This window comes from Mugil cephalus, chromosome 1 (genome assembly GCF_022458985.1).
Source record: "Mugil cephalus isolate CIBA_MC_2020 chromosome 1, CIBA_Mcephalus_1.1, whole genome shotgun sequence".
In the NCBI taxonomy this organism is placed as follows: domain Eukaryota; kingdom Metazoa; phylum Chordata; class Actinopteri; order Mugiliformes; family Mugilidae; genus Mugil; species Mugil cephalus.
In genome coordinates this window covers 12821617-12939841 of record NC_061770.1, presented here as the reverse complement: position 1 = coordinate 12939841, position 118225 = coordinate 12821617, and the positions used below count along the sequence as shown (strand labels likewise).

The 118225-nt window shown below is 44.1% G+C and overlaps 2 protein-coding genes and 1 long non-coding RNA gene across 5 annotated transcripts; 1 reads left to right on the top strand and 2 right to left on the bottom strand.

Annotated features, from left to right (window-relative positions):
- Positions 1-32423: 32423 nt before the first annotated feature.
- Positions 32424-93248, top strand: LOC125018835 (metabotropic glutamate receptor 7-like). 2 transcript variants are annotated; one of them, XM_047603226.1, is made up of 10 exons: positions 32424-33689; positions 58572-58788; positions 64309-64444; positions 65055-65209; positions 68277-68414; positions 70110-70310; positions 76100-76239; positions 81295-82230; positions 88750-89002; positions 92231-93248. In XM_047603226.1, the coding sequence occupies exons 1-10, from the start codon at positions 33186-33188 to the stop codon at positions 92365-92367; spliced, it is 2817 nt and encodes a 938-aa protein (XP_047459182.1). In that variant the 5' UTR covers positions 32424-33185; the 3' UTR covers positions 92368-93248. The 2 variants fall into 2 exon arrangements, with proteins under 2 accessions (XP_047459182.1, XP_047459190.1); XM_047603234.1 differs by having other exon boundaries at positions 32427-33689; positions 92133-93248.
- A 1772-nt stretch (positions 93249-95020) lies between these two features.
- On the bottom strand, positions 95021-99962 carry LOC125019371. The gene is made up of 2 exons (XR_007114062.1): positions 99047-99962; positions 95021-97351 (listed from the first exon to the last, which is right to left on the bottom strand). It is a non-coding gene; the product is annotated as an uncharacterized LOC125019371 (long non-coding RNA).
- A 2895-nt stretch (positions 99963-102857) lies between these two features.
- LOC125017343 (dystroglycan 1-like) lies at positions 102858-115884 on the bottom strand. 2 transcript variants are annotated; one of them, XM_047600362.1, is made up of 3 exons: positions 115600-115884; positions 109844-110410; positions 102858-106772 (listed from the first exon to the last, which is right to left on the bottom strand). In XM_047600362.1, exons 2-3 carry the CDS (start codon positions 110264-110266, stop codon positions 104463-104465), a joined length of 2733 nt encoding a protein of 910 aa, XP_047456318.1. In that variant the 5' UTR covers positions 110267-110410; positions 115600-115884; the 3' UTR covers positions 102858-104462. The 2 variants fall into 2 exon arrangements, with proteins under 2 accessions (XP_047456318.1, XP_047456326.1); XM_047600370.1 differs by having other exon boundaries at positions 115733-115884.
- Between the last annotated feature and the right edge of the window lie 2341 nt (positions 115885-118225).

Here is a 118225-nt window from a genome sequence, read left to right as displayed (position 1 = left end):
CAGAGTAATTTGCCGTTTTTTTTTTCGCCTGCAAATTGAACTGTCCGACTGTGAAGAGAGCCTTTTAATGTGGAAAGCTTTTTAAATATTCATGTTTCATTGATTGTTTTAAGGTGTTATATAACAGCGCTGTTTGTTGAATGTGATTCTGCGATTGTGCATGTAGTCCCTAAGCCCCCAATTGTAAATGGATCACATACGACCTATAAACCAGAGCGTTCATCTGCATAAGCTGTGATTCATGATTCATGGTTTGCATAGGAAGCTTTTAAATGAGGCGCATTATCTCGCTGGCGTGATGTCACGGGCTGCGTTTGTTTTTAGCTACGGTGTAATTGTGCAGGGAACATGCTCTTCTTTTCTCAGGCAGCCCCTTGTTTTTCTGTGTGTTGACACAACACTTCGCCCGTGCCTTATTATTTCCAGCATCGACTTCCATTCGGCGAAGGGGCCGTAATTCTCGCGTGCAAACGTTCGCCATTGTCCTCGGAGATCAATTCAGTCAAAGCAAAAGAGGTAAACACGTCAAGTTTCTGTGCAGCTCACTCATTTAAATTGGAAGACAATTATTTTTGCCCTTTCCGGCTGATTGCCGCTCATCGTACAGTAACACTCTGCATAGGTTGAGCCGAATGAGGTCCTCTGTAATGTCAATATTAACACCTTTTCCCTCGCTCTGAGTGCACCGCAGATCTTTTTCTCTCTTTTTTTTCCCCCACTTCGTTTCTGGATGTTCCTGTATGTGTAAGTCTGGAGTATGCGGCTCTAGCGTGCTGTTCAGTAAAATCCCTAATCTAATCAGTATCTTTGTATCAAGCTGCTACGCAAATCCTGCCTTTCTCTTTTCCGGTTTATTTGATTAGACTCAGGCTACGCAAAACAGTGCTGTCAAATCAGCCAGGTTCAGAGTGGACCTCGAAGCTTAAACCCTGACCCTGGCGCATCGTGCCCCCAGCAGAAAAGTGATTTTCTCTTTACCATCTGCTGCAGAGGAGAAAGAAAAAAGAAAAAAGAAACACACTCCAGCAGAGGGAAATGTCTGCTCTTATCTCGCCCTTGAGAAGCAGAGAGAGGCTCTCCAATAGGCGATGATATAAAAGCTTCACAGTCTCAAATGCAGAAAATGCAGGAAATGCAGAAATGTATCTGGGGCGTCTTCTGGTATCGTTATTCATCTTTACTTAAAATAATGCCTTAGTTTGTTCGGTGCTGGTGTTGAAGTTTTTTTTTTTTTTTTTTTTTTCTTTCCTTTACGGTGTCAGCCTTTACTCACCCGGGAAAACATCCCTCTTTGAGATAGGCGTCAGCGATGATGAATGGAGCCATACAGAATAAAACAAATAGCCCCAAAATACATGTCTCGAAAATATCAGTGAGAAAAATATGGTATCACGGAGCAGAAACTGTAATGTGATTTGAAAGATACATTGAGCCAAAACAGAAGACGGGGAAATAAACAACGTCAGGCTCAGTGCTAATTACTGAATAAATGTTTAACAAAGTGACAGAGAGGGGTGAGACTTGACACCAGGCCTGATTGCCACATTAATGCACTGAAATATCCAGCAGCAGCTCTGCAAACCCCTCACATGAAGGTCCTCCGTAGCCTCTGTCTGCCAATTATGAAGCCTTGAACCTGAACATGAACACGCTTGTTCTGTATTTAATCTGTAATTCAACGGCTTTTTGTCAGCAAGGCTTGCGGCAAGTTTTTTTTTTTTTTTTATATGTGTATAAATATGAATGAGTCGGTGTCTGGGTAAAGATTTGGAACATTGAGTTTTATTTCTTTTCTCTCCCCGGGTGCATTTGCAGTCTGGATGAGCTCTTTGTTGAGGGGGACTTTCAAACGGTGCGAAACTGTTTGCTTGTCAGCTCAGCTGCTCCATATGCTCCTTTTTCATAGCGACTGCAGCGCATTATTTGAGAGCATCTTACTCAAAGCACGGTCAGCCTGTGTGTGCGTGTGTGTGTGTTTTTTTTTTATGTGGCTTAATCTGAGTCACACACACAGTATTCTTTAAAACAATATGACTCTCTCCTTCTCTCCCGCTCAACCCATCACTTGCCTCTGCTCGTCAGTAAGTGTGAAGAGACAAGCACACCATCTAGTGGTTCTAGTGGAACGATGAAGCAGCCAATCGACTCTTTTCTTTCACCTAAGAGTGTCAGTCCAACAACAACAACAACAACAACAAAAAAAAAAACAATATAGACGATAAATCTAAGACAACTAAATGAAAATGAAATGAGCTACAAGGTACATCATACTGTTGTCAGAGTAACACAGTTACCATCAACAGATGGTGTAGTGGTGATTAACACCTACAAAGCTATTTGGTCCACTTTAAATGGACCAGAGTTCGTTTTCTCGGATAGTCCGCTTCATTTGGGCAGGTGTGAAAGCTCAGCCGAACTCTGGTGTGGACCAAACAAGTGAACTAAGAAGAAGATCGTCTCACGGCTGCACGAACCGATGCAGAAGGTGGACTCTGTGGTAAGGACAGAGCTGGAGTCCCTGATGTCGGTGGCAGAGGCTAGGACCTTAAACAAACTCCGGTTCACAATGAACAATATCCACCACCTTCTGCACGACACCATAGTCAGACAGAGAAGCTCGTTTACTGACAGGCTGTTGTCTCTGCCCTGGTTTATGGACAGGTTGAGGGACAGGTCGTTTGTCCCTCAGGCAATAAAACTGTACAATGCCTCCCTGTGAGGAAACAACTCGACTGTGTTCATTGCTACTACTGTATATGTGTGTGTGTGGTGTGTGTGTGTTTGTGTGTGTGTGTGTGTGTATATATATATATATATATATACATATATATATACATACACACACACACACACATATATATTACACAGTATTATACACTCACGGCCACTTTATTAGGTACACCTTGCTGTTACACCTTCAGAACTGCCTTAATTCTTTGTGGCATACGTTCAACAAGGTGTTGGAAACATTCCTCAGAGATGTTGGCCCATACTGACATGATAGCATCACACAGTTGCTGCAGATTTGTCGGCTGCACATCTATGATGCAAATCTCCCGTTCCATCACATCCCAAAGGTTCCTCTATTGGATTGAGATCTGGTGACTGTGGAGGCCGTTGGAGTACAGTGAACTCATTGTCATGTCCCAGAAACCAGTTTGAGATGATATGAGCTTTGTGACATGGTGCATTATCCTGCTGGAGGTAGCCGTCAGTAGATGGATACACTGTGGTCATAAAGGGATGGACATGGTCAGTAACAACACTCAGGTAGGCTGTGGCATTTACACCATGCTCAGTTTGTACTAAGGGGCCCAAAGTGTGCCACCACCAGCTGTTGATACAAGGCAGGATGGATCCATGCTTTCATGTTGTTTACGCCAAATTCTGACCCTGCCATCCGAATGTCGCAGCTGAAATCGAGACTCGTCAGACCAGGCAATGTTTTTCCAGTCTTCTATTGTCCAATTTTGTTGAGCCTGTGTGAACTGTAGTCTCAGTTTGTTCTTAGCTGACAGGAGTAGCACCCGGTGGGGTCTTCTGCTGCTGTAGCCCATCATCATCTCCAACCAGTCTGCCCATTCTCCTCTGACCTCTCACATCAACGAGGCATTTTCGTCCGCACAACTGCCACTCACTGGATGTTTTCTCTTTTTCGGACCATTCTCTGTAAACCCTGGAGATGGTCAAAGTCACTTAAATCCCCTTTCTTCCCCATTCTGATGCTCGGTTTGAACTTCATTAAGTTGTCTTTGATCACCTCTACATGCTTAAATGCATTGAATTGCAGCCATGTGGTTGGCTGATTAGCTATTTGTGTTAATAGGCAATTGAACAGTTAATAGGTACCAAATAAAGTGGCAAGTGAGTATATATAACTGTTATAAACTTATATAACTGAAATATCTTTCATATCTGTCCGATGAACATGTACTGTTCCTCAGTGGTCCAATGTCCTCTTTTCAGATTAGAGTAAATTTTGCATGTCATTTGAGAATCACGATCTCAGAGTCTGGGGGAAGAGTGGAGAGGCACAGAATCCACGTTGCTTTAAGTCCAGTGTGAGGTTTCCACAGTCAGTGATGATTGGGTTCATTCTGCTGACGAGCTTCACAGAGATGCCAAATTCATTTTCCGGCAGGACTTGGCGCCTGCCCACGTTACCAAAGGTACCGAAAGCTGACTCACTGGCCGTGGTGTTCCTGTGCTTGACTGGCCAGCAAACTCGTCTGACCCGAACCCCACAGAGAATCTGTGGGCTATTGTCAAGAGGAAGGTGAGAGACAGATGACCCCGAAGGCTGTTATCAAAGCAACCTTGGCTCTCACCTCCATGCCACGCCACTTTGATGGGGTAATTCATGCAAAAGGAGGCGCAACCAAGTATCGAGTGCATAGAAATGAACATGTTTCAGATGCCTGACATTTGTGTTTAAATTATCATTTTTCTTTATTGATCTCATGTAATATTCATTTTAGTTTTTGAAATTGTGTTTTCATATCCTAACGTAGTCATACAAATACCAAAATATTAAAAGAAAAAATTGCACTTGGGTTCTTGATTGATCCATTCGTCCACTGGATCAGGGACTTCCTCACAGAATGCTTAAAGCATTTGCTTTTTTTTGTTCTTTTCATTTTCTTTTCCTATACCGCTTTCTTCTTGGATGATCTCATTTCCTGAGGTGGCGTGTGTGCTTTGGTGCTACAAATGAGATGTGTTGTATTTTTAAATTTATTTTTTTATTATTCTTTTTTTTTTTTTTGCTCCAGGCGTTTAAACAACACATTAACGGCTGTTTCCCGTATTTGCAGGACACTTTGAAAGCTCAGAGGAAACGGATCAGGGGAGCAGTGCCATGTGATTAATATGGTACAAGCATGCGGATATTAATCTTCGAAACACATCGGGTTGTTCAGAAATGTGCTCTTAAGCCCTGTCATATAAAGAGATTTGTTCGTCACCCATCACTTTGCAGCTGACAGTTTTTCTCTGGTGGACTTTCCAGGCTCTGGTTGCCTGGGTAACACCGTTGTATATTTCCAACCCGAAAATGTTTCTTCAGCACAACACAAAAAATACTGCTTGCTGTCGCTGTTCCATCTGGGTTCACCTGAATCACGCGTTCCCATTGGTTTTTCCTTCAAAGTTGACATTATTTCAACTTGGCATTCGGCCCACTTTGAATTGCCAAAGTTTTTTTTTTCTCCTCTCATCATCACCATCATTACAACTGTGTGAATTCCATTAACATTTCACAGACTCTGCTTCTCTCTTCATCTACTGTATGTCCACCGTCCGCCCGCTTGTTTCGTCATCGTGCACCTGCAGTTACTCTCGGTTACCTTTACACAGAACCAGGGTAGAGCTGTCCTTCGCTGCTTCTAGTCTGTGCGATGGTAATTAACTGGCTTCTATGGCAGCTTTATATTAAACAGACCAATATGACAGTGATATTGATCCGCTCTTCTCAACTTAGGTCGTTTTGTTTATTGGATATTGACGGTTCTTGGAAAAAAAGAATATATATATATATATATATGTGTATGTATTTCTGTGCAGAGGTTTTCTGCGTCTGTGAGCTGAAGCTTAGCTCTTGATTATCCTCCAAACCCACATCTTCATGTGTGTGGATACACAGCGAGCAGCACGCTGTAAAGAGGGCTGAGGGCATGAACTGCCCCATGTCTCCTCATCCTCTATTATCTGCGTTGATTGTTAACGGATTTCAATTAGGACTCACAGGAGTTCATGTGATTGCTTGCTGTTTACCCTTTCTTGCTTCCTTCCATGGAAGCCAATTATGCATGAGTAGCAGTGGATGAGTGCTGGACGCTGCTAATGGCTCTCCCTCTCCCTTTGTGTTCACATTACTGAAGGATATGGGTTGTGAAATGAGATCGCTACTGACTACTGTGCTATCAGTGATTGTGCTATAAAACATTATGGGCCAGAACATAGTAAATTGAGTGACGTGACTGTGGTGGCACGCGGGCCCGCTCTCCCCCTGCGCTTTTATCTGTTACACGTCCTCTTCTTTTCGCCGTTTTCGGCGCCTCCTGTTCCTCCCCTCCGTTCCCGTATCTCCTCTTTCCGTCCCCTTCCCCGCTGATCCACTAAAGCCTTCATTCTGCGCTCATCCCTCGCTCCTCGTCTCTTCTCATCATTTGCTTCTTTCGTTCATCCTCTCAACCCTTATCTCCCACATCAGTTCTTTACACCTCGCCGCCTCTCATCTCCTGCCGTGTGGTTATCAACATAGACAGAGAGGACATTATTCAAGCCTCCAGCCTCTCCCCCCTTCTATATTACTTACGGGAGATTGACATATCTTGGAAAATCCATTACGGCCAGATCAATAAGTATTATCATACACAATGTAGACATCTTGCATAAATCATCAGTCATAAAATTAATCACTATCTTATTACTCAGGGAATCTGTTGACCATTCATCATCTGAAACGCCTGACTGCGTGTTTGCGTGTGCTCATGCTTAGCTGTTTCTATTTTGCAAAGTTGAGAACGAACCATGACCGCACCAGGAGCGGATTTTGTGTTAGTTCACTAAAAAACAAAGAGACAAAGAAATGGGACTGTGTTTCACACAGGTGCGAGATGTAAACAGCAGTGTCCGCGGAGCAGGTTTGTGTGTCAGCCCCGCGCGGCGGGGACAGTGTGATGGATCCCGTGTCCAGCTGTCGCTGCTCTCCGCCCAGACAGACACTGGGGGGACACGAGGGGTGATGAGCAGTTAGCAGTTCCATCAAGGATCTCCGGGGCCATCCGTGGAAAATGAAACCATCTCTGAACAGGTAACTCAATTTAACTCGTGGCCGCTTTCTCTGGAGCTACAAGCACAAATACTTTCCCAGCAGATGAGATGAGGTAACAGAGCATGGCCAGAGTCACTGAGTGCAACAGGAGAGGCCCACTCCACCCAAATTGCCTGGACATGGTCAAGGTTTTCCACCACTTTTACAGATGGAGGAGCGGAGACCGGAGAGTAGAAAGGTTCTGGGTTTTTTTCCCCTTCCTTTTCAATCAATAAAATAGACTGACTTTAATCACGGAGCTATTGAGTGCTGAAGCCAGCAGAATAGATAGTTGGTCTCCTGGAACCATTCCCAACTTGCCCCCCGCTTCAAAGGCATGCCGGCACAGGAGGGAAACTACTGTATTTGGATTGAATTTGTAGCAAAAGCCGATGAGGTGGTAAAACTTTTTTTTTTCAGTCTCACTTTTTCGCTGCACGTACACGGAAATGAATGACTTATTTTCTAAAAGGATGAAAAAAATAGGGGGGATGAAAAGAACACCTTGTGTGAGTCAGAGGCACTTTAAGGTTTAGACTGCAATGATACAGGAACAAATACCTTTTACTCTTTGCGAAATAAGGCAAGAGGAAATTATTTTTGCCCTTTTTTGAAATTTCCTCTGCGAAAACTAATTAATGGATGGCACAGGGATAAAGTCTATTATCGTGTAATTATGACCATCTCAAAGGACAAAAGAAAACTTTAGACCATTAATTTATATTTTCATGCGTTTTTAATCAATTTCAAAAGTGCCCACAAAATCCTCAGCAACTTTGCAGCCATCTTAGTAACCCCCCTGGGCAAAGTTTTGGGCTGACAAAAGCTCATTTATAACCGCCCACACAAAGTACGTCCTGATAGAAGCGCAGGCCGCTTATCATGCAAAACCGTATAAAAAGGAGTGGAAGAAGACCTTCCACTACCTGGAGGATGTCATCACCGCCGACCCCTTCTGCATTCTTCTCTTCTATCTTCGCCCCCGTCTCCCTCCACTTGAACCAACCAGGTGAGGTGGCAGCTCACCAGGACATGGATCAACAAGGCCAGTGGACCTGACAACATGAGCCCAAGGGTGCTGAAGGTGTGTGCGGAGCAGCTGGCATTAGTGTTCTGGCACCGGTTTGACCCTCCCTCAGGCTGAAAAACGATGCACACTCTAGGACGCATGCATGTATACCCTACTACTACAGATTTTTACTTTTTCACTTCGCATATAATCTGTCTCTAATTATTCAAATTTATTCCCTTTAATCCATTCCATTCTATTTTGTGCGCTGCTTTTGATGCATGGAAATTTCTCCCTTGATGTCAACTCTGGGCTGCTGCTGTGAATTTTCTCTACGTATTAACTTAAGGTATATTTTATCTTGTTGCACAGATGCACTGGTCAGGCGTAACATTATGACCTAATATTGTGTAGGTCTCCGTTGTGCCTTCACAACAGTTGTTACTCTTTAGAGAATGTCTAAGTAACATCCACATGAATGTCAGGTCTAAAGTTTCCCAGAAGAACATTGAATTGTCACAAGATGATCAATGTTCTTCACTTCTCCTGTCAGTGGTCATAATGTTATGCCTGATCAGTGTATGATAATGCCCGATAAATCTAAAGCTAGACTGACTTTATCATAAACATTTAAACCTGCTCAGTCTGTTTGTGAGCGATAACTTTTCCATCGGCCACTTTTACCTGTAGAGGAGCTCTGAAATGTCAGATTCCGCTCAATATTTCATCAGCGCTGTCTCACATCTCCCCGCCCCTCGAGTGAAGAGAGGAGGGCATGCTTGTGGTCAGTTGCGTGCCATGGCTGTTGAAATGCTTGGCTGATGGCGCTATCTGTGAGGAAGAGGGATTCAGGAAAGTCTAATCTGCCTTTCCGAAATGTTAAACATTGATTTGATTGACTACTGTCCACCTCCTCCATGTCAACTGACTGAATGAAATCATGCAATCAAGTATGATTTTATCTGTTTTTTCTTTTTTGTTCAGTTTCTGTTTGTTAAGTCACTGCAGTGAATATGTTCATAGGTGCAGTGTGCACTGGTGACTCCTCGGTGGCCGACACACACCCACTCTCCACTACATGGACGTATCGAGTGTGTAAATTTGCAGCTCTCACGCCGTCATGTGCTCGTTAAGAGCCCTGATCATGAAGCCGGCTAAGTTCACAACCAAACATATCATGTTTATGATGTTTATGACCACACTGCTCTCCGCCCCTGTATGCTTTTTTTATGACCGTCCCCTCGCCAACAAGCACGGTGCCGGAAAAATTCCTTTTCTAGCTCCTCCTCTTGGTTGTTACCAGAATCTACGCGCCGTTTTATAAATGAGACCCCTGGCCCCTTTCAGAATGAATGAAGAGGGAGCCATAACTGCACTTTCATGGTCACCGGGACATAAAAACTGTACCCGTCAAGTCTGATACAAAACTGATGAAAAAGTTTGGTCACTTGGGCTCCGAAGAAAGATTTAAAAAGCCACCCCCCCCCGTGACGCCTATTGCATTCCCTGATCGCTGCAGAGCGCCTTCACTTGATCAGTGTCACTACGGCAGAGCACACGCCAGGTTAATTCAAATTACCCGTACAGTAAGTCAAGAAAAACTAAATTACGTTTGCACTTCCTGCTACTACAATTCAAATAGTTGCGAAGCTCGACTGTGCAACAGTGTGATTGGTTTGGTATATGGCTCAATATATGTTCTGGTATCAAAAGCAGAGAAATGGCATTTTAAATGTAAAATATTCATCTTTTATTAAAGGAATAAGTAAGTAGAATAAAATGTGTGAAACATATTGTTTTCATAGATATAAAAAAGAAACTAGCATGAACTATAATTTACTTACATATGTGGGCTGTATTCAAGTTCTGAAGTAGCTAAGATGTAAGAGAAGGAGGTGCTACTCCTCCACTGCTCATTAGAAATGTCTCTTATTAGAGCATTTCATAATTGTTCTCCGGCTAAATTACATAACGATCGCGCTGACCTTTCTGCAGCTCTGCCTAGTAGTCTTGAGTTGCAGCTTTCAGGAAAGTCATTTTAATGAGAGCAATTTAATGTGAGACTTAATAATGCTATCTTCTACTCTATTATTAATCACAATAAAAAACTTTAGCTCCGTTAATGATTGCAAATGTGTTACAATGAAAATGCCAATGTGGCTTGAAAGCCTCCAGGTATTTCAGATGGAGTGATGTATTGTTCGTGCCTCTGGAAGGACTCATAATAAAACGTCTGCTGTTAAAGTCGGCCACAACAGCAGGGAGACGTGGCAGTAGATGTAGCACGCTGTCTTCCTGTAAAGTCTGTACGACTCCATTAGAACCCATTAGATGAAACTTTAATGTTGCCTCTGGGTAAATTGGGTCATTACAACTTCATGTTAGAGGGAGGCCCCCGAACATATAGCACGTATCCGAATCATGCGTTTCCAAAAGGGTAATGGGTGAAATGATAAAACAGATCTTTCTTTAATGGCGCCCAGGTTCAAGCCCGTGTCACAGAAACACGTTTCCAGCTCAAGTGTTCGTCCTTGAGGAGGACAAAGAACCCCTACCCGCTCCAGACCTGCTGCTCGGCTCAGTTGATTCTGAGCATACTGGAGCCAGCGAATAAGCAATATAAAGTGGACAAGCTCGCGTTGATTACCTGCAGTGATTTCTCATTGATTATTCGCTAACGCTGACACTAATTCTATTTGAAAACAAAAAGCAAAAGGAAAAACGTTGTCGTGCCGCGGGTTTCCGAGCCCGAGCCGAGCAGCCGTATATCATGCCGCTCTGTCAGCCGCACGCTGTGAAAGGGAGGCAGAAGATGAAAAAGAGAAGGGGGGATGGAGAGCGGGTGGGTGAAAAAACAGGATTGAGTGAGACTGATTGTCGCCTGCAGAGGGAAGCCATTAAGCTCACCAAATATCATTATCAGATTTTCAATAAGGTTGCAGCCTTCAGATAGTGAAAACAGACAGTGTTGGTGTTTCTCCCTCCCGTTCTTGCTGCACCAGGTGCAACATGTTTTTTTTGCAATTCAATCCTGCTACAAGGCCAGGAGGAGGCTTTACTTATTGCTTAGTTCCCAGAACAAATCATAAGCCCCGCAAATATCAGGGGCTGGGCTGCCAGGGGAGTGGCTGGAGGCTCAGGGGCTTGGATGTGTACTGTTGTTTGAGTGATTACACAATGATTACCACCTGCTGTGTACTGTTGTGCGGTGTGTACGCTGCGGTACAAGGGCACGTGGGGGGATTTACAGTGTTCTTCATTATCAGAATTTAAATAGCTTTGCTGATAAAGTCTTTCCAAAATGAATCCATATTTCAATAGATTATCCCCTCCCCTCAAAGCCCCAACACTCATCACAGGCCAAAGCTAATGAGAGATAAGAAACTGGAGATAAGGGAGTTTGGGCTTGTGGGGTTTTGCTTTTGCTTTATTGTATACCAGGCGCTAAGGAAGCAGAAAGGTTATAAAAGACTAAATAGTCCGCAAAAGCCGGAACATATCAAAAGAGAGCGCGCTGCTTAGCTCGGATAAAATAAAAGAGGAGGGCTACCAAAGAATAAAAGCGGGAATCCATCCGTCAGTGCAGCGAGTCCGGCTGAAGTTGGCCCTTGCCTCTCTGTTTTGATTATTTCCTTATCTCTCTCTTACTGGCTGGTGGTGAGTAACAGTGACCTGCTGAATTGCTTCCTAGACCATATTTCTTGGTCTGACTTTGGCATTGCAATCCATTCCTAACGTCAGTGGATTTATTTGGGCTCTTAAAATCTCTCAAAGCAGCAAAAGAATGACTTTCAAAGAAGACAACGCAATAAATAACTCATGTCATGTTGAACGTGAAGCTGACATATGGCCACGGGAAGGCTCACCGTGAATGAGAGGAATGGGTAATTGTTGGCGAAGCATCGAATGTCCTCGGAAACGGAAAATAAAAACAAGCGTATCACGACTCCTAATGTCGAAGCCGGATTCACATCGACGGACTCCGGCTGTGGAAAAGATCAAACGAATAATCAGACTTTAGATGAATGTCAAAATATATTAATTGCAAAACGTGTTTAGCTTTTTACTGTCTTGAGAAGTTATCATTAAAGTTGGAAAAGTTGAAGCCAAAAATTAAAAAAATGACATAAGTAGAAGATTGCATCATTATGCTAGGAACTACTTTCAATATGAAGAAGTGAGTGATGTTACTTAGAGGCGTGTACCACTCACCGAGACCAGACCAGGCACCCACAGCACAAGGTGTTCACCTGAACTCCAAATTACACTAGATCAATTCTCTGATTAGGTAGGACTGCTTTGGAGACACAAGGGAGACCTAGACAATATTAGAAGGTGGTCATAATGTTATGCCTGATCAGTCTACATACTACATATATAGGTGCCAAGAGAACTGATGTGGTTTGAAAGATAAAGGGATGTCGAATACTCAGACTTTAGGTAAATATAAAGCATGTTTAGCTTCTTACTGTCCTGAGAAGTTGTCATATTTTACAGTTTCCAAATTTGAAAAAGTTGAAGCTTTTTCAAGCCAAAAAAAACATGACCTAAGTAAAAATTGCTTCATTACGCTAGGTCCAGCAAAATAAATAAGTAAACACTCATTGGGGCACTTTATTATTGACATTTCTTGGAATAGCGTACCAACAAACCAAGCATTCGGTAGCGTAACATTAAAGGTCTGCACAGGTTGCAACAGTGCCGAGATGCCTCATTTGGTGCGGCTCAGTCAGGCAGAACAGTTTCTTTTCACAAACAGAAACAATGTCAGTTACTGCTTTCCAAGTTTTACCAGTTTTTTAGTGTCTAAAACAGTGTTGAAGATTTTTGGCAAACCACAAAATATGAACCATGATTTCCTCTTATTTTTGCAATTTGGCTCCACTGGTCAGCAGGCGTTACTGATGGTTACTAGATAAAACCTGAAATCTTGCAGATACTTTTAGTTTTTTGTTTTTTTTTTGTTTTGTTTTTTTAGTTCCAGTCTGGGAAAGAAATTGTGGAAAATGAGAATAATCATAAAATGGTCCGGAAAAAAAGAAAGGTGTCAGAAATGCATTCTTTTCTTTGCCTTTTACTCAACGTGAACTGTCAGATCTCTGTACCAGCTGGCAGTAGAAATTAGAGCCCAGATGAAGTCAGAATGGTAAAAGCGGGAGTGAAGTGTTCTACGTGACCCACATTTTTTTTATTTCATTTCTGTCACACAAGGCTTGTTTTATTACAATCACTTCATAATTCAGAAGTCTGCTTAATAATATATAACACAGTGCAAATATTTTAGGGCCCTTGGGTGTTCAGATACTAATCCATCCCTCAGCATCATCAGGGAAGTATCTGATCTGACCCAGATTCATTCTTCCTCTTGATCAAAAAAAGCTTTAAACTACTAGACATAGCTTCATGAGGACGTACACTGCCTGGCCAAAAAAATGTGCCCACTCTGATATTTCAGTGGACTGCCTTTAGCTTTGATTACAGCATGTGTTCAGTGTGGCATTGTTTTAATAAGCTTCTGCAATGTCACAAAATTTCTTTCCTTCCAGTGTAGCATTAATTTTTCACCAAGATCTTGTACTGATAAGTCTGAACACTCTACATCCCAAAGGTTCTCAAAGGGGTCAAGGTCTGGACTCTGTTGGTTAATCCATGTGTGAAAATGACGTCTCATGCTCTGTGAACCACTCTTTCACTATTTGAGCCATATTGTCATCTTGGAATATGGCCGTGCCATCAGTGAAGGAAAAAATCCATTCATGTAATAACCTCGTCATTCAGTATATTCAGACAGTCAGCTGACCTCATTCTTTGGGCATAATGTTGAATGTAAACCTGAGCAACTGCAGCGATCCTAGATCATAGAGCCCAATCTTTATGCTCCCTAGAAAACTGAAGCCTTTTTTCCTGGTTAGCCTCACTGATTAGTGGTTTTCTTAAGGCTACACAGCTGTTCAGTCCCAATCCCTTGAGTTACCTGTGCGTTGTTCATGTGGAAATGCTCTTATTCTCAATATAAAACATAGCCCCGAGTTCTGTTGTTGTTTTTCTCCAATTTGATGTCACCAAATGTTTAAGTGGTCGCCAATCACGATCAGGATTTTCTGATCAGGATTCTTATCTGACCACATTTCTTCAGGGAAGACGATGGGTCTTCACTATCCTTCCAGTTTTTAATAATGCGTTTTAACCCAGTTTTAGTAGTTTCTGCTTCAATCTCCTTAGGTGTTTTCTCTGCTTTATGCATGCCAATGATTTGACCCTTCTCTGACATACTAATGTCTTTTGCATCAGTTGGGGTTAAATAACGCAGTGAGAGGTTCCTCTACTCAACCCATAGGACCCAAAGACCTGATTAGTTTCAGTTACTTTTGGATTACTTCAACTAAAGACAAAAGCGTACAGAACATGTCATCAGCTCAGTGTATTTATTAGAGAAACACATAAAATCTCCCTTTTCACTCCAGGAAATGTTGTTTAAGTTGAACACAGACTGGAAGAACCTGTATCATTTTTTAACAAATCAGGTGTCCATTGAATTTTTTTTTTTTTTTTTTTTTAAAGAAAATTAAAACCAGAAGAGTAAGTGACTTTGATTTTTCCTCTGGAAAACAAACAAACAAACAAACAGCAAAGTTAACAACACATGATCATAAATCTTACTAAGCCATAGGTTGTGGCAACAGTATCTGTAATGCTAAGAATGAAATTGATACTTTTAGTAATAATTATTATTGTTATGATTATATGTAAAAAATCATCACCTGAAAGAAGTGTGTAAGGTATTAATATGCTTCAGAGTTACCTACATGCCACTGAATTACCTGTGACATGAAAAGCATAGCTGCTGATTTTAATTACAGATGTGCCAAACATGATCATCTGCTGAAACTCATTTCCTTTCGCATTTCGCCTTAATAGCCTTGTGCCAATGGCCCTTTCTGGCAGAAACTCTGCTACTATCACTGAAGACATGATTTGTTTTCCCTGTAAATCTCCCCAAGAAGAGCTGGTTATAATTAACAGTAGAGAATGTAAAACATACGAGGCATACAAAACACATACGTTTGTTTTCATACCTGGAAATGTTTCTTTAACTTTGAAGTCAGGTCTCTTAATGAAGACAGCATTGTCTTTGCCGGAAAGCATAACTTGACATAGTCTGCGTCGTGATGTGGTAGCCGGTATTTAATGAAGATCAAAACTCCAATGTAGTTTTATCAGCCGTGACCTCATTTTCTCCAGCGGTTCCAGGCTCTTGATCCACGGGCAGAGTGGGCACATCATGGCATGATCATAGACCCACGACCACGGATGGCGTGGGTGCTCGTCGCAGTTTGTGTCGTAAGGTGTCACATTGCGTGTGACACTATCGCGTCTGCTGCTTGTCGCATATTTGATGTGAAAAATGTAATCCTGCCCAGTAACCCCCGCTTGTATAAAATATACCAGTAATCTGATTACATTTTTCCCTGTACTGTATCCTGATTACGTAACACCGTTACATGTAATCGGTTGCTCCCCAAGCCTGGTGCTAAGAGAACTGATGTGGTTTGAAAGATAAAGGATTATCCAAATATTGTTTAGGTCTATTTTTTGTTTATCAGCTTCCAACCGAGCAGCTTCCAGACAACTTTGCATTAAGTGCAAATAATAAGAAAAGACTTTATTGAGCCCCGAGAGAAAACATACAATACATAAAAACTACATAATGTGATTAAATTAGTTAAGGTTAAAAAAAATATTTACAGACCTCATCGAGCTTAAGCAACTAACTGCAGTTTGGTGAGAAACCAACCAAAGTTAAATAAAGTACAGTAAAGTGGAAGAAAAGGGTTGGAGTGATGAAGGCTGAATATTAAATACATGAACTTTGGTGAATGTCACGAGTAATGACAAACTCCAAACAGGGTACCATGCGCTTAAAAACAATAATGCGTTGAAATGACAGGGGTAAGAAAAATACTTGAGATATTTGTTTTGCAGTTGAGAAAATGGCAGAGAATGAAATGAAAAAATGATAAATAAGTGCATTTCCCGAGCTATAGACAGATGTATCGTTCAGGGGACGTCTGTGTCTACTGGTAGAGGAAACTCAATACAGTGCTAAAAGGGAGAACCTCCCCTTTGAAAGCTTCCTTATTACTCGTGGTGCCTAGAACATTTGATTTTCTTTTACCGAGTCGGCCTTATTGTTTCTTTTATTAGACGAGCGGTGCGCTCCAAAGAGACCGCGTTTAAGAGACTTTGCCTAAGAAACGACAGAAACAACTAAGTGATTGTTGCTCTAGCTGCCGATTCATTTATGCAGCTTGACTAATTACTTCAGCTGTACTCGGTAAATTTATAACATTCTGTTTCTGATGCATGATCTTGTTAAAAATTAATATGCATGTGCACAGCATTGGATGTCTGTCAAAGACTCCTCTGAAACGTATTCCACACACGACACTCGCCATTTGCCAAACACTCCCTCTTTACTTTGTTACTCTGCCGCTGTGATTTTTCTTCGGCCGTATTGTGTCCTGTCCAAGTAAACAGTGCCTTTGAAGTATTCTCCCAATGTTAATAGCCATGGCACCTTTAATGATGAGGCAACAGACAAGGCCTGGGAGAAATATTAGCTCAGCAAGGTCACAGAAGGCAAGGTCCCATCTGTCTCTTCGCAGCCTCGGTGGATCCCAGGCCCTTACATTACCGTGGCCCCGGGGCAGAGAAAATGGATCATCAATCTGATTTAGAGAGACTCCGGCCAGTGCTGTCGTTTTCAAGCTGAATAACACTAGTTTCTTCTCCCGTCACCTTTTCGCAGGTAAATTCATAATGGCTAGTGATGTTAAACTGTCTCGTATACGGCGTCGCTGAGCCGCAGACCTTCGGAGAGCCTCGCATCGCATTACATCACGTCAACATGCCTCTTCGCAGAGCGCCGCGGAGTGTCGAGGTTTAGTGCAAACGCCACGGTCGGGGCAGCAACCCGGAAAAAAACAGAGCAGAAAAACGGCTAGGAATGGCCATTCATTTTATTTCTTTTGAGACTGCCGAATGCGCCGCCGCTGCTGTGTATTCGTGGGTAATTCCCTGCTCCGGCCTGCGAAGTCTTTCGGTAAACTCGGTGGCCAATCACTTTGCTTCAACTTCAGAAGGGAGACCCAGTGTGAAACCGGATCAGCCATGCCTTTAGCGCGGGCCTCTTTGTCGGCGCTGTGTTTTGCACTCCGATGCGCACACCCGCATGCGCACGCACCTTGATAACTCTCCCGCCATGTAATTGGGTGTTGTGGCTGACACAGTGGAAATGAGGTGTAAACGACAGGCCTCTATGGCCACACGGCGCTGTTGATAATGAGTCTGTAATCCATTTGATAGCCTATAAACAGGGTGAGATTCTTGTGAGCGTCAGCCAGGAAAGACAGCCGAAAGGCAGCACTCTGGGGTAGACATTACCATAAAGAAACAAGCATGAAGAGGAGCGTCAGCCTGGTGCAGGCGGGTCGCCGATGCTCGAACCTCGCCCCGCTTGTGGATTATTCTGCGCGCGAGATATCTGGAAATGAAAAGGCTGGAGAAATCCCACTCTTGCCGCTTTCTGTCATCTCCTTTTTCATGCTGTTTCCCAGCCCCGGTCCAATACCGGCTGTCGTCTTATCAACCTTGCCCACCTATGAAGCCTCCACTTAAGCAGCTCCTGCACCAGGAAAATGTCACGTTTGTCTGCCAGTGTAAATTTGCTTATCTCGCGCAGAATGGAAACCCGGAGAGAGGGGAGATTGTCTCCACAATACAGGCCCTTGAGGAATATTTTGAAACCCAGTTCTTTTTTTTTTTGCTCAGCATCCCTCTAATGTGACACAAATCCCATAGACAGAGGAAGGGCTCCGGCATCCTTAGGACTGATTCAGGTACATCAGTTGTACGTTTTCTGCTCTGTGTGGTCCGCGTCACGTTCAAGCGCTGCCGACACACTGCAGGGGACCCCCGGCTGTTTCCCCCCGGCTGGGTTTTTAAGAACCTTGGCCCCAGCCCAAGAAGTAAGCGGGTGGCCTAGCCAAGCCTGCTGTGGTCCCACAGACTTTGAACCTCATTCCCGCAAATCCAGACATTGTTATTCACCTGGAACTTGCTGTTTGGTTCACTTCCAAACAGCATTATAGCTGCTTCACAACCCCCCCTCCCCCCTCCCCCCCCAAAACAACCAAGCTCATCCTAGCTTAGGTCTTCAGTCTCTGCACTGCATTGCACTTTTTTAGTCCAAACATCCCTGTACTATTCCCCTGTAGTGTGTGTTGTTCTCTCTGGCAAGGTGAATATCGTCAAGGGATCATTTAAAAAGAGAAGGGCTGCTCGGAAATGACAAGAAAGGGCCTCAGGTGGAGAATCTACCTTTGACGAGGATTAGTTTTATCCTACGTATGCAAATGACATTGATTAAGCCATAGACAGTACATCCCTGCTTTAGTGTGGCATTCCTCTCCTGCAGGTAATCTCTTGAGAAAGTACCGCAGTCCAGCCTTGGGAGACAATGCTAATAGCGAAAGATGAACTGCTGTCATCACCATCATCATTTGCGTCTCAGAGACAGAGGGGTAGTGGCAAATTACACAGACACGTCATTGAACAACTGGTGTTTGTTTTTCCTGATCTGCATGCTGATTAGCATGATAAGTAACCTAACTCCTCTATTCCCTAAAATGCACTGGGTATTTCTTTTTTTTTTTTTTGTATAGACCCTGACTACACAGCCTTATCGTCTTCCCATGCTGGGACTTTTAACGTCTTAATCCCTCGGCATATTGCAGGAGATTATCTTTCTAAAATTAACTAACCCCTTGAGACTGCAGAGATAGCAGCTGCTTTTTTGCCACTTGGCGAGCTTTCAACAAACAAAGTGGCTTATTGCATGCAGGAGAATGTGCTCACATTAACCTTTTAGAGGCTGTAAGATTTCAGGACTATTATGTGTTTTCCACTGCTGCATTCAGATAGAGAAAATGTTTGAATTCTGGCTGGGGGATTTTAGAGACTTTTTTTTTTTATTATTATCGTTGTTGTCACAAATTCTTTTTGGCAGCGTGTGTGCTCTGCATGTTGCGGTGTACTGGGAAATAAAAATGCGGGGAATCTACTTCAATCCCAGTGTCTGACACTTATGTGAAGTAGTGACTCTAAATTACCCAGAGGTAAATTTAAACTTACATATCCTGTGGCGGTGGGGTGAAAAAAAAAACACACTGCTTCTGATTGGAAACAAAATGTAGATTAATCATGTTTATGGCTCGGAGTAAACACGATTTAATTAAGTCAAACTCACTGTAATTCCATTTCTTTCTCTTTTTTTTGTGCCAAAGTGTGACAGCTAATCCTCTGTACAGCCGTGTTTCCAAGAAAAATAAATATCATGCGAACTGATTTTAGTTCAAATAGAGCCACGCTCCCGCAGGCTTGAAGACTTGTTTAAGTTATTGATGCTGTGTACTGTCATGGTTTTTCACTTTATTATTCATCTGGTGTCTGAAGCTAAATGCCCTTTAGTGTAAACCAGAGTTGTAAATGTTAATAGATGGGTCATAAATGGATTTTGGACTATGCAGTTCCTTTCCAGGAGGTAAGTGGTCATATGGTCCATTAAAGGAGCACTCCCAATTAATTTAAAAGGGTATTTTACCCCCCAGTAACCTAGAGATGGTACTTATTTCTGTTATGACGACTTATTATTGACCTATAAGGCATTAACAGGTAATTTACAAAAAAAACTAAAATATGACATAGCCCCTATAAAATGTTGAGCCAATTCAAAATCCTTTAATCATCTACATTGTGCATCATCCAGCACTTTCTTTTAAGCAAGAACTCACGTATCTGCCAAACAAATATAACAGAAAATGCTGACAGTTTAATACTTATTGTACTGATCTTTGCTCAGCAGTGGTTTGTGATAATCGGGATGCTGATTTTCATTCTGGTGCATTAATGTGGAACTAAATGCGCGAAATTCATTCATTTTCTCCCAACTTCTCATTCTTATTCAGTAGCCCCGGGAGCCTTTCATTGCGTTCGCTGGAATAAAGGCAGAAAAACAACCCCGGACAGACTTATCACAGAGCGATCTCTGACTCACATAATAAGTCACACTTACACCTATGGGTAATTTAGAGTCATTAATCCCCCTGATTTGCATGTGTTTAGTCTGTGGGAGGAAAGCTTCACGAACATGCACGGAACAATTGTGTTATCAACAACAGCAAGTGACAGTCTTGTACTAGGTCAAGGAGAGAGTTTTGTAAAAGCACTTTTTTTTAAAGATTATAAACTAATTAAATGGGCGTCTATGCCTATCTAACCAAAATGATCCTCTCAGTCTATCACTAGCCTGCAAAATGTACCTTTACTTTGCTCCTATAATTACCAGGAGAACAGCTTAGAACCTTTAGTACATTTATTGTGCTGTCAACAAAGTGTTTCTTTGGTACTTGTATCGTACAAGGGTATTTATGCCGTAACCTAGAGGAAAATATACATTCAAGATGGATAGACAGACGCTTTATTAATCCCAAACTGGGAAATTTCACTTCAACTTTAATACCTGCTGTTTTTAATAAATTTAATGACAAGTTACAGTGGGGAACTTTTGTCTGCCCATTCTCTAGTCCGCCCCCTTCATGGCCTGTTTTCCATTTCACGCTTCGTGACTGCCAGTGACAGCGAATTCATAGAACCAGAGTTACATTCGTGACTTTTACTCCTCTGCCATAGACGCTGTCATACTCCTAGCTTACTTTTTTACCCGTTGCTACGGCTGCTCCCCTCTTCAGCTCTGGCGAACAGTAATTGCCATCGTTACCAGCCCACCAGTGCAGGAATGTTGTCACAGCCAACACATGTAAGACTCTGCTATAGCGCAAAATACAAAGAGGCACCTGGTGCTAATCAGCGCCGCGTTAACTCGATTGGCAAGGGCTTCCATGTTGCAGACATTCCTGCACTATGGCTTTACACACACACAGAAAAAAATGTATACATCGATCAGGCATAACATTATGACCACCTTACTGATATTGTGTTGGTCCTTCTTTTGCCGGCAAAACAGTTTATCGAGGAGTGGACACGGGTCTTCTGAGGGTGTCCTGTGGTGTCTGGCGACAGATGTTTTTTGAGTTGTTTCTAAAACCGTGTCACGCTTCATCCTGCTGCGGATGGCTGCTGCGGGGTGGGTGTGCCTGGTCTGGTTTTCCTGCAGAACACTGTATTTTCACAAGGTTGTGACTGATATTTACTTCTCCTGTCTGGTTTTAATGGTGATAATGCCGGGCGGCGTACATTCAGACACCCGTAGTGATACTTATGTGACATAATATAATAGTAATATAACAGTGGAACACCCAGAAGGGACACTTTTGTGTATTGTGTAGGTCCAGCTAGTTACGGCCCAGGAGGCAGACACCTGCTGTACTTTCAAGATAAGGCTTAAAACATACATTTTTGATAAAGCTCATAGTCGAGGCTTGCTCAAGTAACGCCGAACCATCCCTTTGTCATGCAGCTACAGGCCTTAGGCTACTGGGGGACCTCCCATGATTCACTGTCACCTCTCCTCTTTCCTTTTCTCTTTCATTTTCCTTGCAGTGATATGCCGCCATTGCATGTCATTAACTTTATGTCGCTTCTGTTCGACAGGTTGTGCTTTTTTCCTATTTGTCCTCCGTCACCTTTCGCTCATTAGGGAAATATTTCCCGAGGAAATAAATCAAATTAGAAACAGGGTCGTTTTCTTACAGACTGCGGCACAATCACTTCTTTGTGCAACCTGTGGCGTCACCGCCTGCTGGTCGTTGGACGGATTGCAGGCTCAAGGCTCTTTTCAAATGGTAGGGTAGGTGCACATATCATATATGGTTCTGTCACACATTTCTTTCTTTTAGAAATTACATTTTCCTCCCAACTCTCACCAAGTGCTTACTGTGATAATAATAAGAATTATTTATGGTACGTAAAATGCGCAAGATGTGTTCACTTTCAAATTTAGTGAACTCATTTGAAATTACTTGTAAGTTTAATTACAAGGCAAACTACTCTGAATACAAGGTAGAGTGGTGTTGATATTCCTAATATGCCGTACAGTTTTGGGCCTGTTTTGCTGCTGATTACAGCAGCGGTTTGCTGTGAATGCTAGTCGCCTGTTTTCCAGACTAGGTGCTTGCCAACCAGTGTTTGCTGTAGGTGATACACCGACTACGGATAAGTACCTCACACAACCCCACTTGAGAGAAACCGAACTGTCCCTTTAGCTGGTGCACAGGCAGGTCTGCGGAGACTAGTGGTGGTCTGAAGTGGCCACTTTGAAGAAAAGGACAGGGGTGAGCGAGTAACTGAAGCCTACATAAAACAACATAATGGGCCATCCGTTGTAAGAGTAATGACGGCTTGTATGGCTTTTTACCTGTATCAACGTTTGTGCGTGCTTTGATAAAATTATACTCATTATTCACTATTTGGTGCTGAACTGTGTTCCGCTTCAACTCACTCTCCGGTAATACAAGCTATTTTATAGAGTGCATCTATTATCTGTAATCTGATAAAGATTTCACAGCAGTGTATGGTTGCTCCGCTTCAGCCTCCTCTGTGTGCAGTAAAGCTAAGACTCAGACAAGTGAGTCATGTTGGAAGTGACAGCAGATATTTATCACTGCCACTGTTTATGGCGCAGCTCGCATGAACACTTTTTTCCTTCTTCTCCGTCAATCTGGAGTCCTTAGCGGGAGAGTTAAGCACTAATAAGACGGCTTCGGTGTTCATCTCGCATGCTCCCCTCCCATCCTCTGCCAGATGAAGGAAGAGATCTGAGGACGTCCTGCAGAGCCTCCCCAGTGATCGCTGGGTGGAAATAAAGCCGATTGCTTAAATAAGTAAGAGCAACCGCAACTGACTGGCTGACTGGCTGCAGTGCAGTTTGCCCCAAGCACTGTTTTTAAGTGTGACAATCAAAAGCAGTTACAGGTTTTGCATCATGTACAAAGAGAAGAGGGAATAGGGCTGCTGCTCCACGCTGGCAAGCTAGCGCGTTTTTTTTTCTTTTTTTTTTTTTAAATTAGGGCTAGCTCCCATGTCGGCATGCCTTTTTAACCGCTGAAAACATGATGAATAATTAAATATTAAATAGTGGAAGCAAGAAAAATGTCGTCAGTGCCTCAGCTTGATTTACACGTATTCCTGAAGTGAGAAAAAGTAAAAATCCCCCAGCATTCGCTCCGTACTGGTTGTTCTTTTCAAAGCGCAGACGCCCTTCGCTAGCTCACCTGCGTTTCCTCGCACTGCAATTAGACGCTGATGTTTACCTGAACTCTTCTCACATCCGCAACTCCTGCCAAGAGTGTCCTTTCCTGCGTGTGAGGATCTTGGGAAGGTTAATAAAACGCCGGGAAACATTCGCTGCAAAATGAACCGCGCTGAAAATTACTGACCCTGAAGGGAATGAATTTCTATTTGCTTTTGGTCTCAGCCTGTGATCATGATATACCCACATCCCTGCAGCTACGTCGTGATTGCCGAGGTCTTCTAATGGTTTGCCGTTTGCTTTCAGCGGACTTTCAAATCACTCGTATCACCTTGTAAACTCCAACACACGCGTTTTCTGAAAGCATCCTGTGAATTCTCTGGGGAGGGGATGAGGTGGGGGGTTGTTGCTTTTGCTGAACACCGTCACTCGTGCACTGCCGCGTCTCGGAGGCTTTCATCAATCGTGTCCACGAGGCTCCGTCTGCTAGCATATTTCCACTCCCAAACGAATGGAATTCTCTATTATTTAGCTGCTAATACGGCTCCTGATGGCCCCCGAAGTCTGACAGGATGGCTTTTGTGCTTGATGCTTTTCCTGCACTCTAGATCGGCTGCAGCGTAAAAGGGGGCCAACTCTGGCCGCACCGGTCATTTTATCTGTTCTCCTCATTTCCTGCTAGTTGCATTAGCTTGCCCACTGGGGTTTCTTTTGGCACATTAAAACAGATTTGGGTTAATAATTGATGCTGCGATTTATGGACTCTAGTGCCCGAGGTTCAAATGTAAGCCTCCACTTAAAAGGAAAGCATGTCTCTCATTCCTGCCTTTGCCTCAGAGTGCCGTGATTTATAACTTCAGTCGGACGCCGTGTAATTTATTGTATGGGAGTCTTTTGAAGGAAAGAGCCAGACATATCGTTTTTCATACTTGGGACATTTTGATGTGATTACGTTTGAGTTTTGGATTTCTCATTCGCACATCAACTCATGACAATGAAGGAAAATATTGATCAATGCACCAAAAGCAGTAAATCCATTTGTATTTGTGCGGCGCGGCGCTCCTGGCCTTTCTCTGATTAAGAAATGTTGCCTGAAATTAATGTTCAATATCAGCACCTGCTTTGACGCGGAGTGAAAAGGCTATAGGACAGTAATCAATAATATTGCTAAGGTGATCACGGAGAGTGTGATGTATGCGTGGGCATTAGGCTTAGCTTTAATTAAAATTCAGCAAAGAGGCTGTCAGGAATTACATGACTCATAATGTTTGCTTGTGATAGCCTTTCCTCTACACTGATGTAGGAGCGAGAGCCGCGCGATTCATCCGTCATTGTGAGCTTTCAAATGTCTCAATGTGTTCCATTTAATGTCGATCTGAGAGGACATTAGTCTTCTTTAATTTGTCTGTCAAGACTTTCTGAAAGGATTACATTTAAAGGAAACTGGACCCTTTTTTCCCCCCCGTTGTGCTAGCTGCACGGCTTTACGCGTAGCATTGTCAGTCAAGTGAAATTAAATGTATCTCGGCAGCTGAAAGCTTGACTGTCATTAAATCTTGAGATTCATGCTCCTCAGAGGGTGAGGATCACTGACTGTGGTGGTCTGTTGACTGTCCGTGTCGCTGCGCCGTAACATTGGTTTCTGCGGTTTTGAGTTGTCTCAACAGGTGTCCTAGCTTGGGCGCATTTCTTTAGCGGTGGCGGTGTCAGTGGGCTGGACTGAAATATCTCAGCGACTATAAGGATGGATTGAATTTGGCACAGATACACATGCCCTCTTTATTATACCATGCATTTAGCCATCTGCTTATTATCAGCATTTTAATTAATGGGAATATGTATGAATTAAGCTCAAAGCACCGCACCGTCTCAAATATCCGCTAGCGTGGCTGCAGACACTCGTTAGCACAAATGTGGGCAATCAGTGTTAAATTGTGGTCACTCACACACTCACGCTTGAATGCCCTCAGTGTTTGTCAAGTGTGAACAAATTTGTTTCCTTAGTGGTGGCTGATTAGACCCTGTCTAATCATATGCTTTTATGCAAATTAGGTTTACTCTGAAGGTCAGCCAACAACTTTGGGCAGCGGCAGTATTTCGGTAAATCACACAGCCAGGTGAGCAGACGCGGTCGTGGGCCGTGTTGTTGTTGTTTTTGTCCACACTGAGCACCGCAACGTTTCTCGGTGGCTGGAAAAAAATTCGCAGATATAATTTGCCAAAAAATAATCAACTTTAAATTTCTGGCGTTTCTCGGAGGCTATAATTTCATTCATTTTTCAAGTGGTTGTGAGATCCATTCCCAACAGAACAGAATATAAAGCAGGAGGAAGCGTTAGGAAATGCACCTGGGTTCAATCCCCTGAAAAGAGGGATTGCTGCCATTTCCAGCTCCATTTTAATTTCCTGTTTATTTCGTTCTCCGCAGCTTTGGGAACTCTGAAAGGATTTAAATGCCCTTCAGTCCCCATGTCTGTCTCCCATTCCCTTTGATTTATAGATTTGATTTTCATCTTGAAAGCAAGGAGGGAGAAATTCCAAAAGGAGAAAAAAACACCATCATGACACGGAGGAGCTTAAAGCGAGCTGAAAGGTGGGGGGGAAATGGGAAGGATATAAAACGCCCATTGCCAGCTCCACGGATGAAATATAAGGAATTGTCGAGAACCATGTAACAAAACGTGATATGCAGCAAATGAACTGGGCCTTATTCAATCCCCGAGCAACCATAAGAAGTCCCATTCTGCTCTGTCGGTATTGTGCTGTGCCCTGTGTCGACAGGACTCACTTTCACTTGACTCTGCCGGGCACCCATTAAATGCTACAATACACAATCATTCCTCCTTCCAAACTCTGTAAACATTGTGTGCTCCCTGTTCCTCTTTTACACTTGGAGCTGTGATTCCTCAGCAGAAAAAAATGTCACTTGGGGCTATAGGCACCCTGACTTAACCGTGACTTTCCTCGTCTCCATAGTGCATCCGAAACAAGCCATGACTAATGCAGCCTAGTAGGTTTGCTTTGTGACTGTGTGCATTTCCTCTCCTCTCTGCTTCTGTATGTGCGAGGGATCATCTGGCACGGCTACATAAGGTACCTTGTGTGGCAGCAGTCAAACTGCCCTGGGGAAAAGGCAGCTTTTGTGACCCACAGCCTCAGCCACAGTGGTCCTACGGGACTCGCGGAGCCATGGGGAGTCTAAGGGGAGACAGACCGAGGCTGAGAGACGGGACGGATACTTGGGGACCGTGGAGGCTCTGAGCTCACTGAACAGATAAACCCAGGGGATTACTGTCAGACTGCACACTCCTCGGGCTTGCACATGGTCAAAATGGGGAACGATTTAACTTGAACCTCTTTTAATTGTGTGTATTGCCTCCAGCTAAAGGCGGTGACTTAAAGCGAACGAGGCGGCAACCGTAAGCATCGATTCGTGGCTTTCACGCGCAAAGCCAGTGATTTATCGTTGCGCCATATGTGATATCCATGTGCAGTCGTTTTTTTTTTTTTTTTTTTTTACACTGTTAATTTCCACCTAATGAGTGAGAGAGATGAATTCATGTGCATGATGAATAGCGCAGCGGCAAGCACTCAGACTAAGCAAATTCTTGTGCGCGCGCGTGTGTGTGTGTACGTGTGTGTACCTTTGTGTATGCATTTCAAACTCTGGTAAAGACTGCAGGGGCACTTATCTGAAATAAGTAGGCCTGCCCTCCACCGCAGTCCTCGCTAGCAGCTCCGTATGGTAATGAGCTGCACAAGATGAGAAGAGAATATATATCTATGTTTTTTTTGCACCGCATTTAATTCAGCAAACATGGGCGTGATCCGCTCGCGCCGTTTCAAAGACAACAACCGTGTTTTCAAGTGTGAAGTTGAGGTGAAAGCCGAATCAGTACGCTAATCTGTGGAATGTCGCAATTAGCATGTAAGAAAATAAAATGGCTCGAAGTGAGACTTGTGCGGTGCGAATATTTCAGGCGCTAACTCGCCGCAGTGGCATGTGAACATCTGCCAAAAAACATAAATTGGAGCGAATAACAAACTGCCCGCCAAAGTGAAAGGGATGATGAGGTCATGATGTACATCTGCAGAACGCTGCGCGCCGCGTCTCTCTGTTGGCGTCTTCATTAACGTGAAGATTGTTTTATTTCCGCCAACGTCGGGCCCGTTTAAACGCGCCGGCCTGCTAGCACCGGCGCCTCAGAAACGTCTGAGCTGACAAAGAGGAGAAAGGATGTGCAGGTGTGGAGATTGGAAGTGCAGCTCTCCTTTTGTGTCACAAGTGCAAAGCTGCAATTCATTTGGAAGCGCAGCCCTTACAAACCGGCCGTGCTGCTGGACAGCGTTTACCTTGGAGACAGAAATCAATTCCAAACAAGAACAAGCCATTGTTGAATAAGAATGATAATCATAAATCAAAACAGTTCAGCTCCACGCATTGTACTGAGGAAAACGTTCAGATGTCTATCTCGGCGCCGGTTTTCTTTTTCCTTCCGCCTGGCTCGCTGTGGAAGTGAAAACACTGATGCTTTCCATGTTTAAGCGGGCACAGGAGTAATCACGATGTCAAGAAGCATCTGACCTCTCTGTAAGACTCGGCACTTAACGACACTTAATTTAAGGGCCCAGAAATATAGTTTAGTCAGTATTTAGAATTAATGAGCGGTTATTAGTTTAATATTTGTAAAATATTCAGAGGAAAAAGTCGTCAGAATGTTAAAACGCTAATGAATTGCCTGCAATTTAATCATAGGAATAGTTCAACATTATAAGCGAGACCTATGCTGTGCCGTACCGTGCCATAATCCGATGTGCACCCCCAAGAAATGCAAACGCACGCTGTTGCAACGCAGGCCGCAACTGTGATTGGTCCGAAATGCATTTCCACGTTCACGTCTCACCGTGACCGGATAAGCAGATACAATTCTCCGTCCTTACGCTTCAGTGAGTTCAACGGTCGTACACACAATTACTGAAATTACAGCAATGTGGAAAAGAGGGAAGATGTTGTACTCCAGCAGCTTCTCTATTTTCTGAATTGCTGTAATTTCAGCAAAACTAACTACAGCTCCAGTGTGATCTACTCAGCTTCCTAGTTTGAACTGAGCAAAATCGAATAAATAAAATATCTAATCTAATTTAATTACATTGATACAGAAGTCCCTCTACCGCCTGACGTTTTGCTTTCATAATTTCGGGGCCACAGGGACGCACTAGTGTCTACATACGACGCGCTGGTTGAATTAGATATTTGAGGAAAGGACTGTGTACGTAGTACACATCCGCATTTTTTCACCGAGCCTGTATTTCTGAATTACAGAACTAAATTGATCTTGCGCTTTGAATTGTTAAATGCATAAATGGAAACTAGTTCCTCATCATCATTAAACTCCAACACTGCACCTCGATGACGATACTGCACCAAGCATAAAAACAAGAACTTGTTGTCTTTATACTTTTGTTTTTATATCAGGTTAGTCAGGCTACAAGTTTCCACCTGTAAGATAAGATTACCAACTGGCAACTGTAGCTTCATATTTCCATTTCCAACACAACCATGGTGTTGATATTTACAGCCACTGTAACTTTAACCTTCTGTCTTATATCATTAGTATTATATATAGTCCTCGGCTCACAGTTTTTGATTGATGCCCCGGTCATCTGCGCCCGTGTCTATATCCTCACACATCCACGTCATATCATCCTCAATCCCAGAGAAACACACACACACACACACACACACACACACACAGAGAGGGATCGTTACGAGTTACTTTCTGTGGAGAAAATCTCCTCCATCGCGATGTAACACGACGACACGTGAGATAAGGAGATTCACGGACGTCCAGGGCTGCTCCGAAAAGCCGGCTAATTAACGGTCACGAGGCGAGAGGCATTCGCTATCACAATCATATTTGAGGCTAAACTCCTCCTGGCTAACTAACACAGCTGCTCCCACTTACCGTGTGTGCCCGCTGGACTGTGAAGTTAGCCATCAAAACAAAGACCCAGTCACCCACTAATAGGGTCTCTGGAAAATTCCAGGACTGTGTGGGTGGGAGGTCAGCACCTATGGGTCTGTTACTGTCACACATAATGCCTATGATCATTATCACTGCCATGCAGGCTGCCAATCAGGAGGAGGCGCTTGTCACATCTACAGAAATGGAAAACTGCAGCAGCTGTGTGTCAATATTTTATTTTATTTTATTTTATTTTATTGTATTTTTCTCTCTTCAACTTCTTCGGCTCATCTCAGTGTAACCTATAATCCAGGCAGACCTTGTCATGTAACTGATGAGTTTCAAATATAGCCCTGGGAGAAAAACCTCTTGTTACCAAGCTACCTGCAGCAGTTATGTATTCCAGTGGTCACTTGTGCATTATCTGTCTATCTTTCACATTTTGTCGTGTGAATTGGCGCTGAGCTCACGGCAGCGGCTTTACACAGACGTAATTAGAAGGGAGAAGGTATGACAGATGGATTACAATCGTAATTGAGAGTGTGGAGAGTCTATCGTCCTAGCTGCAGTGCACCTGCTTTTGTCTGAGGTGTAAACAGCCGAAGAGGTATGAATTTGTCTTTTCATACAGCGTGCCTGTAGAATTACAAACCTTTGGGGTTTGTTTTTTTTTTTTCTTCTTTTTTTTTGTTGGTCTCCTCACAGACTCTGATTCTGCTTACGGTGATAAAGAAAGGCTTAGATAACCCAGTTTTATTATTCCAAAGCAGATGGCACAAAATGAGACGTGGAGGCCCAGCAGCTCGGTGACCTTCATGTTGCTAATCTAACATCGCTCCTACATTGATCTAACATTAACACCTCACCTCTCACAGAATATGCATGACTCCAAACAGGCGGGTGGGCCTGCGCGCATTCGAACAAATCACCTCGACGTGCAATTAACTCCTGTTCCCGAGTTATTTCTTTCCTGTGGATACGGCCACCATTTCATTTGGGTCTGGGAATTAAAGAGGTTTCCAGGTTAATTAATTTGACAGACAGGGCCCATTGTGCCTAGTGTCAGCCTAAAAGGAAACCTTATTGCCTCTTGTCCTGAAGGTTGACTTTTTTATTGTTCTTTGATTCGACATTCTTTAAAGGAGCACACAGCGGCAGGCCTGTAATTGACTTGAGGAAGACCACATCGAGCAGACATGTTATTGAATGCTCGAGACAAAAGCTCTAGCTCATTCATAGGAGGCCATAAATTATCCGGTGGGGGTGCATTGAAATGTTTAGCACCCCTGACATATGGAACATATGACTGTATTTGGTTGTTTGGCAGCTGTATATATTGGACGCAAGCCTCTCGCGGGACACGTCCTCAGCCCTCCGTCCTCGCCGCCTCCCCCTTCAACCCGTGATGACATCGAAATGGAATTTCTCCGAATGTGTGCGCGCAACACGTGACCGTCGCGTCTGTGTGAAAGTGAGGAAGGAGAAAGAGAGAAGATCCGAACCGAAGCGTAATCTCGGCCTAAATCACGCCGCCTCCCCGGGGGGAAAGCCCCCTCTTCCTGGGGTTAGTCAGTGAATTAAATCATGGTGAGAGCCCCATTTTTCAAAAGTAACCTTTCCGTTGACAGTGTAAGTGGGAGTCAAGCTCTCACCGCAGAGTCCGAGCCTTGGAATTAGTGCCGCGCGTTGCGACACCAGTCTCTCAGGGTGTCATTTGTAGGGGCTGCTGCTGCATTATTTCCAGGCCCGGCTGTCTGTCTCACTCCGCTCACAGTGGAGGAGGCCATCTGTCTCCCTCCCATCTCACATCCCTGATTTCTCTCCTCCTCAGCAGTCTCTTCCCTGCAGTTCCCACACAGTTTCCTTAAAAGTATTTTTAGTGCATCTCACAAATTCTGGCCCCAGCGCGCTGTATGTTCACCCAGACGTCACATTGTCATGGAGCCGGACATGCACAATTTGCCCCGTTGAAAGATATTCGTGTACCGTGTGGCTAATGGAGATAAATACACTACATGGCGGGATTAGGCTTGAATTAATCTCTATTCAATTTAATTAATTAGAAATTTGTCCATCCAAGCCTGTAATGTCAATAGGACAAGTTTCAATTAGAGCCACATCGCCTTTTCTAATCTTTTAATTGAACAGAAACTAATGGAATGAACATCTTCATAAAATGGGATTCTGTTCTTCGCGATTGCGATAAAGCAACTAGGAGACTGTTTATTACTCCATCATCAAGCAACTTACAGCCGACTTGCCCTGTAATCCGCTTCCTGTTCCCCAGAACAGCAGCAGCCCCGTGGTTTCTATCGCCGGCCGTGCGGCGACTTCCTTTAGACGCAGTCAGTTTCTAAGGTTACTTGAAAACGAGGGGAATTGCATATTCACGGACCGCCTGGTTGGCACCTTTCCTCGCGTCGTAACCCGCTGCACATGTTCTCATTAGCAGAGCCTAACAGCTACTATTTCTGTTGTCCTGAATGTGAGATTTACAGGGAGAAACTACCTTTTTTAATTAATGCCTCAGATTGCCAAGTGAGTCCCTGGCTAACAGGGGCCCGTGAGAAAGCAAATTATCATAACCTGCTTGTTTGTAAAAGTACCATCTGTGCAATTAAATAGTTAAGCGATGATAGTGTTTCGTTAGGAACACGTGAGAGCTCCTTGCTCCTAAAGGTGTGGCTAATTTTCATCAGTTTGTGTGCCAGCTTGTGTGTGTGTGTGTTAGTTTGGAGGGGGGGGGGGGATGCATCAGGATGAATCAGGAGTGTCTTCTGAAGAAGGGTTGCCTGGGAGACCAGCCTGGACCCCTCCAAATGTGTCTGTTCTCCTCCCTCCCGCCCGCCCTCCCTCCGTTTTAAAGGTGCATCAGTAATGAATCCAAAACTATTTCAGGAAAGGCACTTTCCAGTCGGCGGGTGAAGCCCTTCATACCTGCAGCAATTCTGTGTTTTCATAATGCCACAGATCTCTGTTTCATGCCCGCCACCGTGAACATCAAAAGAAGAGAGGAGGGGAGGAGAAAAAAACACAGACTTTTTTTTTTAGTGTGTGTGTGTGTGTGCGTATTTGAGGAGGATAAAGGAGGGAGGGGAAGTAGAAAGAGGGATTATAATGCAGCGCGCAGAGAGGCTCTCAGAGGAACAATTGTATTATTATTCAAGTCTGTAAGTGCATTTGTTCGTCTTGTTTACCTTTTCATGTCTGAAAACACTAAGCGCCAACTTCCTGGAAACCTTGCCATGAAGTGATGCTAATCTTATTTTATTTTTTCCCCCTCCCTGCCAGCTGAATGACGTCTCGCATCGAAAGGGGGCTGAAAACTCGGCGCACACAGTCAATCCCTCGCTGTGACTCATTCATTTTGTATAAATGCGACCGGTTGCAGAGACAGAGACACAGAGAGAGAGAGAGGGAGAGGGAGAGAGAGAGAGAGACTGGGATTTAATTAGCTGGGGTTATTTTCTTCCTCTTAGTCCTCCGCTCAGTGAACGCACAATTGCGCTCATATCGTTTCTCTCTTTCTTTGGAGACTGTGGAGATGATATGCACCCCCGGGAGAGAGACGCCACAGCCGAGCGAGCCATCGCTGCGCTCCCGTGGAGTTGTTCGGAACAAGAAGAATGTCACCCACTTCTGCCGGTCCTAACATTTAAGTATTGATTTTGAGAGAGCATTCCTGAGATCCACTGCGCGTCACTTGCTAGAAATCGCGGCTTTTGTGCTGCGAAGAAATGTCCGTTCTTAGCATCGGTTTCACTGCGCTCTTTGGATTTAGCGTAAATGGACAAATTTAGGCCAGCTCATCTGCGGCGTGTGCTCGCCTCCTTTCACTGTTAATTCTCCGACTAATGGATGTAGCCTCCCTTTTCCGCGGGAGCTGAATTACCATTAGGGGCTTCACTATTCAACAAGCTGCACCGCTCACTACTGGCTGCAAAACGATGGGCGCAGTTTGCCTGAGCCTTCTGCTGCGTCTTGGTTCTTCGGCACAGCTTGTTGAATCTCCTCCGTGGACAAGAATGGGCTCGTTTTAACAAACTTACTCAGCCTTTCTGGTATTTATTTATTTTTTTTTTAATATCATCAGCGGATTTAGGGCTCCGTCCATCCTAAAAGTTGATCATGGCTCGTCTGTGTATGTGCGCGAAGCTGAGCTCTGTATGGAGGCTGTTTTGGCTCGTGAGGACTGTGGTTGATTTCGCGCTGGCTCAGGAGACTTATGCGCCTCATTCAATACGGACTGAGGGACACCTGACCCTCGGTGGACTCTTCCCGGTGCACACCAGGGGGGTCGACGGTACGCCGTGCGGGGACCTCAAAAAGGAGAACGGAATCCAGCGGCTTGAGGCCATGATGTACGCTTTGGACCAAATTAACCAGGACGAGCAACTCTTGCCCAACATAACCCTCGGCGCTCGGGTGCTGGACACTTGTTCGAGGGATACATACGCGCTGGAGCAGTCGCTAACTTTCGTGCAAGCCCTCATCACGAAGGACACCTCCGACGTGAGGTGCACAAATGGGGAGCCGCCGGTCTTTGTCAAGCCTGAAAAAGTGGTGGGAGTCATCGGCGCCTCGGCGAGTTCAGTATCGATCATGGTTGCCAACATCCTACGCCTCTTTCAGGCAAGTGTTTGAACATGTGCAGTACTTGTGTGGTTTTAACATAGACTGATTTAGCTGCGGTATGCACACGCCTCTAGTAACAATGTGCGTGAAGGGAAAGTGATGCGCCTTCTCATCGCAAACCCACCCAGTAACAGGAAGCGGGTGAGCGGGGTGGCAAAATTAATACGAAAAAAAAAAAAACTAATAGGAAAAAAACGATGCTATTAGACTTCATGTATGCCATCCATCTTGGACATGAAAGGAAGGTGAAATGAGTTTGGGTGGTTTTCCAATCCACTACACTGTGTGGTTGAGACAGCTGAGTGTGCTGTTGCTTGTCCCCGGTGGTGCTGAAAGAACAGCTCCCGTCTGTTCCAGTCTCACTCCGGAGTCTGGATGAGTGGGCACTGACAGCCTGACACAATCACACCCAAACTCAACAACCCCCTCCTGAGAATAACAGGCCTGTTTCATGCGATTGCACATGATTATATGAGCCTCTGCTTTGGAGGGGCTGCAGGCATTTATTTATTTATTTTTTTATTATTTTATCTTTATTGTTACCAATTGTTCTGAACCCCAAAGCCTCCGTCTACGGTTGAGTTGGCTTGCTTTTGTCTACGGGGGACCCCTCTTCTAAATGAGATGGTTTCAAACTCTTTGCAACTTAATTGAACTTGATGGCTGCGAGTAAATTAAATGAATTCGCAGCGCTGATTTCAAAATGACTTAGCTTTGGTTTATGGCACATTTATGTTCTTATTGGCTGAGTCAACTGATGTTGTTGGCCCACTGCTGCTGCTGCAGTGGAACGGGGCGCGCAGCAGGGCATCAGCACAACTGATGAATTATTTAAGACACATATCCATAGCAAAAATATGTAATTACTTGAAACGCCATGCGGATTCTTTTCCTGACGTGGAGATTTCCCGGCAGTTTTTCCTCACGCGAGGACGGTGACGTTGAAGGTGATTGATCCGTGGTTTCCGATGCTAACTCGCAGTCCTGTCATTTAGGGTTTTGTTTCAGTTCAATTAGGCGAACCATGAGTCCGGCTGGAAGTAGCTGTTTAACTGCAACTGTAAAACCATTATAGTACTTAACAAGCTTTTAGCCCCCCCCCCCCACCCCCCTCGACCATCTTCCTTTTCTTTTCACACGCACAAATGCAACACTATTATTTATTTATTATTTTACAGGAGCCGTCCTCTGGGGGTTTCTTGTGGCGCTATTGGCCGGACAGTTCGACCCGTGGGCCCCACCACAACCTTCAGCCCGGCTTTGGTTCCTACTCACTCTTAATAGACTGAGTTAACATATTACGTTCTTATTCTGAGTTGGTGAAACCCTCCAGTTATGCTTTGAAGCGTCCTCACTACACTCATTATTTTGTTGCTTTCTCCTTTTCATGAGAGCTGTGCAACAGTAACACGCACGCACCCATGAAATTCAGAGGGTTTAAAGGGAAGGGAGATTAGTCCCTAATTCTTTCCTCTTCCCACTAGGTGTGTCAGGATATTTATAAGTGTCAGGCTGTCAGAGGGTAGGTGTAGTTCAAGTGTGATGTGGCGCCGGGGCTCTGGCGTCGTAATCAAGCCGGAGGAACGTGCGGTTTGACAGCAGTTGTCACGCAGCTCCGTCCGCCGCTCTGCGTTTCTTCTCGTTTCAGCCCAATCTGTTGTCAGATGTAATCGCCGCACTTAAACGTGCACACAAACACGACGGCGCTAAATGAAATGCGAGGCCCCGCGATACTGTATAATCAATACATAGCTGAAGTGAAAGCTACGGCCCCCGTTTACCCACATTAGCCTCGCAGCATTTGATTGGTATGTGGCTTCAATTAACAATTTTCTTTTTTCAGCTGCGATCCATCAAATAATTCCACACAAAAGCATCTAAAGCCCGGCAGAGCCTTAAGTGCTCAATTTCTTGTCCTAGCCAATTTAAATTGTTTCTCGTTATTGGATGCATTCGGGAATCCGGTGGACTTTGACGCTCAATCATTACACCTCAAACCTACGGACCGTGACCTCTGCCAGAGCCGTCATCGTAGCCCACTTCCCTCTTTGTTACCCGCAACTGTCATCAAGTCATTTTGTGTCTCTCTCCTGTGATAAATGAATCGTCAGGGAGGCTAAGTAATGATTGTAGGTTTTATTGCCAGATTCTAAATATCATGCCATGTCTATTCAAGACATGAGTAGCCGCTGAACTGTTAATGCTGGGAAATTGACATGAGGGATAGATTTTTCTGAGTACCCAAGGGGATTGATCGATACTGTTGCCATGGTGAGGCCGATTTGCTGCTAAGATGTTTTTATTTCACCACCTTTCGTGCTGTGTTGGAAATGAGAAGCAACAATGCCACAGGAGGAAAAAAAAATAAAATCAATCAGCCAAACTTTTGAATTGTTATCAGGAGCCATCATGTGCTGAACCTTTGAAAAATCACCCAGTCCTTAGTCTGCTCTTGTGGAGGAGCAGGAGCAGCAGGAGGAGGAGGAGGAGGTCATGGTTGAAAAGACCAGGCAACTTTGCCCATTTGTAAGTTTTGGCCTCTTGAATGAATCATGAAATTGATTTTTATCCAGATGACATTTACATCGGGAGGAGCAGCCCGCTATTCTCTGTCGCATCTCTTCTCCCAAAGGCCGAGGCAAAACTTTGTATTGAATGCAGGTGAACTCCGTCTTGTCCTCTTGTCTGGGGAAGCGGCCCCTTCAGACTAGCTGTCTAAGTGAGGCATTGACGTCCTCTGCTCTCATAGCCCTGACAGGCTCCTGTCGGCTTTTTCTCTCCCTCCCTCCCTCTCCCTCTCTCCCTCCCTCTCTCCGTCTCTGTCTCTTTTTGCACTGAATCATCACTGTGACTGATTTGAAGGAGATTGAAGCCTTGCAGTGTGATCCATTCAGCTGACAGTGGTAGAGATGGACACCTTCGAAAGGACGAAGGAAGGCTGCGCGCGTGTGGACGTAGACGGCGGAGGCACTAAATTGCAAAAGGCTTCCATTTGTACATGGATGCTTTCAGCAGCTCCGGTCAATTAGTCACTTCGCCAGGATGGCATTCAGCCAGATAAAAGACACAGTTGGCTATGGTTGGTTAGTCAAGTATTCAACATATGAGTGGACACGGATTCACACACATGCACACAAACACCCTATTACCATTACTGAAGGAATGAAAACACGACCGTCTTGTGGATATTTAATGATCCACACTAGCGTTTTCGGCTCTTTTATTTTCTCTCCATCACTTGCTAATTGGCTTTTATTCAGACTGTGGCACAGAAACCCAACTCAGAGCATTTGAACTTTATAACAAGTAGCTGAAACACGGATAACACAGAAAAGAATGTATTAAATTCACAATTCTCTCCAAACTAACATTCAGACCCTCATAACTAAACTTTTTTAAGGCTACAAATAACAGAGCTGGATTTGTGTGAATATCAGAATCAGAAAGAAAAAAAAAACTTTATTAATCCCCTGCAGGGAAATTGCTTTCTTAACTGCATAACCTCTAACATAAAAGTGCAAGAGAAAAATAGGTTGAGTATTTCCAAATGTTCCCTTTTGAGAATTGAGTGGGATTTACCTTGTGGATGGAAATTGAAAACTCGACTGGATATGGCCAACTTTAATAAGCCATCAAACCCAGCCGAAGACATCCACCCTTCTCTGGAGTCGTGAGTTATTCACAACAGAAAAAGAGAATTACTGAATACTGGAACACGAGTCAAAAAGTTCTGGCTGTGCGGTTTAAGTTTGATTTTATTCCTGCACTCAAACAGATGAAAATATTACAGTAGGAATCCATTGTTTGCAACAAAAAAAAAAAAGAAAAAGAAAAAAGAATCTTTGCAGTCGATAGTTGTGGTACTGGTAATGACGATGCACAAACGGCAAAAAAAATATTCTCTTCTTGGCAACAAAATCACACACTTGTACAGACAAATGAGCCGCGATGTCCTGTCACAGATCAACAATAAATCTGGCTATTGCTTAAAAAGGTGGGCACAGTAAACCTTATTATGCACATGCACACATTTGTGGTCGTATTATTAGCAGAATTCTTTGTGCTAACAATGCCAGTCTAACAAAAGTACCAAAGCGCAGTAGGATGCATTCTGCTACATTTCACAGTGTACAAGTACTACAGACTGCAGTGTGAGTAAGAGAATCAGTATTCAAAGGCACAATGCTGAATACATACTGCATGTAACAGTATGTATTTAGTGAGAGCAAATACAGTGTGCACCTGAAGTAGAAAAAGTAAATAAAAGTATGCCATTCATAGTTCAGGCTTATTTTATTATATTTTAACTTGCTTACCCCCTTTCAAAAATAACAATCGGTCTGGGAGACTGCAGAGAACTGATGAGTCACCAGTTACACTAACACATTTATGCAGATTTTGTAGCGAAGTGCAAGTTATTCTGTTCTTAGTTTTCTGTCTGGCACTCCCAGCCATCTGAGACAGTAATCTGAGAGTAACTATCAAAGGCAGTGGTTAAAATATAGTACATGTACTGTAATAATAAATGTTATGCTAATTTAGAATTGTAAAGGAAACTGCTGTAACATAAATAATAAGCCGAAGCTAAGTGGATTTTGGTGCTTGCAAGGAATATGTTGCACGTCATTGTATTATTTATTTTGTGTGTGTGTGTGTGTGTGTGTGTATATATATACTGAATAAATTATCCACAGTCCAGGGACCGTCTGTGATTCAGAGTAATGCTGGTTTTTATTCCAGCCATTTAATCAGATACTGACCCGTGGCCAGTTTAAACCAGAACTGACAAGGTCACATTTATTTACACGGGCTACAACGGGGTAAGAGGAATAAGCTGCAGGTGTTGGCGTCGCTAACAGGCTAGCCATAGCATTCCACATGTTTTCACCTGTCTCTGTGTTTTTTTTCCTGCTCCCTGTCCTTGCATTCTTGTCCAGCCACACGACATGCGCCACCGCGTGCCGCGCGCGTTCTTCTTTAAGCATGTCGTTGCGCAAACAAGGATACAAACAATCAATACCTACTTAAAGAGAGGTCAATCCCACCTGCTCCTCCTGATTGGCCGGAGATCAGAGCGCCCAGCTATTTCCAAGGCCGGAGTTCAAACAGATTGAACTCGGAGCAAGGCCAGATCGATTTATGACGAGAAGCAAACGCATATCACTGTTGTGCGTGACACACCGGGGATGCAGGTGAAATGTGTTCGGCTGACATTAGGTCTTGTTAGGCGATAATGTGCATTTTTTTTTTCTTTTTTTAGTTGTGCTGAAGGTGAATGTGTCACTTTTTGAAAAGAAAAACTGGATTCAGAGCATCAGTAGTTGGACCGATGAGCACGCAGAGAAATTAATACACGCCTGATTTTCCCCAAACTTTTTTTGGTGCGAAACAACGTTGTGACGGACGGCTGTTCACTGCGCCACATATATATTCACTCACACGAAAACAACATCAGCCACTGATGCAATATTAATAAAATGAATAAAATATCACCGTGTTACACATGTTGTCGCCGCTGTTGACATGAGGTCATTAGGTCAGCGGCCCGCCACGGGGGGAATATGAAAATCCACGCACGTCTGGTATTAAGCTATTCCCAGGGGCCTGGGGGGATGGTGCTCTTTATTATTCAGCTACAAAATAGCTTACTATATGAATAAATGTTTCTCAATGAAAACGCAGCCAGTACATTCCTCATTTGTTTTCAGACAGATTGAAGCTTATTCACCGGGCTGCGTTTTCATTTATAGCCGGCAAATGTTGATTCTGTGCCTTTAATGAGGTGTCATTCCTCATTTTAATACGGGCTTGGTTAAGAATAGCATCGGTTTGATGTCCCCACTGGGGTTGCTACCCCACAATTCATCCCACTGAAATGGAAGAGCGAAGACCTGCTTTAAAGCTTAGCCCCACTCGCATCGAGGTCGGCCGTTACTGTGTTGCATTGAAGTTTTTTTTTTGTTTTTTTTTTGTTGGTGTGGCTGTAAAATGTTACGAGGAGGACACCCTTTAGACTTTGTTGGAAGTTTTTTCTGCGGTTTGTCTGGTGAGCGGTAGGAAGCCGGGGAAGAGGAAACCCCATTACGTCCGATCCTCTTACGGGAGATGAGTGGAGAAGCATGAGGAGGTCTCTGCTGGCTGCTGTTCGGCCTCTAACTCATCCCTCCAAAAAGGAAAAACTGTCCCCGTCGCTTTAGCGGAAAGCGATCCAGTGTGGGCTGAGAGGCATTTTCACAGAGCTCATTGTAGTTTGTTTGAGCGCCGTGATCTGTGATCCATGCAACATTTCTGGACGGAGCCTGAATTACAAAGTCATTCAGCCGTGGCGGGCTCATGTTTTGTGTGACTAAATAACATCTAGGTCCGTCCAGGCTTTGGAATCCTCATACGGAGATCAATAAGACATTTCTCTTTTAAACATGATCTGTTTTTACCAGGCACTTCTCGTCTCGCAGTTCTTCAAATCCTGGTAAATGAGTTAAGTGAATTTGTTAAGAGGCTGCTTTTAGTGCTGCCTGTGAGCGTGTCTGCTGCTTCAAAAGCAGTCATGTGTTGTGGTGCCTCTTAGCCCTGGGTTCTGTGCTTTGTTCTCGGTTTTATCGCTTTCCCCACAATTTGCCCAGTGCGTTGCTGAAATCACACGCCATCTTATAAATTATAATGCGCTTAAGGACGCGACTTGTCAGGGAGACGACGTGAAAGACGTTTTAATGAAAAGAGTGCAAAACTAAAGGAAACACTTTACTCCTAAATCCTGCCATTTGCCATTATTAAAAGCAAGCAAGCGCATCTAAAAACATTTAGGATGTTTATAATGCACTAAAATATATGTAATCTGTATCATTAATAAATGTTGCTGATCCCATAAGTAAAGGCTGATGTGTAAAGCGACAATAAAACACCTAAAATGTCCTTATATCTGCACACAACTACATTATTTTATGCTGCATCGTGTTGCTAGTTATTAAATAGCACTCATAGATGCTAACATGCTAATGCTAATGCTAATGCACTGTGTAAGTGTACCGTTTGCATGTTAGCATGCTAACATTTGCAAAGTGCATGACAAGTATCAGAGGAAACCAAAATTTACGACCTGACGTTTGGAATTGGAGTGAAAGTCAAGCGAGGGATCTTGGAGGAGTAAATGACAGTAACTATTTTCATGCCAGTCTATCTTGAGAAACTCTCGAGACGCTTCACAAATGTCAGGCGAAAGTGGCGCGGGAGTTCAAAAAATGTCAGTGGCTCACAGAGGCTATTCGGGTTCGACCTCTAGGGACCAAGAATGTCACAGTCACAAAACTTCCCAGTGATCCAGCCAACGGGCGCTGAAAAATGCTTTAGCCCGGACCGGAGCGGCAGCTCGGCGATTCCGCCTCATTAAAGTTTGGCACTTTTTCTATGTCTCCATCACGCAGTGAAGGCTGGCAAAAAAAAAAAAAAAAAAAGGCAACAATACATTCAAAGTGCGATACGCTTGCACAGTGTGCTTCAAACTTAAAAGGGACAGGAGGTGCCCTGCTCACATGGCTGCCTCGCCGTCCCTGGAGGCTGGTGGCACGAGGCTGCGCTTAGACTGCCTGCCCATGTGAGCGCTCTAATGTAAGGCACGCCAATGATGAGCAGCAAGAAACGGACAGAGACACGCCACACAGCAGCTATAGCTGCGAGAGAAGGAAGGAAGAAAAAAAACACGCAGTGCTCTTTGTCTTATCGTGTTCGTATTTTGTATTTCCTCTCGTGTAATTGAAACTTGCAGATGCAGTAGTTTTATCTTAATGTCCTCCCATATGGGTTTTGTTTTTGGTATTAAAAAAAAAAAAAAGACACGCATTAATATTTTATTGTAGTCAGCAGCACAACCGAAATTATCCTCACTTACACTGTGTCCTTTATCTTAGAGAAACTAATACAAAACACACAACAATGCAGTAGTGCGTCTGTGTCAGGCTGCATCCTGCTGGGGGCGGCTGCTGCCATCAAGCAGTGTCGTTGCTATGTGGGGTGGGTGAGGGGGTGCCTGATCTGGTCTAGGTGGGTGCTACACGTCTAAGTAACATCCACTCGAAAGCCGGATCCAAAAGTTTCCCAGCAGAACGTACAGGCGGCGTTCGTGTGTGTGTGTCCCGCTGTTGCTGTTTGCGTCTCAGAGACGTCAGGGACCAGTGTGCTCTCGCTTACACTGTACATAATAAACTGTCACCGGGATTCATTCCTTGTCCTTCAGTCGCGTTATTAGAGCGGGGCCTCAGGGTGCATCAGAACATTCCCAACAACAGGCAGTAATATATAACCATTATATCAGCCAGCACACTCTGGACCTTTATAGAAAGACTAAATTATTAGAGTGCAGCAGAGGCCTCGGGTAGTTAAGCTAAAACACCTGTTGATTTTACATGTGAAAATGAAAGAGCAGAGCTTCAGAGTTTCATTAGCCTCAAATTCATTTGGTCTGCGTTCCCCTTGAGTTTGGTGAGCATGTTTTTTTTTTTTTTTTTTTTTTTTTTTTTTTATCTGCAGCTGGCTGGCAGTAGTGTGCGAATGCTGTTTGAACGTGTTTGTGTGTCTCCGCTCTTCTTCTGAGCTCGAAAAGTACACTGTGCCTCAGCAGCCAGGCCATGCACACACACACACACGCACACCCAAAAAAAAAATCAGTTGACAGGATTACTGTTTTCAGATGCAAATCCTGCGGGATTTCAAGTACGCTCCCAATCGCCTGCACTCGACGGCTAACATTGATTCGAGGGAAGACCTCAATCACCATTGACATTTTGCAAATTAGGGGGCCTCTCTCCCTTCACATGAGGCTGCTTAAACTACAATTGACTGCTGGACTGAAGCTATTGATGACAGAATATAGTGTTTTTTAACTGCCTTATCAGTATTGAAGCACTCACATGTTGCCCTTAATGAGGCTTGGAGGATCGATAGCGGGCTGTTTATCAATAGATTTTGCATAATGCTGTCACGCGCTCTCTAACTTGGAGGTTGGAATAAAACTGAAATTTGCTGCTTTACACAGTCCAACACAGTTTTAAAATGTACATCACACTCACGAAAGTATATTCTAATTTAAAATAAGTTTTGGACAATAATTGGAATGCAGTAACGGGTTCGGCTCAGCGAGTCTCTCTGTTTGAGCCTTGACGCGTATCCTTGGATTAACTGCATTTGTTAAAACAAGTCTTCTATAGGTGCGTTGGAATCAAACGGTTCTCGGGTCTCTCTGAGGGTAACTACCCACTGAGGAGCTCCCCCGAGAAATTCATAGCTTCAAGGGCTTTTGTTTTTTTTTTTTTCAGTCTGAATTCACACCGTGTGTAGGAAGGCTGAGGGGGACCTGGCTGTTGGTATGGCAACGTCAATTAGATCCGCGTACGACGTCACGTATGAGCTCGATAAAGACCAGACTTTACAGTCTGTCTGTTTTCTTTGCGATTTGCTCCATTTATTAAAACGAACGTTAAGAGCGGCTGTTTAGACGGCCGGCGTAGGCTCCGTCCATTGCTCTCACGTGTCCACGCGTGGTCACACTGCAGCATAGTTACGAAGTCTTCATCTCACTTAGTTTAAATGTCCGTTTAAAAATGCATGTCACGTGCCATGCCACCCTCTGCCGAGCTAGCTGCACAGTTTTTGTTAATTTCGCTGGAAAAAAGATGGTTAAGTAGAACCGGGAACTGGCAGATGGCAGGAACATGTTTCCGTCTTTTTTCAGACGGAACGAAAAAGGGCATCTTCGGGAAAGAGGGAGAGGAAGTGGAACTGGTGAAATAAACACGTGTGACGGGCTGCTGCTTTCCCGCAGCTCCACTTTCAATCGTCGTATGGCGACAAAGTCGGTTCGTCGCTTCTTTGACTTACCAACTTCTGCGCTGTTTTTATTTAGCAGCCAGTGTTTGATGTCTGAATGAGTCTATGCATTTACTTCACTCAAGGTTATTTTTGCGTTAAGAAAGTACTCACCCTGAAGGCAGAGCTAAAATCTTCTAAGTGGAGTTAGTAACTGCAATTGTCCACGTTTCCTGCTGTGCAGACACAAAGGGAGGTACTTCTTTTACCAGCTGTAGGAACAACATATTCATCTGACTCATGCACGACGTTTGGAGTTTGACAAGGATATTAAGACAGAATGGATGTTTGCTGTGTAGTTATTACGGCTCTGGTAAGACCTGGTAGCCCCAAGAAAATGAAAGAGTCATTTAAATCTGTGATTTACTGATAGAAAGATGCCTTCAAAACAACATGTATTTAAGTCAGAGTGACTACAGCAAGCTCTTTATTGGCTGCGGAGATTATGACTCGTCTCCGCTGGGAAGAAAATAGTGTTATTATATTATAGGGCATCAAAGCCCACTGAGGAAGGAGGCTGATGTGGATGGGTGGAAGTGTCATTTTCCATTTCCTAATGATAGTCAGCGGTTGTTTGTTGTAACCATGACCACAATCCTTCCCCAGCATTCCCCATGAGGTTATTACTGTGATCGTGATGTACTCTTAATAACGGTTTAAACCACACCTCACTCTTTACCATTTTTATTTGTGTGTCTGTTCTGGGGAGACACGACGAATGACTATTTTGTTGTCTAATTCACAGGAAAGTCCCCGGATAATTAACAAGTTCACGTTCGTGTGTAAGTGAGCTTAAAAGGATCACGTAGCGGGGACTTACTTTAACATCTGGGGACAGATGTGGTGTGGTTCCCCGCAAGGTTAACCGTTACATTTACGTCCTGTGACTGTGAGGTTGGGGTAAAGGCGGAGGTTAGACATGTAGCGGTAACAGCTAAGGTTGTGGGAATTCAAGAGTGTCGAGAGTGCAATATCCTCCTAAATAACGAAAACATGTATGTGTGTGAGCGTGTGTTTCAGAGTGGCAATAATCCTTCCGCTGTCAGTTCTCAAGCAATTTTCCAGTTCCTCTGCACAGCTGGAAACACATCACACCTTTTTATTCGAGGAGAACATGAACACAGAGGAGATGGTTTTGAATGTGCTGTGGCGAACGTACAATAAGTGAAAAAATAAACACACAGACGACATGGAAGAGCTAACCGCCGAGGCCTTGGTGCATTACATTACGTTACATTTTACCTGGAGCATCGCTGTAAGATTAAGGTTGTATATTCATGCCCAATGCCGTCTCCTCTTAGCTCAATAGTGCACTCATGGGGTTAACTTCAGTAAAAGAGGCTATTACTGCCATAAAGGAATCCGTCTTTGAACCTTTCATAATTTTTTCCCACTTGAATTTGAATGACCGTTTGAAACTGTGAAAGAAGTGAAAGTGTGCACCTAAAATCTCTCTTTTTTTCCCCATAAAACTCACCTATGAGTTGTTCTGTATTTTATATTTTGAAGTATCAGTAAGAGTCACTAAGTTCAAAAGTATGTTTTTGAGATATTTTCCAGATATACGGAAGGTGAAGGGGTTGTGTTTGTGTTATTGCAGCTAATTTGACAGATTGTTATTAGCAGAGTTGAGATCCACATGAGCTGTTTTGAGACAGGCGCATCTCGGAGCGCCTGCTGAAAATAAAGATAACCCTTCAGTCGTGATGTGTGACAGTTCCATTGTATTCGACTGAGCTCACTCCTGTTGCGGCTGGTTAACTTGTCTGAGGGTAATTGTCTGAGCTGGCATCTGTTGCGCATCTTTGATTCTGCCTCTGAACTACATGTCACTGTGCAGCCATCGTGCACTTTGTCTCAGCTGCGAGTGGAAGCTATGTGAAAATGTGCGTGTCACAAAAACACATTGCACATAAATCTTCTCGCTCCATTAGTCGAGACACTTGCTTTGATGAATCATGATCTGAGTTAGAATGGGAGCAGGTTTCGCAACAGAATAGCTCTGCCTGAAAGGCCGCGTCCAGCTCTTCCAGAGTTGGCAGGTTATTCAGTGCGGCTCTGGAAAAACGCTCCTTGTGCTCACAATCGTCCATTGTCCTGGCTTTGCGGCGGCACCGGAGTGTTGCTGACAGATCTACGAGGTCAGATGGCCTCGGTGATGCATTACACCGGCAGCACGGTGGCAGAACAAGGAGCCCGGGGACCACCAGGTCACGAGACGACATAGGATCTTAGTCATCATACTGCGCCGTGAGGTGAACGATGGCCGACATACATTTAATGAGCTGTACTTAAAAGGCTTTTCAGTTCCACTCTAGCTACCTTTCTGCCTTAGAGGTAGGTTAAAGGAACATAACTTGTGTTTGCCAGTTGATCGACATAATCCCTCATTAGCAATGTCCTTAAGGTGATTAAATCGTTTTTTTTGGTAATAATGTGATCTAATTTAGTGGTCATCTGATTGGTTACTAATTACTAACCCAATTTTAAAGCCAAGAGTGTCCCAGTGTCTTTTCATGCTGTTCCAAATTGTAGATTGAAGTGTTTGCAAAAGTGCACACGGTACAACCGTTGCTGTGGTCATGTAAAGCGCAATTAAGGAAGAAGAACGTAATGAGGAGGATTTACGTGCAGGACTTTGTTCACGTGCAGTTCCTCGTTAGTCAGATGCAGTTGGCAAAATAAAATCGAAAACCTCGTAACTAAGATGAGAATCCATTAACGCTAAGCATCTACACCTGTCCTAGAGGCTGTTTGATCTTAGCTTGGCGCGTTAGAGATTAAAGCTTTCAGGAACTTCATGGAAAATTAATGGTGGACCTCAGGCATCCAGGTCATAAACAGGGACAAGTGGAGTTGTGGAGTTTCTTTAAGCTATTTCACCCAAGCAGCTTTTTCAGATCTGAAGGTCTGGAGGGAGTTGTGGCTTAAAAAAGGACCGTTTTGTGCCCATCAAAAACTTGCATGATTAGGGTATGTTAGCAACCAGATACATACCTCTAGTAATCACTAACAGTAGCTGGGTTTACATGGAGCCAAATATTCTGATTACCATCTCTTTAGAAGCCCAAACCACATGAGATTTCATTCAGTTTCACAGGGGTAGAATATTCCTCTTCCCAAACTGATCGAAAGTCAACACTTAGACGGCAGAAAAAATAGAAATATTGAACCGTTTGAAGCTGGGATAGACTGAAGCGCGGAGCAGAGACCTCCATCTTTGATCAGTCACATGATGTTTTCATCGATCTGCACTCGTCTGTGAAACAGCCGTTCCGATTAAAGGCAGAAGTACAAGTGGAAGTAAACATCAGATCAGAATAGATCACCTCACATGTACAGAGTTCCCCTGAAACCTTCAATCGGAATGTAAACCTGGCTAGTCACTGACCAGACCTTTACAACTGACTGGGGCGCTTAGTCCTTAAGAACCAAGAAGCAAGAAGCTTGTTTATTGGATATTAATGTTGGACAAATTACTGCAAAAACATTGACGCTGACACTAGGGGGAAAGTCATGAGAATGGCCAGAGTGATTATAGTCCATCCGGAGGGGGGCATGAGTGTCTGCACACCAAATTTAATGGCAATCTCAAATCATAAATGTCAGCACCAACAGTGAGCTGGTGGTGCTAGAAGCAAAGTCACTACAAATCAACCACACTATACATAAATGTCTGCGCAGTATCCCATCTAAGGGTTATTGAGATATTTCAGTCTCGAATAAAATAACGTCCACAGAGCCAGGTCACTGGGTATAATTCAGATTAAAAGAAAAATATATATATATAGATACAGTATATATAATAATAACCAGGACCATCAAACATCACACATTCTGCTCTCACACGTGGATGACTTTTCACTTTCTATAGTCTCACTTCAATCATCCAAGTAATTAAAAATGCAGGAGGTCAGAATCTGGATTCCAAACGCGCACGCTCTTGTAATATTTAGAGATTATCTTTTATTGACGCCGCGGTCACATTGGAAGCATATAGCCGCGGTCTGAGTCCCAGCAGGACTTTTATTTCCTCATGAGTCATGCTCAACCTGCGGCTGTTCTGACGGTCCCGCTGTCTAGACAGGTGACGGGGGCCTTTTTCCATTAGGACCAAGGGCCGCTGGAGAGAATGGACTTTATTGACCTGAACTGAGCCTCTCAGGCTGCGTCTGTGCACCTTCACCAACTGGTTCAACCTGAACGTCCATCATGTGACGGATGCCTAATCTGAGGGGCAGCTGCAGTTTGCAAATTGCTAGTTTGTATATGGAGCCCGGTTGGAGGATTTGTTGTGCATCTAAATCCGGAGCAATTAAATCCGGCAGTTGTTCCTTGAAGAAGAAGAAAAAAAAAAATGTTTAGATCACTTTTATTATCAGCTTTACGCTTGCCTGTTTTTTTGGGTTTTCAGTTCTCTTTTAGCCATATTTTCAGCGTTTTATCTATTTCTTTATCTGTTTGTTCAAAGGTTCATTTGCCGTTTCATTTTAACTACACTTCTAGTGTTTTTGCATTTTTATTGCCTCTTTATGGACCTTAATGTTCATTGTTGTTATGCCGGCTTTTTGTAAAGCCCCGGTCGATGGCTGCCGAACATTTCGCCGTGAGTGGCAGTTAGGCAGCTAATTCTGCCCGTTTTCCGTAACGCAGAAATATAGGCTGCGTACGTCCGTGCATCAATCACCTCGCCGCGCGCCTCCCCCGGAAATCACTGCAGCTAGCACAAAGCGCAGTTCAACCTGCGAAGACAAACCAGCAGCCATTACATCCGCTTTAGACACTTAAAAAGGAGAGACTTGCAGCGAGGCGCACTTATCTGTACGTTCTTGTTCGCGTTTGAAACTTGTCTCAAACGCAGATCCATAACGGCTGCGGGTGGGTTTGGGTGCGTGCGCTGAATGCAGGCGCTGCTGATAAGATACTACAATCTCCAACTCTGGGAGAGCTTCAAGGCAGCACTGCAGGCAATGCTAAGCAAGCAGATAACTGCCTATTAAAGTGTCCTGTTCTTGTTTTTAACCAGTACATTTTGCGTGTCTCAAGAGCAGGGGAGACCTGACACTCCTGACAGAGGGAATGGGCTACCTGTGATATTTGCCACTGCTGTGATCAGCCTGTAATTACATGGCCCTGCTATAGAATTCTTGGAGAGGAGCAGATAGGAAAGATAAGATTGAGGAGGCTCGCCCGCATAGTCCGCACTATTAGGGGAGAAATGGGCCTGCTGATGATGCTCTGTCGATTCTGAGGCGAGAGTTATAAAGGAAGGGAAGGGGGGGAGGAGGCGGCACAGAGACAGTCATTGGGATGCAGGTCAGAGTGTTGCAGGTGCACGACTGACAATGAATGTGTCAGACCCAGCGTGCTCCAGGTGTAGGTGGGAGAAACGTGAACCTATGCTTTGCTCTTTGATGACTAATATGTTGGAGTCGCATTTGCAATGGACGGAGCAATGAGGCAGAGCAGAGATGCGAAAGACGTTACACACATGAACGACTCCCAACAGCACAAACGCGGACATTTGTATTCAAATGGCCCTCCTAAAAGAAACATTCTTGTTTTTTTTCCATTATATGGCACGCAGATTTCAGTATCGCTTTATTGATATTTCATTTTTTTCTTTCATTTTTTTTATTTTTTCCAGAGAAAAGCAATGAAGTTATCGCGCAGGCTATAAAGAACACAGCGGAGAAAACAAAGCTCTGTCCAGTGCACTTTGCAGTCTGGGAAAATCAATACAGTCAGCTGTAATGTGAGATCCTGTGGATTTAAAGGAATACATTTGATAACACTTAGTCATAAAGCTGCAGGCGATGTTTTATTCTTACCGCGAGCCGAGTTTTCTGTCACACCTGAAGGGAGTGCACGGGCGCGATGATCAAGGCTGTTCTGCTGAACCGCATTGTTCTCTGCAGGGCCTCGCTTTGTGCGACGCCTGAGTCAAAAGAAGCTTTGCGAAAGTGACTCGAAGAGATCTCGGCAAAACAAGTCTCGTGAGCGACGGACCGTTGCGCCGGCTTGAGACGCGAGATCCTTCAGATCCGTTTGTGGCATGTTTCTGACAGCAGCACTACACCTTTACGCCGCGCAACATAAATGTTGAGCGTCTCCTCAATGCGGGCTTATCTCCGCTCAGCTTCGAGAGCTTCTCGGTATTGGGAAACCATTATTTCTTTGAAATGCCGATGGAAAGATTGAAATAGCTGTCTGTTTACCAGATGGAAAGAAGAAGGTCGGTCAGGTTCCCTTTGTGAGCTATCCACACACTCTCCTCCCACGCCTCGGCTTTACTCTACTGTGTGGCTCTCCTGGTCAAATATCTGATTTATGAGTCATACCTAGCCTCCATACCCATGGAGAAACACGCTGGTTGTTTTAAAATACACTCTGGCAGGGCAGCCATGCAAAAGCCGGGCACGGAGCACTGGAGCTGCCCAGGGGACTGGCACGGAGTGAGCGGGAGGGACGGAGGGCGAGGGAATCGACTGGGAAAAAGAGAAGTGGGCGGATGGAAGGAGACGGTGGAAGGTCGCGTTAGATAAAGGGTTATAAAAGCCCAACTTTCTGTCATGTAACACGAAGGCTAGTTCAGCAGTGTGGGCAACTCTGTAAGGGTGGTGTGTGTATCTGTGTGTGTGTGTGTGTGTGTGATTTCCAAAAAGCTGTGACCGTTATAATAAACACCCAGACTGCTAAAACGCCGTTCAAGTAAGGTCCTTGTGGAATAACTGCGTGGAAAATAGCTAGAGATGTGGAAGGAGAGCGAGGTGAGGCCGGCCTTGGTGAGGACGGGAGGGGGAGAGCATGAGAGGGGGATTAAAATCAAATCCTATCTCCTAGAAAACACATCTATTAACGTCTAATTTGGTTTGCCAACAGCAATGTGGGGGAGTTATGTTCACAACTAATAAATCTTTTTCCAATCCAGGAAGTGTAACAAACAGCTTGGCCGTGTTCCATCATTGTGAGGAAGGAAGATAAATCTGCTTTTATATGCACTTGATGGTCATAATTATCTAGTATTATTTAATGAGGGCCCAGTATGCTTATTTACATTGTATATACATCATTTTAAACAAAGCAAATTGGTTTCAAATAATGAGGCTTGGGAGTGATTTGAGCTCTGAAGTCGGCTCGTCTCGTATTTCTTTGTGCGATCATCTCGTCCAGGCGCAGCACACTAACAAAGTTGAACTTGCCAAAAAACAGCCCACTTGAGTAGCGTTCCACGCATTTAATAGAATCCATTATTCAAATGACCGCCATTATCTCCCGCAAAAAAGCAGGTAATGAGCGTAATATATACCTTGCGGTTGTAATCTCTCACCGTGTAGGTTTCCTTTAGGAGCTTTCACGTCGGCCCGAGAAGACGAGGCGGCGCTGAAAAGCAAAGGCTGCCTATCAGATGAAAGGCTTCCGGAGAGGGGAGCCTTAAAGAGACAGGAGCTAATGTTTTTTCCGACAGAGGCTCATCTCAGGGGCTGCGTGACAGGCAGTATGAGATAAATAAGGATTCTTTTTCTTTTTTTTTTTTTTTTTTTTTCGGGAATCATGCAAAGCTGTTCTACTGGAGTCCCAGAATAAAATTATAAAGCTGGAAATGTGAATAATCAGTCCTCTGAAATGGAAACTGAGTTAAAAAAAAAAAAACATTTATTTGGCCTTCTTTGGCCTACACTTTGCTGTCGAGGCATGGCGACTAAGATAAATTCAGAAGAACTTGTTTTAATTCTTATTTTGTTTTCATTAATAGAGAAATGAAGTTCTACATTCACACAGACCCGTTAAAATAAAGTGACAGTTCCACATTTAAATGGTTTGTTTGAGTCCTAGTGATTGAAAAAGTTTATGGAAATAACATTTTTCATTTTTAAAGACGTGCTGAGAAACCAACAGCCTGCACTGAACGGCATACACCGTTCAGCCACAACATTAAAACCACTGACAGGTGAAGTAAACAACATCCATCATCTAGTGACAACACAATGTTCTACTGGGAAACTGTTGCACCTGGCTTTCCTGTAGATATTACTTAGACTTCTACCACCCACCTAGACCAGATCAGACACCCCCACCCCATAGCAATGACATTTCTGGATGGAGGCAGCCACGCCCAGCAGGATGGAGCCTGATGCAAACACACGCACAAAAACAGTTTAACCTGGCCTCCAAATTCCCCGTCACTATCTGTTTGATACACTGGAACACGCCTGGTCCACAGAGGCCCCCTCTCCTAATGTCATAGGACCCAAAGGCCCCCACTATCCTGTTAGCAGACACCACAGGACGCCCTCAGCAGGACCATGTCCACTCTCTGATGAGTCACAGCTGTTTCGCAGGCACATGAGGAGACCTACGCAACGATAGGAAGGTGGTCATAATGTTATGCCTTGTCGGTATATGTCCACTGTTGAGGTTTACATTTCCAGTAGTTGTGTTTTGAAGTCACGCATAGTAAGCCAACAGACGCCTCCATTTAGCAAGGACCAATCTATAAATACCACGGCCGTTATTTTTCCTTTATATTTAATATGCTGTAATTAATAATATTAATATTAATATCAAACGCATGCGTCAAACGCGCCATTAGTGGCGACAAATCCACCGAGACACACAGGTACACAGCTTTTCAGTGTCACCGCAGCTCATTTTGATCTTCTTGTCAAACTTTGATAATGTGGTTTTCTCAGCGAGTCCTTCTCCTCAGCAAAGTGCTGTAAATACCCACCACCTGCCCAGCATCAAAGTGCAGATCAGTAGCACATAGACAGCTGATGAACGTTTGGAATTTTTTTTTTTTGCTGTGAAACACTACACAATATAAATGTCGCATGTTTGACACGGCAGCTTAAATGTTAGCAATTAATTGCAGTTTAACCAAATTCTGTCGTACAAATAACAATAATTATGTTCTAGTCAAGACGAGTGGATGTTGTAGTGTAAATCAATAAAATGACAGAACCTTCTGCGGGTTTGTTTTTGCGTTAGCGGTGTACAGTTTACAGATACGCTGTCAATACCTCAAGTGAAATATAATCCCGGCGGATTTATTTGCTGTTTGTTGTGCGCGGTGAGCTTTGTGTTTAGCAGCGAGGGTCAAAAATGAGAAGGGGAAGTCTGAGAGCCGTAAGACGGGGGAAAGTTGGCCGACGTTCTAGCGGATGACTGAGGGCAGATTGTCTCGGCTTTGGCAGCCCGAGGGCCTCTCTGAGCAGGAAGTGTCTGCTGATCATCTGTGTGGGCGTGGCCACATGCAGATAGATGACAGGATGGGAGAGACGGGGGAAGATGAGGGCTGACTCCTCCGTGCCCACCCCAGCCCCTCCCCTCCCCTCCCCTCTCCCCCCCTCTCCCCCGACGGGACTCGAAAAACACAGAGAGGGGCGGAGAACGAGGGAGCGCGGCTGAGAGGCGCAGGTTGTGCGAGGGCACCGTGATGAAATGCAGCCTTCACAAAAGGAGAGTTTGAGTGAGAATGAGAGACACAGATGGGCAGGAAGAGAGGGGGAGAGAGTGACAGAATGAGGGAGGGAAAGCTGTCGGTCCACCCCCCACCCCCACCCCCACCGCCCGCCCTTCCTTCTAGCCTCCTCGGCTGTGTTGGCAGTGCCACGCTCTGGCGAAGAGAGATTACCAAAGCCCAGCCTGAGGTTGCATGTATGGACACAGTCATTACCTCTGCCCTGCTAACAAATGGCTCTGCCATCTGAATGCAAACCAACGTCTGATCTCCACCCTCACAATACAACGGAGCCGCTGAGCCTTGATTTAGCAGGCGAGATGTAAAACTTGATAACCGTCCAATATCTTTGCAGGCATGTTTATCGTACTCTATTATTTTGCTTATAGAATATTGATTGCAGCTGTTTTACAACACCAGACTGCAGGGCTGCGAATAAATCCTGTGACTGGGCACGTTTTTTTTTTTTTGCAAATATTTATTCGATTATGGAATTTGAACAGCTCATAGGATCATTCTTACATTGTTTGCCTGTGTGTCATTGTGCCGGTGTCATGCGGACAGTCTGTGCGTTGGCACTGAGCCACGGGCAGCATGGGGTTAGAGCCGGGTCTGTCAGAACCCGCTGTCATTTCCGCCGTCACCGCGGAGAATTGTTGCAAACAGCCGAGTGGAGCTGACTGATGTCAAGATATACTTAGAAGCTAATCATGCAGCAAATAGAGGCGCAGGGATTCCTGCAACAGGAACTGCCTGGCCGCCCTCGCTCCAGTTAAAGCCATTCATGGGAAACATTTCAGCTCTGCCACTCACAGTTCATACAGAGCCGCGGTTCCGAGAGTTGCTCAGAACGAATCAATGGGCTCTAGTGTTTTTTTGGTGCCTTGTTCTCGACACTGACGGGGCCTATTCAGCGCGGCGTTTTGTCGAGAAAACCTCTGCTTTTGTTTAAGAACCCGTGCCCTGCCGCGTCTCTCCGTTTTACATGGAGACGGCGTCTATTTTCCGCAGATTTTCCCTCTCCCTCAGATGGCTGAGGATAGATGGTTGCCATTACCCCGACTGAGAGCTGCGCCGCGCCATATGCTGCGTATTTTTCCTTCAAATAACGTCTCGTTTTTTTTTTTTTTTTTTTTTTTACGCAAAGCTCACGGGGGAGGAAAGACAAAGCGGGGCAGGCGTCTGCGAGGGGCCGCCCTCGTCTCGTCAGAATCGTCACCTTCGCGTTAGCCCGAGCGGGACGGTCAAAGCGCAAACATTACAGTCTCTCCGACCTTCCTTTGGAGCCGCCCGTGGTGTTTGTGCGCTGCCGTATGTGAAAACTCAACCGAAAAGGCCACGGCGGTCTAATTAACTTCACCTGGCATTCCCACTAGCTGCGAACGTGTCTAACCTTTACACAACCTCGCTCAGTCACCTCTCCTCTTAAACGCCCAGGTTGAAATTCTCATTTAATGTCAGTAAGCAGATCAGCGTTCCCCCCCCCCCTCCCCCCTCAGCCTCCCACCTCCACCTCCAGTCACTGTTTTCGTTTTTCTCGTCCTCCTCCAGTCTTCACCAGCAGATTTTTATTCAGGGCGGCCGCACCACTTTGTGCTGGTAAATCAATAAAACAGTGTCCCCTATAACAGACCTTTGTGTTTTCCCTCCATCGATCCTGTCAGCCCGGCTACATTCAAGAGCAAGCCAGGCGATTACCTTCAGCGATCCTAACTTTGATCTATACTTTAGATGACAGGTGCCAGACATCAGCTTTGGGTAATTGTGATACTGAACGGGGGGACGTCGTTAATCATTCATTCCTGGCCTGACTTCAGCTTCTCGGGAGCAGCTACTGTAGCCGCTGTCGGCTCGGGCTGCTTTCAAGCACCGGCGTCACCCCCTTCACCTTGTCCCCGCTGCGGCGTAGGCCGCGTTGTCATGTACGGCGCCACGTTTCGCTTGTAATAGCTTCAGCTATCTCGCCGAGAACTCATGAATTTGCGAGCGGGTAACAAGTGCAGCGAGGACGGAGGCAATTTAGATGGAAGGGCTAACAGAAAACAATCCGTTTCCCATTTCAAGCTCGTTATTTGCAGAAAATGATCCAAAATTGTTGATAAAATATCAGCTGTTGCCGCCTTATTATCTCTGCATTATCAGCTCCGCTAAAGACGTACAAATCTGCGACAAATTTGCTCCAACAAGAGCTTATTTGTTTGAAGGATTTGGGAATCAGTCACGCAACTGTGACCGAAGTGGGAAAGCTCAACTTTTTGTTGGTAATAATCTGCTGAGAGAGAGATAACCGACAGGATTTTAATTCACTTATTTCATAGTGACGGATAAATTACAAACCGCCATAGAGGAAAAAAAATACAAAGGTGTTACAATCTAATCAGTTATTCAGCATCTCGTGACATGATTTACGGGTTTAATCCTCGCACCTCAGCCTTTTCTCAATCAAGCTTTGGCGCCAGTTTGTTACCTGGAGGTCAAAGTGGTAATTAAAAACAGCTGAGAAATGTGAATGTTTGTACCGCGAGGAGGTGCAGGTTCCAGGGGAGCGAGGTGCCGAGAAATGATGTCAACACGGTGCAAGTCAGGGACGAAGGGAAAAGACATCGGCGCCTTAAATGTTTCCTTGCGGCAAAAAAAAAGCTCGGGATCCTGGGAGACAAATGTTCAAGCAGCTCTCCGCCCCAGCTGGGCCCGAGATAGGACGCGATTCAACAAACCTATAACACCTTTTGACTCCGCAGCATTACGGCTGCAGCCCTGATAGATAGACCTCTCTCAAACGCTCAAATGCTTCACTTCTTGGAATGAAGAATCTTTTTAAATTCAAATCACTGTTGCTGTTCCATTACTCAGTCGCGCTCCATCTTTGACCCAGTACACCCAATTTAGGCTCCACCCAAGGGGTTCGCTTCTCTGCAGTGGCAGCGTTCCCACCTGTAAATTTGCCTAATTGCGTCACAGATTGAGTCGTTGCTGTTTTGTGTTTTTTTTTTTTGTTTTTGGGGGGGGGGGGGATGTCAGGAAACACACTGAGTCATCTCGAGCTTGACCTCGTCCCCTGCTCCTCAATTTGTCAGCTTTGCGTGGCCGACCCCCTTTGAGTTGTGGGTCAAAGCTATAACTCACACTCTGTGGGTTGAGGCGATCCCATCAGCCGGGCCGCTGTGTCCTCATTCCCCGTGTTTCCCCAGTGCCCGGCCGCTTTTGATCAGTCTAACAGAAATGGATGGCATTCATACAGCACTCGTATTAGGGCTGTGTGATGGGATGCTGCGGCGGGTTCGAGAGAGAGCGAGAACGTACGTTGCTGCTTGTGCATCCGCTTATCTGACGGGACGTGTCCATTTTGAAGCCGGGCTTCGCCACCAGGTGTGATTGCACCTTTGAAATCTGAATTGCATTGGCTCAGGCACCGTTGGCAACAGCTTAGTTTGTTGTTGTTTGTCTGTTTTAGACAATGCAACTCATATAAAAAAAATCTAAATCCTGTCAGACAGTTAGACTGTACTCTTATCCTCCTTTTTTGTTTTCACCTTTCTGAAATTTAAAACAAAGCAAAAATAAATCTCACGGAAGGTAAAGCTTGCATCATCTGTATAAATCCAACAGCTGGGCTTGTTTCTTTACCCCTGACAGCCAGTACAGTACTGTACACGCCGCACAGACCTTATCTGTGAGCTAGTTAGCTAACATCAGACACTCTTTCTCGCTCATTTTTTTTCCTTCAAGGCCATAAAATAAACACAGATTTAAGCTCAAACAGATGCAGCTTTGCATCAGTTGCACAATCCCAGGTGAGTTATTGCCTAATCTTGTCTTTCCAGTGACTTTGTGTGCAATCCCATTTCCTCTTAAAGTCACTTCCCCGTCCTGTTGTCAGCACTGAGGACGTGTTCCGAACCGAAAATCAATGACGTAACCCAACGGTGCCTGTGGAATAATTCATGACAATCCATGCGATAGCTTTAATAGTTAATAGTCTGGACAAATGTTTATTGAGAGATGTGTTTGTCACCTCTCCGTCCAATCTGCTGGCGTGGCTAAAAACTTGTGCCCTTCTGCTGTTCTTCTATCCTGAAGAAGAAGAAGAAGAAGGAGAACACCTGCAGGCTATCAGCAGGTTTCTGGACATTAGGAAAATGTCTATCTTGCATCTTCGTAAAGAGCTTGACCGATAGAGCCCATTCTATATCCTTACAAGACACTTCACCAAGCTGTGCTGTTTATGGTGATAATTAAGTGCGATTACGCTGCTTCCTTTAAAGTGAGAACTGTATATTCTTGCCATAGTAAATTGCTCTTTGACTAAAAGGAAACAAACATAAAGGTGCACTTAGTTTTTTTTCTTTTTTCTTTTGAGCAACAAAGAGCAACCGATGGATTCAATTACAAACTTTACGCAGCTTTAATGTCAAGTGTAATGATGCTAACTGAGCTGTGTGCGTGATAACTAAACACAGCGCTCGCTGACATATAGAATAAGTGTTGTTGTTCTTAATGTTGCTAAGGTACAGCAATACGTCCTCATTGAGAGCACTGATTGTTGCCCTGGTGACAAAGCCGATACGGGCTATGCAAAACGACACATTCATGTGCAAATGTTCTTCACCACGTGACGAATTGACAAGGCACTGTGATCATTTGTTTGCCAAGCCATTTGGAGTTTTTTTTTTTTCTGTGTAGCTCATAGAGTATTGTCCCCTGCAAACAATGCATTTTAAAAGTTAGACGCATTTGATAGCTTAAAGCACAGGTGTCAAACATATGGTTCGAGGGCCAAAGGCGGTCCACCCAGAGGGTCTATTCTCGCTTGCAGTATGAATCGCATAGAAGGCAGCAATTTTTTCTTAATTTTTTATTAGTAGTGGACACAAAACAACAGTGAGACCAGCACTAAACAACAGACAGCAATGCCCCCAAATTACACTCATTCATGTCAAGAAATTCAAATTTTCCATTATCCTAATTTATTTACTTTAAAAAAAAATGTGGAGTTGTCGTTATTTACAGGTTATTATGCTGTTGTGTTACTGGTGAGATCAGATTGGATTATATGCGGTATGAGTCTGACACCTGTGGCTTAAACGAGTAGTTTGATATTTTGGAAAGTTCACTCACAGATAACGCGTTAAACGGAACCTTGGAGGTGCTTCTTACTTGATTTTGTTACCTTGCGGCAGAGCCAGGCCAGCTGTTCCTTTCTGTTCTCAGTTTTACTCGTTAGCTCTGCTGAAAGATTTAAGAAAAATACTTTTTTTTATTTATTTATTTTTTTATTCCACTGAGAGAATTGTTCAGAGCACAGAGCCGACGGTATATGAGCTGCATACGTTTCACGCTCGGAATACTAAATTGAACACACTCAAACGAAATTGCAGACAGTGAATGCATCGCGCTGTACGGTAAATAGTGAGCAATTTCGGCCCCGTCCACTCAAAGGCGGCATTTGTCAGAGCAGTCGCCACGGCAACCAACTGTGATGCTGCACCAGAATAGCAGCGACGCATGAGTAACTTTTTTTCCCCTCTCCCTCCCGGTCCGCACCTTTTCTCCCCAAGATCCCGCAGATCAGCTACGCGTCAACGGCCCCGGAGTTGAGCGATGACAGGCGCTACGACTTCTTCTCGCGGGTGGTTCCCCCAGACTCTTTCCAGGCCCAGGCCATGGTGGACATCATCCGGGCCCTCGGCTGGACTTACGTCTCCACCATCGCCTCAGAGGGCAGCTATGGAGAGAAGGGGGTGGAGGCCTTCACGCAACTCTCCAAAGAAGCGGGTGAGTGCGCCTCATTCAGTGACGGCCGATTCTCCACAAAATCACACTGAAATTTATTAGTTTGTATCGTTTTCTCTCATTTAAAAATAACTTGGACTCACGCTCACCCAGAAGAAGATTTGCTTTGCATTTCCAATTCATCGTGGAATCTGTTTTGGATGGATGAATTATTGATCTGTTTGGCAACTTCTGCTCGGGCTCCCCAGTGATTTGTGGAGCGTTACTGGAAATGTAGACAGAGAAACAGCTTGTGGAGAAGAAACCGAATCACAGCGACGCCTGTACCCAAGTCACTGTTAAATATAACCGTTTAGTTCGGTTGTTTTTTGGGTAAATGCAAGCCCAGAAGAGGAGAAGCTCTTCTCTTTGTCAACGAGAGAGGGGACAGAACGAGCCAGTCGATGAATCTCATATTTTATCCCTGGTAGAGCGGTTCTCTGAGGATTGTAATGATGGTCAGCTTAAACGACTATCTCTTTTAGAGATTGGGTCTTTATATATATAAATATATATAGAAAAAATAAGAACCTTTGCAAACTTTTCTCACAGGAGACATATGATTAAACAGAGACAGTTAAACCACCGAATGGTCTAAAAAGCAATTACAATCAGCCTGATTTGTTGGGTGCTTTAAAACAACACTAACTGTGATTGTTTAAAGTAGCAATGTTCCTTTCTCAATTCCAACGCTGCGCTTCGTCTGGGGTTAGTTAGGATAAGTTAGGATCCTGAGGAGTACTTACAGCAGAAATTTGCATTAGTGTTTTTTTTTTTTCTCCCTGTAACTGGGCTGAAAATTGTGCACACGCTTCACTCACCTGCTGTTTCCACGCAGCTGCTGCTGTTGTTGGCATGTAGCGGATGTATGTGAATCAGCAGCCGCCGCCGCTGTCGCCAAGAGAAGCTCAGTTGGTATTCAGTACAATGGGTCAGCTATCTTTATCAAATCATGTGGTGCTGTGATTTAGAAAAGTCTGGAGAGACGTCCTGCAGTCTGCTGCGGCCGCTTTCTCTCCGAGACGAGGGCACGGTCCGTTATCGTTGCAACGAGGTCGTGTAATGAAACAAACGTGTTTTCGCACGTGGGTCTTTTCGCAAATGTGGAAAAGGTAAAAGGTTCGCTACTCAGCAAGTATCGTGCCTCTTCTCACCTCCACCTCTACGCCTACGGGTCCCAATCCATTTCCTGTAAATTAGCGGGGAGTGACCGCTGTCTCTTCTTCTCTAATAGACTAATGCGCGGAAACCTCTAAAATGAGGAAAGCTAATGATATCCCACAGGCACCGATCATGAGTCCAGCTTGCATGAATATTTCATCCGTGCGCATTCGTGTCCAATGTGATCACTCAGTGAAAGTTTAAGAAGCTGTTTGCGAGATTTGCATTGGGAGGGAAAGACAGTAGCCTGTGCAAGAGCAAATACAGAATGTTTTTTATTTTACTTAAGGCTTATTTTTGATGTTTCGTTTCATCCTATATCCTCAGTTTCTTCCAGATGGTTTCCTCTCAGACACATTTCTACTGATGTTTCTTTTTTCTTATGCAAAAAGCTGTAAACACAGTTGTATTATTATGACAGCGACACAGAGGGGTCTGGAATTAGAAGCCATTGTTGCTGCTCACTCATTCTGTTGCTGCTGAGCCCCAGTCACTTTGCAAAATTTTGTATTCATATACAAATGGGAATTATTTCCTCTGAAGAAAAAGCCTCCAGCACCCAAGGCATCTTATCTTTAATAAACACATTAATTATGTAATAGCATAACTGTACACTCAGAGGATTCATTCAGAGGCACCAGTTCCAGAGCCAGAGCTCACTCAAATGGATTGAATTGAATAAAAGAAAAGCTTCGAAAAAAAAATAAATAAATAAAAGAAAATAACGTGCATGCGTTGTGAGTAAACATGTTAGTTCAAGAGCGCCAACGACAACAACTCCATTGTTGCTGGCGTCGTTGCGGCATCGACACAAGTTGATCCATGAGGCCTTGAGACATTTCTTTGTGGCTGCCCTGTTCAGTAGCGCTGAAATGTCAGATGCATTAGTAGGATTCTCGCCTCACCACTTCAAGGAGAGCCATCCAGCGGACTAATGCAATATGGCTGCCCATTACCCCAAGCTGAGACTAGAGTGATGGTCATCCTGTATTGATCTCCTCTGTGTTTTGTTTTTTTTTGTTTTGTTTTCTTCCTGTTTCTCTCCACTGTTTTAGGCACAGTCCCGTTGCGCACCCTCGTCCTGGCTCCAGGTGAAGCTGGCTGAGATAAATCTTGTTTTTACTTTTCTGTGTCTGTCTGGACCCGGGCCAGAGTGATGGAGTTCGCTTTTCCCATTTGATAAAAAGACTCGCATTTGAGGAAAACCTCCCACAAAGCGCCACTGTGGGATTGATTGCAGCAGGTTTGCCAACACGATTCGCGTTCTTAGATCTAGTCTGAGCCGCGAGAGAAACAAATAAATAAATCTGCCGGCGAAGCAGGAGGGAGGCCCGGCGCATCTGCAAACACCGCAGAATAAGCCGCGACGCTTCCGCGTGACCCCTCGACTTTGGCGAGTCCCAGAACAGCAGTGTAAAGGCAGGCAGGATGCGGACGGATGCACAGATGTCGAATGTCAATGTCAGCGGCACGTCGGCCCATTTTCGATGCGATCTCCCATGTTGAGGCGGGGAGGCTGGCGAGAGCAGGACTGCCTTTTTTTTTTTTTCCTCCCCGCTGCCGAGGTGATAAATATAATTGCAGCCTTACAGATCCCCTGGAGGTTAGAGTTTGGAGGGTGTTGAGTAGGCGGTTGGGGGCTGAATCCATCAAGAGCCTCTAATTTAAAGAGATTTGTATTTCGCCGAGCACAACGACGGAGCTGGATTTCCTCGCCCTGCAGAGCATCCTCAGAACGGAGGGCATTGAGGATGAATAATTGAAGCAGTTAATGCAGTGCATGACCTATGGCACTCAGACAGATAAGCGCAGAACCTCCGTGAGCCTGATGAATTTAGCCATCATGATCATTAAGGTGCCTTTGACATATTAATCAAATGTGGAGCAGAGTTTATGGGTCCATCCTGGATATAGTTTTAATATGATGTTGTAAGGTCACAGGTAAATTAATAAGTCAGAACATCTCCAGAAGATCTCACTTCCACAGCTTCTGCGCACTTTAGATATATTTCTTTGGAAGAAACACTTTCCGGGCTCTCTTCCTGCACCCGCTGTGCGTGACAGTTGGAAAGCCCTATATTACTGTACAGTCCTGTGTCTCGGGCAGACTTCAGTACATTGGAATAAAGCAGTTTCTACTCCCAGAGTCTGGCATTTATCTGTCTCACATCGCAAATCTCCCACCAAGACAGACACGCAGCCCTCCTTTTAAATCCACAGTTTGAGTCGAGCAGCCTTTAAAGTTTGCGCGCCTCGCGGTGACAGGTGAGGGCGGGCCGACACACAACCCCTGTACTCCAGCGATGCAACGCCAGCCCTTCCATCGCGCCTGCCTCCTCGGCTAGCTGCCTGACCGTCCGACTGACAGATGAGCTATTCTGCAAGCATTCAATAATTTAGCCACCGTTGCACAACCGCCGCAGCCTTCAGGGCATTTTTAAGCGTTCATTCACTTCTTGTGCTCTCTCGCTGTCTCTCTTTCTCTCTCTCTCTCTCTCTTTGAAGATGGGATCTACTCCAAATGCTTTTTATCTTTATCAGTGGCTTCTGCGGTCTCTATCTGCGTTATCGACTGTCGTGACCTATAACGCTTCTCCGTTCAAGACTGTTTAACCATCGTAACTCCTCACACGAGCCCGTGGGGTTTTTGTCATGATGCACTTAACGCGTTTTCACGAGACTTGGGTTCTCGCTAAAAACTAGACGTTTTATTTTTTCCTCTCTGGAGGTACCCCGCGTGCGATAGTTACCTCTAGACGTACTCCTCCCGCTGCTAAAGGTGCTTCATTTATTCATCAGAGTCAGTTATTACACAGCGCTGGAGTTTCTTACAACAGAAGCCTCAAAGTGCGGTGTCACACTGTAAAGCGTCGGGCCTGAAATTATACGCGCCGAACCCGAGTTTTAGTGTCATTCCTCGGAGACCGCCGGTGCTGGCTACTCCTCACAAATGACACCGAGCGCGCTCCGCTTTAACAGGATCCCACAAACCCTCGAGCAACTGCTAGGCCATTGGTGGGATCTCCATTTTTATGTTTAGTCTACTTAGAGCGGATAACAGCAGCCATCCCAGAGGGTCTCTTGGCACACACCGAAGGTTTTCTTGCATCAAGGAAAATCCCCCCAGTTCTGCTCGCCGACACGTGGAAAATGGATAGTTTCGAGGCGGTTCAGCAGTTGTCATTTTGCTGTCTCCTGCCTTTAGAAATGCCACAGTAAACTGTGACTGGAGATGTGTGATCTGCCAGCTAAAAGCTGTTTATATCAAAGTAATGAGCCTGCAGAGAGTGGCAATTAGGAGATTCCTTCCATTTCTCCGTCTACTCAGGGAAACTCAGACTGAAAGGTTATTGGGTAGACTATTAAAATGCTTGAGTGGGAGAAATTTTAATTGGTTTGGGTAGCGCTTTGCTGTTGACTCGGGACACGGACTGCCGCTTCAGTCTCGAGCTACAGAAGCTGGGATGTTCTCTCGCACAGGTGATCATATTATCTGTTTATCCAAAGTGCTCAAAAGGTTAGCTTGTTCTCAGCAGCCATAATTGCCACACCAGAGTGGAGCAAATCACTTTTTTATTTAATTTTTTTTAATGAAAGGTATAATTTTGGTTCTCTATGCACAAAACGAGCTGTTGATTATCACAATAGAAGAAAACAATACCTAGTTATGTATTAAAAGCCAGTTTTGATAATATAAATGGACCAGATATGTATATATACCTCACTGAAGTTGGTTACTCACTGAAGCAATCAGTCTCCTTCTGGCTGTGCAAACTCATTACTGATGACCCGTCTGACACTTGATTTATTGTCAGTATTAATATCCTCTTTGTTTGTCATGACCAGCTGTGTTGCTTCAGGTTCCAATGAGAAATGTCTGACGACGACGACGTTAAGTGAAACTTCAACGGGGCTGTTGGATTTCCTCAAAAACCATAACACGAAACCTGTAGCTTAACATCCCAGTTGGTGCGGATTATTGGATTTGTTACAGCAGATATGTTTATAACGCCTTCACCCTGTGAGATGATGCCGGTGCTCAGTCGGAAGGTGCAGTCTGAGTGTTATGTTGCGCGCCGCTGCGGTTTGCAGATCACCGGCAAAATGTAAATGTGTGCGCTGCGGCGCTGTCACTTACGCTGTGTAGCATGTACGTAGCAGCTTCATCAAAATCTCATTGTTGAGTCCACGTGTGTTTTCCATTTCCGTACGGGTGAGATTTACATAGAAAAAAACAAAACACAGCAACTCAGACCTCAGGCTTTTTTTTTTTTTAGTGTATGTTTGTGTATCTGTGTGTGACTGAATGGGTGAGTTCATCCCAGAGGCCTTATCATTTCTTACTCTTGTCCCATTAAAAAGGTGGAATCTGCATCGCCCAGTCTTTGAAAATCCCTCACAACCCCAAGCTGGAGGATTACGACAAAGCCATTCAACAACTGCTGGAAACACAGCACTCGCGGGCAGTCGTCATCTTTGCCAGCGAGGAAGACATACGGTGAGGAGCGCCGCACATTCTGGCTGCATCCGCGGCGTTCGAGCGCGCTGATGACTTGCCACGTTGAGGTCTTTAATCTCTGAGTCGCGAGCTCCCGAAGACAGACTTGAGGCACAGATTTACCGCGCGTACAGGCTGCGTCTGCTACACAAACATCCCTATAAAAACACAAACACGAGCGTGCCTCGGAGGAGAAGTGGGAAAACGCATCACAACAAAGCAACAGAGATATTGTCTCGTTTACGACGCCCCGTGGGTAATGTTGATGTAAAGAAACGCAGGATCAAACATTTGGAAACGGGAAATGCAGAGTGAGGAATTCAAAAGTAGGTGCTGAAGTGAAACAGGAAGACAATAGGAGACAAACGTGGAGATGAATGTCTGTTAGCTATTGTATTTGAACAACACATAAAGAGAATAGTTTTGCCTAAAACTAAATAACAGCAGTTATTCTTCTCCTCACCTCACTTTTAATGAGATAAACCGATAAGACCTCTTCATTGTCCAAACAACTCCTTAAAGCCAGCTGTGCCTCTGTGTAATAGATATTGGATTTCACATACAGTACTTCTTGTGCTCTCTCCTAATAAACACACAAATGCCCTTGCAGGGGAGTTCTCAATGCCACCAAGAGGGCCAATCAGGTGGGTCATTTCCTGTGGATTGGATCTGACAGCTGGGGGGCCAAGAGCAGCCCCATCCACCAGCTCGAGGATGTAGCAGTGGGAGCAGTCACTATTCTGCCAAAACGCTCCTCCATTAAAGGTATGCGCACGGTGTGCACACACAGACATTCGCGCTGCAGGCTTCACAACTTCTGCCTCATCCTTTTAGATTGTATTGATTTTGTTAGTACGAGGGGAGGTTTTTTGTTCCCAATTGTTTGCTACCAACCTTATTAAAAAGAAAAGTTTTTTTTAGGCCTAGCAGATGTTTCATGTATCTTATACGTTACAAACTGGGGCCGAGAGCAAGTTTTAAACTCTAATCCATTATCACCTTGAGGCCCGCGCAAACCAAACCGTCGGTGGAGGCCGACTGCGCCGTTGTCTGTGTCTCGACCGAAAGGTTTCACTTAAACAAACCACAGAGACAACATTACGCCACTGACAGGAGAACTGTTAACGCTGACCATGTTCTGTCTGACAATACAGCGTTCTGCCGCAAAATCTCTGGATGGTACTTAGACATGTACCACCCACCTAGACCAGACCAGACAACCCCACACCATAGCAATGATGCTCAGCAGGATGCAGCCTGATACAGACACAGACACACACACACACACACACACAAATAAAACAAAAACTCTTGCTCCGAAACTGATCAAATATCTGTGGGATGATCCACTGGGGCCCCTCCCCTCAACCCAGAGGCCCCCACTAACATCCTGTTACCAGACACCACAGACACCCATTCTCTGATGAGTCACAACTGTTTTGGAGTCACACGGGAGACCTACATAACATTAGGGAGGGGGTCATAATGTTATGCCGGATTGGTGTATGTTCTACCCCTAAGTCAAAGGAAATACTGCTCTATGCTAACAGCTGGCAGTACTCTGTATTTGTTCAAAAGGGTGAAAGCTGTGACTAACGAGAAGTTACGTGGCTGGAAAGAGCTCAGAGCTGCCCTGAATCACGTTGACTCGTCTACAGATGAGCGTTGTTATTAAAATATTGATGTATCTCGTGGTTAAGATGAGGTGAAGACAAAAAAAAGAAAAAAAAGCATCTACAACTAGTGTCTGAACAGCCCAAACTGAGCCCCATGAGCTCGGGGTTACATCCACAAGAGTCGTGGTTGCTACCAAATATACGTTGATTATTCTCTTTTGCCTCTGTTTTGGCCTCCACCAGTAAAATGGTGTGAATTCATAGTTTAGCTGTCTGTGCTGCTAACATTAAGTGCCCCACTACGTCCACTGGCTTTTGGCCAAACGTTATCTGCTGCGGGGTGCTCGATATGTGTAGCGTACACTTTAGGGTCAAAACAGATCAATCTTCAATCTACTACTAAAAAAAACTAAACACTGGAAACGTTAAAGCCCACATAATGACCTTAAAGGTTGTAAAATGCTCCACAGAGCTGACAGTAACTGCAGATCAGAGTCATAATTCTCTGTGGGTTTATCACTGTGAGTGACCTCTGTCGCATTAAACAGTCACTTCATCTGTATTAAATTGATTAGTGCAGCTTTAAAAAACACTTTTCTTTTTAGTAAGTGCAAAAACCTCAGGAGTACGTACACTGTGGAAAACCTTTTAGAGGGATGGACTTAGAAAAAGCTGCGATGTCCAATGCATTTGAAGAATGATGTTTTTATTTACCTTCTTTGTACCCACATCGCCTCCCGCTGCCTCATGTAGTTGTGTCTGCAATTTCTTATATTTCCCCGAATGGATTTTGACAGAGAACAACTATGACCTTGTTGTTGTATTTGGCTGTATGTTGTACATGACTAGACTAAAGTCGCTCTAGATGAATTGTCTGCTTTATTCCTGCTTCACATTTTACCATCAACGATGCATTAAACAACGGAGTGGAAAAGTGAAAAATCACTGTTCACTGGTGTTGTTATTGAAACCGCTAGAGGTTTGACGAATCGCTTCAATTAAGTTTTTAATAGTAAGCATTTATGTTTTTTTTGACAAATTTAACATTAATCTCGAAGTGAAATATCACTACCAGCTGTTTCTCTTTCAAAACAGCAGCTTGAAATAAAAAAAAAGGCTCTCCGCAAGGAGAAGGAAGGGAACGAGAAAATTATACATCTGCATTTGCCAGGACGTGCAAAATTCACCACTGAAATAGAATATTCTCAGCATGTACCATCTATTTTAAGTTCTCTCCAGTGTCACGGTCCTAATAACCACTCATCATTACAATCGAAAGAAATTTTAAAGTCTGACTTTTTTTTTGAAAATTTCCCTAATTAGGGGAGGTCTAGCCAGGACAAATGTACACTCTGGAGGCAGCGAGGATATTATTAAACGGCCATGCATCAGTGATGGTCTTTTGAAAAGAAAATCAGCTGAGTCATTCGGCTCTGATTAGCCATTACCACCTTTATCCACAGCTCGGCTGGTATGACTGGATAACGCCGAGTGTTAGAGACAGAGGCATAATAAAATGGGAAATTCACTTCATCACGCAGACATAAAATTGTGTGCTCTGAAACACAAGGTTAAAAAAACACCATGAATCTTGCAGTGAAATTTCGCCTCGGCTCAGTTTGCTGACCCACACTGGGTGGTAAAGTTGCACCGAAAAGAAAGAAAAAAAAAACAGAAGAAAAAAAAATCCCCATGCTCTCCTTTTTTTTTCTTTTCTTTTTTTTTTTCCTCCCCTTTGTTGCACCGAGTTCCTTCTCACAAAGCTAATGCTTCACACAGCCACACGAGCCTTGCAGAAAATGAGTGTTAACCTAATACATCACGCCTCCGATCCATCTCAGCCGTAATGGATTTCATGAAGTGAAGAAGAAAACCTGTTCAGCACCTACAGGACGCCGCAGCCTGAGGCAACGGGCTGCGGCGCCGCTTACAATCCCCGCGTTATTTATTATGCATCCTGTTTTTAATTAATGTGATTTCCTAGATGAAAGAAGTGATTAAAGTTCCATGGGGCTTGAGAGGAAGAGGAACCACCGTGGTCAAATTTTGATGAAATAGTGCTTCCAACACCTAGCGGCCAGCGTCAGCACCAGCAGCAGCAGCAGCAGCACTGCCACGCTGCTGCTGCTGCTGCTGGTTCACTTCATTTCCTCCAGGTCTGAATTGGTAGATAATTGGTCCGGAACTGAGCCATTCTCCTCTTTCCTCTGTGCCAGGGTTTGATGAATACTTTACCGCGCTCACTCTCGAGAACAACCGCAGGAACGTGTGGTTTGCTGAGTTTTGGGAGGAAAACTTTGACTGCCGGCTGCTGAGCGCCTCAAAGAGAGAGGATACGAGCCGCAAATGCACAGGTACGTGAGGCCCGACGTGAACCACTTAGGAATATTCCTGCATTATACTATGAAGGATGATGTAAGTATTTCACCCTCCTGTGTCAGGTTGGTGGGAACTTGACCTTCTGTTCGCATTAGAAGCTGCAGGTAGACTGCTGGGGTTCAGCTCAGAATCATCCAGAAGGTCTAGTACCAGGTGTTTCTACCCAGCGGGTGCAGGTCAGGCAGAGAGTTTATTATTAGAATAATAATGCACCACGTGTCTTAGTCATACTACAGGTACAGACCGTCTGCTCCTGTGGCTAATGTTCTGTAACGCCTAAATCCCACATTCTCTCTATTCTCCCTTAACTCAGTCACCTTGACAGTTCAGCACAGTAACTGCAGAGAGCGGGTCGTATAATTTATTTAGGTTGGAAATTACAGGGAAATGACAGAAAGCTAAGAAAACATCGCTCGCGAACCCGCATCCACGCTCATATTACCTAAACTCTGCCTGCCGTCGGTGCGACAGGCTTTGCGCTGCATTCATTATCTGCGCGAAGGATGCCTGTGATGTTGGATCCAGTATTAATCACGCCCGCACGCTTGATGACGGAAACAGCGGTGTGACATAAATTACTGTTTGCCGAAGGATTTTCGCTTGCTTTATAATCTCCTGTTTGGCATCTTTTGTCACACATCAAAGACAGGAGGAGCTCCTCCACTCTGCAAGGCCCCACGAACCCAGCGTGACGCGTCTTTTTGTCTTCTCTGCGCAGAGAAAAACGTCTGCTCATTTGAAAATAAATAAATAAAAACGGCTGATATTTGTGAATGTTAAATGCTAACTGAAAAATGTCCATTGAGCAGCCATATTCCAGCGCTCCGAAACGCAAAAGGTTACGTGTGGGCTGAAATGTATGTTAAGTTCTGAGAAACAAACTGAAATGTCAGATCAGATTGCTTTTGAGCTCCTTGAGTTCATTGAAGTCTCCCACATTCTTATGTACGTCCTATTAGCATCATCATGGCAACAGCTATCACTGCAGAGAAAATAGTCATTTAGCTCTCAGTTATTTTCTTCATCGTGTCGTTTTGTTAAGTGGGAGCGTGGATACTGTAATTATCATGATGATGATCGTGATGATAGTTATTATTAAAAGTAATGTTTTGGTTGGTATCCCTTTTCTTCACCCTTGGAAACGCAGCCTCCATCCACCGGGAGCGTGAAACGGCCGATCCGGTTCGTAGCAATAACAGAAATCCAGCCGAGGCCGCGCATTACGTATTCAAGCGATGTATCAGCGGAAAGAGGCAAAACCTTTACAGCGAGCCATAGTGAAAGGGCAGTGCACTGGGAGGGGCATATAAAAGAGCAGGCAGCCACTTTAGGAGATGTTACTAAAGTTCATGGTCATCTTCATCACCTTTCAGTGGGACAAATGTGGCTCATGGATAGCAGCCTGTTACTCCGCGATACGCCGCAGTAAATCAGTCTGAATCCGCTATATTTGTCACAAACGCTTTGTCTCACGGCTCAGCTTGATTTTTTTTTTTTTTCCCACTTGGGATTTAAATGAGCCTTCCTATTTCCTACACCACACAGTCGTTGTAGGTGTAATTCATTCAGAATCAAAACCGAACGAGCAGCCAACCCTAAAAATAAATAAAAATAAAGGAGGTGACGGGGTGCATTGGTTTGTTATTCCTCCCCCTTTTCTTTCCCCGCAGGCCAGGAGCGCATCGGGATCGACTCCAGGTACGAGCAGGAGGGGAAGGTGCAGTTTGTGATTGACGCCGTGTACGCCATGGCCCACGCCCTCCACAACATGCAGAGGGACCTGTGCCCCGACCACCCGGGCGTCTGTCCGCAAATGGAGACAGCGGAGGGGAAGACTCTGCTGAGGTACATACGTAACACCAGCTTCAACGGTGAGTGACGCATCGGGGGAAGTTTTTCTTACAAAAAAAAAAAAAGCTAAATCAATCATGGTTTTACTCAAGCACTTTCGACCACATTTGAAGCTTATACTCACCATAGTAACCAAGCTAAAATTAAATTACCAGCTACTTATCACCACTGCAGCTATGCTCCGTTCTGTTGGCTCATTTAGCAGTGTGAAGCCAATTTTGTCTACCGTGTTTTAAGCTCTGTTTTGGAGATAGAAGATAATATGACATGCTGAAACGGAATAATCTTCATTAACTCACGGATTACTCGACTATACGCGTAATGCGGTAACACGAGAATATCAAGTTTTGTCTGTGTTGTGTGTTAATTAAATGAGTTCACGATTCCATCCATCATCTAATGCCGCTCATCCTGTGGAGGGTGGCGGGTGACTGGAGCCCATTCCAGCTGTCGTAGGGCTAACACGAGGAGACAAACAACCATTCAGCCTCACGCGCGCACCTACGGCCAATTTACAATCCCCAATTAACCTAACAAGCAAGTCTTTGGGCTGCGGGAGGAAGCCGGAGCACCAGGAGGAAGCCCATGAAGCCGAGCCCAGAACAGAAGAATCCCAGCAGGGGTTCGAATGTTCGAATGTGGTGTGAGCGCTGCATTAGTTTGAGACGGAACAGTTTGAGCTTTCTTTTCCAAGAGCTAGAGATGGGGGGGAATCCGTTGCCGCTGTCACATCTGTACAGCAAACATGCAGTTAAAACCAGCGGCGGATTAGCGTAGCTTAGCATGAAGATTAAAAAATGCCACAACAGCATCTGTTTAACAGCACCTCTAAAGCTCACTAATTAATTTACTTTAATCAAAAACTGACATGTAACAATGGCACGTTCCAGTTCTGGGAACTTCCTGAAGTCGACAGTTGTTGCCTGGCAACAATAGGTGGCCTGTGGCCAATGAAGAGTCTGCACATAACCCCATTGTAAAACAGTTATTTATTTATTTTTACACTTAGGTGATTGAAAATATTAAACAAATGAGGCATGGAGTGTTATTAATTAATTCATTTAGAGGCGCTGCAAGGGTTCAGATGGAGGCAAACTAGTTTTTTTTCTCCCGTGTTATGCTAAGCTAATCGTCCCCTGGCTCCGGCCATTTATTTACCGCGCAGACGCCGCAGTGATATCAATCTTCTCGTTTCAACTTGTGGCAACAAAGCAACCAATCATATTTCTGAAAATGCCAAAACTTTGCCTCTCAGTATCTCTGCGGGTAATAGGTCATAAATTCAGTCCGCCTCCTTTTTCTTTATGCCTCGCCTGTGGGCCGGCTACAGAGGAAATTTACATCCGGTTTTATTCATATCCCACAGCATCGCAACATTTTTGGGAGGGGGTGGGGATCAGAGCAATATTTTGAGTAAATAGGATATTTCATGGCTCTGCCTTTACTTGAACCTCTGCATTATTCATGCCTGATTCACAAAGTGGAAGATGCTTAACAATTAATGGCAAACAGCTATTAATGACGACTGCTCCGAACTGCGGCAGAGATGAGAGGGAGGGAGAGGGCCGGATGGGAGATGAGTTTAAAACAAGGGGAACCTTTGTCATCACTAATGTGCCGGCATGTATGTCAGCCAGTGATCATTAGAGGCTCTTCTGAAGTACTCTGTGTCTTGTTCTAGATACGATACGGCTAGCGTTTGGATTATTCGGATTTAGGCGTCAGTTTAAGATCAGCTCATTGTGTGTCTCTTCTTAAGTATTAAAATAACACTCCGCCGCGATGTATTATACGTAGGATTTGGTGGGAACAGTTTCAAGAGAGCACTTTATGTAATTTAAAGGGACGGGCGTATCACAGTATGAATGTTTCACTTCAGTTCAAAGTGTTTTATTATATTTCTTTGTTCTTTCGTTTGGCCTTTTACACACAAAATGCAAACCCGATCGCGAGAACATTTTCCATATCATGTCATCAGTGTCATATGATTAACATAGGCACACTGAGTATTTTCTGACATTAAATACATCCATCGCTCCAACTGCTGGTAGCAGATATCACGTCATGTCATTTCTTTCCTCCCACTGCACTTCTTATTATCTCACATGGCCTAACTTGAGGAATTTGAACAATTATACGTCTAGTGTGCTAATCAGACTAAATTTCCATTTCATTCCATATGACTGTTCAGTCTGAGATCCCGTCGTTAGCTGGTTTTCCACTTGAGCGGGGTTGTTTGTTCAGTAGCGAGTGACTTGTTCCTCCCACCGCTGTCATTTTCAGTCAAAACAGAAGCTGTGGGAGCAGATGCCGGGGACGATTCAACGGTATCAACTGCAATCGGATCATTACGCAGATTTAGGCATTGTTATTTAAGCTTGTTTCTGGCTTTCTTGTTATAATCTTGCTTCCCCCTCCCCTCAAAAAACCCAAACAACATCACTTTGAGTTGCTGGAAGAAATAAGCAGAGATGTGGGCAGGGACCCTAAAGTGACATGTAAAGATGCCAGATGTAAAGAACAATTTACGCACCAGTTTATGTAATTCTGCGTTACCGTCGATCAGTGTGTTCTCCAAGCTCGTATGTTCTTACTGAAAACACACATTTCCATGATATGTAGTTATATAACAGCAAATGTTACTAAAACAGGAGTAAATGGCGTATGTGTTGGGGTTTGTCAACAGTTGCAGATTAGTGTACATTTGGTGCCTTAGTGAGCAGCAGGCTGGCAGCAGGCTGGTGCACAGTGGTGGATCAAGGTTCATTATAATGAAGCAACATATCCAGTGCAATAAAAAAAAATGGCTTTTTGACAGCGGTGGAGGTCTATACCGGGGAGGAATAAAATATATTACGGTGCTGATGGCTGTGGATGTCATAAAGTCAACAGTGGTTTTGTTTTTTCATGGGATTTTCCGGCAGTTAGCATGTAGAGATTACTCGTATAACTGATAACTGATATTTATTTTGTCTATCAAACCTTTTTTTTTTCAGATAAGACGTTTTCAGTTCATTTACTGTTACAGTGCAGAGGGGTAAATCACTTTCCTTTCGCCAGGCGAAGACGTGCGAAAACAAACTTCTGTCACCGAGCTAAAGGCTAAAGAGCTGCCTGCTATTCTCCAGCGCTGTCGCTATGGCAGCAGTGCCAGGTTCCAGGAGGCAAGAAGTCCTGCGATTTTAAGGTGGAACTAAAACAACAGAATATATCGCACTGCATTCTACGACTATCTGAAGGAGACCTTAAGTTAATGCAGTTTGATGCACGGGATTGAGAATCTGCTGTCAAATCCCTGTCACCGCCTGTGCCGATGCAGACATTTCTGGAATTTGTCCCTCCAAAACAACCACATTTACCGCGGAGGGAGGCTCATTTCACCTGAGCCACAAATAAGCCCTCCACCTCCTTCCTGTCTCGCCATTATATTCTCAAACCATTCTGCTGGCGCGTTCTGCCGGTGCTCCATCAAGCATATCTCACTGCCCCTTATTGTATTTAGACTGGAACCGCACACATTACCCTGTGTATGTGCCACTGCTAATGTATGTTTGAGAGCGAAGGAGTGTAAGCCTCCTTTGTTGATCTCTCCACTGTGCCGGAGTCACAGAGCTGAGAGTGAGAGGCATGGAGAAGAGAGAGAGAAAAAAAAAAGGAGAGAATAATGATGCGAGAGAAACACAGCAGTGGATCCCTAGTCCACCCACACTGCTTAGCACAGCACAGCAGTGGTGCACTTTTGTCATGTCTTAGTTCAGAGCCACATGCAAATGCATAAATCTTTCATCATAGACAGTGCTCTCGCAAAGGAGTCTACACAGACCATTTTGTTCCCCTGAAAATATCAGGCAACAGAAAACAGAAATGAAATGCTAATGCTTTTTTCTTTTTTTTAATCCGCACGCGCAGAAACGCCACTTAATTATTTGCTAAAGCTGAGAAGTGCCAAGTGCCCAATCATTCGTGTCACTTCGCTGAATGACTCTGTGTGTTTGCGTCTGCTGTATATTTTTGCTGGGGCGTGGAGCAAGAATGGGAATCCTGTCACAGCTTTCACTCACTGGAGTCAATACCTTGTCAACATCTTTATACACCGTGTCAACAAGTCTGCAGTCTGTCTGGTGGAAGCAGAAGTGACAGGACGACGACTGCCACCCACCAGCTTTAGTTTGGTTTATGGATCGACTGTTTTTCGTTTTTTTTTTTTTGTTTCTTTCCTTCCGCTGCTTCACTTGGATTAATTCTCAACACCCGTCCTGTTGCATTTTCTGCGCTGACACACGAACACCTTTGAATTAGTACCCTGCCTGTGAATGGAAACGTAGATGGGGCGAATCGCTCCAGCGGTGCCGCTTCCAGACTTTTAATGCGGCACGTGCGCGCTCTCGCTTTACATAACAGCGCGTAGTGAGCGATCTGTGGCCCCGCCATCAACATAGAAATGGCCACTTAGACTCTCACACACTGACATTTGTAATGCGTAATGGTGTCACAAAGTTAAAAAGGAAAATTTGGATGCTTGGCCCCCCTCACTCTGTTGTCTGAAATGGGCTGTTTCTCATGCTACCTCTGCCTTTCTTGTTTTACAAGCGACTTTTGGCCTGAAACCTTTGCAGAATGTTCAATGACAAATGTCCTTGGTGAAAACTGGAGGGAGATGAAATTCCCTCCTGGCTGCGAACGAAGGAGAAGTTGCGGTGGCCTCCCGTCCAAAAGCCACAAGCTCTGTTCTAGATACAAAAAACAGCGTGTTCCCAGAGTGTTATTTGGACATATGCTCTTGGTCCATTCTCTCCACTTGTTTTTTTTTTTTTTTTTTTATAGCCAGAGCTATTAAAGCACTTAATTCCCATGCCAAGTGTCATCAGACTCCCCCTGTCCCATTTCAAAAATGGTATCTCCATTCGTGCGTGTGAACCACTGTATGCAGAGCCAAGGTGAACACACTTGTAAAATACGGCAGCTACTCGCTCTCTCCCGCCGTTGTGCGGTGGTAAAAATGACCTAATCAACAATGCAGACCTCATGTATAAAATAAAGTACAAGCGTTTTTTTTTTTTTTTTTTCCATTAATGCCGTTCAACATTCAGCAAAGGAGACCTCACGTTGACTGACACCCGCCTTAGCACGCCGCCCTCCACACACGCTCATCCACTTGCATGCTAGAGACGGACTCAAGAGCTTTCACACAAAAGAATTTATTTTTTATATATATATATATTTCTTCCAGTGCATAATGTTTCAGGTGAGCACCGGCCTCTCTAAGCTAATTAGTGAAATCTTCAGGGCTCCGCTTGAGACAGGCTGCTGCTCGCTGAGAGCAGATGGGGACCGGATGATGCTTTGGCTGACCTGTTTATCCTCCCTCCATCTCCTGTTGTTGACCACTGTGTGATTGAAATGCATTGCTTTTAACCTGTGGAGGCGCGCGCTCATTTCAAACAGCGGCCAATTTCTGATATTAGAGCCAAGCTGAGAGTCCACGCGAACCGGCCGTGTTTTGAATGTGAAAATACCTTCCTCCGGCGGCCGCGCTGCAGCCGTGATGATGCATAGGAAGCAGGAGAGGAAGTGTTATATTGGTCAGTAGGGAGCTTAATGCCCTTCCACCCCTACTGTTTGAGATTTTCATACTGCAGAGGTTCAGGCTCGGAGTGGAAGACGCAGGCTCCTTCTAGTGCACGGGCAAGGGGTTAAAAGTTCCTCTTTAATGCAAGAAGTGCCTCATCCTGTCACACCAGCGTCTGACACTTTTTTTTTTTTCTCCCTGCTGTCCTCTCGCTGCATTTTCTCCTCTTCCTCTGTACAGGCAGTGCCGGCACCTCTGTTGTGTTTAACAAGAACGGCGATGCTCCAGGACGCTATGACCTGTTCCAGTTCCAGATGACCAACTCCTCCACCCCAGAGTACAAGGCGGTAGGACAGTGGGTGGAGAACCTCCAGCTCAGGGTACGACAATTTTAACGACTCTCGTAAAACGATTTCGAACGTCTGGCTGTGTTTAGGTGCGTGTTTTAAGGCCGCGTCTTTCCAAAATCCCTTTTGTGGCGACGGCGCCAACGCCGTGTGCATCTCAATTATGGAGATGTCTCAAGCACAGGCGCGTTCTACTTTCAGTCTAATTGGTGTAATTTTAGCGCACAACTACAATAATAACAGTAATTTGTATTGTTTGCGCAGTTCGTGATGAAAAAAAAGAAAGTGTCACTCTTTTACTTGGCTGTTTAACAGTTCTCAGGTGTCCAACGATGAAACGTGTACACACGCATACATGTTAAAGGCAAACACTTTTCCAACAAGACAAGAAACAGAAGGCGCCATGTAGAACTGAAAAGTGACATCAAATAAAGTCAGATAATTGTGTCATTTGTGAGTGGAGGAGGATAATAGGATTTTGGGTGAACACAAAGAAAACAGCGAGGTGAGCGCTGGCTATTGTTGAATATTGTTATTTTTCTACTGCATCTGTTGGTGGAATGATGGTGGAGAGTGGGAGGAAGAGAGACAGCGCGTTTTTAACCCGAGTGTCAGTCCATATACTGTATGTTCTCTCTGCTGTCAAAGATGTTAATATTAGATGGAAGCTGACATCTAAAATACACACCTTCCATGCTCCTCCTGCAGCTTGTTCCTGAAGGTTTTCCTGTGTGTGGCGGAAGTCTGATCGCATTTTATCAGATGAAATTCAAGGAGAATAATAAATCTTACGAAGGTTCTGCATACGCATAAGGAAAATGGATGGGTTTTAATCTGAAAATAGGAGGAAATGTAATTTATTTGACACTTTTTGACAAAGATTTAACAGATAATACAACCCGAGCGACGGCCGCATGGATTGGGCATTCTTTCATTTCATTGGATCTTTAAATAACTTTAATTCACCTCCAAAAAAAAAAAAAAAAAAAAAAACTGTCATCAGATTTAGGTGCAAAGCTGGAGACAGCGGCTGTTTTTTTTTTTTTTTTAAGTGCAAGGTGTCGGTTTGTAGCCGCTGTAATAGATCTCACTGTCACAACACAAGAATGGGCCCCGGGTGATTCATGTGGACAATAAAGGAACTGATGAGTTTTATTTTATTTCAAGGCCAACATGGTTGGAAATTGCCAGTATGATGGAAGGAAACCTGAGCTGAAATATTTATGTGTCACTGAGATTATCAAAAGGGTAACAAAAAAAAAAAAAAAAAAAAAAACACATGACATTTCCATACAGATGAGTAAACATTTGCATAATGGCTCTCTGGATCACAAGAATTAAACTCAACCAAATGGATTTGATAGCGCAGGTGGAACCACTCCTGCTGCTGGAGATTTGTGCTTCGCTCCATTTTAGTGTGATTACAAACCAAATGCTGTTATAGCACAATTATAGTCCAATGTAAAAGGTATTACTTTGTTCAGTAACACATAAAGAGCCATTTAATTTAAAGGCGTCCCTGGAGTGAGCGTCCGTATACGCTCTGCGATTGTCGATAAGGCTCCCCTTAAAAACTCCAATTAATTGTAAAATTAACCACCAAATGAAAATCCTAATGAAAACTACGGTGGCAGCGCGAGTCCAAGGTGTCAGAAATCTTGCTTCTGGTCTCCATGGCAACAGAGCTGTTGGTCTCATTACTGTTTCCACACTGTGTGTAATCGGGAGGTTTTCCAGAGAGCGCCATTCATTGTCCAAATAACAAATGGCACCTTCATGCCCCCCAGATAAATGGCAGATGATAATCCAGCCAGACAGCACAGAAACAACACATTTGTCATACAGGTTACACACATCACAAACGCTCTGCAGATGTGCGCGCTGCAGAGGTGCGTCTGCAGTCGCTGGCGGTTGCCACATACGGAGGAGGTGACGCTATCACCTGCTGTGATGCTGGACTCACGTTGTATGTGGTGGTATTTGTGAGGATGTGTTTATGTTCGGCAGTGAGTGCGAGCGTCGCTTTATGTGGTGGAACGGGAAAGACAACAAGAAATGTCGTGGCACGTTTCCTGAAATGCAAATATTTGCGATTTTCTGAGCACAGAAATGATTTTTGACATTTTGGGGGGAGACGAGAAGATCCACAGAACTCTGTCTTATCTGTGAGCCTCGGCTACGTGAGGCAAAAAAGTACCGCTGCCTCCAAACCGCACTAACTGGCACATTACATCTGTTTAGACTTAACACAAACCAAAGGACAAATGTGATGATTTCTGATATTCTGAGCCGGCCTGGTTGTTTCTTTCTGTTTCTGGTTTCGATGCGGAGCTATGGAAACAGGGGAGTTTATTTATATATTTATCTAAATACTTTATTCGCAGTCTTTAACTTCACAAAACTGAACCGTCCAACCTAAAAGAAAACAGACGCATCACGCTGGGCCAGGAAGGATCCCCGAATTCTCTCAAATCTCTTCTGTCCGTTAGGCTTGTGCAGACGAAGTTTCATTTTTAATGAAAAGACGTGTGGCGCAGAGAAAAAAAGGGCATTCTGCAAAATGTTAAACATTTCCTTTAAATGGTCCCTGCGGAGTTTTCTCGTAAACACGCTCTGTTTTCATTCAGCGTTGCCCACTGAAGTGCTTTGTGTATCACTGAAGTCTTACCAACCGCTGACATGAATTCCCTTCTCCCTTAAACATTTGAAATATTTTATATCCTGCAGAAAACAGAAATGGTAGTACATCTTAAACTTCTAAGTCAAAGTAGACAATATACTGACATGTTTTCTTTTTTTTTGTTGTTGTTGTTTTGTTTTTTGACACACGCATGTTCACGGGTTGCGTCATGGAGCCTCCCTCAGATCGTTTAAGTTCAGTTCAGGGTTAATAGACTACAGAGGCTTTTGCACAGTTATATGGGAACCAATCACTTTCCTTTACCATCCATGCATGTCACCGTTCAGTGTTTATCCATATTTGCTCATTTCTGTACTATAAACAATCACTGTGCTCCATAAATCAAATAAATAACCTTTCACACGGACTCCAAGCAGATCAGTCTCTGAAGGACTCCTGTCAGGCCCCATCTAGTGTTTTCAATCAGCATTGCGCTAATTTTTCAAACTTTCTCGAGTCCACACGTGAACACGTGGCTGACAGCCACCAGCACGTATAGATGTGGGAGTGATTTGCATTCTTCTTCGTCCCTGTGGCCTTACACATGCGGGACAAAGCAGACGCCCCCAATTAATTCAGGTGACATGGACTATGCAGCTGCAAAACGCCGTGCTGAGATAAAACCGCGGTTCATCCTCTTCACTAATATTCTGTGGGATTGAGAAGGAAATGATTTAATGAAACTGGCCCACGGAGGAAAAAATGCTTTCATACAGTCTCCAATCCACCAGTGACAACAAATGGACTCAATCGTGACCTTCGTTTAAAGCGTTATCCAAAGTGGTGGCTGCTCGTTACCTTGTGAAATTTACAAACTGCGACTATCTGTGTGTATTTAGACTGCGTATAACTCAGCCTGGCACGTCACCATACTCGTTTCAGAACGTGAGTCTGATAACACGCCACCTTAGGGTCCATCATGGTGGCGCGTTTCAGTCGAAGCAGACAAAAAAAATACTTTTAATTTGCTGAAAGCAAAATCAACTCAGGTGAAACGTACAACGATGTCTCTAAATTCTACTGTCCTTCGCCGCACAAAGGACTTGATTGACGCGAATGTTGGAAAACTGTTTGGTTTAACACTCCGTATTAAGTTTAATTGTTGGAGCAAAATCTGTTATTCAAAGATATTTTAATTCCTGCATTGTTTCCACTTATGTTAACCAGCCTGTACCCAGCTAGATAATAGATAGATAATAATACTTCATTGATCCCCACTGGGGAAATTTAAATGCTGTTCTGTTTAACAAAGGTTTCATGCATGTGTGTGTACGTCCTTATGAGCACGCGTGAAACAAACAAAAAAAAAAACAAGATGTGGGGAACGCCGCTCTACTGCACCTGCACAAGTCAGAAACTCCTCAGGGAGGCTTCAAGCCATCAGTTCACTTTGCAGCGCACTACAAAGATAATCACGAAACGACTTCCTGTTTATTGCCAATATCGTGTTACACCATTCCATCTCTAATGGCCGTTATTCCGCACCCGTTGTCTCGAAGCGTCCTTCTAGGTCCTGTCAAGGCAATTAAAACGTCAGGTTACTGCCGTGGAACGTCGGTTTTTCTCTGCTTGTTGGTGTCCCGCTGAGTTAGTTTGGTGGATTTATTTTTGTCTGGTACAGTTGATTGATATTGCTGTGAAACCGAGTTGGTGTGTCTTTAATCTTCCACTGCTTTTAAAGGCACGGATCAGTACACTTTCATAATAAATCAAACGATCAGCTCGGAGTGCTGTGAAAGTTCCTTTTAACAGCCTAACAAAATATGTAAGAGCCCTAGAAAATTCCATTTCTTCACAGCCAGTTTTTTTTTTCCTTTTTTTTTTTTTGAGGCTTACTTTTAGGTTGAAACTATAGTGTGAGCTTGAATCATAAAACACCTCAGGGCTGTTTAGGTTAGGATTTTCACTTGGCACGCGTGTATGCTGCACTTTTCATTTTCGTGACAAGATCCTAAATAGAAATAAGCTTGACGAAGTCTAACAGAAGCCGTTTGCCATCCCAAATCCCATTCTCCTTCCCTCTCATCACGTATTTCATACCCCACTGACTCCTGTATTAAAACATTATGTCTTTTGCATTTCACATTTCTTTCTTTTTATTTCGCTGAACAAAGGTAGGCTCTGTTGCCATGGTGATTTCAATTACTTTCAAATATTAGAAAATGCAATCCCTCGCAGAAATTGAGAGACGTTTCACTGTATTAGGCTCGTAATTTTGCCAAAGTTTATTCCACTGTTTTGAACGATAGTCGTCGTCGTGGCTCGTGACGGCCACCTTGTATTAACAAGCTGCTGGAGGAATCCTTACGTCGGAACGGTGTATCGGTATTATCTTAACACAAAGTCTGCACCTTTTCTGTCTGGCTTATCTCACCGTTGCTCTCTGTGCTGTGTCACATCTCTCCCAGCTGGAGGAGCTTCAGTGGCCAGATGGGGAGCAGGAGGTGCCTATCTCCGTGTGCAGTCTGCCCTGCAAAACTGGAGAGAGGAAGAAGAAAGTAAAGGGCATGCCGTGCTGCTGGCACTGCGAGCTCTGCGATGGCTACCAGTACCAGTACGACGAGACTTCCTGCCGACTGTGCGCCTACAACATGAGGCCCAACTCCAACAGAACCGCCTGCCAGCCCATCCCCATCATCAAGCTGGAGTGGCACTCCCCCTGGGCCATCATCCCCGTCTTCCTGGCCATGCTCGGCATCATCGCCACCATCTTCGTCATGGCGACGTTCGTGCGCTACAACGACACGCCGATCGTGCGGGCGTCGGGCCGGGAGCTGAGCTACGTGCTGCTGACCGGCATCTTCCTGTGCTACATCATCACCTTCCTCATGATCGCCAAGCCCGACGTGGGCGTGTGCGCGTTCCGGAGGATCTTCCTGGGCCTGGGCATGTGCATCAGCTACGCGGCGCTGCTCACCAAGACCAACCGCATCTACCGCATCTTCGAGCAGGGGAAGCAGACGGTCACGGCGCCCCGCTTCATCAGCCCCACCTCCCAGATCGCCATCACCTCCAGCCTGATCTGCGTGCAGCTGCTGGGGGTGCTGGTTTGGTTCGCCGTCGACCCGCCCAACACCATCATCGACTACGACGAGCAGAAAACCACGAACCCCAAGCTGGCCCGCGGCATGCTGAAGTGCGACATCACAGACCTGCAGATAATCTGCTCGCTGGGCTACAGCATCCTGCTAATGGTGACCTGCACCATCTACGCCATCAAGACGAGGGACGTGCCGGAAGACTTCAACGAGGCCAAGCCCATTGGCTTCACCATGTACACCACTTGCATCGTCTGGCTGGCCTTCATCCCGATTTTCTTTGGCACGGCCCAGTCGGCGGAGAAGGTGAGTCATTCCTTTGTCTTCTGCCTTCTCTCTCTGTCTCTGTCGCCAGCTCTCTCTTTGTCTGTCTCTCTCGCTCCTCTCACAGATTTCCCTTTCTTTCCTTCGGCCCCGCTTTTATCTTGTCCAAACACATGCGCACATGCATATTTGTGGAACAACAAACGGCGCGTAGAAGGAGCGCACATTTAGCGGCCGCATAAGTTATGGATTTGTTTCCTTTTGAGTTCTTATTTACATGGCTCAGACTTGCCGGGAAGCCCACACTAGGACCGCGGCAGACGGAAATAGGCATGTGAAGGCGGAGGAAGGGTTGATGTTAAGCACCAGAATCCCAAAATGCCCGAGGACTGATACAGAATGGGGGCGCCGGCAGCTCCAGATGCCATTATCATAGCTCTCACGCTTGGGGCTCAACACATACTATTAGGCCCTGTTCTGGAGACTGGAGACAAGAGGTTTGAGGAGGTGGAGGAAGAGGATGATAAGGACCTGGGGAGGAAGAAACGGAGGGAGGAATGAGAGGAGGGTAAATAGAAGTTTGATTCAACACATTCCGTCTCTTGACAGCCGCGCTCTACTCAACAAAGCATTTGACACTGTGTGCGACTGGAGTTGATTGAGAATATGACATCCTGACCTCCTGTGCTAGTCATTGCTTATCTGGCCGGCGCCGGGTAGAATACAGATGCATTCACACGGTGGACTCTCGTTGTGCTTGGCAGGTCCGTGCGTGCAAGATGGAGCAAGGGGGGAATTTTTTCCACTGACAGAATATCAATGCTGACAGGAAAGTGTTACTCCAAACCTTTTGAGAGGCACACCGTTCAATATCCTTCCTGCTAAGCTACCGCGTGAGATGGATCAGAAGCTGATTTTCCTCATCTCAATTTGCTGCTGATTTCATAGATGAATTACACCCTCAGCAGCGATTAGGAGTTCATTATGTTACTTGCGGCGACCGGTGAAGCAGTAATGTGTTTATCTTTCCCCCCTTTATGCAGTTAACTCCTTCTTAACACCGACGCCTGCCTTTCACACACCTCCAGTTCACACCGCAGCATCTCGGGCGTAATGGCCTTTGCGGGTGCTTTTCTGCTCGCTCCCCAGCCGGTGAGAAGTGCCTTAGCATGTCTTAGTAAAATCCTTTTTCGCAAAAAGCTGCAGAGGAGTCACGGTGAAGTGAAGCGATCTTATCCATCACTTCAGCCTACTTAACGCCGAGGTTCTCAACATGCACAGGGACGTAGCGCGGACCCTCGCATCGGTTTCTGCTTAGCCGGTATTTACACCGCTCCTAAGGTGGACTCATAATTACTGCTACACAAAAACTAGCGTAATCAGGGGACAGATTAGATTGATGATGTGCGCACATTTGTCTGCGCGAAGGACCTGCATGTAAATTATCTCTTGGATGCTAAGTGCGTTTGACTGCATCTTCTCTTTGTGTGTAGCTTGCCGTGTTTTGTTTTTATGTGTGGATGTGACTGAGCACCCACTCAGATGTGAGTAATCTCTCTCTCACCTGGTTGTCCAATACCCAGTGATTTATAACACTGAGATGACGCAAAGCCAGCTGCCACAGCCGCCCCCCCTTCCCCTCCCAACAACCACCACCACCAGAAGTGCGTATATGTACTGAGTGGCATTTCCTTAAATTCAACACCGTTTGTGGCCTTTTCTTTTTCCACACCTGTGACTCCCTCTGGTTTGCTCATTCGAAATCACATCGAGGGAAGCCATGCGACAACGACAACAAAAGATCACAGAGCATCTCTCTGCCTCGGGTTGCACCTGCATGTGCTCAGTCACCTACTCAGCATGTTCAAGCTAATAAATGTGAGCGTCACCGGCATCCGGAGTCAGCCGCCCTCACTTCAGGGGATCAGCTGAATTCTGACTCAGACCCTGGGCCTACGTGTCGACATTTAGACAGGCTCTAATCCACACAACAAAAATGACATCTATTTACGACCTTTAATGCTGATAAAGCAACAGCAAAATATATTTAATGGACGATGTCAATCAAAATGTCCTCCAGTTCAGAGGATTCAGAAGCGTTCTGGTGAAACGAGATGCAGTGATGCTTAAAAGAGAATTCCTTGTCATGGAAGCTTACATACCTCAGTACATGTCAGGGAACCACTTAGGCCCTTGTAAGATGTCTGCTGTATACGTAAACTTCTAGGAAGACAGATTGTTCTGACAGGCGTCATTAGCTCCAGTTCTGGCAACAAAAAAAAAAACTTTTTCTCTCCAGCTTCCAGCAGGTAAAACCAGGGGAACTTCTTATCCTCCCGTCTCCGTTCAAACAGCTGCTCTTGACTGAGCTGGGCTTGACACTTGCCGTGGAGACGTGCAGCCTTTTTGAAAAATAATATGTGAAATGCACTTGTTTTATGCATGAATCCTTGAGCAGACTGTACCAGAGGCAGACTGCAGGCGAAATGCTAAAACTGGTCAAGTGTAACGGAGAGAAAGAAATGCCGTGGTTTAGATTTCTAGCCTCGGCCCGTATTTATTTATGAAAAGGGAGGCGGCGCTGGTTTTGTAGTAGCACCGTCCTGGATTTACCTTGTTTTTCTTTGCTTGGAGTTAAAGTTTTATACGAGGGTAAAAACTGAAATGCAGAAAACTAGAAGCATGTGCAATAAATATGATCACACCAATATATAACTTTTATACCTGACTTTAAGTTGTTGTTATTTTGCCTCTTCCCTTACTTAAAAAATAAAAGAATATACAAAATAAAACAGGGACTCGTCTTCATATTGCATTCCACTGTACGCGTAGAACAGTGGATCAGACGCAGTAGTATGATGCAATAAGTATACCATGAAAATCTGTTATAAATATAATAAATGAGAAATAAAGAGATTTAGATTAGGTGGGTTCAAATTTAGCTGTTATAATTCAGTTCAAATGGCCCTTTGTAACATTAAGCAGCTGCGTTCTCACTGAGTAACCCGGCCAAAGCCGTGCGTTATCTGATGGTAAAGTGGACGGCTTGATTGCCGTCAAAGTCGCGGCCTCTGAAAGAATCACCACTGATCACCAGCGCGCTCCCTCCGTTGCCAAGGAAAGTCAGATTGTGAGACATCGTGGAGGATTTGGAGGAGTCCCTGCAGAGGCAGAATGTGTTCTCTGCACAGCGGCACAAAGTCAGTCACAAAAATGACTCAGTTTTTGTCAAAATAGTGTCTTTTAATAGGCTTATTTTCTTTTTTCATCACGTTCCAAAAAACCCTCTCTCCTTTCACAAGCTGTCTCTGCCTGAAAGCCGTCTCCCGGTGACTCTCAACCGGTTAGGACGCCTCCTAAATATCGACCAAGTCTGAAGTAATTGGATGAATTAAGACACGTTGTAAAACAATTTTAAAACCTATTTTCCAACTCGTCATGGAAGCTGGCTCATTAAGATTATTTAATACCTGCTCTCTGACAAAGACCCCTGTTAAACGCCGCATTTAGACGAATCCAGCCGAAGGAACGTGGAACAGTGACTTCCTCGCGTTGCTTTGGCTGTTATTTTGCACCACTCTAGCGCGGGCACAGTGCGCAATATGTGTCACAACCTCTTTATCTGCCAGTCCTAAAGCCCAGAAGTGGAGACCTCCTGTGCAGAGAGTCAGAATGGAGAGAAGGCCATTCACACAGAAAGCACCGTCTCCAATGTGGAATAGGGCTTTGCAGCACAAAGCAGTACAGAGTTATTCATAACGTGAGCTGGGCTTTGAAAGTAGGCCACCCAAAACAACAAGAGACATCCAGGTAGTTGAGAGGAGACTGCAAATCCCCTGGATTCATTATAGAAGGCATTCTCCAACGGGGCAGAGAGCATCCTAATTGTCACTTACTGAATCAAGTCCTTATCGCTGTGTGCATTTATAGTGCTCAACCATACCCAACTAAATTGCCTTTGCAGTAAGTATATCCCTGGTGGGTATAATTACGAGAATTACCCTCGGCAGCTTTTTTGTCTAAATAGGAGGCGCACGGTTGTTGTGGCTGAATGTTGGCATTTGCCTTGTCAATGAGATTCAGCAGCAACCGTTTGATTCCTGATGAGGACGTTAATAAATCATTACCACGGCTATAAATAGAGAGTTGCTAAGCAGTCGTGAAAATGACTTCATGTATTTATTTATGTTAAAGCAACAGAAATTAATTATGAATGTTCTGTGACAAGCTAAACGTTCGAACGGTGGGTGAGAAGGGGCGGCGAATTTGGGTCAAGCTCAGAGAGAGGCACAATGAAGCAACAAAAAAAAAATAAAAAACCTTCCCTGTGATTGGAGACGGTGAGAAAACGGATTTGTTTTGGTGTGTTTGTGCGCACGCGTGGATGTATGGGGGGAGGAGGGGGGGGGGGAGTCGAAGCCCTCGTGCCGACACATGCTTTTGCGTGCGAGAGTGTGTGTTTGTGTACAGTGTTGAGAACAAGCGAGCGTCTGATGCTCATTGTGAGCCCGCTCCTGAGTCAACTCCCCTGCTCGGTCAATAAATCAGTTGTGATGGGGTCGGCATTGCCGAGTGCGAGGTATCAGAATCTCATTAAAAGCTTATTCCCGCCGTTTGTTTAGCCGCTTGCGCCAAACTCTGAAGCGTCGCCATGGTTACCGGACAGGTTACCGAGTGCCAAACGCTAAAAAAAAAAAAAAAAAAACCAGCGCAGGGTGGAGATTGGCTGGTGATTATGTTTGATGCCGTCTTCGCGGCGCTTTGACTGGCTGCCCCAAAATCTAATCACGAGCGCTTCGGATTCCCAGCTCAGACGCAGCATTCCCCCCGTCTTAGCCGAGCAGAGTGCACTGACAGCATTGTGATATTCATACTGTTATTAATGCATGGTGTACCAGCCAGATCGCTGCCTCCGATGCAGCTCCGCAGAGAAACCGCAGGAGCAGCTGAGTGTATTGGCATGTTGATGATATCAGGCAGCCGACTGCCTCTTACAGATTAGAGGACAAAGGCACGACCAGCATGAAAATGCGCGTTGTGTAAAATAAATCGCTGTTGCCCGTGTTTACCAAGACAGATTGCACGCGATTGCCGACATTTCTCCCTCTCACTTGTTTTCGGAGAGTGTTTCGCTTCCCTGCAGATACACCGTGGCGGAAAATGTGTTCACGATTGTATCCTCTTCCCTGTCTGCATTGCCGCCGATTGACTGAGAGGCTGCATGTAAGTGACATCTGATGCTTTTGAGTGCAGTAGATTAGCGAGGAGGCTTTGCTGATCGGCACTCGAGGCGCTAATGTCCACTCCTGAGGAGAGATATTCTCCTCCAAGACTCTTAAATGAAACGAGGGGCTCTTGCGTGTCAGCTGATACACTGGCTTCGCCTCCTCTTAGTAAAATAACTATACTTTAATGAAGTTTAAAATCCTTAATCCTTGAGTGATCTGAGCTGCGTGAGCTCACAGTCTGGCGGCGTGAAAGGTGTTGGCCGACCTCTGAAAAGGAACGCGGTGAAGTGAAGCATGCGTACCTGTGAGCTGTTAAAGTCGTATGAATATCAGCCTTGTGAATGGTCCTAGCAGGTCACAGCAGCAGTGACGTGGTTAGAGCTGTTCACAGGCTGCGCTCTGCCGCGTGCGGCGCTGCACAAAATTAAATGCAGACCTGCTGTTTACTGCAGATGCAGTGTTCTTAGTCCATGCTTAGCCTTTTATTGCACTCGAGAGGACTTGAAAATTAAAATGAGCCCACTAGAGGAGACGTCAGCGGGGGAAGAAGTAGCTACTCGAGCGGTGAAACAAAACATCGGACACAGGGGAAAGGTGACTGCAACGTGTCGGAGGCCCTCATCTCTCCCTCGTCTGACAGTGTGGTCAATCGATCTAGTCGAGAGTGAAGAGGCCGTGTGAGGACACTTTGATAAAGTCAGTCGCCTACTGTCATTACTACACTTGAGCCCACTTTGACTTGAGTGAACAGCTCCAGGTCAGGCTGGAACAAATGCTGCTGGATTATGTTACTGAACACATGACTGCTCCTTAGCAAATGTGAAAGTCCACCTGTTAATATTTAACAGTGTCATTAGGTTATCAAAACAAGAATTTTATTCAAATTCTGAATACACACACAGTATACTGGATATATCAGCGCAAAACACAGACACATAACTCTGATGGTGCAAGCCCCCTTTTTTTATACCATATTGCCAGACTGAAAACGGGACAATGATGTTTTTTTTTTCTTTCTTTTTCTGCTGGATGCTCAGATTTTGTTATCGGGCGATAGTTATTATTAGGTTTCGCCTCATCACCGTGCTCAACAGTGTGACTGTTCCCTAATTGGCCACAGATGTTTAGCCATCATTGCTTTCATGTTTCTAATTTTTTCTTCATAAGGGTTTAAATGCTAGTCATAACATCTTTATCTGCCTCACAGAGGAGCCAAATCAAACGTGTCACACAAACACACACACACACACAAAGGTGTCAGCTATTCTTATAATGCACGTTGCTATTATGGTCCTTAATTAATACACTTTTACCTGCCTGTGCTTCCTTCCAGCTGTACATTCAGACAACCACCCTGACCATCTCCATGAACCTCAGTGCCTCAGTAGCACTGGGCATGCTCTACATGCCCAAGGTGTACATCATTATCTTCCACCCTGAGCTCAACGTACAGAAGAGGAAGCGTAGCTTCAAGGCTGTGGTCACGGCTGCCACAATGTCATCACGTTTGTCCCAGAAGCCCAGCGAGAGGCCCAACGGAGAGGCCAAGACTGAGCTGTGTGAGAACCCTGCTGCTGACCCCATGAGTAAGTAGCCCAGCGTAAGGATGGTTAAGCCTCAGAGCCACATGTGTACACGTGAACTTGAGCCGAGGCTGATGGTTTACATGCGTTAACCTTACACGTCATATAAACCCGGTTACACTTACATATTTGTAACATTTATAGGCAGCAACCAACACTTAAGAAATGTTTTATAATAGAATTGTTTCCAGCTATGCAGACAATGCTGCATTTTTATTGATGTAAAACACTTATGAGTAATTGTAACAACACCTTTACTTTTAGAGACCTGAAGAATTGACTTTGACGGAGCACACCCACGTTTACTTACAAACTGCTGGAGGTTTATTTGTCGGCGGCTTTTAAATCCTAAATTGGGTGATCGCCGCGCTACGAAATGTGTGTTCACCGAGTACACAGTTTATATTTTCAACGCAGTAAAAATTCAGAAAAAGAGGTCCATTCATCACACATTGAATATTTCGGATGTGACGGGAACACAGTAGATAAGCGGTTAGACCGAGCTGATGGAGATGAATTTCATGTGAAAGATAATGACTTTATACAGATGTTAGGAAATGATAAAGAGCGCAAAGAAGACCGAGGACTTGATATGCGTGTAATAGATGTACACTTTCCCAAGATACACGGATGAAACGTCTTCTTATTCTTCCCTGGGTCGTTCTCATATTTCCTTTCTTGTCCTCGATAGTCCCATCGCACCGCTTTAATTGGGTGGCGACATGGTTAAAACCATGTATAATGTCCCATAGAAAGGACTCAGTTATCTCGTACGCGGGCAAATGGTTGGACCTTTAGTCCGAGCGCATGGCAGCGAGCATGAGACAAGATTGGGAACTTGCTCTGCGAGGAGATTTGAAGAAGCGGGGCTTTGTGGCTGGGAATTGAAGGAGATTATCTGTCTCTGTTGCTGTGTGTTACTCATACCAGCCTTCATCTGAAACAGTAAGCATGATCCTGTTAGCAAAGATAATTCTGGGCATTAGCGCGTGAGTGGGGAAGCCTCCACGCGCTCACAGCTAGGTGATATAGTTTTGTTTTGGTTGAGAAACACAGATACTAGAAAGAATTTTATGGAGGAAAAAACAAACTACAAAGGCTGGATCTTCAGACCAGCGTTGCCGCTGAAGCTCGTCGCTCCTTCCCATTTGTCGGGATGAAGACAGAGAAGATTGACGGCTCATGCAAATCACACATCACAGCTTCCATAGGCCTCCTCTCCCACAACGCTTCTAATCACACGGAGCGATCACGGCACCCGCAGGTGCACCAGCCCCGCAACCGCTCTTTGAATTATGTCTGAGATGACAGATTTTCCTGGGAATTTCTCCAGCACCCAACAGTTGTCACGCTCATCTGTCATGAGCCGAACGAGCTCGTGTACGCGTGTGTTCGTGCGACTGTTGGTGTGCGGTGCGTTTTTTCGGCAGGCTTGCTGGTGCGAGGTTGCACATGTACGAGCTGACGCGGCCGCGTCCGTGGACGGGGGGGGGGGGGGCGCATCGCTGCCGAGTCACACGTGTGGCTCATCGAGTAAATGCACACTCTGCATAGAGGGTAAAACCTCAACATCTGCTGCAGCAGCACATCCCATCGCCCCCAAGCGGGGCCTGCGGGCTATGGATGGCCCTCCCGAAATGTGCGCCGTGTCATCTGTTCTGTGTGTCTCTCACCTTCTGTCTCCCCTTCGTGAATGTCTTCTCGCCTCATCTCCCCCTCCCCGAACATTCACTCCTCCTCTTGCCCTTCTTTTTTAGCAACAGTGGAAGTGACATTTATTAATGGCAAATTTATGTGCATGACCGCTCTGAAACCTGAACTGTGCTTCGACCATCCCAGGAGACTGTCCGTCAATTCTCGTAACCATCAGAGCGCCAAATACCTCCCTTTCAGGCCCCATCGGCCCCGTGCGAGATGACTCGGAGTGATTTATAGAATTAGGAGCGTTCGCGATTCTGCACATTTACGTCGGTGTTGATGGGGTGTAATATCTTCATGATTATGCCTCTCAGACACAAGGATTTAACCTGTAAATCAAACATGCAGAAATGATCCCGTGTCCCGTCGTCCCCCAACAGGCACGTGTGTGTACCCCTTAATGCTTCTCGGATTGAATTTATTTCATTAACGTGGAAAGAAAACGCAGCCTGGCAGATACCAGGAGAAAAGTTGTGGGATGAGATAAGATAATAAGCTTTGAATATTAGATGAAGGTGGACGCCTCAGTCCCAGAGCAGTAAACACACACACACAGACACGGGAAACTTCTTCTTTCAAAATGGCAGATTTTCCTGAAGACTGTTTATGGTTAGCAGCAAGAATCTCTTTACTAATGTTTTATTCATTACACTCGCTGACCAAGACTACAAAATGCAGCTGTAAAGAAATGGTGCGACTTTAATTGCATAGCCCATGGGAGCTGGTCGCCATAGCAACATTAAAGCAGGAATGAGCATTTATAGCAATGTCTGTGATTAGGAAAATGTACATCAGCCTCCTCCACGGCGCAGGCAGGACGGCCTGCGTGCAGATCCCCGCGCTCACATTTCTTTATTCCAGCCTCAGCCGCCGCGATATCGCACCCTAATTAAATTTCGCCCTAATCCAGAGGCTACTCATAACTCTAGATTTTATTCCTGTCATAAAACAGCCATTCCAAGAAGCCAAGCCAGAATGACCTCGCTTTCCAAAAACGAAAAAAAACCATCTTTCTGCGTGAAGGTTTGAATCTCAGACTGGTTTCTCATAACGAGAGAGATGCAGCAGGACACGCGAACACAAGCGGCACTCGTCCACATTCTGACATGTTTCCATGGCAATCCAGACTGGGATCGCGTTGCATGCCCTAGCATTTGTTCGGTGCCCACTTCTGTGGTTGTTTGTGTTTTTTATCACTAGTTAACATCTGAAAATAGAAACTAAGGCTTTACACGGGGGCACTGGGAGTTGAAATGATACGCGGGGCCAGAAAATATTGCCGCTGATTGCACACAGCTGGTGATAAGAATGCACGCCGCAGCGGGATGAGTTTACCAAAGCGGGCGATGTCTGTTTACCTCTGCAAGATGCTTTCTCTTGTTGCATTTTTAGCAAAGTAAATCGTAATCTTTGTGCATATATACTCTGTTCTCAGGTCAAGCAACCAAGAAAACATATGTGAGTTACAACAACCTCAGGATCTGATCTGCTTGGAAATGAATGCTGTTTGTCCTTTATCTGTGATTGAAAAAGGGAGGGGAGCTGTAGAGGATCAGAGAAAGACAGACAGAGACAGGAGAGAGAGCGCAAGCATCCCAGCACCACCTGCAGTACCTATGCACTCCAGGACTGTGGATGGCATCCAACCTTCATCCAGACATGATGCATGAGTCCTGACAGTGACTAGCACAGCTTTAGGCTAGAGTGGCTGGGTCGGCCTCCACAACCAAACAGTAGGTTTTAAACTCGTGTGGTGGTGGCCCCCTTCTCTTCTCTCTCTGACAGAGAACAACTTGCCTGCTAAAAGGGGTCACTGTGAATGAGGACAAACGCTAAAAAGGACAGTGGATCTGCTTTCAAGATATTTTCTTTTGAAATGTCATTAAAGCCATATTCTCCTGGGGTTCCCATTATCTGACTTTATGTTTTGTATCGTTTCAAAGTGATTTTCTTCTGTGCCTCTTTTTTCTTGAAGTCGATTTAATTACCTTGAACAGCAAGCTCTGCCACATACAGTATTTTGTTTTAATGAAATCAACTCAAATCAGTCCCAGATGATTGTTATGTTAAGAGTGATGGGCATTGTAAGTATATTTTTTTTGTAAATATTTGAGAGTATTTTTCATGTTTGGAGTACAAAAGTAGATATCCAGTCTTTGTTTAATTGGATTTGGATGGTAATGAAAAGCACCACAAAGTGTTCACTTTGCATGTGCCAATGTATGTTTGTTCTATTTGATGTAAACTAAAAAAAAAAAAAAGAAAAAAAAGAGAAATAAATTATGAAAATAATGAGCTTCAGCATCCTTTTGCAGTTTGTTTTCTTTACCAGAACTTCACTGAATGACAGAATATGGCTTTAATCTGTTGTCGGATTGACCTCCCCTGTATCTCCAAGCATGTTTGTTTTATATAGTTTCGTACTGGGTATGTTATGCCTAATTATGGTGTGGGAAACAGTAATATCAGAGCAGTCATGCAAGTATGTTGTGATGTCTGTCAAATTATGAACATGTAATAAAATCATTTTGTTATCTTTTATACAATCGAACCGGACAGCTTATCATAGTTATTTCTGTGCATGTGCGTTTGTATGAGTGAACATGTCCGTAAGCGGCGGAGAGTGCACATGTACCAATAAGTACAATTAATCCCAGCGTTCTTCATGGGTGCCTGAAAGCTGATGGGACTGTTATGTGTTCGTTTACCGTCTCGCCCCCTGACAGGGCGTATTAGCAAGCTCACTGAGCAGCGCTGTCATGCAGAGGAGATGAGACCCCATGAGAGGAGAGGATGTCCACTAGCTGACTCCTCTACTCGCCCCTTTGCTCTTTCTGTCTCCTCCGTTGTTTCTCTCCCTCTCTTGCCGCTGCTGCTCCTTCCAAGTCTCACCACCAATCCCTTACATGAATAATAGAACATGTCAGAACAATTTGTCCTGCTGATGACCGAGCCTTTACGAGCTAACCGCTTTTTATTCCTGTGCGTGCCTACGAGCATAATGTTACTATTTTCAATATTGATTATCATATAAAAACATGAATAAGCCACGCATGAGAGACTTCTGTTTCTTCAGCCGGTAAGCATCTCCCTCTAGGCTGTTACGCAGACAAATGATATATGACCAAGTGATGCCGGATTCCTCTTTTATGTGTATGTGAGTGTAAGAGAGAGAGGGAGGCAATGATATCCTCACCCGCGCAGGTTTTCTGTTGTTTCTCTTTCCATTTGTCTGGCATATCCCTCAGCTCCTGTGGGACCAGATGGTCTTTACTTCTTATACACACGGTCTGTCATTTTCTGTCGCACGCGGCCAAGAAAAATCCCACTTATACCCAATTAAGACTAGCCTCTCCCCACCAAATTAATTGCCTGTGTCAGAGTCTGTGTGCAAGTAATCAGTAGAGGCTGAACAGAGTTTAGATTTGCAGCTCAGCAAAAATGAAAGAAATGCCAAACAGCAAAAGCAATAGCCCGTTGTGTCCTGATATAGATACATGAAAACAAAAAAACTTTGAAATGCAGAAAATGTTTTTTTTAATAGCAAGGCATGTCCAGGTACGGATTTTGCCAGAAATAGCACGAGCTGCGGACTATTCTGGGTCCAAAGTCTCAAGGCTCCTACGTAAGGACCCACCTGCAGTATGCACCTGTTCTGTGGGCAGCACTTTCCTGGGAGAATCAAATGGGAGAACATCAAAGGGAGGAAACTAATCGTGGTGAACTGAGAGCGTGACCTATTTCACCAGGAGGACGGAAATGTTTAAGGACTGACAGGTTGCGCATTATTTGGCGCGGGATGTTTGATAGAGAACAATGGATGTTGTAGAGTCTTTAAAAATGTACACGTAACCTGCCAGGAGTTCTGCCTCTAAAGAGCCGTCTACACACAAACTTGTCAAAACTGTCCTCACCGTCTAAGAATTACAAGACTGCGTGACCCAATTCGGGTGACATGTTGTGCGCTGCGAATTTGATGCGCGTTGCAGCGTGCGCCTCGTGCGCCGCGCAGCCAGCACCAAGGGCTCGGGCTTTCCTCTATCTCAGTTTTCATGTCACTTTGGTCCAGCTCCGCCTCTGAGGAAAGCCTTCTTTATCTTGTCAGAACTCCTGATGCGCTCTTTCGCAGACAATTTACTGATGCTGAGTCTAGATTAGCTCTGTTTCATGGCTCCTGGGCCCTGGGCTCTCCTATCTCTCCATAAATGTCCAATTATCCAACTCCAGCCAGAGTGAAACCTTATCTGCTTCCCGTCACTGACCAACCGAGGCTTGATATAACGTGCGCTGGATAAAGACACTTTTCACTCTTTTTTTTTTTCCCCCACTGCAGCATCTGTCTTTTTGTTTTTTTGTTTACCAGCGTCTTTTCCAACCCCCTGCATCTCCTCCTGGTTCCCTGTAAACCAGGCCAGTTGCCGTCACCAGCCTACGGTGTCACTTCAGTTTTATAATTAGTGGTAGAGAAGGATAGCCATTGGTTAGACATGAATCATAACATCCACATCTCCTCCTCGTGGGCACCAATTATCATCTGAAGGAAGGATCGTGAGCTTCTTCTTTTTTTTTTTTTTTTTTTTGCTGAAGTGTTTGTTTTTTATACAGTGATGCAAGAAAAGGAGAGAGTGACTTTCATACTCTGTGAATAAATTAGTCCGGGGTCACTGGGCTTTATTTCTCATCCGTGGGCCCACGGAGCCAACCCGCTCCTCTGCCCGGCCTGCACAGTGTGTGTGTTTGTCACAGCGTTATTGCATTTTTAATCAGCGGAAGAGACCAGGCATCATTCTCATCACATTAGCGTCTCCTGGTATTTCTTCCTCTCTCTCCCTCTCTTGTCACCATTTTTACCCCTGAGGGGGGGAGTTAGGTGGGTGGAGAGAATACATTTGAAATTTGCTCATTTGACAGTCGTTAGAGATATGGATTCTGACAGTGCACAATTAGCTCAGTCACCTCCTTTATCTTCACTCATCTCTGGTTGAGGGATTTAGCACGCGTTGCCTCCATTGTTAACGACTGTTATACCTCTCTCCCTCTCCGTCTTCCCCTCCCATCTCCTGCACGTCCAAACTTCTAATTCCACTTAATGATCATTCGAAAATTACATATCTGACTTCATGGATGTAATTGACTGCCGTGTTATTAAGACGGCCGAGTGAGGCGAATGCTATTCAGGGTTAGCCGCTGAGTGGGTGCCATAATCCGACACTTTTCCCCACCCCCCCACCCCGGAGTTAAAATTCATTCACGGGGAAAAGACGCACCCGAGCTGGAACACATGTTGTGGGCATGGTGCACACTCGGCCCGACCGTGGCTGCGGCGAAACACGCAAGTCACTTTTAAAAGCTTCTGTAAAACAAAGTGGCACATTTCTGCCGCTGAATCACGGCTCAGGTTCAGGCCGCAGGACAAAAGCCAACAGCGTTTACAGCGAGGCAAGATCATCTGTGGCTTAAACAGGAGTTGACAGAGATAAGTGGTGGCTGGCTGTGAAATTTAACTAGAGAGCTAAGCCCTTGATTTCAAGGAGCATGGCATAAACAATGCATTTCCGCTTCCCACACACATCCCTGTTATTTCAAAGGAAAGCAAATGCCTACAGAGAAAGAAAATATTGAAACAGGAAAAGAATAATTGCGAAACAGAGATACGGAATCCGCATGAAACCAAAGTGAAATGAAATTGAAAACCTAAAAGGTACAGAACATAAATCACATACCACACTCTTTATATGGAACTAGATTAGTAAAAAGCGGTCTGGTGTTTTATATGTTCGCCTTTCTTCTCAAAACGGATCCTAATTCAAGCACATAAATCCTTCACATGAATCCACCTCTGAAAGCTTAAAAACTATGAGTTTTGCTGTGGGCACTGTGCAGGAAGTGTGCAGTCAAATGATTATAAATCAATTCAAAGCGTGAATTATGGTTTTACCTCGCAAACTGCATTGCTGCAGATTGTATGTCTCATTTTTCAGTTGGCGGTGGAGTGTAGAGCACTCTCCATTTGATTAAACTCTACCCAAAGGCTGCATCAATTATGTATCTTCACAATGGAGTTAATGGACTGCAATTGTGGTTGAAGATGACTTGACTAAATTTGCACATGACATGGCAAGAAAAATACCTCTTCAGTAATGTAACCCTTCTGAACAGCTTGTCTGAAATGATAAAAGATCATGTCTGGCTCTCGCTTATTGAATAAAATTACATTTCCTTTTGTTAATTTTTCTGCTAATCTGTAAAACAGTATGCCCGCTGACAGATCCGTCTCCCCCCCGGGCAAGTGTAAAATATCACCATATGCCGGCATATCCGCACACGCTCTCTGCCACGCGTGAGGCCGGCGCGTGTTCCTCCACGTACCTGTGTGGGGTTTCGCGCGCGCGCCGGACGCAGACGTGCGTGAACGTCTCAGCTCAGCTTGCAGTCCATCTAACCCTGTGATCCGGCAATCCATGATTTTCGTCCCTCGGGTTTGAGATCCCATGAGTGGGTCCTTGCGGAGAACAGAAGGGGGCCCACCAAGCTCTGACTACACAGCCACTGACCCATCTGGCCATCAGTCCAGCAGGGAGCACACGGGATGCTGAGACCAAAGCTCTGCGCAGACATCCCGCGCTAACACGAGCCCGGCAGATCACACAATGCCTGTGAAAGGTAGAAATGGTGTACAGCAAACCACATACTGAGCAACCCTTGTGTTTTTCCATTTTTTTTTTTTGTTGTTTGTTTTTTTTGAGATGCTGTGTGTTGCCTGGACCGTATAAGAAAACAGAGTTCACAGGTAAACGCGCACCGCGGAGAGGAATGTGATGTGCATAGAGAGCGTTCCTGCTGCTGCTGCGTGGTGTATAATTTAGAGCAGAAACAGCATGTTGATTCAGCTGTGATCAGTGCGAGTGAGGCGGAGTGTGTGTGTGTGTGTGTGTGTGTGTGTGTGTGGGGGGAAGGGGGGTTAACCTGACCTCACTGTTATTGTTTCTTCTCTACCCTAAAACACAAAGCCATGCACATGTTTCTAGTGACCTCTCACATGACATGTGTTCACTGGTCCCCCGAGTCCCCGCAGTAAGCCCCGGCTTAACATGCTGCGCATACGCATTAACACCGGTTCAAGGCGGAATACGTCGCTCCCATAGCTGGTGGGAGGAAAAAAAAAAAAAAACTCTACCAACTTCTCAGCTTTTTTTGTGCCCCTGAAAATCCCCAGCTTCCAAGGAAACGGGACCCCTTCCATGGCTGAAGACGAGGATTTCCATCCGGGCCCGAGGAAGGGATCCAATTTGTGAGATAAGGAGCTCAATGCAATTACTCTACACTTTCTAAATCTGTGACTGGATGATGGAGTCTCGCAGTTGTTCTAACTTATCTCGCTTTCTAATTATGAGGGTGACTTATAAAGAGAGCAGCCACACTTGATTATCGCGGAGAATTAAAGGAGGATCACTTCTTTCCTGATGCACCGTGTAATAAATAGCGTCGCATGCGTCTGTGAGGCTGTCGTTGATTCACATGTTGTATTACAACGACCCTCCTGGATGGTAATGAAATTAATATATAGAATAAACACAAATATTTTATAATAGAATCATGTTGTATGCACATGCAGTATCTGATAAATGGCAATTGCAGTTTGGGATTTTGTTTGCAGTGGCTTACGGCTAGTTGTTATTTGTCTACAAAAAAAAAAAAATAAAAAATGTGATGATCTCATGCAAAGGGCATTAATCAGTACATTGGCCATGGTGTGATGCTACTGCCATCTACTGACACTGCAGCAATATCTGTCTTTTGTGTTCTCTCCCTGTGCCTCAGAGCCTTGCGATCTCACCATCCTGTCTAAAAATGTAAGATCCCCACAAGTGGTACTGACATACGACAAAATGTACTCCTAAAAAGGCTTCCTGTGCAGTGCTCATAGCAAGGAAGCTCCCTGGAAGCTTTCAAGTTGACTTAACGTCATTCTTTCACAAGATGGCGCTGCAGACGTTGTTGACGGGATGAGGAGGACGAGGTGCAGACTAATGAAGTGGGGACCTCATTACGATCCTCTCTAGTTCTGTGCACGAAGCCTTACACGCTACATACACTGTTTGGGAATACTGTGCCTTTCAACTCACTTTTAACACAAACACCACAGCTATATATACTGGTATATAAAAACAACAACACTGTGGTGAAAACAAACAAACTCCTCACTCGACACAACACATTTGAAAACGCCATTTTAACAGTGCCTGGAATCAAGATACAAATTAGGGTTAGGTTGGGGTTAATTAGGGTAAGTATTTTTTAAACGTCAAACTGAAGCATTTCTGAATGACTTAATGATTTTCTTCTCACCATTGAAGCTCTCCTCTGATGCAAGATGCACTGGTTTGAACGGCCCAACTACTTTAAAGCAGTTCCAATGGATTAGCCGTTAGCCAGCACTGAGCAGTTAGTTTGAATTAGCCGATTAGCCTTAGCTAGCAGTTAGCCTGTAGCCGTTAGCTTGTAGCCGTTAGCCAGTAGGCAATTGGCCAGTTAGCTTGAAGTAGCTAATTAGCCGTTAGCTAGCACTGAGCAGTTAGCCAGAAATGTTAGCGAGACCAGAATACCCGAGGTACTTTCCTTCCTAAACGGCAAATAAAAACGTCAATGCTTTGGTTTTAAAAGTTGGCTATGTCTTATTTTTATCAAATGAATTTTCCTGACGTATTCTTTGGAGTTCTAGTTTATTGTTAGATGACATGTTTCTATGGTTAGGTGGCTGATGTTTAGATGAGCAATATGCTAATGTTTAAAAAGGAGATTTAATGATGTATTATCACATTTTGTATTATTATTAGATAGACTTTTATTAATTAGACTCTAAGATTCATTTAAGTGTGACAAACACACATTATTTATTATTATTATTATTACACTGTTTTGCTGAAATGACACATTAGCCAACATTTCAGAGTTGCAGTTGGTGTTTTGTGCAAAAAGTAGCTATCAATTTATTTTCTATCATCTTTATTTGTACAGGTTAAAAGTAGTCCTCTCTGTATAGATGCATATGTACTGTACTGTCACAGCACATTCTGTTTGATCTAATATGGTATTATGCTAAACATGTTTATGGATTGCCTATAATAAAACATGAAATATATACCCCTTGCTTCCCTGCCAATTACCCTTCATCATTATTATGTTTTTTGTCTCCATGCTTTCGGCCCTAATGGGAAACACTGTGCCACAATACTTGGGCTCTGGGCATCTAATGAGGCCTATTACGGAGTTGTCCGACTCATGCAGTGCTGCCAACCATCATACCCTCTCCTCCATTTCCACAGCTTAAGAAGCAGATCGCCTTACTGCCTCCTCAAGCACCAAGGCACATTCGGTGACTGATTAGTTTTTGTTTTTTTAATCAAGGGGAAAGTTTGTGTCAATAATACAGTGCTGTGGAAATAATTGCCCTCCTGTTTGCAATGAAAGCCTTCCCTGGCATGTTGCAGGTCTAATTAGAATTTGTTATGACCTCAGGAATTATAAACACACTTTCAAAAACACCAGTTTTGATTAGTGCTCTGCCAATTCTTTGAATTAACAAAGGTACACCAGGTGTTACCTAAACACAGTATTTGGGACATGTAGAAAAATCTGTGAAGCACCTTCAGTCAAAAAAAAAAAAAGCAGAGCATTTTTGCTGATATGTATTGTATCTAGGGTGCTTGGATTTTGAAGAAATGACGAGTCGAGAAATGGATGGGGCCTGGTGCTTTTTTTTCTCTCTCTCTCTTCTTCTTTTCTTGTGCAGAGCTGCAACACAGCCGCAGCAGCAGGTTTTCAAGTGCAGTGCACCAACAGCCGAAAGGTCAGCTATTCTTACAGGTTTTCATGTGGTTATACATTTTTTATCACATACATTAACTTTCATTCCCAGTACATTATTAATGATGGCAGGGGGTGGAGGGGAGAGGAGGGGTGGGTTGATGAAGTGAGAGATTGGCAGGGCACGAAATAGCCTCATCTCTGTGTTTTGACTCGCCTTCATACTATTTGGCTGCCGTTATCGATCAGCTCCGCTCCATTTGTAGATTCAAACTACTCAGCTGCTGTTGTTGTAGCAGTTAGATGGTCCTTCACAAAGAGTATTAATAGGAAGTAGCTCCCATACAATAGCTATGCTACAGTAGGCTGTAGGCTTTGTACTGCATACCCAAATAATAATTGACACATTAGTGACTATAAAGTACAACTCATTCTTTCAAGTGCAACACAACTTTTGTGTAAGATAATTGATTAGTTTCACTTTGTACCAAACAGGTTCCAGCTTGAATGATGCTGTAAAATCCCACTTTTAAAGCCCACAGGTCACTGCAAGAAAAGACCCACCCTTCTTGGCAATAGTGGCGCGCTTATTGTGCCTCTTCACTGCTTGAACTCCACATAGCCCCTGCCAGTCATGAATTATAACGTCATCAGAAAATGTGACTCCTATCTGTCGGTGGATAGCAACTCAGCCATGCGCAACTAAAATATCACCCAATAACTGTGCATCCAGAGGCTCTTCGGCAGCATCGGATAAAGACAGCCAGAGGTGATCCTTGGTCCACGTTAATAGTTCAGTAGACATTTGAAGAACCGCCAGCATCGGAAAGCCACTGAAAATAAGAAGGCTTCAACCGGAATCGGGTGGGAGGGTGACGTTTGTGATGACGACTGCTCGGGAGGTAAAAAAAATCATTGATAGTCATAGCACAAGCTCCTCTCCAGAATACAATTTGGTCACAACTCAATTAATTGCGTTATTCAAATGAGACAGATGAGCCTAAACATAATTGCTTTAACCTTTGTTAGACTTCTTTGCCACCAGCTGCTAATGTTTTGTCTGCAATGCATATCTTGTTTGTGCATAAGTAAAACAATAATAATAAAAAAAAACACAATGTCAGGTGTCAATAGGAAGGGGGGAAAATGTCAGGCCTTCAGTCGATAACATTTATAAACAACATATGCTGCAGGAGACTGCTTTCATCGCCAGTAAATGAGCAAGTCGCCCACAGTTGGATAGCTGCTGGCTAGTAGATAAATGATTATTACCCCCAATTTGCAACATTACCCATCTCATAATTATCAATTACGTGTTATAATAACAGACTGGTTACAACTAAGAGCAAACATGAGCAGGGTAGATAATATAATTACAGCATCAGTGCCAAAGACAATTAAACTGTGATCAATTAAAATGCATGGACTTATTTGACCCAAACGTACACCTCCTCCAGGCGTACAGGTAGTTATGGGTACGTGGTAGTGCTAAAACCAAGAGGCCTTTCTCTCTATGCTGTAACATCAGTCTAGTGATTGTCGTTTACTATTGTATGAGAAACTTATCATTAGCATACTTTTTTTCTTTTTTTTTTTTACCCCCAGAATCCTCCTTCAAAATACAAAACACAAAGGGCCTTGATTATTTCCTAAAGTATCTTAAGTGAATGTTATTGCCTACATTATTTCTAGAAGCAGAATTTCTTTGCACTCTGAAACTATGCAAGAACAAATCTTGTCTCGTAATGTGAAAACATACATTTGCAAGAGCCGCATGGTTTTGCAGCGGGACACCAAACAATGAAACCCTTTTCTGACCTTTCTTGAATAAGCCATCATAAAAGAAGCTCTATACTAACAGAATTTGAGAGCAGATATTAGTCACCGTTATTGATATTTCACCAAGACTAAAAACTGCCTACGTACATGGTACAGAAAAGAAGCGCCGCTCTTAAAATATCATGTCATCTCACAGGGGCTGCCTGCTGCGTGTTTGGTTTATTACAACAAAGAGAGCATAGCTCATGTTAAAGCCAAACCCAGTCAACCATTAGAGTCAATTGTAGCCTGCTTGTGTAAACTCTGTCAAGAATGTGACAACATGCTGCAAAGACACGCTACGATGGACCCAACTGAAATTCATATATTCAATAGCAAAGCAAAAATGCGGTGTAACTTTGTGTTTGTGACTTTTAACCATGTAAATGTCAACACTGTATCAGCACATTAAATTTAAAGTATTGTGGAGCTACTCTCTCTGTTGATCAGCCCTTTGATCCACCTACATACATACACATATTCAATTAAAACACGTGTGATTCATTTTCTAAAATAAATGGGACGATACACCATCTTTGAGGCTTTACAAATAGTATTACATTTTATTAATATATTTTCATAAAACAAGTTTAAGACTGTATCAAAAACTCAGTAAAAACATTAGATTTTTAACCATTTTTTCTTATGGTGATATCAGATATGAAATGTACATAATTCACATATTGTGGTATCTTGGTTCCGCCATCATATTGAGATAATGCTTGTTTTTTGTGTCGGGCACATAAACTGCCTTTTATACCCTCACAAACTATAGATTTGTATTTTTCATGATTGTGATCATAAATCTAGACATACAATAAAAAATAAAATCATTTCCCCACTCTGGCCCTCCCTTTCCCCAACTAGGTTTACTGATAAAACACTAACATTATGGAGTTGTTTTAATTTCACAGGCACACAATTATGTACATCCCCCTTGTCCCCATGCCTCATCTGTACTGACAACAGGAAGTGCACAAACCAGCAGAGTGCAATACCTAGAGGCAGAGCAGTGATAATACAGTAGTCTAAGCCCACCCGCCCCTCACACCAATAAAACTGAATAAAAGACCGTGGATCCACCTCACTATGTCATCAATTCCCACCCTGCTGTGAACCACAGCATACCAATGGCCCCTTTGTTATTGTTGTAGCAACCCCGCAAGGTATGCCTTCTGACCACAGACATCACCTTGGCAACAGCAAGAACCATTCATCACACAGACGGGTTCGGTGGCACACGTTAACGAACAAACTAAAAAAAAATAATAATAATAATAAAAAATATCAATCATTTGTTTTGTAACTTAATTAGGCTACATCTACATTATGTGTGATCAGTGTAATGTCCTTTGTGATTGAGTACCAGTTGAGTTTCAGTCATGTGGTGAGTTTAAGGATACAAAATAATGTTTTTCTTCATCCTTATTGGCCTACCACATTATGCTTCTGCGCAAGACACATAGTGCAAGGTTTAACAAGAATTTGCATAAGTGCATGGTTTGCATGTTATTGTCAAGAGGGAGCAAAGCATAGAAGAGAACAGAAAAAAAGGATCAATGTCTTAGAAATAAACAGATTTTTTTGAGTAAATAAAATGTTTCATGCTTTCCATTTGGCATTTTGTATTTCATTCCCCTCTAGAAATAACAGGTGCAAAATCTTAGTAAACCTAGCCAAAGGACAGATAAGAGTGATGCAGAACTCATAAAGATTAACATTGTAAGGGAGAGCCTCAAGTCTGTTGTCATGGTGACATCTGCTCAAAGGCCCCGTGGGCTTCAGTCTTTCCTGCTTCTTTATTATTTTCTATACAATAGAAATAGTACATCATTGAAGATAAAATTGACTCCTCTTGGCAAAAACAGACAGAAAAAGAATATGCAAGAAGTCAAAAGCAGATCTGAAGGACAAAAAAAAAGTGCTGGAATCACAAACTCTTCTCCATCCATTTATCCTGTGCCAGTAGAAGTGTACGATACAGCATCTTATCCATGATGGTCAGATATAAGTATGGTTGCCTGTTCCTCTACAAAGTCAAAGCCATTTCATCGAACACATGTAAAATTATTCCTGTACTAGTTTTCGACAAGCATCCCTAGAGTGCACCTGCTTTCCAAATTGAAAGCTCCAGTGTGCGTTAGGGAGGCACGTAGGGAGGTGGTGACCTGTATGCGGTCATGTTCTTAGGGCGAGAGCCTTTGCCCTCAATGGGGACAGTAAATGGGGGAGGGGGCTGGTAAGGTGGAGCATTAGGATCATCATCTTGATAAACCGAATACTCCTCAAGCAGATCCTGATTAAGCAAGGTACTGTGGGGGCCGGCCATATTAGGGTACTCTGGAGGAGGAAGTGGAGGCTTTTCCTCCTGGAGGATAAGAGGGATACTGGAGGACGGGGGTGACTTGGAATCATCCAACTCATCTGCGAATATTATGGGAACTCCTTTCTTGATGAAAGTGGCCTGCTCTTCTGTAGTCATCTTCCCCTTGCGCTTCTTGCGGTAGCAGACCATTGCAATGATCCCAGCTATGAGCAGTAAGGCTGCTACCACTACGGCAGGGATGACGGTGTGCAGGTAAACGTCATCACTGCTCCTGCGACCTGTCCCGGGTGAAGGTGTTGCTGTAGGAAGAACAGGGACAGGGATCTCTCCCGGTGGGATGAATGTGTAGCTCTGGCATTTGTTGGTGCCACGGACGGAGATGTTAATGGGTTTGAAATCAGGCCCCATGGCTTTGACGAAGGCTGGTTTAGGGTTCCCCTGGGGATCAGAGATTCTGTTGCTAAGAACTGTGATCTGATCTCTTAGGCAAATGTTCTGTGGGAGACTGTTATTGGTCCATTCCACAACAATGGAGCCCTTTGTGATGCTCCTCAGGGTCACTGTGCTGCTGTTGCGATCACCAAGGGCATAAGCCAACCTTTTGGTCAAAAGAATCTTTTTATGGACATCATTGTCTAAAGTTTTGGGGTCACCGTGAAAACGGGCAGCAAACACAACTGGTGGTTTGTCATTATTAGACCAAGGTTTGACATGGACCTCAAATGCATCCATGATGCTCTTTCCTCCTTTATCAGTGGCCAACATGAAGTACTCATGCTTCCCTGCATGATCCTTTTCTGGAAGGCCGTACAACAGCTGGATGGTGCTATTGAACTGGATCCATGATGTTTCATTCACAGCTTCTTGGGGCGTCTTCTTCAAAGTTAAACGCAGCTTGTCAGCAGTGCCGTCCTCTCGGTCATAATATGCATCGGCAGCAATCTTAACCTCAAAATATGTGCCGACCCATGCGGTCACCTGGTCAATGGGGTTGCGGATGCCTGGTGCCTGATTTGAGTCTGGAGTCAAAGTAAGAGGAGTTGTGCGCCTGGGTGGTTTAGGAGTGGTGGTCTTTGGCTCCCGTGGAGCTGGGGTGGTGGTTTTTGGTTTCTTCTGTTTCTTTGTGGGAGAGGTTTTGGGTCTCTTGGTGGTGCTTGGTGGCGTCGGCAAAGCAGTGGCCTCCACAAATGTAGGCCTGGTCATTGTAGGCTGAATTGGGATGGTGCTAGTAGTTCCAAGTACTCTGGTAGGTTGGGGAGGTCCAAAGACAGGGGTGTGGGCTATCTGATCTCTTACCCTCATAGTAGGCTTCACTGGAAGAGGCAGGGGGCCTCGGACAGGTGGAACAGAGATGTCTGTTGCTGGGGCAATAGAGGGTGAAGTTGGGGTGGGAACAACTCGTGAATGGGGCTCCTGGTGGGCTGTCGGAGGAAGCAGGGAGGGAACTGGGGTGGGAGTATTGTTCAACTGTCGCCTGACCCGTTTCACGCCATGGGGCTTTTTGTTTACAATGTGCCAGCCAACCACCGGGTATCCCAGCCTGGCTGACATGGTCCCATCCTTTGCCGAGGATTGGACACTGCTAATGTCAGGAATGCTACCCTGATCGAGGGCACATCCTAATTTCCATGACAGCAGGGCCCCATTCTCCACCACCTTCTTAGCATTTCCTGGTCCAGCCATGAAAGCAGACATGTCAAATAATCGGTTGTTGACAACCGGAACCACCCTCATGTGCTCCAGGGGCACGTGTGAGAATTTTCTCATAATGGCCAATAAATTCGCCCTCTGTTCAGCAACCATCTTTGTTAAGTCAGCATCCAAGATGACAGTGAGGACAGTGACAGGCTCTTCAGAGCCACAGGTAAAAGGCTGCAGGCCACTGATATCGGACTGTAGAGTGAGCAGGGCTGGCTCAGTGTCTGCCCGTTCTTCTGGGTATACTTCAATAGAGAAGACTGTACTGGGGAACACTTGGCTGCCAGTCTTCTCAATTATCTCCTCACCAGACACCAGGATATGATACACACCTTTATCTTGCTCTAAAGCCAGACCTCTCAGAATGCAGCTCTCTTTGTCCCAGTATAGCCAGGAGGGTAAAGTCTCTTTTCCCATCTCAGTGAGCTTCAGGAGAGAAAAGAAAGACACTATTACTGTTTCATACTACTGGGACAATGCTGAGATAAAACTCAAGCTCTTAAAGGCCACAGTCATTACTAGACATCAGTTACAAATGACAATGAAAGGTTATCACAATCCAAGTAATGACTTAATGTTACTTCCTGATATAAAACTAAAACAAGTGCATTTAAAGGAGAAATGAAATGTGTTGGTACATGTACTGCTCACTATATCAGAAATAACCCCTTTGCTAAAGTCAAATATTAAAAACTTGCTAAAATCTAAGAATTAAGAAGTTTGTTTTTCATGCTTTCAACCAATCTAGCTTTCTAGTTAGCGAGTCGCCATTTTGAAGTAATGTCATTGACTATGTCGCAGAGTTGGTTGGCTCCTTGAAGAGAAGAAAATGAAGCATTTCTGATCGAAATAAAATAGAAAGACACATCAAGCCCATTATAAATCCACTTGGTTGTGCTTTTGAACTGATACAGTGTGGGAACGAGCAGTGGTACTACTACGAGTGGAAGAAGTAGGGGAACTGGTGGTTTGGGGAAAAGAAACTGAACTGGACAGACTGAAAGAGTAATAAAAAATGCCCTGTGCATAAACATTATTCATCCTACTGCAGATATCGTTTATTTAGAATTTTGATTTGCTGTTGTTATGGACATATTGTTCATGAATAATACCAGTGATCCCGTGTAGCTGATATGGACCAATCCAAGATGTTTAGGGGTGATAATAAAAGGCCTGATGGGATTTCCAGTATGGACGAACTGCGCTCTGCAATAGTAAAATTCTGCACGCTTCTCAAACGGTGACTTGGGGACGATAACGGAATCAAGGACAATATCTGTGGATTATCTGTATTATACGTTTGGAGATGTGGCACTGCTTTGGAAAACATGGCGCCATGGTGACAAGTATTTGAGGCTGCGTCCGCTCTAGCTGAGTAATTAATGCCATGGCTGCTTTTTTTTTTGCTTGCTTTCTGGTTTATGGCTGATTTTAATATGTAGGCTATGTGTGGTCGTCTGCTGGGTAGAGAATCACACATAAGTTTATGTTGATAATATTCACACCAAACTGTTGCGTTTCTATGACAGATTTATTTGGAATTTATTTGTGGCAATCTACAGTAGGAGGACATGTTATAGGTGGTAAAAATTAAAACAGACAGGGCGATTTCAGGCTTTGTCTTTTGGTCCGGCTAACAACCAGCTTGCCTCACTCACATGAATCCTCCTCAATGTCATCATCCTCCAAAAATGTTCACTGCCCACCCTGGCATCTGTGCCGTTGGAGGGCGCATCAGTACTGTCCAAATCTTAGCCAGAGAAGGCAGATGGTTTGAAAGAGGAGTAAAAGAAGCCATCTACGTCAGATTGTTAAAACCTTCTCTAAACAGAGGAGATGGACTGAGATATAATCTGCCATACATTTACAATACAGTCTCAACTTTTGTCCCCAAGAAGTTTCAATCCGATTGACACCTTGAGACTGGAGCCTCTGACTGATAATGGCTCATTAGAGCACCATTCATAGAGAAAGAGGACAGGGACAAATTCCAGTGCTGGATAAATGACAGGTAGTATCTAGCCATGAATAGAAATTATTTGCACCAGTTTCTGGTTGTTTACAGAAACAAGTCAAGCAGGTTTCTGATGGGTTACACCCACTGAGATTCCTATTTAAGCTCAAACTTCTCACCAGTCCCTTAGAACTGAAGAAGCTACTGGGATGAGCAGCAAAATGTCTTCTCTATATCTGTGGTTCACTATATTTAACAACTTTTACATTTCACAAATTTTCACTAAATGTATCTTTTTCTGTCTGACTAAACCCATCTTTTTTCCCCACTATCTATCTTTTGCTATCCGTCTTTCCTTAGCTCTCTCTTCTCTCAATCACTGTCTGCAGCTATCGGAGTCGCCAATTCAACCAACTCACTGACATCAAGGGCTGCAGTATGGCAAGATGGCGCCGCCTAAGCTTAAAAAAAAAAAAAAAGAAGAAAAGATAACGGCCACAGTATTTCCTCTATATATGCTAACATTTGTCATGTGTTATATATTGCTGATAAGAGCGGAACTCCATCTATACAATGCAGTTTACTTGATTGAGCGCTTCATTTCCCCTTTAAGTAGTAACTGGGACGTGCTTGGTTTTCCTTTACAAATCAATAAGCAGAAATGCAAGACTGTATTCACTTCTGTTTCATACGACGCAAACAGCAAGTTAAAACAGGACCTAGATGATGCACACTGAATAAAATCGTGCAAAGCTGAAATATCTCAAATAAAGACAAAAATGCTTTCAGCACTTCCCCGACACCCCCTCCCTCCTCCTTCGATTCAGTTTGGCAAATCTTGCCAAAAACAAACGGGAAGCAGCGTGAGCTTGTATTCATAATAACGACTGTGTGAGTCATCGCTCATCATTTTTGACTTATTACTGTATGACAGGATATCCTCCTGCATCACTCCTTGGGCCGATAATCTCATCTCATTCATAAGTCTGACTGGAACAAATTGTAACACAGTCAGCTTCAATCAGCAGTGATACAGTGATCAACACTGACGGGATAAATTCATTCTATCTATCCATCTCACTAGGCAGTAACTTTATGGAAACAGGGCATAAAAAAAGAAACATTAGAAAGCTCCCATATCACTGCATTTAGACAACTTCAAACATGTTCAGTGACTCAATTTTTATGAAAGCTCATTTTTATCTTTATGAAAGGCCAAAACCAAATACAACACTTCTCAATGTATGATGACATCCTAAAAGCTTGACCTCCAACAATATTGTTTTCCCTCTGTAAGTATTGAAATATCATATAACAATCAATAATAGGTGCTCCAAAGCTTACATGGTAAATTCAGTACTTATATCAGTAAATATGATGGGTTTTAATGCATTGTTCTTATATTATGAGGGATTATATATGGCGTGTTATGTGGGAAATATTTGGCATGTTACAAGGGACATAACACGCCAAATATTTCCCACATAAAATCTACTAAATTTATCTTAATTGTGTATTTTTCTGTTATGCCAAGTGTACTTACATGGACATTACAGCTTGCATGGGAAGGTCCTGGTGGAACCTTCAACTGGAACACCTGGCCCACGATTGCAGAAGAGTCAGGGATCCCGGTGTGCACTCCCCCATTCTTTGCAGAGGAATCTGGGACAGCTGTGGGCGGCCCTTCACCAACTGAAGACGCCGCAGCCTGGAGCTCAGTGAGCACAGAGGACTGCATGGAAGCCTCTAGTTCCACAGATATCATCTCCACCAGTGTCTCTTGCTGTCCTGGCACGGTGCCCTGGGCCAGGGTCGCAAGAAGCCCTATTACCAGAGGGATAGTCCTGCACGAAAGAGGCCTGCTCCTCCCAGCATCCCCGCAGCTCATGTTTCTCCGTTTATAGTGCATAGCAGTAGGCCTTTGGGCTGCCCAACAAATGTCTATGAACAACTGAAGAGGCCACATGCACTGAAGTCAACCTGATGATATGCTTGTGTGTCAGATTCCCTACTGATTGGCTATGCTCACAAATGCAGCGGTTTCTCTTTGTTGTCCTCTGTGATCCATGAAGAGATCTTTGGCAGCCTGTTAGACAGCCATGTCAGCCCGCTAAGTAGGAAAGCAAAAAAAAAACAAAAACAAAACAAACATGAGTCTGACAGAGTGAAAACGTACATCGTAACATCAGTGCAAACATTTAAGTAGCAGTATTATGGTAGTTTCCGCAGATGCATACAGTAAACTCAATCACTTTGATAAATCTCCCCACAACATTGTTTACAGTGAGAAGGCAGCACATTTAAAAAGGAAAATAAGGTGCAGCAAAATTATTATTCTTACTTTTGGAGACTTGACACTGAAACACTTTATCATTTATATAAATGGACACATTTCTGAGTAAGTAAATGCATTTACTGGAATTTTGTAGTGCTTTAAAAACAATCTACAATGCAACAAAAAAATAAATAAATAAATAATCCAACATGTAATTTCCTATTTTGACATAGATTATGCTTAGTAATGAACAGAAAAAAAATAGCTCACTCCAAATAGTGTCCCAGCAAAGCTACAATCTAAAATGAGTATGAAATGATACCTCCCATAAAATACACATAGGCTGATGCAGTATCCACATCATCATCCTCAAATCAAACAATTCACACCACTTCCTCCAAAACAATGCCACAATGCAATTTGTCACATTGGGTTGATACGAAAATTACAGCCAGGCAACACTGAACCAAACGCAAATTGGAACCAATTCATCGCTTATAAATATCACTGTTTTGATATACGTGACATCTAAATGCAAGGTTTACTACTGTGTAAACTGTTGAGTGCATTAATCGGGGGGAGTAGTGTTTAAGTGGATGAAACAGAGGCTTCAGGCAAAATATTTGGAAATGGGGAAGTAATAAGTCACAGCACAAAGACCGACTCAAAACGAGTTCCCAAAAAAATCCATGCGATTAAATAAATGTGAAACAACAAAAGAGCCCCTGCTTCAGCATAAATAAAATGTTAACCAAATCTTGTGATTACATGTGCAAATTAGATAAATCTATTTTTAAAAAATTCATGTTGCTTGCAGGCTATTAATTTCAGTGCAATAAAAAAAATGGCCTCCTGATGTTCCTTTCTCCGTCATGTTGAGTTATAGTAGCTCTCATGAGATGCATCGGTGTCAAAGGTTGTTTGTCTTGGTTGTAAGTTTTAATTAGGTGCCCTGGGGGTTGGAATTAAGAGTCTTCATTGTGCTGAGCTGGCCAACCCCAATCCTGTAGCACACAAATGGACAGAGAGGGGTCATCAATTTGCCTGGAATCCTAATGCCAGACTGGCATAAGGCTATGACATCAACAGATAAACTCCAAAACACATGTAGTTCACTGGGAATCTTTTGGGTTTCCAATGGCCTGGAATCTGCCAGTGTATACAGAAACAGCCATGCAAAGAATGTTTTATGTGGTTTGAATAAATCCTGTAACACTTGGATGATTCATGCACTGCACTAGAACAGGCGTCTCACGGAAGCCACCGCAAACCGATCACAAAATGTACATGTATTTACTTTATATAGGTGTGACAGAGGCTCCGCCATTAAATTTAATGAACATAATGAGAGGTAGTCATTAAGGAAATCAACCATGCAGGAAACTGCACGGCCTACCAGTAAGCCGCCTGCCTCCAAATGGAGTAGCAAAGCTTCAAATTAGTTTGTTCTCCGACTCACACACACACACACACACACACACTCGCTTTCTCTCTCGCTCCTTTAACACCGCTCTGAGAGTCGGCTCCATGCGTTTTGTTTAAACGTGAATAACTTTAAAAGAAATTACAATTTCAATAAATGTCTTAACACAATAACACCATCACTGCTGCTCCGGTGTCACCCATACTATTCAAGCATTCGGTTTATCTCTGCTCCAATGAGAAATAACAAAGTATGTGAAAAACTAGGTGACAATCCGTAGCATATTTTATTCACGGTGCAAAGCTGCTTTTTTTAAAACCCTATTTAATAAGGCTTGTTTGCAATTTGTGTATTCCAGCGCTGCTTGTTAAATCGCTTAATGACAGGATTTTCTCTGCTGAAAGATTTTCAACAGGAAAAAAATGTTGCAGGTGGCAGTTTACAACTATCAAGTTATACTGGGTGTTTACTCATATTTCTATTAAATATCTATCTCACATAAAGATTAAAGGCTCCATTGGCACACATTACTGTCGGTTGTACAGCTTTGATTATGGCAAATCAATATCTTAACCACTAACTGCTACTTCTGTAACTTTCAATTATATTCAGATCCTTTAATTGTAACGTGTCGCTATAGTAGCCTACAGCTACTTTGCTACTGAAACAGGTCAAGCCCTATGATTCATTACTGCCCATGAACAAACACTCATGTAGATAGTTGCTGCAGCTTGCTGGGAAAACCCATTGTATCATCAGATTATCTACTGTTAGCAACAAATACCACGTAGGCTAATGTGTGCATAACAAACAACTCAAACTATAACACATCTTTGTATTCTACTTTGACTCTAAACCTCAATAATTAATATGTTCTACAGGAATATTGTGCTGTGTTTCTGGCTAAGAAGTGGGCTGCTATGAGCAGTCTACCCAGTGGGAAGAATATAATAGACAATCAAGTCACATCCACAGGCATCCTGTTCTGTCCACCATCCTGCAGAAAGTTTGAAATGTTGGAGGGACATATTTCACAAGATAAAGAGAAAAAGAAAACAGGCTTTACTTAAATAATTAGCGACAGGGTGGGTGTGTTCTTCTAATTAGACATTTTACAACCAGCTCACAAAATGGCAGACAAAAAAAAAACTGAGTCACACATTGCCAAACCCATTCCCCAGGTTGAGACATGCACCGTTATCTGGGATTTCAGTCAGTTCACTGGAATTTTATATCCCATGACGTTCTCCCTCATCTAACTCTCAGACCAAACAAGAAAGCAAAACAATGAGCCATCTCTAACACCGAGTGTCTCCAAGACACACGATGTTCATGCAAAAATATTCAGTGGCTGCATCTTCAATGGCCTCCGATACGCAAGCTGCATGTAAAACACAAAATGTGCTGCTTGAGCCATGTATACATTTGTATAAGCCTCGACATGAACAAATATATATCCATAAGCTTAATTTAATTCAGAATGAGCACTACAGCAGAACAGACAATGGCCACACACATGAACGGGGGGGGGAGCTACATTTGAGCATCAAAGTAAGCACTCCACAGTGTGGCCTAGATTTTATCATGTTCTCATTTTACAGTGTGTGAGTAATTCAGAATCCAAGTGGAACAACATCTCATTAAGAAATATGAAACATTCTCATGTGCTGATTTGCAGTCTTCTAACATTCAAACAAACAACAAAACGTGCGTAATAGGATCTGCTGAAAGCGGAGTAAACCTCAACAGCTTTAAAGGTGGCTTGACAAGTGTGCGGATGAAGACACGTCGTCTGCCAGTGAGAGGATTGACCTTAATATTGAAGCAGCACAGGGCCCGAGTCGTACGTCCCTCCTGAAAATATGCGAGAAATGTAGTTTCAAGAGGTCCAGGATTAAACAAAGCCCCATATCAACTTGCTCTTTTTGGGATGTGAAATATTAAACAATTTGTTCGTGGTACGACTGTGCACACGCTGAACATTCCTCAGAACCTCACGGTTTCTATGCTGAGCCCTTGTATGGTAAACAAAGCAGTGACACATGCTCGAGTGTGGGTGATTTCTGCCTGTTCCACACTGATGTCGGCACTACTGTGGGAAACGAAACCATTTCACAGCCGTAGTATCCGTGCAGCCTGCAGTTCAACAGTAGTTAAAACTTGAAAACCATCAAAATAATTAGGGCTCCCATGCACAGTGGCACTCAGGGCCAATTGAATTGACGTACCACATCCAGCAGCCTCTGGATAGTGCATGAGCTGAATAACAAACATATCCACAAGACAAGCTTGCTTTGCAGTTGGATGTTTCCCTCGTGTTGCCCTCTGCTCCGTTCGACAACGTAATGAAATATGCGGGGAGAAAACATAAAATCGGCCCTGGCTGAGTGGAAGTCTAACCTGGCACGGTGAACTGAGAGCAACTCATTTAACGCAACAGGAAAACCACTGTATGCTGTCAAAGCCCCAGTGCAGGAAGTCAACAAATCATTTTGTTATGAATTCAGGGGTCTCTGAAGCAGGAAGGGAGAGAGCTGTGCCTTGTGTACAGTGGTGACAGCGCAATCTATACATCCATTTAAAACAGAAAATTGTTAAGATGTGGGTTATTGATTCCTCTGTGAACCGATCCACAGTTACAGCTACTCGTGATTGAGCCACAAATGTTTGAACTCGTCATACAACACAAGGTTAAAGCACAGCTACACAACTACAGTAACGCCACGATTAATGGGCATGTTCACAACAAAACAGCTTTGTTAGGAAATCAAAATCAAATCTACCGTTTCCAGCGCAACATCTGCAACGACAAATGCTTTGACGACAACAAACGTCGGGTTTTGTGACGTGTCGTTTGATCAAACATTTAAACTACCATCCCGATGAGATTGTTACGAGGCTAACGCGGATTTACACCCCAGTAGCCATGCAGCTCACAGCTAACCCGAGCTAACTAACCAACTAACCCGCTAGCTAACACTTACCGGGCCCCGTTTCTGTTTAGACTCGCTACTTGGGGCCTTTGGAAAATGACAACGCCGCCTACGACGTTCAACCTTGATACATCATTTAGCAGCCCACACTTGACATACTCGACCTCAGTGAACATATTACTCTAAGTTTGCGCAAAAAAACCCGAAAAAATCTCATCCCCTGAACTGGCTTCGCCGAGCGCCTCCGCAGAGGTGCACCTGTTTTATTCTAGGAGGTGGTGATGATGATGATGATGGTGGTGGTGGTGGTGATGATGATGGGGCATCCAACACACAAATACTCTGCTCTCTAAAAGAAATAACACGGCTAACCACAGCTCAGCGAGGCTGCATCGCCATGAAGAAAAACCTGCTTCGCGACAATAGCCCCCGCATGTGCACATTTTTAAACGTGAGTCTGCTCACTTTCAAACACGGCAGTCGAGCGGCGAGGCTAGCCGACGAGCTAAGTGCTGCTGCTCACACTACAATACAGCTCTTCTTCACCTGTCCTGTCAGCGGACAGCGCAACCTCCGCAAACGACCCCAATTAGCAAAGACGACGATGCACATATTTTTAATGGCGCGACTCCTACAACAGCAACGGAGCCCACAAGCCGCAAACTGACCTTGTTAGCGAGCTAACGCCGGCTAACTCGCGCCGTAATGTCTCCTCTTCTACCCGGAGAAGACTTCACAAACGCCATTAAACGTGGCCCTCAGCGCCACAGACGGACAGCCAGCATGCAGAGAGGAGGGTACCTGAGCTCAGCCGAGGGAGCAGATATGTCTCTGGCTTGGTTAGTCCACCGCCGGATAGTTCACGGCTGTGTATTGTAATTATGTCGGTGGCTGGCTACCCCTCCCTTGCTGCCTCGCTCCGTCCTCCTTCCCCTCGCGCACAGGTCTACAGGTTGAGGCCGATCGTGTGGACCAGCGTGACTCCGCCTCCCTTATATTTCGAGACATGCAGGTGAAAACTTAGATTAGGTGTTTTTTTTAGATCAGCAGGGGCGATTCTAGGGTCAGAGCTTGTTAAGGGTGCTTTCGTGTCCAACTACTGTCACAAAGCTGTTATTTGGTTTAAAAAAATAATAATAAAGAAAGAAAAACAACTGTATTTAAATGAGAAGATGAGGAAGGAACAGTAGGTGCAAAACAAACAAAGATATGAAGGTCAATAAAGATTGGCAACACTGCATAAGAGACTCAACAGACCTTGCAGACTGTTAGCAGATATCACATACTTTATACTATTGTGCTATTTTTTTGTTTGTTATATTATCATAGACAAACTTAAAAAAAAAAAAGTTTTCAATTGACCACCACTAATTTTATATTCTTATCCCTAGTGAGACATCTTGTCCCGACTGACTGATATAAATTGCTCTGGGAACATTTCCTCTTTTCTGTCTTGAAGGAAAAATCAGAAAGCCTTTTAACAAAAAGGAAAAAAAAGGAATTCAAAACCATTTCCTGTTTTATCATAATATATTTTTTTGTATTATATTGAAAACATTGCTGGTCCTTTATTTATACAGTATTAAGACGACAAAATTAATAGACAATGAAAGAAAATTACAATAATATGTAATACCTTCGCCTCCACCCCTCCTGTGACTTTGCACGGCAACAAACAGATGTGTCCAGGACCTTCATGACTGGGTCTCCTGCCATGCATACTGATCACTTATGTTTGTATTTTCAAAGTAGGCATGACTAGAGGTGTAAATTAATTCCTATTCATTTTATTCATTTTTTTTCTTTACTTTCCCAGGTGCAAACCGTGTTTTTTTCACTTATCACAAATGACAATGTAATGCTTGTTGATGTTATTTAGGCGCCAGTGTTTCTCAAAAGATGTTTAAATAAACACCCTGCAGATTTATTTTAAAGTTCCCTAATTGAGCCCTTCATCACAAGTGTGTTTGTCAAGACTTAACAGAGAATGAGCCAACCTGGCTTTAAAGATAATAAAATGATTCAGGACATTATGCACAAGAAGCACACGAGGAAGTTTTAAAAACATAAATGATTTCCTGTTATCCAGCCTCACAGCTGCCCTTGCATTTCAAGCTTCGAAAATTACCACATCTGTGATCCTTCAAGCTTGTTAAACGTTCCTTTGTTGGCGTGCTATTTTTATTAAAAATGAAAAGTTACATGCACCCCTGACGTAAGTGATACTCTGTCTGAGACCTATTACATTTCCAACAGGATTTATTTTGAGAGTGACAGATTGGGAAAATGTTTTGTAACAGGTTAACGGCTGCTGCTTGTTTTCTAAGGCACAAACTCTGTTCAAAACAGTTGAGGACCATTCACAGTCTAAAGGTCGTGTTTGTTCAAAGAAGGCTGTTGAAATGATTAACAACATAACCCACCTATTTTCTGTTTGCACAAGTAAAAAAAAAAAAAAAAAGGTGCCAGTATTTGCACGCTTGTATCATCAAAACATATCCACATCCGCCGAGAACAAACAAAACAAAAAACTTAATGCCATATTAAAGTGTTTTTGTCGAAACAGATTGATTTTGGTATCGGTGCACAGAATGTAATGGGTGAAGAATTTAGAGAGACTAACACCAGGCGCACTAGGGATATTGTGCAGTGCTACTGCTATTGACGAGATGTGTGTTGCAGGCAGGTCTGTAGCAATGTGCATTTGCGTTAGTGCGTTTGTTCTCAGAGAAACACTTGACTGCTGCGTGAACTGTGATGTAAATCACGGGACGCAAGCATGGGGTCGTTTAAAGGTTCAAAGTATTTTCTTCTGGTGAAATCAGTCGAGTTAAAGTATATTTAGCCAATGCCCAATACACGACGATTAGTTAGTTAATGTCACAGAAAACATTCAGAGTCAGTCATTTGAGCCACTGAGACGAAACAAAAGTTTCCTTGAGATCACTTTTCTTCACCTTGACGACTTCCTACCTTTCCCTTAAGAGTCGGAAAAAAACAAATACAAAGAAGGTGAAGTTTCTTTGTTGGGATCTCTTTGAGCCTGTGAATGACTGGTTACATTAGGCCGCATTATTGTGGCTTTAAATAGAGCATGGGCTCAACTGGGAAGAACGCTTGAAAGGGGGAGTTTAAAGAAAGGAGAGCATCTCCCGGGCTGACAGGCGTCGTTGAAGAAGAGGCGAGCAGCACAGTAAAAGTCCTAAAATGAAACAACAATCACGGATGTCATTATACAGCCGAATAAAACTGCCAAATAAAACAGTGGAAATGGGCATTCTTATCGTTCGCTTT

Excerpts from the sequence above, each read along its gene's own strand:
- LOC125018835 (XM_047603226.1), top strand. The coding sequence starts at position 33,186 with ATGGCTCGTCTGTGTATGTGCGCGAAGCTGAGCTCTGTATGGAGGCTG. Across the intron at positions 64,445-65,054 it reads GCCAGCGAGGAAGACATACG|GGGAGTTCTCAATGCCACCA; the intron begins GTGAGGAGCGCC and ends ATGCCCTTGCAG. Across the intron at positions 65,210-68,276 it reads AAAACGCTCCTCCATTAAAG|GGTTTGATGAATACTTTACC; the intron begins GTATGCGCACGG and ends CCTCTGTGCCAG.
- LOC125017343 (XM_047600362.1), bottom strand. The coding sequence starts at position 110,266 with ATGTGGCCTCTTCAGTTGTTCATAGACATTTGTTGGGCAGCCCAAAGG. Across the intron at positions 106,773-109,843 it reads ATGCAAGCTGTAATGTCCAT|CTCACTGAGATGGGAAAAGA; the intron begins GTAAGTACACTT and ends TCTCTCCTGAAG.